Source organism: Strongylocentrotus purpuratus, unplaced genomic scaffold (genome assembly GCF_000002235.5).
Source record: "Strongylocentrotus purpuratus isolate Spur 01 unplaced genomic scaffold, Spur_5.0 spur5_contig_821, whole genome shotgun sequence".
Taxonomy (NCBI): domain Eukaryota; kingdom Metazoa; phylum Echinodermata; class Echinoidea; order Camarodonta; family Strongylocentrotidae; genus Strongylocentrotus; species Strongylocentrotus purpuratus.
The window spans coordinates 387997-492798 of record NW_022145526.1 but is presented as its reverse complement, the minus strand read 5'-3'; the positions used below and the strand labels follow the sequence as shown (position 1 = coordinate 492798).

General features: G+C 38.2%; 5 protein-coding genes and 2 long non-coding RNA genes across 7 annotated transcripts; 2 read left to right on the top strand and 5 right to left on the bottom strand.

Annotated features, from left to right (window-relative positions):
- Positions 1-5907: 5907 nt before the first annotated feature.
- On the bottom strand, positions 5908-8627 carry LOC763275 (glycoprotein 3-alpha-L-fucosyltransferase A-like). The gene is made up of 3 exons (XM_030980950.1): positions 8059-8627; positions 6381-6580; positions 5908-6173 (listed from the first exon to the last, which is right to left on the bottom strand). Exons 1-3 carry the CDS (start codon positions 8625-8627, stop codon positions 5908-5910), a joined length of 1035 nt encoding a protein of 344 aa, XP_030836810.1.
- A 16639-nt stretch (positions 8628-25266) lies between these two features.
- LOC100890416 lies at positions 25267-31290 on the bottom strand. Its single transcript, XM_003730019.2, has one exon. It carries the CDS (start codon positions 31288-31290, stop codon positions 25267-25269), a length of 6024 nt encoding a protein of 2007 aa, XP_003730067.2.
- A 636-nt stretch (positions 31291-31926) lies between these two features.
- LOC115922299 (solute carrier family 10 member 6-like) lies at positions 31927-33643 on the top strand. Its single transcript, XM_030980936.1, has 2 exons — positions 31927-32144; positions 33145-33643. The coding sequence occupies exons 1-2, from the start codon at positions 31927-31929 to the stop codon at positions 33641-33643; spliced, it is 717 nt and encodes a 238-aa protein (XP_030836796.1).
- An 8657-nt stretch (positions 33644-42300) lies between these two features.
- LOC115917926 (ileal sodium/bile acid cotransporter-like) lies at positions 42301-60568 on the top strand. Its single transcript, XM_030981214.1, has 5 exons — positions 42301-42860; positions 53019-53121; positions 55020-55327; positions 56569-56779; positions 59661-60568. The coding sequence occupies exons 2-5, from the start codon at positions 53053-53055 to the stop codon at positions 60099-60101; spliced, it is 1029 nt and encodes a 342-aa protein (XP_030837074.1). The 5' UTR covers positions 42301-42860; positions 53019-53052; the 3' UTR covers positions 60102-60568.
- Positions 60569-63722: 3154 nt separating this feature from the next.
- Positions 63723-65452, bottom strand: LOC584572. Its single transcript, XR_004063437.1, has 3 exons — positions 65115-65452; positions 64622-64712; positions 63723-63802 (listed from the first exon to the last, which is right to left on the bottom strand). It is a non-coding gene; the product is annotated as an uncharacterized LOC584572 (long non-coding RNA).
- Positions 65453-66124: 672 nt separating this feature from the next.
- Positions 66125-77480, bottom strand: LOC100888205 (L-gulonolactone oxidase-like). The gene is made up of 6 exons (XM_030980927.1): positions 77442-77480; positions 76365-76462; positions 75031-75121; positions 71950-72135; positions 68141-68328; positions 66125-66416 (listed from the first exon to the last, which is right to left on the bottom strand). Exons 1-6 carry the CDS (start codon positions 77478-77480, stop codon positions 66263-66265), a joined length of 756 nt encoding a protein of 251 aa, XP_030836787.1. The 3' UTR covers positions 66125-66262.
- A 481-nt stretch (positions 77481-77961) lies between these two features.
- Positions 77962-91960, bottom strand: LOC115922262. The gene is made up of 3 exons (XR_004063388.1): positions 91885-91960; positions 79836-79940; positions 77962-78080 (listed from the first exon to the last, which is right to left on the bottom strand). It is a non-coding gene; the product is annotated as an uncharacterized LOC115922262 (long non-coding RNA).
- Positions 91961-104802: the final 12842 nt, after the last annotated feature.

Genomic DNA, 104802 nt, shown 5'->3' with positions numbered 1-104802 from the left:
TTATCATAGTATGTATATTTTGTATTATACCTTACATTTATATGTTCTTTATTATTTTGTCTTATGCACCGCACACAGAAATGTGATTAGTTGGGACTACATGATATAAACGTTTTAATTTTCAAGTTCCATTTATTATATAATTTCATAACAGAAATATAATGTATGATAACAAATTGTATGTACCAGTAATTAAAACAGCCAGTGGCTTGCAATAAGACAAAGGGATTTCCTTTACAATCATAGTAATGAAAACAACAAATATAGAATATAACTTTTAAGTCCAACTTCGAGTTAAGTTCGACTTAGAATCATTGTGAAACCCCACCCCCCCCCCCCCCCCCCCCCCCCCCCCCCCCGAAGTGAGAAGTTATGTCTCGTAGCTTTCAACCATTAAAATATGAGCTCAAATTGACTTTTAGCATAAAAAGCATATCCACCATTGTTTAGAAGTATTCAAGCTCCATGGTGAATCAATGCTGTTGACCCAAAATATATGTAATGCTCAAATTCACTTTGAGCATAAAAAGTGTACCTGCCAATTGCAAGTAATGTTTAGAACTTGGTACTCTAACTCCATGGTGAATCGATGCTGTATAGACCCAAAGTCTATGTAATGTGATCTAAATGTGATGTTTATGTAATACTGGTAAAAAAATAAATGCATATTAAGCAAAGGTTTTGAATAGAAGCAAATGTAACAGGAATGGTTCTGGCAGGGCACTAGCTATACATATTCTGCACATAAAATCTCCAACAGATTACTTCATATTTCATGTGCAGTAGAAGTTCTCATAAAAACATTATATGGACATATTGTTAGCCTAAACCTCATGGAATGAACCTCATGTGCTTTATTTTAGAATTTTATTATTTTGACTTATGTTACCAATTGAAATGTCAATGAAATATATAGCTGAATATTGTTCTTTGTTCTATGTCTTATTCAAAAAATTATTTTGAAGTTTGTAACCAATTGAATGTATTACTTTTTGTATGCCTTATTCAAGAAAGATTGCATTGTCTAAATTTGTTACTATTTTGAATTATATAACTATCTGAAATATAATACATGTAATACACAGCAGTGAGGGCATTAGTAAGAATTATCCACACAAGTTACCTTTAGAACAGTCTAACACGTTCGAAGGTGTGGAGCTCTGTATTGCTCAAATCTATTTGTCACAGGTAATCCCATGTTGCAACTTTAATCCCATGTGTTGCAGGATTAATCCCATTTTGCAGTTTAAATTACATGTTGCAGGTTTAATCCCATGGCAAAGGTTTAATCCCAGGTTGCAGGTTAATCCCATGTTATTGGTTTAATCCCATGCTGCTGGATTAATCCCTTGTTGAAGGGTTGGTTTGGTGAATACTTAGACACATACAGTTGACAACTAGATTATTCATACCCTTACCAAGTTTTGTAATTGTTTAAGTTTGTGAACCCCCCCCCCCCCCCCCCCACTCCGTGAATGGAGGGATACCATGCGTGTTCCCAAAATGTCCGGTAAAGGGGTACTTTTTACGCACCAAAGTCCGGCTCCTAGTACGCAAAATTCGGCCCGTATGGACTTTATACACCAGACTTAGGGTTTTTTTTAAAAGGAGGAAACATGCATATGCGTACCCTAAATAACACTGAGTGGGGGGGGGGGGGGGGGGGCTGTGGTGAAAAATTTACTTCTCCCAATTCATTTTTCTTGAGAATGTGACATATCAAAGCTTACTTCTGAAAATGTTCTAGAAAGGCCCTTATTCAACCAGTCCACCTATTTCAATCTCGAGTTACTAAAAACACAAGAACCATCAAATTAACAAGGGGTTTGAATGATGTCATTGTTAACAACGTATTTTTTTGATCTTCTATTCCTCTGGGTGGTCTCTTCCCGTGCCCAAATAAGTCATGTAATTTACATTAGCCAAGATTGGTGTTAGATACTACCTACTAAAAGAGAAAAGAGCACAAATACAACTACAAAGAAAAAGACATTTCAATATTTTTTGTGCGTGTTACAAATGCTGCGAATGTCAGAGTGAGTGCCTCCACATTCAATAAGTATGTCTTTTTCCTGCTGTAGTGCTTTTACTTTTTCATTTATTATTTTTAATTATGTCACCAACTGAAATAGTTTGGATATGTAGTCTGAATGTGATTCATGGCAAGATGATGTTTGTGTGGTTACTTTATAAAAACTTTTTGTGCGGTTACTTTACAAGTCCATCTGAATGCATGTACATTTTTATTGGTTGCATTTATTGAGCCGAAAAATTGTGAAATAAATGAACACATAAGTTGAACAATATTTATTTTGTCGTCCACTTGCCCTTTTTTTTTCCTTTTATGGATTGTATATGTACAGTGCGATTATGGGATAAACTGAAGAATCCCCCCCCCCCCCAGGTATAATGCTAGAATGGGAAGGGTACGTGACCACTGTACTAAAGCAGGTACCTAACTCTTTCAAGACATTTAAAGTTTTCTTATTTAATTGTGAATGTTGCTAGATTTTGATGCTGATAACCCTTTCTCAACCTCCCATTCTGAAGTATCTTTTCTCTCTTTGTCCAATCTCTCCCTCCCTCTCTCTATCTCCCTTTCTATCTATCTCTCTCCTCCTTTTCTCCCGCCCTCTCTCACACTCCCTCCCTCTGTCTTTCCCTCTCTTCCACGATCCCCCTCTCCTCTATCTCATTCCCTCCGCATCTCCTCTAAATCTCTATCTCCTTCCTCTCTCTCTCTCTCGCTCCTCTCTCTCTCTCCCTCTCTCTCTCCCTCCGATCTTCTCTTTCTCTTCCTCATCTCTCTTCCTCACATCTCCTCTCTACATCTCTGTCTTCCTCCTTTCCCCTCCCCTAGGCTTCTCTCTCTCTCTCTCTCTTTGTCTCTTTCCCTCTCTGCTCTCTCACACTTGTATGTCTTCCCCTCTCTCTCTCTCTCTCTCTCTCTCTGGTCTCTCCTTTCTACCTCTCTTTTTCTCCCGCCCTTCAATATGACAAAAATGCTAAATAAGAAAACTAATATAAACTGTAATTTACATAAAACGGAAAACAACAGATTTCTTCGAACATTTAGTAAATGGTAAACTCTCGTTCTTCTGGGGGGGGGGGGGGGGGGGGGGTAGTGAGCACATTTTTTTTTGATCCTCAAAAAAAATTTAATTTGCACCCCCCCCCCCTTGAGTGCCAGGGGGGTGGGGGGGGCCTAACCCCCAAAAAAGGTAAAAATCACTTTTTTCTCAAGGGGGGGGGGCCCGGGCCCCCCCCCCCCTGGATCCGCCACTGCCCTATCCCTATTCTAATTTCCATACACTTTATTCATCGATATATAGGGGAACCTGGGGCAAATACAGTGGACCCCCCAAAAATGGAACAACCAGAACAGGATTACAAAGCAAAATAAAGCAAAAAACTTTTGGTTTATACTTTTACCTTAGGACTACCACTAACAAATGCCACTAACAATGTTTCTCAAATAATCAGTTTTATTATAGGGATAGTTGAGTTGCAGAGGGCGCTACACAAAATTGTTGTGAGATAATGAAAAACTGAGTGTCACATTTGAAAGAACATAAAATTTAAATGACAAATCATCTTTGTGTGTTCAAAGTCGGTTCAGAGACGGCTGAAATATCCATAAATATAACGATTTCTAATTTATTTGTGTACCACCACAAATATTCGATAATTTGAAAAAGCCGTTGACAAAACGAAATAGCGTCTTTTACGTTGTATTTCAGCCAATGCCAATGTTGGCTTTTTCGTTGACTTTTTTTCGTGTTGGTTATATTAAGCCCAACCAACCGGCCCATGTATTGTAATTATTAATTAATTGATTAATTAACGGTCACCGTATTTTTTAGAAAGTGGAGCTAAATTGGTATGGTTGTATTGGCTAAATTTCACACAGTTTGGGGTCTAAAATTACCTTCTTAGCAATTTCAGGTCCTCATGATCAAAGGGCACTAGAAATGTCATTGATAAGAATAAAAGCACGTGTAGCCATCGTATTATATTACGATGACATCCAGATGGGACCACGGTGTCGGCGAAGACAGCCGAATTTAAGTAGCTCAAGCGTTTCCCATATGTGTCATGGTAACGTGGACATATGTTGCAATAAGCTACATTTCTCGTATCTATACTGATTTGTTTTTCAGATTCAATATATCATGTTATGGAATATTTTATATTACATTATGTGTTTTTAATTAAGTTCGTGAACTTTCGTAATTCGGCTAAACGCCACGATGAAAGTTGTATTTGAAATAAACCATTTTGAATGAATGAATAAATGAATATAAAAAGCCAGCCTCGTAGCCAGAGGCTTTTTCAAGTACCCCAAAAGTGCCCCTATAACTTCTTAAGAAGTGCCAATTTTTACGGAGAAAAAGGGGCCCGTTTTACCTTAAAAAGTGCCCATTTCACTTTTGACAAGTGCCTCCATTCACCTCGGATAATAACCGTATTCAAATTTGAGAGGTGCCCCTTTTACTTTGACCAGTGCTTCTTTTCCTTTGTAGGAAGTGCCTCTTCCCCTGATAATAACTACCCACTTTAACTCCCATAATCGAACCTTTTATTTTCCAATCTGATAAGTACACCCTTTTCCGTATGATAAATATCCCCATTGAAACAAAAGAGCTTTTTCCCCTTCTCATAAATGCCCCCTTTTCACCTATTAAAAGTGTGCCTTTTCATTTTCATAAGCACCCCTTTTCATATTTAGTCAGTGCCTCTTTTCAGGGGCGATAAATGCCCCTTTTACACCTCTGACAATTTCCGTTTTAACAACGATACGTGCCTCTTTTCCTTTCTTATAAGGGACCTGTCCCCTTTTCATTAATTCCCATTTTCAACTCTTATGAATGCCTCTATCAAAATCTGATGGGTGCCCCAATTCCGTCGAAAAATTCCCATTTACCATTCTCACAAGTGCCTTTTTAATCCCTGGTGAGTGCTTCTTTTCAGCTATAAGAAATAAGTGTCTTATCCTTTTCGATAATTGTCCCCTTTTCTTCTCTTTTGAAACGTGCCCCTAATTTAAAGTGAATATTAGGGCGATTTCACCCAAAACCCGCTCGCTACACTCACTCGCATTGATTTCATAGATGATATAATTATGTTACTTATCAAAGGTCTTTTCAGTTTTCCGTTATGAGAATGTGTCTATAACCCCATCAGTATTGGATGTAATTATCTTTATAAGATGCAATTTTTTTGCACTGCGACCTCGCAAATCTTAACATTTTTCCTCGCTCGCATATGAATATTCAGACCATCATACCCAACTGCAAAGTATGATGCTTAAACAATATCTTGCATGAAGTACAAAGAGAAATAAATATTGAAAGCATCCCTGTTAATGTAACCACAATATATAGGGGTACATACCAATGTCTAACAAATTGTATATTTTCGATTTGAGATTTCCCTTTGTATGTGCCCTTTTTTCCAGAAAGTGCCCTTTTTTTTGTTGGTCCCATCCCCCAATTTGGGCATCATTAATTTCCGATCAACAATTTATTTTCACACCGTCGGTCGAAGGTTTTATACCATCGGGAGTTCAGCGTGACGCCTTCATGACCTAGTTGGAACGCATCGTACTCTCAATACGACGTCGTGTAGCCATTGTGTGGCCTTCGTGTGGCCTGGGGGCCTTCTTATTACAAATTCACATCTTCGTGATGCCTTCGTGAGTGGTTCGGGTGCCATCGTGTGACCTTCTGTAGGCATCGTACTTGCTTCGGCTGTTGGTTGGCTGCTGACCTAGTTCAGTGCCATCTTCGTGCGAAGTTCAAATTTCCTTCATCGTGTGTCCAACTTATGTCAACTTCGGGACAGTGTGACGCGGGCATTAAGAACGTTTCTTTTGAGGCTGTACTTGAAGTGGAACGAATCGAACCGTTATTTTGGCACCCTCCCTTTCTTCTTGCACGAGTCCAGCCACCATGTGTTCCAGTCTTTTTGTTTCGTTGGCTTATAGGTTCCATTTCGAACTGCTTTCGCGTCAGCTTCTAGACGGTCTCCAAGCTCACACATGATACTTCGCGTGGATCCTCCGTACGGTTTCAAAGAACCTTTCTTTTTCCATTCAAAATACTTGCCATAGAGGGCGTCGTCCGCGTCCACTTTCTTCAGAAATTCCCTAATTCCCGCGCGGTTTCGAAGTCCTGGATGTGGATAAAAGAATTAGGAGGTGCCACCTTTTTTTTTTAAAGGAAAAAAGGAAGAAAAAAAAGAAAAAGGGAAGGTGTTTAACAGACTCGACGATATCGACAAAAGTTAGGAGAAAAATAAATCGATAGGCGTAAATAGTCAGATCTGACTAAACGCAAATAAAACCAACTAACAACAACAACACACCTTTTCATAATCACTCCGCGGAGGCCCGAAGACGATTGGGACTATTTCCCTGTAGAGGGCTTGGATCCAGAACTTCTCCGTGATATAGTCCGTGCACTCGCTGTTTTCCAGCGCTAGTAAGAACTTGTGCTGCTTGAGCGCCCTCTCGCAATCTTCGGTGCCAGCTGTGCAGGTTTGGTTTCCACAGCGGCCATACATGTCCACATTGATGTATCTATAACGTAAGATAAACAGAGCAAAGTATTTAAGAAACCAAAAGACCTTTAAAGGTAAAGATCAGTTTTAGAAACGCCCCCTTTCAAAAAAATGAAATGGAAGCTTTTGATAAAGTGAATGAAAATTATAATAGGGATTTATAAAATGGAAAATTTTGCCGAGAAACCGCCTACTAATTGATAAATTTGGTAAATTATTATATCTATTTGGACCTCGAGAGATATCGCGCACGTGTCGCGTAGTCCCATATACATCTTTCTGTGTACAGTGCTTGTAACTTTACCAAGACTGGGCCAAATTTCTTATCATTTTGATGATTCCATAACCTTCCAGTACACACCAATACTTATATGCTAGATGATCAACCTTTTCTGATCGATTCCACAACGTTTCTTTCACAATGCAATCGCATGACCATAACTGGTCTTTATCTTTAGTTTCGAGGTCTGTGAATCGTGAACAGTTGGCATTATCACAATAATGTTTCTGCGTGTATCATAGAATTTCTACATTTTGTCGGTACTCTTCGGTACACTATCTAAACTACATTTTCGTTACGTAATAGATATCGAATTCGTGTATGTCATATATGCAGGCACGTAGCCACAGGGGGGGGGGCACGGTTGAACTTTTTTGACCTCGATCGATTACATGTATGTGCCCCCCCCCCAAAAAAAAAAAAAAAAAAAAAAAACATCAAACTCTGGCTACGTGCCTGATGTCATGTACACACTTATATGATATTCAGACGTGTTTCTCCCTCCCCCTCCGATCCGTTCCGTATTATGAAAGTATGATATATATCGTCTGTTCAGGGACAAAGTAGGGCGTCGTCTCTGGGTGAAAGTACGGTGAGCTTAATGCCCTCCAAGTTCCAAACAGGCGACATGCACTCCGCCAACGTTTTGAAGTGTAAAGGCTTGTTCATAAACGATGTGGTATTAAAAAACCGCCGCAAAATAAGTAAAATAAACTGACGCAGTATTTCTCGTCTACATGTGAATAACTGGCAACTGCGCCAAACAAAGGCCTTACTTGCGCTTATTCACTGAGCTCTGTTGTTGTTGTTGTTGTTGGTAATAGTTTAATGGCGTCCATTCAGTATTGAATATATATGCCATATCTTCAGTTTTATAAGAAAATCAGTTATACATAAGAAAACTGAGAATGTGTAATGACATAATTAATTAGTCAGTAACGCAATTCATTAGGAGTCTCTGGATGGTTTGCAACTTCGTGCTTCTCCTTTTTTTTTTTTTTAAAGTTTAATCCTGGTCAGCCCGGTTTCGATTGCATGGAAAACTAGCTTTGCCCGATTTGAAACAGGCTTCTCGGCTACTCGGCGAGCTCTGTTTTTATACATGTTTTTATAAGATACAGGAATGTAAAACGTATTACAGTTACTTCATCATGGACAAAACAACAACAAATAACGTAACGGTTTGACATCGCATATCTGAACGAGGCTTTACTTGCCTCGCCAATCTATTCACAAAGTCCTGTCTTGGCCAGGTTGTCCTTTTACAGTTCGAGGCCATCCAGACGACCGGCCTGGAACGATTCTGAGCCCAATTTCTCGTGACGTTAGCCTCGATCTGAGGTTTCCCTGCGAGGTATTGTCCGTAATCTGCCCGAAAGTCTGAATCGTACCGAAATGACATGATATAGTCATATGTGTTGCTGTAGTATCTGGTGGGAGGAACGACGTGCTCTTTGGTGTTGAGCGGACTCTCGAGGGTGTAGAACACCCACTTCTGGCCCCATGGTCGATGACAATGCAACGTCTCCCAATCCCACTTGGACCAATGAAATAAGATAAGAGCCTCGTTCTTTTGCATAGTCTCGAGGGTCATATCAACGGACAGCTGTACATCGCAAGTACTTCCGGGGCATTTGATCTCATGGATGCCTTGGGAATATCCCAACTCACCGGCATCTCTTGCCCAAAGATGAACCTTGCGGGGGCAGCTGATGGACTCATCAGCCCCATGCACCCTTTCCAAAATCGAATGCTTCACATTACAAGGTTGAAAATCAACACTCATCATCAGGTATATGAGCTGGATGTATCCCAAAGCGCCCGTAAGAAGCAGCATACAGAAACGCGATTTCCTCACGGTCATACCTGCGCAAGAATATCGGATAGAATGAATGAATAAATACATATAAAAACATATGAAACACTTTGTTACAATGAAAAGAAGCCCCAAACGCTTCATTAGTGTACTGACTTCATCATACGTGATATGAATATGATGTACGTAAAGACTACTTAAAATACATATCGATCTCATTGCCAATATTATGGTTCAAGGACAATTGCCCCCTAGCTGGGGCAATCATCCCCCGGAAAATCACCCCCCCCCCCGGATAATTACCCCCCGGAGAATTATCCCCCGAGGACAACTACCCCCCACCCAAGGATATTTCCCCCCCCCGGAAAATTACACCCGGAAAATTACCCCCAAGGACAACTACCCCCAAGGACAACTACCCCCGAGGATAATTACCCCCGAGGGCAATTACCCCCGAGGACAACTACCCCCAAATGAAAATTACCCCTGTGGCATTTGTAACATTGTGACGTCTAATGCGAGCTTCTCTCCAGATTGCAAATTGCAAACATCGTGTTTGTTTTCCTTTTTTTTAATAAGTTCATTTTCTCGCCTAAATAAAACCAATAAAATGCCAAAAATAATGTGACGTAGGCGATTGTAGTATGTCCCCAAAACATAAACAGAAGCTCGCAACCACTACATGGAGTCTTTGGCCTTTGCTGTATAAGTTTGATGCATGTTTTGATTGTTTACCATGTATGTTCTTTGAATTAGACAAAGATAAACTAAAAATAGAAGAAAGAATAATGTTGCTTATTACATAAAACATACACTGTTCCTCATAAAGTTGGAATATTTTTGTTTTACCCCAATTTATGGAATTATTTTGACAATGATTTATTCCTAATAGATCTAGATAACACAACAGTATACATTCTCAGATGTTATTGAATAATAATTTGCCAGTGTTTGTTTTGCGTCACTGCTTAAGCATGTGTATGCTACTATGATTATCAACTTGGGGACCTACGCCCTTAAGTCATAAATGATAGTAAGGAGAATTAATGCCCCACAAAAAGGCACTAATATAGCAAATCGACACGGTTTTGATCGTGGGGCCTCACAGTTACGAGGCCATTGCTTTGCCACTGAACCCTGACTGTAGGCAGCGGGGGTTAGGGTAGGGGGCAGTTCCCACAAATAAAAAACACAAAGAAAATGCAATAAATTATCAATAATTCATTGAATCCCCCCCCCCCGGTCCCCACCAGAAACAAATCTGATGTGTGCCCATGCCTTGAGCCATAATGCATGGCCGTACAGGAAGAAAACATATATTATTATCAATACAGCTAGCAGAGCATATTTTACTATATTTCCGGTGTCGATTGGAGAAAAAATCCTCTAGAAACAACGCTTTCAGATGTTTCATCCAACAAAAAAAGCTACATCTAAAAAATTATTTAAGAAATCATTGAAATAATTTGAAAATGTTAATTTATTGAAACATTGCACTCATCGTCGAGGCAGGTAAAATGCACCATATATATAAAAGGAAAAAAATCAAAGCAATTAACAAGTCCGTGATCACCCCAGTGGAATCAAATCCCTTTTGAATGAATTAACACAAATCTGTAATCAAAATTGACTAACTTTCGACAAGCACGTTTTTAATATCTAATACATATAGCGATTATTTCTCATTATGTTTGATAAATATATTCATTAAAAAAAAAAGATCGGTCAAAAGTGCATTTAGCACCTTTGGGATTTTAGCTCTATAGACAGGTAGTGTATAACTTTAGCAACATGAAATTTAGGCCTGTACTCACTTGTTTGGATGTTGGATTCCAGTGATTAGAGTAGATAATTGTGGAACCTAGTGAAGAGTGACATGACGAACCTTAAGCAATGGGCTAACGTAGCTTTCCTGCAGCTCTCTTCATTAGTAATAATTATGATGTTCAGTATTTCGGCAGGTAAATTTGTATGGGCCGCCGTTTGGGCCAATATTAACAACCACAAAAATAGACAAAGATGCATTCAAACAAAGGTCAAAGCAAAATAAACAAAGTACCCAGAAGAAAGGACAATTAACAATTAGCAAACAAACGGAGGTCAGAGCAAAATAGACAAATTACCCAGAAGAAAGGACAATTTTACAAACATACAAAGGACAAAGCAATAAACAAAGCGACGAGAAGGTCAAATTCACAAGCAAAGGATGAACTGAAACAAACATAACAGCATCGTACGAACTGACCCTCAAAGGACAACAGAGGGCGTTTCGGGTTTACGGTAAGCAAATAGACATCAATCACGAAGAAAGAGAAAGGATGATTTGAAACAGACATAGTGCATTGTACGAACTGAATTTGTCCTTCTCGTCGCTTTGTCTATTGCTTTGTCCTTTGTTTGTTTGTAAAATTGTCCTTTCTTCTGGTTGCTTTGTCTATTTTGCTCTGACCTTTGTTTGTCTGAATGCATCTTTGTCGTTTTTGTGTTTGTTGATACTGGCTCTATCGGCGGCCCATAAATTTGCAACCAGTCATACGATCTCGGCTGAGATTGATGACATTAAACAAGGAGTTCACCAGGCCAGTCCGGATATGTCTTAAAGTAAAACGCACAGATTCACACACACAACTTTTGATCACTAGAAGTACTTTATATAGATTTACTCTTCATGAAAGGGAAATAATCGAAATTGTGTCAGTGCAAGAATGATCATTCGCAGGTATTTCTTCGATCTTCGGAAAACCTGTTAACCGCTCAAAAAGAAGACTTATTCAGCACTGATATTTGTAAAATTCGCTGTGCAAGATATTAACGGTTGATTGTCAATTTCAACGCCATATAAAACATCTACTACGTTTCATTATGCGAATGGGACCTCTTGAAGATTAAAAGAGGAAATCTTTATAAAGTACTTCTATTGATTATACATAACCCTTGTCACCCATGATATATATTTTCCTCTTGAAGTGGCCTGGGTTGTGGACGTGCGATTCTGCAAAAATGCGAATTATTATCTTATTTATCTTACTCTTTTAATTATCAATAATTTATTTGTATAGTATACGTTTTATGTATTTATCTGCCTTATATTTGGAAATGTCATTATTGACTTTAATAAGCATCCGTGGCAAAGCAGATGAAATGCCTAATTATATTCTATGAACTATTTACTGTTAACAATTCAGACTAAAGTCCGTGTCATTAGGCTGCCTTTCAACACGTCTTGAGAGCTGTACGAACCTAAACAAAAAAATCTTCAGATAACGTCACTGTTATGCGACATAAGATGGATCAGGGTCCCGTTTCATTAAACTTTTTATCTATTACAAAGGCTAAATTTCTATGACAAATTTGCTCTCAGCCAATCAGATGCCATGGTTTCAGTAGCTTATAACAGTAGCTTGTAACCTGGTATTGATATCAAGTTTAATGAAACAGGGTCCAGGTTCAGGCAAACTTTCATGCCACAAGTGTGTGTAGTCGATATGCTCATTTCTGTCTAAAGTGCATGTGACTTTCAGGTAGATTTAATGATCAGGGCCTCCGTCTTACAAAGAGTTACGATTGATCCCAGTCAATCGTAAGTCCTCCAATCAATCGCAAGTGTGCAGCCTCCTATCTCTTATGTACATAGTGACGATTGATATCAATCGCAAATAAGTTACGATTGATATCAACTCTTTGTAAGACGGGGCCCAGGTCTCAACAATCTGATAATTTTATGTCATCTCTTCTTCTTTCACAAAACAATCACATTAACAAGAAGTTAACTTGATTTTTAATTGATTATCCGAAAATCTTAAGTGGGTGAGAGTGTGTAATACTCAAAAAGGCTATCTTTCCTTAAAATTCATGCTTTATTAGGAGATCAGAATTCCCGAGCTGGCTCCATAACATGTACAGTGTACATGTATGCTGTACTCCTTTACCGTCATATATACATTCAAATAGAATTTCAAAAAACAACCTCACATGGAGAGCTTGATACCATGTGCTATTCTTGTTTGCAGCATATATGACTTGTAAAAGCCAGCTTCTGGTGCATCTACTACCATATCATTTCATTAGACTCATTCCAGGAACTATTACAATATTATAATTTACATATTTAGCATCCTGCCAATGTTGGGGACATCAACTGGCAAAATACCAAAGTTGATAATACTAGGGGTCTGGCTTGAAGACTAATTACATCAAATTCAGTACAAGTAAATTCCGAAAAGGGACCCAGTTGGAATGTTCATATATTCCTGTATACAACAAGTTTCCTAACACAGTATATATTCTCCTTTTGGTCATATCCTTTTTCACATCTTGCAGTGGTTTTATATGGGGTTGTCCCGTACGTCCCACACTTGTCCCGTACGTCACATTTCTTAATATGATTATGTAATCAACACAGAATTTTTGTAGTTTTTGTTAAACCTATTTTGTGTTAGGTATTCATCTAAACTAGAACTTCCTAGAATATCTTTTTTTAAACAATTATTTTCATAATTAAAATTAAACAAATAATGTTCAAATTTGTGACGTACGGGACATCACACTTTGGAACCTACCTCATTTGCATAATTAATAAAGTTTGAAAGTTTTTATATTATTTCCCTATTTTCTAGTATGATGGTCTACGTGTCCTAAGATGTTTATTTATTTTTTTTAATTCAAGTGAGATACAAAAATAAAAATGTAATATCCCGTACGCCACGCTAATTAATAAAAATCGAAGTTCGTGACCTTGGTATTCTTCGTATTTTGATTAATTATTATTTATTCAGATTCATAAAATTCATAGTTTCAGCTTTAAAATGATGTATAGTTTGTTAAATATACATAAAGATGAAATTTGACCCCCAGAGGGGACAATAGCTTGGACCTGTCCACCAATAATAAGAGCAATGAATGAATGAAATATAAGATCACCATATCTATGCAAATCTCAAATTAGCAATTTAGTCAATCGAACATGATGTAGTCACGGACAATTTTTTGTCGCATAAAAACAAAAACTACTCAAATAAAGGCCTAAATTGTTAAATAGTTTTTCTAAAATGCAAAGAGTGACCTGAGTCATATCACACATTTTGGGAGAGAAAATTCAATTAGGTAAATTATATGTAAAAACAAAATATGGCAAAGTTGTCGGGCACTACATCACATTGAACAGAAACGCTGTTCTCTTAATAAAAAAAAAAAACTTTAAAAAACAATACAACTGGTCCATTCTACGTTATCATTGAAAATGTGTATGAAGATATACGATTTTCTGTTAAACTGCACAACAAAATAACACAATCTTGCCCCTCTTCGGTAGAAGCGTAAAACTAGAATCACTGGAACCCTCGCGTCTTGCCGTCCGAAAAAATGAATGGGTTGTGCCGGTGGACCCAACGGTGTCGATTTGTATCCGTGGTTGGGGGGAGGGGGGATGATAGGTGCCAAAATATTTTAGGCAATGGATCAAAGCAACCAAGGGGTAGAGGCGTGTGGCAGGTTGCACCTTCCCTTTAAGTTATTAACTTTTTCAAGTCACCCTCAATAAAGATAACATTTCAGAGAATAAGGGTCCCATGTGGGTCCCAAATGGGCTTGCTATAACTGGGTTATTATCCTCGCAAGCGCGTAGCAAGGATTTTATTTTAGGGGGCGGTAGTGAGCACGCGAAGCGTGCGAATCACTTACATAGCGCGCGAAGCGTGCTCCCTAGAGGGTAGGTGCAGGGAGGGGGGAGGGGGTTCCTCTAATAATTTAATGAAACATCAAAGCTTCGGAAGCTTTGATGTTTCATTAAATTATTAGAGAAAGAAGACGATTCGTTGTACTGTTCTCGACTCTTAAATCCTTGTTTGAATCAAGTTCCCATTCCTCCGCGCGTAGCGCGGAAGCTCTGTCATTTCATTAAATTATTGAAGAAAGAAGACGATTCGTTGTACCATCGTTGTACCATTCTCGACTCCTAATCCTTCTCTGAATTCAGTTTCTTTTGACGTTTCATTAAATTATTAGAAATAGAAGACGATTCGTTGTACCGTTCTCGACTCTTAATCCTTGTTTGAATCAAGTTCCCATTCCTCCGCGCGTAGCGCGGAAGCTCTGTCATTTCATTAAATTATTAAAGAAAGAAGACGATTCGTTGTACCATTCTCGACTCCTAATCCTTGTCTGAATTCGTTTCACCCCCCCCCCCTTCCCGCGCAAAGCGCGGAAGCTTTGACGTTTCATCAAATTATTAGGGAAACAAGACGATTCTATGTACCGTTCTCGACTCTTAATCCTTGTCTGAACTCATTTTTGCCAATTCCTGTGCGAAGCGCGGAAGCTTTCATAGTAGTGAAAGAAGACGATTTGTTGTATCGTGTCCTTCACGAACTCATTTTCCCCCTACCCTTACTCTTAATCCTTGTCTGTATTCATTTTCGCCCATTCCGTGCTTAGCGCGGAAGCTTTCACGTTTCATTAAATTATTCGTAAAAGAAGACGCTTCGTTTCATTTGATTATTACGCTTAATCCACGTCTGAATTCAGTTGCCCCCTAACAGGTTTGCCCTTTTCACTGAATTATTAGAGAAAGAAGACGATTCATGTACTGTTCTCTATATTAATCCTTGTCTGAATTCAGTTTCCCCACTGAAAATAATTTGTGTTACAAATAAGTTGTGACATAATAATCTTTCTCTAAAAATGAAAAATCTTTTAGGAAATATCAGGAAATAAAATGAGTGAAAAAACAAAAATAAAGATACAATGACGTGAATTTTAAAAAGGGTGAACGGAAACAACATAACAACTAGAAAACTAATTTATAAGTCATACTAATGTCCGAAAATCTTTCTCTTTGTCTTCGATCTCATCACGAAATCGTCACAGAGTTCATCTATGTTTACACTGTCCAGGATCGTCTGATATGCATTGCAGATTGCTATTTTTGCGCTTCGCGCTTAACATTTAGCTCGTTGCTTTTTGACGCTAGGTCTTTGCATTTGGCGCACTGCATTTCTATGATACTGTTTGAACAAATTGAATAAATTCATCAATTCCTGATGAATCCGTATGAGCGAGAATTCAATTTATTCTTGTCTCATATACGGTTGTCTTATTTACTTCGAATATATGTATGTATTATGAAAATGAGATAGCAAAATGTGTATATTGATGGTCATCTTGCGAGTAATAACCATTAAACTACTCTCATCGGGCTCTCATCCTTCATTTTTTTTTTTTTTTGATGGTGAATTATTGGGGGGGGGGGATGATTGTACAGGCCATCCCCCCACCTGAAATATTGGGGGGAGGGATAAATCCCCCCCCCCCCATCCCCCGGGATCGACACCCATGCTTGACTACACTTTGCAAGTGTATAGTCTCTCGTGATTATACCTCAATTAAAAAAACGAAAAGGGAATACAGTTTATCATGTATTTTATTGTCAGTGCAACCTTGCTTCCTCGTATAGATTAGAGTTATGTTGTGTGATAAGTGAACACGCTTTTACAATCTTCATTCACATACCCCTACACACAAATTTCTCTTCAGGTTAATAAGTCACCAATTCTCGTTTGAATCTATGTTGAAAGAAGAAGAAAAAAATTCACCTATAGCCATGTATGGCTGGGCATTCCAAAAACCACTGTTTAATCTTAAGATTTATACAAAACCACCGAACAGTATCCCCCAAAACAAAATAACTGACAAACAGTTCAACCTAGCCCTGTGTCTGCATGGGCATTCCAAAACCACTGTTTATTCTTAAGTTTTATACAAAACCACTGAACCGTTCCCGTTTATTCGCGTGGACTATAAATGGTTCTTTGTGAATTTTTGCGAAAATCATCCAATGACGATGGACACGTCATTAATCACAATAACAACAACAACAAACCGGGCCTGAATGGACACAGTAAATAAGGATCAGGATTCCGAAGTGAAACGTTACATAATTATAGAAATCACAAAAAGACCTTAAAAGTGGTTTATGTTGCATTCTATAGAGAAAAAGCGAGGAACCATGCATTACGGGATTTTATAAGCTGATTTTCAGTGTACTGCTATCAAACGAGAGCACAGCACGCTAAAAGCAGAAGAATTTGTAGGAAAATGTTATTATTGACTTATCGATTTTGAATGTATCCCAAACTTTTCATATTGCGTGGCTCTTTAAAAGAATACCATCTCGAATGCTTTAACTTTGCATTTAAACAAATTCGTTGACTTGACTTGGAACTCATTTAATTTTTTAGTGAAACATTTTGACAAGTGGGTCATAGATCGAATCATCTTGGAACTCACTATACATACGATGGTACAAGGAGCATTGACGGAAATCTACTAAAGACATTTGCTTGGTAAGTAAACAAAAAATAATCTGATCAGATGTTATGATTAAAAAGAATAAAGAAAACTTTCAATAGATCAAAGGCGATTTTTACTTGTTCCTCCTTATGAAATATTGGCACACATGTATGCACATATTGGCTGTACACAATATATGCAGCCAATATTCCTCATAAAGTTCTGCAAGAATCTTCAGGGTTAAAAGAAAATACTAGCTACTCCTAATAAGAAGAAGAATATAGAAGGAGGAGGAGAAGAAGAAGGAGGATCTATAAGGAGGAGAAGAAGAAGGAGGAAAATGAAAAGAAAAAACGAAAGAAGGTGGAGGAGAAAGAGAAGAGAATTATAAAACGAGAAAGAAGGAGAAAAAATAGAATTAGAGGAAGGGAAGAAGAAGGAGGAGGAAGAAGAAGGAGGAGGAGGAGGAAGAAGAAGGAGGAGGAGGAGGAAGGAGGAGGAAGAAGAAAAAGGATACAATTTTAATTAGAAGAGAAGGAGGAGGGAGAAGAAGAAGAAGGATCTAGAAGGAGGAGAAGAAGAAGGAAAATGAAAAGGAAGAAGGGGAGGAGAAAGAGAAGAGAATTATAAGACGAGAAAGAAGGAGAAAAAATAGAAGTATAGGATGGGAAGAAGAAGGAGGAGGAAGAAGAAGGAGGAGGAAGAAGGAGGAGGAGGAGGAAGAAGGATCTATAAGGAGAAGAAGAAGGAGGAGGAAAATGAAAAGAAAAAAAGGTAGAAGGTGGAGGAGAAAGAGAAGAGAATTATAAGACGAGAAAGAAGGAGAAAAAATAGAAGTAGAGGAAGGGAAGAAGAAGGAGGAGGAAGAAGAAGGAGGAGGAGGAAGAAGAAGGATCTATAAGGAGAAGAAGAAGGAGGAGGAAAATGAAAAGAAAAAAGAAAGAAGGTGGAGGAGAAAGAGAAGAGAATTATAAGACGAGAAAGAAGGAGAAAAAATAGAAGTAGAGGAAGGGAAGAAGAAGGAGGAGGAAGAAGAAGGAGGAGGAAGAAGAAAAGGGATACAATTTTAATTAGAAGAGAAGGAGGAGGGAGAAGAAGAAGAAGGAGAAGGAGGAGGGAGAAGAAGAAGAAGAAGAAGAAGAAGGAAATAAAGAAGAACTCTAAAATGTTATGGAATGAATATACTACCCACACACATGACTTTTCATAACTGAAAATTGGTTTCAAATGACTAGCATATGTCAATCAAGAAGCGGTCGACTCTGTCCAACTAGTTGCAATGGATAAAATTGACCAACGAAACAAAAAATAATCAATTTAATAATCACTATAATTTCATAGCTTAAAGTTGCCAAGTAAAAGAAGTCAGAGGTAATAATGTCAAATTAAAATGTCAGAGGTACAACAAAAATGTCAGAGGAACAAACAAATGTCGGAGTAGAAATCAGTACCGTCATAAAATCTCAGCATTTTATCACACAAAACGTCGAGACGTAAGCTACTGGGCTAGTATATGATATTTCCTTCTTCCATATCATAATGTATATTTTATAAATGACTGTGTATATATTGTACTTCGTACATGTCTTAAGGATAATAAAATGGAGAAAATAAAATTAAAACTTGTATTTTGTGATCAGGTTTGCATATGAATTTCTAACATTTTTCGGTATTTTAAATTGGTTGATGTTTAATTGTTTATTTGGTTTTCAGGAAGTAAGCACGTAGAATATTAAGATTGAAAGAGATAAAACAGGGAATCAGTAATAAAGATCGCATAGAAATTCCACAAATTCAGTTCCCTTATTAAAATTACCATGGTAGGCCTACACGCGTATCCTGGCCACCGTGCATATACCATGTACGTAGTACCCTTACAATTATTACGGTACACTATATATATAGAGCCGTGGTAGCTATAGTACTGACGGTATCATGGTAGTACCGTGCAAAGGCGCCCCCCTCACTTTTTTAAATACCCCAAAAGTGAGCCTTTTTATATGGGAAATGTGCCCCTATTAATTTGGCAAGTGCTCCTGTTGATTTTTGTAAAAGTAACACTTCCACTTTGCACCTCTGATAAGTGTCCCTTTTATCTTGACTCTTGGGGGGGGGGGAGAAAGATAATAAATATATCTTCATAATGAAAGTATTTCTTTATTGCAAATAAAAATTGTGGTTGGATTTCAAATACAAATAAAGATACAAACAGATACATAACAAAGGCAAAAATAATGTACACAAATTCAAAACTATAAAGTCTGATACATAAATATAATTATGACTAACACTGTGCTATAATCAAGTCATAACACATTACCAAATAAATCAATACAAGGTCATCAGTACAACATTTCGTAATGATTGTTTTTAACATGAGATGTAATTTGGATAGGTATGTTAAAAAAACATCACTATTATTATTATCACATTTTTTGTTCAAATGACCTGACCCTGTCCTGCTCTTCCACAGATTGTGACGTTGAATTGGTTTCTTTCTGATCATTATGGAGGTCATTCACTCAAACTTGACCAACAACGTTTCCCCGGAGGATGCCCAAGACATTGGTGAGGTAAGTTTTGTTGGGGCGGATCCAGGATTTTTTTCAACAACAAAAAAGGACGGGGTCGAAAAGAATCGAAAATAATGTTTTAGGCGGGACTGCACTACTTGTAGCTACTTGCTACTTCTATATAGCCAAGTAGCCAACAATGCATAAGCCGTACGCCTTGATCCCCCATGATCCACTTTTTCTTACGTTAATTAAGAGTTGATTTGATGAGATAAACACCTGTCAGTGACCACGCAGGGAGGTCTTATCCCCCTTCCCCTGGCCAAACTAGTGCAGATAGGCTTTAAGGTGCATTAATTTCTTTCGTCCTTGAATAGCGCAACTATAGCGCGTTGTGATAATAATTGTAATGTCCTTGTATAGCGCATAACGCATTGTGATACAACGTCCTTGTATATCGTAAATTAACGCATTGTGATATTATATATGAGGTTGAATTTAATAAAGACTTTGGATATTATAACCACGGCTTTAGATGCAGCAAAATATAGCGCTAAGTGCATAGGCCTACTACGTATTTCTGGGTCAAGAGTAACAAATTAATGTAGATTAATGGAGTCTGGCCACTGGACGTTCCGTGGCAGGGATTCGAACCACGTACATTGTGCTTTATAGTCCAGAGACGTACCCACTAACCCAACACCTCTACAATTATTGTGTGAACATCATGCTTTCTGAAATTGTATGACTGAACGTAACCAAGATCGAAATGTGACTTAAAGACTGTCACTACTACTGGGCCAGATGGGGATTAGACCACACAGCGAGGTCACTGACAGGTGGCTATCTCATTAACTCAGCTCTCAACTAACATAAGAAAAGAAAAAAGGATCATGGGGGACCAACAGGCACCGATTGGGGAAGTTTTCCATATAGAGGGAGCAAGTAGCTACAAGTAGGACAGTGGGGCTTTAAAAGTGCACATCTAGTCAGTCAGCATAACCCTTATATTATCAATCCTAGCATACAGCTAGTAGGGGGTCTGACCTATGGGGTTCGAATCCCTGTTGCATAATATCCTTTGGCAACTAGACGTTAATCTACATTAATTTGCCATACTTCGGAAAGAAGAGGTAAATGGGTATCAGGAGGAATGAATGGGGGAGGGGGGGGGGGGTACATTCCAGTTACTTGTAGAAGAATTGCCAAGCCATCGACGGTTTACGGCCGCCCTAAAGTAATGGTGTGATAAGGGATGCAATTGATAGTTTTTTTAATTTAAAGGGAGGCTTTACTACTTCAGCCAGAAGGGATTAGACCACACAGCGAGCCAGCAAGGTCACTGTGACAGGTGGCTATCTCATTAACTCAGCTCTCATTTAACATAAGAAAAAGAGGATCATGGGGGACCAACAGGCACCGATTTGGGAAGTTTTCTATATAGAGGGAGCAAGTAGCTACAAGTAGGACAGTGTGCCTTTAATTGTTTCCCTACCGTCCCTTTTGCCTAACTGTTTCACACTTGCATAATAACTCCTTGTTGCTAGTCATGAAGGAGTAGGGAGTGTTATATTGTATGGATTTCGATTAGCAAAGATCACGACCCGAATTCACAAAGGATGTTTGTAGACAAACCTAGGTTCATGTGCGTCATGTGACGCGTTTCAGACCAAGGTTTGTCTGAACCTTGGTCTGAAATGCTTCTAAACGCGTCATATGACGCACATAAACCTAGATTGTCCACAAACCTCCTTTGTGAATTCGGGCCCACATATTTAACGCAAAGCACAATTGTCCCTCATTTCCTCCCTCTCCCAAATAGATCTTGGTATCGTTCCTTGCGTCGGCCCGAGTCTATATCATCAACGCAGGCATTTTCGTCGCGCTCTTCGGCATGGGTTGCGTCATCTCGATCAAATACGTCTCAGACAAGAAAGCGCATCTTTCCAAGAGCATCATCATTGGACTCGCCTTCCTGTCCCTATTCCAACCCGTCATCGGCTACGGCCTCGCGCTCCTCCTCGACATGTCTGCCAACGAGGCTTTGGCTATGATCATATTGGCTTGCTCCCCGGTGTCGCCTTTGTGTGCCATCCTCGTCTACTACGGCGACGGCGTCATCATTGTGGGGTTCGTAAAAAAAAAAGAACATGCAGTCTTTCCTAATCTTTTCCTAGATCCAAATATTTATGATATTCGGAGATTTCTTAGGGAAATTATCCCACTTTGGCTGACCCTGAGGCTAGATGATGGGAGAGGGAGATTGATTGGGTGAAGAGGGAAGGGAGAAGAGGGGAGGAGAGGGGAGGGAAGGGGAGGGGAGGGAGGAGAGGAGAAGGGAGGGGAGGAGAGGGGAGGGGAGGGGAGGGAAGAGAGGAGAAGGGAGGGGAGGAAAGGGGAGGAGAGTGGGGGGAGAGGGGAGGGGAGGGGAGTGGGGAGGGGAGGGGAGGGGAGGGGAGTGGGGGAGGAGAGGGGAGGGGAGGGGAGGAGAGGAGAGGGGAGGGAGGAGAGGAGAGGGGAGGGGAGGAGAGGGGAGGAGAGTGGGGGAGGAGATGGGAGGGGAGGGGAGGGGAGGAGAGGAGAGGGGAGGGGAGGAGAGGAGAAGGGAGGGGAGAAGAGGGGAGAGGAGGGGAGGAGAGGAGAGGGGAGGGGAGGGGAGAAGAGGAGAAGGGAGGGGAGGAGAGAAGAGGGGAGGAGAGGGGAGGGGAGGGGAGGAGAGAAGAGGGGAGGAGAGGGGAGGGGAGGGGAGGAGAGGGGAGGGGAGGAGAGGAGAGGGGAGATCGCTATATAAAGGCGGGTAAATCGGGAAAGGAAATAAAAGGGGAAAGAGGTAAGGTTGTTTAGGGCAAGAATTAATTAATTGATTCAAAAGATACACGACTGTTTTTTTTTATTTTTTAAACTTCCTCCTCTTTGTCGTCGTTCTACTCCTTTTCTTCCCCTTTTCCTCTTCTTCTTCTTCTTCTTCTTCTTCTTCTTCTGCTTCTTCTTCTTCTTCGTCTTCTTCTTCTTCTTCGTCTTCTTCTTATTCTATTATCCGTCTGACGGGGCTGCTAACGTCGCTTAAAGTTTACTGGATGACACATGATCATGAAAATGAAACGTTATATACCGACTGGAATAACTAACAATTTTAATCCATCTGTTTTCTGTAAAATGTTTACCATCAACATGTATTTTCAATGGCTATTATAATAATGGACAACATTTCTTGTTTATGTTAAAATACAGACTAGAAGTTGAATAAAACTTAGATAATAGATGCGAATACTAAGTGGATAAAGTAAATCAATGATTTACTGGATCGAAAAGCATTTATAATCTATAAGATATATAATTTTATCTAATTTAAACATGTGATGAATTGCTTGTTGTAAAGAAGTATGCATGATGTCATCCGTGATTTTGTAGCTCTGAATAAAAAAATTATAACAAGAAAAAAAATCAATGGCTTTGTAGAGATATCTACATATGATCCTTGAGACAATGTGGTAATTTCATGGTTCTTTGTTTATTAACACTCAACTGAACTCCAATCATTTCCATACACCGGAATGTACAAAGTAGCAATAGTAGGTAGTAGTTTAGTAGGTAAAACAAAGTTTTCCTTCCTTGAATCCGTGCCCACATCATATCATATCTGTAGTTTCCATGTGACAAGCCTAGCTACGTTTGTACAACAATTCCAGTCAATCTACGGTATCCTTAAAACAAAAACTAAATTTGGCTTCTTATAACTTGATCCTTACATTCCTCCCCCCAGTTGCAGCTAGAGGGTGCAACGATTAACATCTATTTAACCAAAACTTAATTGTCCACCACTGATGTAAATTAACAAAATACCAACTGTTATCTACATGTATTATCAAATGTTTACAACCATTTTCTACATATTGTCTCATAACCTAGGTAAAATTAAATTCAAACACTTTCTATTTATATAATACCTAAGTGTTTCCAAAACAAATCATAATCACAATGAGATGTAACACTTATGTCTCTATACTCTGCCAATTTCTACTATCTAAATGCACAGAATACACTAAATTCTGCTAAATTGAGCTTTATCCCTGGATTACTATAAACATTCCTGTATCAACTCAACAAAAGCATCCAATACAAAATAATCATGAATCAATGATAACTTTAAATCAAAATATTTTCAATGTTTACTCATAGCTGTCAAACTTTTGTCAAACTTTTGTCATAATGTAATACCTATGGTAATTAAATTATCAAAAACACCATTTTCGTTATAATTGCCTTTCAAAAAATAACTCTGGAAATAAACCAGTAATATGATATCCAAACACAAGAATTGTTCTTCCAAAACAAGAATAATTAGTGGCTGTATTTACTACCTTTAACATTTTTCCTTTTGTTTTTACTTAAACATAAAACAATTTCTGAACACCTTCAATTGAACTGAACTGATGTACATGTACATCAACATAAAAGGAACATTGAAATAACGTAGATGCACATGTACTTTCAAACAATAGAAAAAAGGAAATATTTAGCATTGTGCATAATACCATCTTCATACATGTAATACTTATACTTCTGCTTGAACATTAACCTTGTTCTTTCTATTTGCATATATCAATCTGTCCGAAGTTTACCTGCATGACTGAAGTCACATTGTGGATTGACTACTAAGCACATGCAAATATCCTTGCCATTTGCACATAAAACTAAATAACATTCCTTACTTCACTTAAACATGTTAATCCTCAATTTAAATATAACACAATCTGAACTTCCTTATAATGTTCTACACTGCAGAGTGCAGACACATATATTTAAATCTTATCATTCATGTTAATGTTCTGAACATCTAATGAAATGAAATTTCTAACTTTCTATGTCAACAAATACACTGTTTTCAAAACACTTTCTCCCTTTAACCCTATTTGAGTTCTCTCTTTCTGGTATGTTTTATATTAACAAAGTGTATCTGATTTTAACTCTGAGGCTAGTTCAATCATTACCTTGAACAAATTTTTAACAAAATATTCTCTTTTAATTATTTGTGTACATGTTTGTTCAATCATCCTCAATTTAAACATCCCAATTGTGATAACACAAAGAAATATTGAAACTCAACAAACTTACATATATGCATGCACATGTATGAGTATAAAACATCAAATTTCAAAACAAACATTTCAGTCATGAATAGCATTTCACAGAGTTCAACTTAAACAGTTTGAAAGTTCAATAGTTCGTTCCAGTTCATGTTCATATCCTTTATCGTTCTTGCAAAGCATAAACAATATTCGGTGCTGACTTATCATAATTAAATGTCTTAAATTGACATCCTTTCATGGAAGCATCCTCTCTTGAAATCGCGTAAAACTTTGCTCTCTTGCAATTCGCGTGTTGACAAAATCATCCTGTGTAAATTCGCGACTTGACATATGTTGATCCAATGCAAATTCGCGATAAAACATATGTTGATCCAATGCAAATTCGCGATAAAACATATGTTGATCCAATGCAAATTCGCGGTTAAAGATGTGTTGATCAGATCCAAATTCGCTATTAAACATGATTTGATCCTGTATTGGCTCATTATCACAAATGATTACCAATTACTAGCCAAAGGGCTATTAATATTTTACTTCTCACTTTAACACAAACACAAAATTTCACTGGCGCTCTGAATTCCACTTGTTCGCTTGATCCAAACACAAATTGCTTCATTTGCTTGATATCCTCCTCCAATAATGATTCAAAGCACATCCACTTAAAGGCACTTTCACATATTATACATGTAGATCCTTTCATAAATTTGAGACAAACTCCATTCAAATTTCCTGCTCCAGTAAAATACACAACTTGGTTACTGGCCTTACTAGCGATGTTGTTGCAGTTTTCACTTTCGCTCTGCGGACGAACCCCTTGTTGTCTGGCATAACCTCTTGCACTCGGGCCATGGACCAGGAACATCTGTGCGCTGTTTCGTCTATGACGAGTACAATGTCCCCCACCTGAAGGTTACGACTTGGCTGCAGCCACTTTTGTCGGCGTTGTAGAGAAGGCAGGTACTCTCGCACCCACCTCTTCCAGAATAGGTCTGCCAAGTACTGCATCTGTTTCCACCGCTTCTTTGAGTAGATGTCCTTGTCGTCGAAGATCCCTGGAGGTAGCGTCGTTGAACCCTTCATAGTCAGCAAGCTGTTTGGTGAGATTACATCCAGATCATTTGGGTTGTCTGAACATCTGGTAAGAGGCCTACTATTTATGACGGCCTCCACTTCACACATGAATGTATGGAGCTGCTCCTCATTCTGGTAGGACTTTAGATACTGCTCTCTCATGACTGCACACAGTATCTTTCTGACTGTTCTAATTTGGCGTTCCCATACTCCCCCCTGATGGGAAGCAGCAGGAGGATTGAAATGCCATTTCATGCCATGGTTTGCATGAAAGTTGATCAGCTGGTCTTGATTCAGCTCCTTTAATGCCTGCTTCAGTTCCCTTTCAGCTCCTACTAAATTTGTACCATTATCCGAGAACATCTCTTTCATAGGTCCTCGGCGGCTGATGAAGCGACGAATAGCCTCAATACAGGAGCTTGTGTCTAGACTCGATGCAACTTCAATGTGCACCCCTCTGCAGGACAGGCATGTGAAGATTACGCCATATCTTTTCCTTATGCTTCTTCCACACTTTATTTCAAAAGGACCAAAATAGTCCATGCCAACTCTGGTGAACGCCGGCTCGTCACTCTGAACTCGACTTCTTGGAAGTTCTGCCATTTTCTGATGACCAGCCTTTCCTTGGTTCTTTCTACAAATGATGCATTTCCTTGCTATGTTTCGTGCTAAAACTCCAGCTCCTACCACCCAGAATTTCTGTCGTAATTCAGCTACCATGTGATTTTGTCCCTGATGACCAACTCTCCTATGGATGTATTGCATTAAAAGAGTGGTTACATGATGCTTCTTTGGTAGGATGTATTGATGTTTAGCACTGCTTGGAATCTGGGCATTCTGCAACCTTCCACCTACTTGAAGTAACCCATTGCTCAATTCTGGATCAAGGTTACTAAGGGTAGAGCGTTTTGGTACTCCTTTCTCTTCTCCGTGACCAGCCAGTCGTTTCATTTCCTCTGGGAATGATTCAAGTTGCAATTGTTTAACAATTGCGACTTCGGCATCTTCAATGTCCTTATTTGTCAGGCTGAACATTTCACTGGAATTGCCATCTATTCCTTTCCCCTTTCCTTGTAGCATTTTCTTGAACTTCAATATCCAGGCAACTCCTCGTTTCAGCTTATCCCAATCAGAATAGTGCGACAGGAGTGCACTTATTGGATCCTCCTTGTTTATCATTGTGGCATGAATGTGAGTCTCATCCAAATCTCCTGACATAGTATCATCAGCTTTCTCCATTCTTGCTGGAGCTTTCACACCCTCAGATGGCCATATTTCTTCAGACCGCTTTAGGAATTCTGGGCCTTCAAACCATTCCTTCTTCTTGGTTAGTTCACTGGCATCCAATCCCCTGGATGCATGATCTGCCGGGTTTAACTTGGTAGGAATGTACTTCCACTGATTTGTCTCTGATCCATCTCGGATGATACTCAGTCTGTTTGTCACAAATACTGGATATCTGGCAGTTTCGTTGGCAATGTATTTCAGAACTGTTTGACTGTCCGTCCAAAATACTGTCTCATCCAACTCCATATTCATTTCCCTCTTGATCATACTGTCTTGCTTTACTGCGAGTGTTGCAGCAGTTAACTCCATCTTAACAATAGTGTGAGGCTTCAGTGGGGCAACCCTGGCTTTGGCTGTCAAAAATGCCACATGAACCTCTTCATTCTCATCTGTCTGTCTCAAGTAGGTCACAACACCATAGCCATCCATGCTAGCATCGGCAAAGTGGTGCAGCTGTCTGTTTGTCACTATACCAAAGTTCTTTGGTTTTAGACATCTTTCAGTCTTCACCTGGTCAAGATTTTGTAGCTCATTCATCCAATGTTCCCATTCCATTTTCTGCTTTTCAGGGATTGACTGGTCCCAGTCCAATTTAGCTTGGCACAATTCTTGCAGAATTATCTTAGCCTTCAGAACGAATGGTGCTGCTAGCCCGAAGGGATCATAGACTGAGCTCATTACTGATAGGATGTTTCGGCGAGTAGCCTTTCTTGACATTTCTTTCAATTTGAAGCCTAACTGGTCATTTTCTGGATCCCATCTTACACCAAGAGCTCGTTCAGTTGGAAGAACTTCCCTTTGTAAGTCCAAATCCTTCAATTCAACGGCATGTTCCTCCTTTGGAATGGAATCCAAGACCTCTCGTCTGTTGCTTGACCATTTGGTTAACTTGAAGCCTCCCTTGGACAACACTTGTCTTAATGATTCAGCTAGATCAATGCCTTCTTGGGGTGTTGATACTGACTTCAGAAAATCATCAACGTAAAAGTCTTTCTGTATGGCATCTAGGACTTCTTCCTTTGCACAACCTTCATTGTCCTTTGCTGTTCTTTTCAGGGCATAATTCGAACAACTGGGAGAAGATGTAGCCCCAAAAAGATGGACTAGCATTCTGTAGGCTACTGGCTCTTTGGTGATATCCCCCTCAGGCCACCACAAGTAACGCAGCATGTCGCATTGGTCTGGTGTAACTTTCACCTGATAGAACATAGACTGTATATCTGCCATTATAGCCACTTTCTCTTTCCTCCATCTGAGGAGAACACCAAGTAATCTGTTGGTTAGATCTGGTCCTTGTAGGAGTTCCTGATTAAGAGACTTTCCTTTGTAGCTGATAGGACAATTGAAGACTACTCTAATCTTTCCTGGCTTTTGGGGATGATACACCCCATGGTGAGGGATATACCATACCTTCCCATCATGTCTGTCCAAGTCTGCTTCTGGAACCTTCTCTGCATAGCCTTGCTTTTCCAGATCATTCATGAATGTGGTGTACTGTTCATGGATTTCCTTGTTCTTTGATAACTTCTGTCCTTGTCTTTCCAGAAATCTTTCAGCTTGGTCCTTGTTGTTAGGCATAGCCAGATCTCTCTGCTTTAAGGGCAGATCTATCTGATAATGATTGTCTTTCTTAGTGATAGATTTCTCCATTATGTCCAAGAAAGTCTTGTCGTCAACTGACAGGCCCTCTCTGTGATCACTTAGTCTCTCTGTAAATTCCATATTGCAGAAGTCTTTGAATTTCCGTTCTAATTCCTCTTGTCTAGGAATGATGGAAACTTCTTCCTGTTTACAAAAACAGACTTTGTGAATATCTGCTTGCTCTTGAGCTTGTATACCATACACGAGCCAACCTAGCCTTGAGCGGATAGCATATGGTTCTTCGATGTCACCAGCTTTAATTTCTAGAGGCATCGATGCTGACGGAACGTTGGCTCCAATCATGAGAGTTACCCTTGAAATAGAGTTGCGGTTACTTATTTCGGGCAATTCTATGTCCTTCAGATGTTTCCATCGTTTCAGATCCTTTTGAGTTGGAGCATCTGAAACTGTCACTGGTATACCATCTTTGACATAGATGGGCGGAAGATTGATGAATTCCTTCTCCTTTACTCCTGCGATCTGCAGCTCATCTACAGTGACTTCTGTATCTATCACTTCTTCAAGATTCAATGTCTTGACTATTAGCTTGGTTTTCCTGGTTCTTGCATGCAGCCTTTGGGTAAGTTCTGTGTCACAGAAGACTGTTCCACATCCATTATCTATGAATGCATAAGTTGATATGCATCTGTCATTTCCTTTGTGCTTCACGATGACTGGAACTATCGTCATGCACGTCGATGTCTGGGGTTTTCCTCCAACACCTTTCTTCACATTGGTAGACCCTGAAGAGATCCTTCCAGCTTCACTTTGCACATCGGTAGATGTTGAAGCATCATTGGTGGTTTTCCTTGTATTTCCTTCTCCGTCTTTCATCCACCTGGGATCATGCATTAAAGTGTTGTGCATCCTGTCGCAGACATCACACTTGATCTTACTCTTGCATTCCTTTTTCAGATGTTTTGGTTTCAGGCATCGGAAGCAGAGGCCTTTCCTTTTACATTGCTCTGATCTTTCTTCAACTTTCAAGGCTTCAAATTTTCGGCACTCGTCAATAACATGCCTTGAGTTGGTGCCACAGAAAGTACAACTTGGATCCCTCTTGTCCTTCTGCTCCCTATCCTGTTGTGTAGCTGTACCAAATGCCTTTGTGCTTCTTGATTTTTGTAGTTTTTCTTTCTCATCTTTATTGTAGGAAGCATTTTTCTCAGTCCTCTGATATCCCAATCCCTGTACCATGGGATCGTTAATGTTTCTTTCAGTCTGTATGGCGAACTGTGCAAGGTCGTCCAGGGTGGGATTCCTATTGGCAATATCACGAGTCAGGCCTACTCGTGAGATCCACTTCTGTTGGAGATACAAGGGTAGTTTGCTTGCCAGAACTCTCAGAAAACTTGCACTATCCATGCCTCCTAAGTCCCCTGCTGCTCTAACATGTGAGCAATTATTGAGGTATATTGCGAATTTTCGCAATCCTTGCCTATCTCCTGATCGTATCTGCTCCCAGGCAATTGCCCTTTCCTTGTATGCATTTATTATGTTACTCTGCTTTCCGTAGTCTCTGTGTAGCATGGACTTGGCTGTCTCATATGCCCTCTTACTTGGTTGTATGTGGGGGCATTCTCGAATAAGCTCATGCGCTTCTCCTCGTGTGTATTTTAGTAGAAGCTCTAGTCTTCTGAAAGGTTCATCAGTTCTCTTTTCAACCACATATTCAAAATTCCTTATAAAGGTAAGGTAATCAAGTGGATCCCCATTGAACGGCTCGAGATCTGGCGATGGTAGACTGTTTTCTGCAGTGAATCTAATCATCTCCCTAAGCATCTGTTTGGTGGCTCCTTCTTCATTGCTCACAGGTTCCTTGCGAAAGGCTTGTTCTTGTTCTTGTCTACGACCACCGACAAAATCACCTCTAACTCGTTCTTGTCCACGATCACGGAAAGAGTCACCTCTAACTTGATTTCGTTCTTGTCCACGATCACGGAAAGAGTCACCTCTAACTTGATCTCGTTCTTGTCCATGATCACCGACAAAATCATCTCTAACTCGTTCTCGTTCTTGTCCACGATCGAGGAAAGAGTCACCTCTAACTTGATCTCGTTCTTGTCCACGATCACGGAAAGAGTCACCTCTTACTTGTTCTCGTTCTTGTCCACGATCACGGAAAGAGTCACCTCTTACTTGTTCTCGTTCTTGTCCACGATCACGGAAAGAATCACCTTCCACTTTCCATTTCTGTAGCTCTTCTTCTGAGTCTTGTTGTAGAAGCTTCAATTCTGCTTGCAAGAGAATAGCAGTCTTTTGTCTTTCAATCTCCGCTTCTTCATCCTTCAAAAGCTGACTCTTTCTCAAATTCTCAGCCTTTTCTTTTGCAATTCGTATTTCTTGTTCGGCTTGTTCCATTTCATGTTGTTTTTGAAGTGTTCTCAGTTTCTTCTCAAGTTCACTCGTTTGATGTAAGGCTATCAACTTTGCTTTAAGTTGTCTTTCCTTCTTTCTCTCTCTTTCTCTCCTCTTTGCAGTGCTGGCAGAAGAGGCCGATGATCCACATAATGACAATGTGGATTCTGAGTCATCTTGATCTTCTTTCCCATTCTCTAGATCTCTTTCTCTAGTAAAGCTCCTTGTTGCACCACTCTCCTTATCATCAACATGATCAATATCATTGCCACTGGCATTGCTCAGTTCCTTATCTTTCACGACATGATCGATATCATTGCCATTGGCATTGCTCAGTTCCTTATCTTTCCCACCTGGGGATTTGGGAGTAGTATTCCCATCCAGCATAATTGCAATTTACTTGATAAACATTCCTTTCAAATCAGCAGTAACGTGTAGAGCTATAGAGTCTAGCCGATTTCACTTCAAAGTTTCATTTCATTCAGCCGATTTCACTTCTGAGTTTCATTTCATTGAATTACTCACTGTGTCACGTCACGTCAGACTTTAGTACTTGTGCGGTGTTCGCGAGTATCACGCCCGGGGGCTTTGCCGTGTCGAATTCCTTCATCCATGCAGTATCCGTTGAAGAATCGACTTTGTTTTACTAATGTAGAGATATCTACATATGATCCTTGAGACAATGTGGTAATTTCATGGTTCTTTGTTTATTAACACTCAACTGAACTCCAATCATTTCCATACACCGGAATGTACAAAGTAGCAATAGTAGTAGTAGTTTAGTAGGTAAAACAAAGTTTTCCTTCCTTGAATCCGTGCCCACATCATATCATATCTGTAGTTTCCATGTGACAAGCCTAGCTACGTTTGTACAACAATTCCAGTCAATCTACGGTATCCTTAAAACAAAAACTAAATTTGGCTTCTTATAACTTGATCCTTACAGGCTTTACAACGTCCTTTCAGCGATAGGATAATTATATGCATGAATTCACTTTTCATTTTGTCCGCTTCACGTACAGGATGTGTATGGCCATGTTCTCTACCGCCCTCTCCGTCGGACTCATCCCGTTGTGGTTTTCCTTCTATGCCAGTAACTGGACACATGAGTATTTCGTCATCCCCACACCACTTGACCTCGCCTTGGCCGAGCTGTTGTTAGTCGTACCTACTATCCTGGGTGTGCTGTACCAGAAGAAGTACGGAAAAGTCAAGGGAAGGCTGATGGCAAAGGTAGGCTTGTGAGTTACATGTACGAAGTCCACTATCTGGACTGCTTCCGGGTCGCGCGCCCAATCAGCTGAGAAAATAACACACCCTCAGCGCTGAAACGGAGACATTTAGTCCTAATTGGTTCTAGGACACCTACCCCCTGGACATCCATGCACCCCCGGATAACCACTCCCAACTACCTCTTAGGACAACTACCCCCTAGAACAACTAACCCTGTAGGGCAACCACCCTCTAGGACGACTATCCTCGAGACAACTACCCCCTAGGACAATTTCACCCTGGTCAACTACCCCCCGGACATCCACCTCCGGATAACAAGCCCTAGTTAACTACCCCCTAGGATAACTACCACCCAGACAACTACCCCTGGACAACTATACCGTCTGGGACATTAACTACCTCCGGGACACCTACCCCCTCGACATCCACCCCCGGATAACCACCCCCAGTCAACTACCCCTTAGGGCAACCACCCTCTAGGACAACTACCCCCTAGGACAACTTCCCCCAGGACAACTAACCCCCGGACAACTACCCCCGGACATCCACCCTAGTCAACTACCCCCTAGGACAACTACCCCCAAGACAACTACCCCCCCCCCCCCCCAGGCAAGTTAAATGAGATATTACATGATTATTATCGCCTATATCCTCTGTATTTCCTCTTTTCTCAGCATGGATTCTCGCCGTTTCTGTCTCTCTGGATCGATCCGCGCGCGCACGCCCTTATGAAAAAACCCATGGTCACCACGGTTCCATGGACAAATTACCATCCACCATGGTAACCATGGTAGATGGTAATTTGGACAAAAACCACACCCTCGATTTGTCTCTGCATGTCTCTGAAATTGTATCCTAGTTTTTCTCTCTCTCTCACACTCTCTCCGTCTCTGTCTCTGTCTCTTTCTTTCTTGATCTATCTATCAATCTCTGGATCTCAATTTCTCACCCTTTTTTTTCTCTCTCTCTTTCTTGCACCTCCCCATCTTCTTTCTCTCAGATCTGCAGCAATGCCTTCTGGATCGCCGCCGTCACCACCCCTGTCCTAAATGGCATCACCAACCCCGAATATTACATGGTGGACTGGCAAATCTGGGTTGGCACCGTATCCTTACCACCGATCGGCTTTGTATGCGGGATCGTAATTGCTCTCATCGCTAGCCTCCCGTTCAATGTCTGCTGCGCGGTCTCGCTCGCCGTCGGTATGCCGAATGTCTACTTCGCCAGCCAGCTCTCGGAGAGGTACCTCTCAGAGAACGAAGAGACCCTGAAAGACGTGCGTGGTATCTTGACTATATTCAGCCTCGTGACGCCTTTGGAAGGCTTCATTTGGGCGATCATGTATCGTTACATCGAGGGGATGTTCCTGAAAATCTCGCACAAGTGCTGCAGATGTTCTGACGACGATCCCGATCATGGCCAGGACAACAGAAGATTGTTAATGGACGCAGAGGAACCTGAGGCCCGTCTCTCGAAACCGTCACGAGTCTCATTTCTTGACTGTTAATATAGGCGTTAGGCTACTTGTCCGCTATACGTATTTCAGGAAGCCCTCTTTGTCAAGATCAAAGACGATTACATCCTGACTAAGGGCGTGTTTATGCTTCACTTTTTCTGGCCAGAATCAGGCATCTGTTACGCGTTTAGTTTAAAACACCGTTGCGTCCATGCTCACTTTTGTAGAATCGATCTCACCGAAAAACGGCGATCACGATCGCCGATCGTAAACTCACAAAAAGATGCGTTTACAATTTGTAAACGCGTTTAAATGGGGTCAACGCACTGACCTCTAGTGGGTATACGTAGCATACACAGTGAAGGTTTGCGAATCCAGCTGGAATACCAATTAAGGCCACACACGGAGAATTGCCTGTAGGAGCCAGAGAAGGGAGCATGAACAGCACACCGTGGAACTGCGATTACGATGAGCGTTTACGATGAGCGTTACAAATCGCTCATTCTACCTTCAAAAGTGAAGCATAAACGCGCCCTAAGTAGTGTTAAGCTTCGACCCCTTCATATTTCTTTCCTGATCACTTTTCAGTCGATGGGCAGTGCCAACACATGTCATTTATGGGCAAAAAAAAAACACAAATCATACAGCTATGATCTTTTTACACATTTTAAACTGGGATTTATCGGTTTTTATATTTGAAAATTTTATGAAAATATGCCATGTTTATATTAACTCTTATCATGCCACAGGGCTAGTCCCCATTGTGCCAAGCCCCAAATTCTCCCGTGCCAGGTTGTTTTGGAGATAATCTGATTAACACGATGGTTCTATGAATAGCGAGTGCAAAATACACTGCACAGTCCAATGAGCATGAACAATAACTGCTATTACGAATGCTGCATTGCACGCACATGGCACTCAAGCGGTGGCTCTCTCGCATGTACAAAGCACTATAACGATAGCGTGCATGCAGCCTTATGGCAGGCTATGAGTTAAGTATTTTCCACTATAGCTATATATACTGATTATACGCGTTGATTTCCATATTGTAAACTCATCGAAGGGAGTAGGCCTACGGGTAATCTGCCAAGGCAGGAAACCATAGTTAGAAGTTTAGTCTAATTCTCAGACCTATATTAATTTCTAGAAAAAATTCTGTCTTCAAATGTGTAAACTGAATAGTTTAGACCATATGTTTAACGTTTGGAATGTTGCAGTTTTGTAATTTGTTACTATTGCGCTAACGCCTAAAACATTGGACAAAAGTTTCATAACATCGTACTTTTAAAATAATATTATAGAGGTGTATTTTTATAAGAATATTATAGGGGTGTATTTTTTAAAGAATATTATAGGGGTGTATTTTTATAAGAATATTATAGGGGTGTATTTGTATAAGAATATTATAGGGGGTGCATTTTTATGAATTATCATATGAAAATATCCGGGGGGTGCCCATCTCAAAAACAAAACTGAAAATAAATAATTCTATGGTATAATCTACACATATTTTAAGGTATATTGCAACTCTTATTCTCTGGTACTCTTTTGAATCTTTTTTCATTCCTTATTCATTTTATTATTCATATAGTAAATTAATTATATAATATGGACTGGCCTTGAGGGAGATACCACATAATTTTTCCCAAACTAGACTCATATTGCCCCGAGTCAAAGACGAGGGCAATATGGTTCTTGTGAGGGAAATATATGTGGTATCTCCCGAAAGTTAAGCCAGTCAATATTGTTATTGTTATCTAAATCAGACATCTAGAGCAAATACATACATGACAATCTCATAAAACTGAACAAGCTTTGTCAAACCAGCACTGTGCATCCACCTGCTTGACAAAATTGTCGATACACTGCAAACAGTGTACCCAATTTGGTGTGACTATTACGTCACAATATTTAGAGTACGCGCAAAGTGCGCATGTTCTCGTACGCATAATAGATGCGCAATGAAAATGACAAAATACGGCGCGGTGAATATGGTCTTATATTATATGCTTTTTTAACACGTAAAGTCCATAGGCTTTTTTTATGAAAGGTAAATATGGTCTCATATTCCCCGATTAGCCCTTTTAGGATTACCAGCAAGTGTAATATGATTTGTTATATACCTCACTTAAGAAATCCAGCTATCTGATTGGTCGAAATTGCATTCATAAAGTTCAACTATTCCTGTAAAATTCCCGGTAAAATTCCAAACCCATGTAATAGTTCAAAAATAGTTCTAAAATCCCAGTTACCATGGTTACTGGGAAAATAGTTCAGTCTTGGTGAATTACCCATAGGTTTACATGTTAAAAAATGGTCTGAGCGATCGAGGATACCGTACGTGTGCGATGAATTGGTCGGTAATTTCAATACAATTGAATCTCGATCGATCTTACCGACAATTTTATCTTGCATTGTTGACATGAAGACGAAAATAAACTTCCAAAAACAACATTTGCCGATAGATCTTGATCTAAGTTCGTGCAAATGCATTGCAAAAGTAAAAGAAGGTCCCGTTTAATGGAGCTGCTGCGAAGCATCCAACACGCGAAGCCGTTTTCAATCCATTTTAATGTATAAATCAGAGAAAACTGAAGGGATGGTATCAGTGCGCGATGGGTCTAAGGCTGTGATTTTAGTCACATCATCGTTGATACGCAAGAGATCAAATCCCATCTTCGACAACAAAAAAAACCAAAAAAAATTGTGTCGAAGATGGGATTTTTTTTTAGTCTACTCTCAAAAATACACTCATAAAAAAAACAACCGTGCAGACAAACTAGATAAAGGCCAAGATGGTGTCATAAGTTAACTCTTTTTTTTTCGGCATATAAAAGTATTAATGACTGCTTTAATATTCGAGAAATAGTTGTTTTTATACGCTCTCGGGAAGGTTACAATTGGGCTATTGTCCTCGGCACGCCTCGGGCAATAGCACAATTCTAATCTTCCCTTGAGCGTATAAAAACAACTATTTCTCTCAAAGCAGTCATTAATACTATAGTAAAAACCACTGCTCAGATGTCTGATACGGGTAATAATGACATTTATCTTTCATCTAGACTATAAAGGAACATGTTTGTTTTAGGCCTCAAAGTTGTACTAGAGAAGCAATATTTTGTATGAGAATGAAGACAGAAAGGTATATTACAGTAAATAAAGAAATATATGTGTGCTTTATTGACTTCTCTAAAGCATTCGACAAAATTCACCACGACAAATTGATTGAAAGTTTACAACAAATTTGTTTAGATGAAAAGAATATACGTCTCATATCTAAACTTACTGGGAGCAGACAGCTGGCATCAAAATTAATAATGAAATTACAGGTTACACAAAAATCAAAAGAGGAGTACGTCAGGGATGCGTAATGTCCCCATCTCTGTTTAACTTGTGCACAGAGTTGGTATTCAGGGAACTTACAGATATGAAAGGTGTTAGCCTTTGGGTTTAAATATTAATAATTTGCGTTATCCTGGCTGATGACACTGTACTTTGCGCAGAGAATGAAGAAGATTTACAACATGTATTGGATATTGTAAAAGTCAAACGTGAAGAGTTTGGTCTAAGCATGAATGTCAACAAAACTACTAAATGATTTTTAGTAGGGCAGAGAATAAGCCTAGAATACGTTTGGAACTCTATGGACATATCAGTGAGCAGGTCAATAATTACATCTAATTAGAACAAAATGTCACAGATGATTCCAGATGCGAAGCAGAAATTGCTCGGAATACTTTTCTGGCAATGAAAGGATTATTCACAGATAGAAAGGTAAAATTTACGCTTAGGTTGAGACTAGTAAACTGTTATGTATGGTATGTCCCATTGTGTGGAGCAGGAACATAAACACAAAACGAGGCCATTGGAAATAGAATAAAATCTTTTGAAATGTGGATTTACAGAAGAATGATGAAAATATTCTGGAAAGTAATGATAACCAACAAAGAGATATTGCACATGACGGGGCGTAAACAAATTGCACTAGTAGGATTAGTAAAGGAGAGAAAATCAAAAACTTTTGTCGTGTTAAAAGGCACCAAAGCCTCTTAATTAAAGGATGTATTGTAAGGAAGAGTGGAAGGAAGTAGACCTAGAGGGAGACCTAGAATCAACTGGGAAGAGAATGTCAAGAACTGGAGTGGACTAAAACTGCAAGATTGCACCAGAATGGCAGAGGATAGAGTGAAATGGAGAGATGTTGTAATCAACCTCCGAACCGGGATGAAGATACTTAGTTCCCTTGTCAAAGGTTTAATACCAAGTCAAATGATTTATCCCATTTCAAAGGTTTAATCCCATATCAAGGTTTCATCCTATTTCAAAGATTTAGTCCCATGTCAAAGGTTTCATCCCATGTCAAAGATTTAATCCCCTGTTGCACGTTTAAATCCACGCTTAGTATGTGACAAATCAATCTGTCCCGATTTATTTTTCTTGAGAATATGACATATTAAAGGGAGTTTGTAACATTGTTTGGATGATCAGAAATGGTGCTAATGTAGTGACTTCAATGCTAGATGTACTAATAAAGCTAATCTGAAAGTTTGAGTGACAACAGACCATTATCAACGATAAAAATTAGGAAAAACCTATCTGATCGATTCTTTGAATGACCCAACCTTATCATTACAATTTAATTACATTTTAGGTGAATTTAAATCTTCACAAAGCAATGAATATGAATAATGTATATACCGTTCCAGACATTTAAGTGTTGAAATATTTTTTAAAGCCTATCTGAATATTATTCATGGCAAGATTTATTTTTGTGTGGTAACTTACAAATCCTGCAACTGTAGGAGTAAGTCCATCTGTATTTATGTATGTTTTTATTGGTTGCATTACTTGAGCTGTGAAATTGTGAAAGAAATGAACACATGAGTTGAACAATATTTATTTTGTCGTCCACTTGCATCTTTTTTCCTTTTTGGAATTGTACATGTACAATGCAATTATAGGATGAACTGAATACTCCCCCCCCCCCCCCATCCCAGGTGTAATGATGGGATGGGGAGGGTGACAACTTCTAAAACAGATACCTACCTCTATCAAGAACTGTTAAGTTTTTCTTCTTTAATTTTTATTGTTGCTAGAGTTTAAGGCTGAAAACCCTTTCTCATCCTCCCATTCCAATGTATCTTTTCTCTCTGCATCCACTTTCATCTTTACTGTCCCCCTCTCTACCTCTCTCTTTCCATCTCCCTCTCACCTTTGGCCTTCTCTACCTCTCTCTCTCTCTCTCTCTCCTCTTCCTACCTCTTTGCCTCCCGCTCGTCACGACGCGCACTTTATCATCTATTATTTGCAGCAATATTTCTCTGTTGCGGTGTATTGCTTTGTGTCTATAAACCGGACCCTTTTCTCTCTTTCTCTGTCATTTCCTTTTTTTTAATGATAAATCCAATTCAATTATTATGATGAAATTCAACTTTCCTCTCACATCTTAATTATTTTTTCTTAATTAATGATATTATCTAGATTTAATTAATGAAACAAAGTGAATTCCTTCCCGATTACACTGAATAGAACTTACCAAAAGACGGTTTCGGAGGAAAGGAAAGGTGATGACGTTTTTTTTTTTAATGTTAAACTCTTAAAGGGATAGTTGAGTTCTGTTGCAGAGGGCGCTACACAAAATATTTTTTTTGTGAGATTATGAAAAACTGAGTGTCAAATTTGAAAGAACATTATATTTAAATGACAAAATCATCTTTGTTTGATCTAAATCGGTTCAGAGACGGCTGAAATATCCATAAATATAACGATTTCGTACCACCACAAATATTAGATATTTTGAAAAATTTGCAAAAACCGTTGAAAAAAAGAAATAACGGCTTTTACCTCGTATTTTAGCCAATACCGATGTTAGCTTTTTTGTTGGCATTTCGTGTTGCTTATAGTATGCACAACCAGCCGGGCCATGTATTTTTATTTTTAATTAAAACATTAATTAACGGTCATCATGTTTTGTTTTAAGTGGAGCTGTATTGGTATGATCGTATTGGCTAAATTCACACATTTTGGGGTCTAAAATTAACCGTTCATAGCAATTTTAGGTTCTAAAAGGGCACTAGAAATGTCATAGATAAGAATAAGAGCAATAACCATGCACTTTGAAGGCATTTGCGGTCTGAAAACAGAACTCAACTATCCCTTTAAGGGCCTTTTCAATCCCGGTTTGTATAAGTGTTATATTCTGATTTCTGTGTCAGTTGAATTGAAAATGAATTCACTTTGTTTCATTAATCGAGCAAATATGACTTTAATTTAGAAATATAATTAAGATGTGAATGGAAATTCGAAATTCATAATTAAAATTGAATGGTAATTATTTATTTTAAAAAGGGGAAACGATAGCGAAACAGAGAAAAAAAAGTCCTGTTTAGATACAGAGCAATACACCGCAACAAAGAAATATTGCTGCAACTAATAGTTGATTTAATTAGTTAGTGCACGACAGGTTTTTTTGTTAACCGTTTTATTGAAAAGAAATATTAAAGCATTCAAAACTGAGTAATTATATTTAAACGTCTTTGGTTCCGCCGTTTCTACCCGGTGAATAAAATGCGAATTAACAAATACACCAATTAACATGATGAGTGGGTGAAAAAGGTGGTTTTCAGGTCTCGTCGTACTCCCTTCCCAATCTCGCTATCCCTCTCTTTCTCCTAGCTATATATTTCATATATTTATCTCTTCTCTCTCTCTCTCTCTCTCTCTCTCATATTGCTCCGTTTAGTCTCATTTCACAATGCCCCCTATCGTCAGAGCATGGTCAGATTCAGCAGCCTAACATGTTAGCCTATGGACGTTTTTTTTAAAAATCGTTAAAAATTCATTTTTTGTTTAAACGAAAAGCACATCCACCCCGACGTACGTTATTACTAGCTCTTTCATTGGAGCCCTCATGTCTCATTGACGTTTGAAAGTTCACCCACCGTAATTTTTCAAAATAGGTTGCAAGCTTTTACTAAATGGAAAAATTACGGTGGGGGGTTGGATGAAATGGACAAAACGAAATAGGCAGAAGTGATCTATGATAATTCATGCTTTTTATGTTTCGTGTGCTCGACCTATAATCTTCAAATCGCTTGGTAAACTGAGTCCAAAGTTAGACTTGTTTCACATGTGTATTATAGGCAATGCCGAGCTTGCAACCTATTTTGAAAAATTAAGGTGGGTGAACTTTCAAAAGTCAATGAGACATGAGGGCTCCAATGAAAGAGCTAGTGATAACGTACGTCGGGGTGGATGTGCTTTTCGTTTAAACAAAAAATGAATTTTTAACGATTAAAAAAAAAAAACGTCCATAGGCTAACATGTTAGGCTGCTGAATCTGACCATGCTCTGACGATAGGGGGCGTTGTGAAATGAGACTAAACGGAGCCATATGGCCAAGGTAAGCAAAAGCATGAATATTCATGGCACACCATGGACTATTCGGTTATTAACAGAGGGGTGCAATCGGTCATCACGTCAAACTCCCCTAATTGCCACCAAGTATTTCATATAATTATATAGTTTGGTATGTTTCTTTTACTCACTCATGAATTATTAAATATCAATGATGGTTTAAAGAAATGTAAAAGAAATTTTAGTTGATATTTATTAACAAAGTAATTTATATTTAGCAAAGCAATCTCACATACAAAATAACTATCAAGTGTCGTCTTCTACGCCGATTGTCGCCTGCTTCGTTAAAGGCACATATTTATCGTTTAGACTGTAAGGTATACCAGGGAGATTTGTATTTTCCTGCAGTACAACGTATAGCAGGAAAATGTTGTATATGCGGATCCTTTTAATGATTACGTTATGGAAGTGGCGAGGCGGTACGGTTTGAATAACTTAGGCAGGTGAAAGTTATTGTATTGAGAAGGAAAGGAATGTTCAGAAAGGCATAGAGATGGAAGTGGGCGTGATAGCCATTCTAGCTTTGCACCTACATCAGTACGAAAATACACCCGACGGCACGGTGGCCTGTACTTATAGCGCGCGAACACATTACACCCAATGGCATACACCCGGTACCCTGCAACACAGTGGAACATTCTAAGAAATTAAAAAATTATCTACAAAATGGACCTCTTGAATCATCTGAGAAGTAACTTACCCTATTCTGATTACTTCAATGAATGTCAAGATAACAATGGCTGCTTTTCCATCCAAAAATAAAACTAGTTTGCAATTAGAAATAGTCAATTTCTCGATAATTTCACAAAATATATTTGCCGCCGCATTCAATATGACGTCATTGACAGCTGATTGGCTAGTTTGGTAGTGACGTCGAACGAGCTATGTTTGTGCTGCAGTGATCGAGCGAGCGAAAATGAGACAATCGGAGCAATATGGTCTCTCGCTCAGCTCTCTCTTCCTTCTCTCGCTTCTCTCTAGTTCCACCTAGAACTACAATGACTGGGCATTCAAAAACCCTGTTTATTCTCAAGATTTATACTTAGCCACCGAACAGCTATAAATTTCGTATCTCCCCCCCCCCCTCTCTCTCTCTCTCTCTCTCTCACTCAGCTCTTTCTTCCTCCTCTCTCTCTCTCCGCTTTATAGTTCAACCTAGAACTATATGACTAGGCATTCAAAAGCAACTGTTTATTCTCAAGATTTATACTAAGCCACTTAACAGGGGCCGAAAAAACCAACACCAAACAAAAAGTTCCACCTAGCCCTGCGTGGCTGGGCATTCCAAAATCGCCGGTAGGCCTACTGTTTGTTCTCCAGTGTTATACACAACCACTGAATGGCTCAACGTGAAATGCTAAGGCCTGCTGAATGGACAATAAGGTTTTGGACTCCGAGGTCAAAAATTAAAAGGAACCCACAAAAGGAGAACTTAAAAGAGGATTTATGTTGCATTCTAAAGGGAAAAAGCAAGGACCCAAAATACGGGGTTTTATAAGCTGAATCTCAGTGCACTGATGCCAAACGAGAGCACAGTACAGTACAGCGCGCTAAAACTAAAAGGAGTCGAATTTATAGAGAAATTTTGTCATTGACTTATCAATTTTGAATGTATCCCAAACTTGTCGTACTGCTTGGCTCTTTAAAATTATAACATCTCGAATGATTTAATTAAGTTAGTATACAAACAAATTCGCTGACTTGACTTAATTGGATCTCATTTGCGTGAGTGAATCTGGCCAACATTTCGACAAGTGGGTCTTAGATCGGCCTACCTTGGAACCCAATTGCTTACGATGATACATGCAGCTAGGGAGCACATTGACGCAAAACTACTGAAGACATTTGCTTGGTAAGTTAAAAACAATTAATCTCATCAGATTGTTATGATTCAAAAGAATGAAGAAAACTTGCATAGATGAAAGGCGATTTTGACTTGTACCGTATATGAAATATTGGCACACATGGAGCTTACTCTTCAACGCACGCTTCTCATTAATTATGCAAGAATATTCAGGGTTGAAGGAAGCATATCTTTTAGGGGAAAGTAGAAGAGGAAGAAGAAGAAGAAGAAGAAAAAGGAGGAGGAGGTGATTGAGAAGGAGAAAGAGAAGGAGAATAAGAGAGGGACAAGAAGAAGAATTAGAAGTAGAGGAGGGGAAGAAGAAGAAGAAGGAGGAGGAGAATGTGAATGATAAAGAGAAGGAGATTAAGAGGAGAGGAGAGGGACAAGAAGAAGAATTAGAAGTAGAGGAGGGGAAGAAGAAGAAGGAGGAGGAGAATGTGAATGATAAAGAGAAGGAGGTTAAGAGGAGAGGAGAGGGACAAGAAGAAGAATTAGAAGTAGAGGAGGGGAAGAAGAAGAAGGAGGAGGAGAATGTGAATGATAAAGAGAAGGAGGTTAAGAGGAGAGGAGAGGGACAAGAAGAAGAATTAGAAGTAGAGGAGGGGAAGAAGAAGACAAAATAATTTTAAGTAGAGGAAGATGAGAAGGAGGAGGAAGAAGAAGAATAATAAGAAGAAGATAAAAAGAAGAACACTATAATGTTATGGACTAAATACACTACACACACACACACATCGTATTAAATCTTCTCATAAGTGAACATCAGTTTCAAATGACTATCATAATTATGTTCAATCATTGAACGGTCGACTCCGCCCAGCAGGCCCCAGCTATATAACAGTAACAATGGATTGAATTGACTAATAAAACAAAATATTAAAACGTAATCTAATAATCTCTATAAAACCAAATCTTGGAAATATTGTTGAAATCAATAGAGTAAATGGGATAACATCTAGTGACTATACGAGTATTATTGTTGTTATGATCATCAACATGACCATCATCGAAGTTATGACTCATCAAATTAAAAAAAAAATCAAACCATGGACATCATCGTTATCTCCTTTATTTCTCTCTCTTCAGCCCTGTATATTATTAATATAATACAACATCGTATAATGATCATGATGATAAGCACGTCGAGTATTATCAAATATTGTTATCGGTATATTGCATTGAGAATCGACAACACTGCCACACACTTCTTTATGGCTCATTACGTGAATAAAATACTGTGTCAATAATAGGCCTCATTAATCCTTGAATAAACGACATTAGATTACTAACTGTTATATGGGATTTGTACTGATTGAATAGCTGAAACTTATAACACAATGGACTATGGTAATAAACATCAATTCTATATACTACTGTATTCAATTTTAAAATGAACTTTGTCTGCTCATGCAAAGATTGGGATTTCTTCTTGTTCTTGTTTTTGTCTTCTTCTTGTTCTTCTTCTTGTTCTTCTTCTTGTTCTTCTTCTTGTTCTTCTTCTTGTTCTTCTTCTTGTTCTTCTTCTTGTTCTTCTTGTTGTTCTTCTTCTCGTTCTTGTTCTTGTTCTTCTTCTTCTTCTACTTCTTTTTCTTCTTCTTCTTCTTTTTGTTCTTTTTGTTCTTCTTGTTCTTCTTGTTCTTCTTCTTGTTCTTCTTCTTTTTGTTCTTCTTGGTGTTCTTGTTGTTCTTCTTCTTCTTGTTCTTCTTCTTGTTCTTCTTGTTGTTCTTTTTGTTCTTTTTCTTTTTGTTCTTCTTGTTCTTCTTGTTCTTCTTGTTCTTCTTCTTGTTCTTCTTCTTGTTCTTCTTCTTGTTGTTCTTGATATTCTTCTTCTTGTTCTTCTTGTTGTTCTTCTTGTTGTTCTTGTTATTCTTGTTGTTCTTCTTCTTGTTGTTCTTGTTGTTCTTCTTTTTGTTCTTCTTGTTCTTCTTCTTGTTCTTCTTCTTGTTCTTCTTCTTGTTCTTCTTCTTGTTCTTCTTCTTGTTATTCTTCTTGTTGTTTTTCTTGTTGTTCAGGCCCCAGCTATATAACAGTTCCAATGGATTAAATTGACTAATAAAACAAAATATTAAAGGCACACTGCCATACTTGTAGCTACTTGCTCCCTCTATATAGAAAACTTCCCCAATCGGTGCCTGTTGGTCCCCCATGATCCTCTTTTTCTTATGTTAAATGAGAGCTGAGTTAATGAGATAGCCACCTGTCACAGTGACCTCGATGGCTCTCTGTGTGGTCTAATCCCTTCTGGCCCAGTAGTGGTGACGGTCTTTAAAACGTAATCTAATAATCTCTATAAAACCAAATCTTGGAAATATTGTTGAAATCAATAGAGTAAATGGGATAACATCCAGTGACTATACGACTATAATTATTGTTATGATCATCAACATGACCATCATCGAAGTTATCATCATCAAAGACAAAAAAAATCAAATCATGAACATCGTCGGTATCTTCTTTATTTCTCTCTCAGCCCTGTTTATTATCAATAGAATATAACACCGTATAATGATCGTGATGATAAGCACGTCGGGTATATGCAAATATTGTTATCGGTATATTGCGTTGAGAATCAACAACACTGCAACATCCTGCTTCATGGCTCATTACGTGAATAAAATACTGTGTCAATAATAGGCCTCATTAATCCTTGAATAAACGACATTAGATTAATAACTGTTATATGGGGTTTGTACTGATTGAATAGCTGAAATGTGCTGGTATCACGGGACTACCCTGCGGACTTTTAACCGGACATATTTATATCGGACTCCGGTGACAGGTCAAGAGTCCTCTGACCATTAGGGCAGTGTGGTATGGGCGGCCAAAAGGGCCAGAACTAATAAAATAAAATAAACAAACAATGATAGAAATAAACAAAGATTCAGAAATAGACATGGAGATAATGCAAAAATAAAGACAACCTCACAATCTAAGACCACTACACAAATAAATCAACTTTCGAAATAAATATAACACAGGAATAAAGACAACTTCAGAATTAAAGATAACTGCAAAAATAAGGACAACCTCCGAATCATAAAGAAAACTTCGGACATGAAGATGTCTGCAGAAATAAAGACAAACACAGAATTAAAGATAAATGCAGAAATAAAGACAAAACCACAGAATTAAAGATAACTTTAGAAATAAGGACAACAACAGAATTATAAAGAAAGCTTCAGAGATAAAGATATCTGCGGAAATAAAGATAACCACAGAACTAAAGATAACTGCAGAAATAAGGACGACCACAGAATTATAAAGAAAGCTTCAGAGATAAAGATATCTGCAGAAATAAAGATAACCACAGAACTAAAGATAACTGCAGAAATAAGGACGACCACGTACAGAAGTGAAGAGAGCTTCGGAGATCTAAAAGACAACCACGGTACGTGAAGAAAGCTTCGGAGACAAAGACAACCATAGAACGGAAGTTTAGAAAGGTAGATAACGACTGAAATTAAGTCTACTATAGAAACGATATGTCCGCTCCTAAAATTATACTACCAACTACAAATACATGATCAAAAACGCAAACAAACTGACAATAATTAAGAGGACGAGTGAGGGTGTCCTAACGCAAAAATTAACCGAGAACGATATTACCTACTCTACTTCGTTGTGATGGGCAGGATTGTTTGAGGGTGATGAGGAGAGGAAGGGCATAGTCATGTAGATTGGATAGTTAGGGGCTAGTGGTGGGAGGGGGGGGGGTGGGAAGGGGGTGTTAACGGGATATTAAGGAGTGTATACTAACTTCATTTTAAGGGGATTTATTAATTATGGACAGTGAACAAGATTGTCTGAGAGTGAGAAGAGGGAGGGCATAGTCATAATAGTAAGGGTCTAGTGGTGGGGTTTGGGGGGGGGGTTGGGAAGGGGGTGTTAACGGGATATTAAGGAGTGTATATTAACTTCATTTTAAGGGGATTTATTAATTATGAACAGTGGACAAGATTGTCTGAGGGTGAGAAGAGGGAGGACATAGTCATATGTAGATTGGATGGTTAGGGGCTAGTGGTGGGGGGGGGGGGGGCAGAGAATGGGCATTAATTGAAAATAAAGGAGTTTATATTACCTACTTCGTTTTAAGGGGTTTTATTGATTATGAATAGTGGGCAGGATTGTTTGAGGGCGATGAGAAGAGGGACGGAATATTCATGAAGACTGGAATATAAGGAGGCGGGGGGGGGGGGGGGGGGGCCTCCCGATCCCGATCTTGTTGGCGAGAAAATTGCAACTGATACCCCCCTTCTTTTCTTTTCTTCTTCCTCTTTTTTCCTTCCCTTTATCTGCTCTTTTCCTTTTTTTCTTTTCCTTTCCTTCTCTCTCTTATTTTTTTTATGGGGGGGGGGGGGGCGGGGAGGCAACAGCCTGCGATGCAAGACCCTTTCGCCCCCGGTCTCCTTCCCCCTTTTATTTCTTCTTTCTTTCCCTTTCTCCTCTTTTCCCTTCCCCTTCTCTTCCTTCTCTCTCTCTCTCTTTTTTTGAGGGGGGGGGGCAAGGCCTGCTCGACCCCCCCTTGGATCCGCGCCTGAGAGACAGAGAGGGGGGTGGAGCTTTTATGGGATCAGCACAGAGTGCCACAGACCCATGCGAGGAACCATCTCTGTTGAATTCACCATAATACCTTCATTGTTACTACTATTATTGTTTGCTATGTAATGTTTATTGAAAAGTAATAAATATGTTGACTTTTATATCAAACTATTTATTATATTTCGTCTTTTTAATTAGCATCAATAAAGAAGTTTGTAGAAAAGTTGAACCGGTGTGTGAGTGAATGTTGATTAGGTATGTCTTGTTGCTGTCTTAATTGGATAATAACTGATTATGAAGGTGACACATTTATTTTGAACTAAAGAAGGGCATGTTATGTGAAAGAATGTGACTTTCCTTAAATTTAAATTTGTGTGGATAACAACCAATATAGATGGCATATATGCCGGTGAATACATTTTTTAGATGTTATAGACAATAATAGATAATTTCAATTTGTTTCGGCAGAATATAAAATTAAAAAAACACATTAAAAAGCATGTGCACCCCTACATTTTTTCAGCAAGACTTAACGAATACATAAACATGTGTCTGATTAAGTAAAATGGCAATTAATTTTTATTTGTAATTTAACGACAGTTATATGCAAGACTAGTTAACATTTAAAAACTGAATTCCATACAAAAAAAGAAATGAATATTATTTTTTATTTCAATAAATCAATGACTGATATGCAAGACTAGCTAAACACCTATATTTGTCATTTTTTAAATATCTAAGTTAATTATTTCGTTGTGTTTCTTTTTATTTACTGATTTAATTCTTATAAATGCCTGATCTGCAAGACTACGCAAAATAAGTTTCAATTTTGATTATTTCAATTTATAAAACGACATTTATATTCCTTAAACATTTTAAACGACTGATGTGAAAGACTAGTCGACGCACCCTTTCGAGAAAAGACCCCCCTCTTTTCTCGAAAGGGTGTGTTAAGACGGTACTCCGTTCTCAACGCACCCTTTCGAGAAAAGCGGGGGGGGGGGCTTTTATCGCTTGGGTGCGTTGAACTCACCACACCGCGCCGCACCGCACCGCACCCTTTCGGTGTAAGCCGATCTCCCCTACCTTTCTTCTTTCTCTTTTTTTCTTCTTTCCCTTTATATTCTCTTTTCCTTTTTTTCCCCTTTCCTTCCTTCTCTCTTATTTTTTTTGATTGGGGGGGGGGGAGGCAACAGCCTAGGAGGCATGGCCTTTACGCCCCCCTGATCTCCTTCTTTCTCCCCTTTTCTTTTCTTCTTCCTCTTTTTTCTTTCCCTTTTTTTTCCTCTTTCCGTTTCCCTTCTTTTTCTTCTCTCTCTTTTTGTTTGGGGGGGGGGGGGGGTGGGAGCAAGGCCCGCTTGGTCCACCTGGATCCGCGCTTGCTCTTGCGGCCAGGGGGGGGGGGGCCTGGAAAAAATGTCTATTTTTACATTTGTTAACGTTAATTTTACCCTTTTTTGGAGATGCCCCCCCCCCCTGGCGCTCAAGGGGGGGGGGGGTGGGGGTGCAACTTTTTAAATTTTCGAGGGCCAATTTTTTTTTTGTTGCTCACTATCTTGTAAAGAATCATTATCCACCCAATTTTCAAAAATTCCCAAAATTTTGTATTACCTTTAAAACGAAACAGGTAATATACACTCATTTAAATCCCCTGTTCGTCCCGTTCCTGCCCCCCCCCCCCCCACCGCCTCCACCACTAGCCCCTTATAATCCAAGCTTCATGAATATTCCTGCCCACTGTTCATAATTAATAAAGACCCTTAAAACGAAGTAGGTAGTATACACTCATTTATTTTTCGATTAAGGCCCATTCCCTGCCCCCCCCCCCCCCCCCCCACCACCACTAGCCCCTAACCATCAAATCAACATTATGACTATGCCCTCCCTCTTCTCACTCTCAGACAATCTTGTCCACTGTCCATAATTAATAAATCCCCTTAAAATGAAGTAGGTATACACTCCTTAATATCCCGTTAACACCCCCTTCCCAACCCCCCCCCCCCTCCCACCACTAGCCCCTAACTATCCAATCTACATGACTATGCCCTTCCTCTCCTCATCACCCTCAAACATTCCTGCCCATCACAACGAAGTAGGTAATATCGTTCTCGGTTAATTTTTGCGTTAGGACACCCTCACTCGTCCTCTTATTGTCAGTTTGTTTGCGTTTTTGATCATGTATTTGTAGTTGGTAGTATAATTTTAGGAGCGGACATATCGTTTCTATAGTAGACTTAATTTCAGTCGTTATCTACCTAGTTTCTAAACTTCCGTTCTGTGGTTGTCTTTGTCTCCGAAGCTTTCTTCACGTACCGTGGTTGTCTTTTAGATCTCCGAAGCTTTCTTCAATTCTGTGGTCGTCCTTATTTCTGCAGTTATCTTTAATTCTGTAGTTATCTTTATTTCTGCAGATATCTTTATCTCCGAAGCTTTCTTTATAATTCTGTCGTTGTCTTTATTTCTACAGTTATCTTTAATTCTGTGGTTTTGTCTTTATTTCTGCATTTATCTTTAATTCTGTGTTTGTCTTTATTTCTGCAGACATCTTCATGTCCGAAGTTTTCTTTATGATTCGGAGGTTGTCCTTATTTTTGCAGTTATTTTTAATTCTGAAGTTGTCTTTATTCCTGTGTTATATTTATTTCGAAAGTTGATTTATTTTTGTAGTGATCTTAAATTGTGAGGTTGTCTTTAATTTTGCATTATCTCCATGTCTATTTCTGAATCTTTGTTTATTTCTATCATTGTTTGTTTATTTTATTTTATTAGTTCTGGCCCTTTTGGCCGCCTATAGTATGGTGGGGGTGGGGCTAGAGGTAATAGATATATTGAAAGCTCCTTGATTGCCTTATATACAAAACTTATAATACAATGGACTATGGTAATAAACATCAATTCTATATACTACTGTATTCAATTTTAAAATGAACTTTGTCTGCTCATGCAAAGATTGGGATTTCTTCTTGTTCTTGTTTTTGTCTTCTTCTTGTTCTTCTTCTTGTTCTTCTTCTTGTTCTTCTTCTTCTCTTCTTGTTCTTCTTCTTGTTCTTCTTCTTGTTCTTCTCCTCTTGTTCTTCTTCTTGTTCTTCTCCTCTTGTACTTCTACTTGTACTTCTTGGTGTTCTTCTTCTTGTACTTCTTCTTGTACTTTTTCTTGTTCTTCTTCTTGTTCTTCTTCTTGTTCTTCTTCTTCTCTTCTTGTTCTTCTTCTTGTTCTTCTTCTTATTCTTCTCCTCTTGTTCTTCTCCTCTTGTTCTTCTTCTTGTTCTTCTTCTTGTTCTTCTCCTCTTGTTCTTCTTCTTGTTCTTCTCCTCTTGTTCTTCTTCTTGTTCTTCTTCTTGTTCTTCTTCTTGTTCTTCTTGTACTTTTTCTTGTTCTTCTTCTTGTTCTTCTTCTTGTTCTTCTTCTTCTCTTCTTGTTCTTCTTCTTGTTCTTCTTCTTGTTCTTCTCCTCTTGTTCTTCTTCTTGTTCTTCTCCTCTTGTTCTTCTTCTTGTTCTTCTTCTTGTTCTTCTTCTTGTTCTTCTTCTTGTTCTTCTCCTCTTGTTCTTCTTCTTGTTCTTCTCCTCTTGTTCTTCTTCTTGTTCTTCTTCTTGTTCTTCTTCTTGTTCTTCTCCTCTTGTTCTTCTTCTTGTTCTTCTCCTCTTGTTCTTCTTCTTGTTCTTCTTCTTGTTCTTCTTCTTGTTCTTCTTGTACTTTTTCTTGTTCTTCTTCTTGTTCTTCTTCTTGTTCTTCTTCTTCTCTTCTTGTTCTTCTTCTTGTTCTTCTTCTTGTTCTTCTCCTCTTGTTCTTCTTCTTGTTCTTCTCCTCTTGTTCTTCTTCTTGTTCTTCTTCTTGTTCTTCTTCTTGTTCTTCTTCTTGTTCTTCTTCTTGTTCTTCTTCTTGTTCTTCTTCTTCTCTTCTTGTTCTTCTTCTTGTTCTTCTTCTTGTTCTTCTCCTCTTGTTCTTCTTCTTGTTCTTCTCCTCTTGTTCTTCTTCTTGTTCTTCTTCTTGTTCTTCTTCTTGTTCTTCTTCTTGTTCTTCTCCTCTTGTTCTTCTTCTTGTTCTTCTCCTCTTGTTCTTCTTCTTGTTCTTCTTCTTGTTCTTCTTCTTGTTCTTCTTGTACTTTTTCTTGTTCTTCTTCTTGTTCTTCTTCTTGTTCTTCTTCTTCTCTTCTTGTTCTTCTTCTTGTTCTTCTTCTTGTTCTTCTCCTCTTGTTCTTCTTCTTGTTCTTCTCCTCTTGTTCTTCTTCTTGTTCTTCTTCTTGTTCTTCTTGTTCTTCTTCTTGTTCTTCTTGTTGTTCTTGTTGTTCTTCTTCTTTTTGTTCTTCTTGTTCTTCTTCTTGTTCTTCTTCTTGTTCTTCTTCTTGTTCTTCTTCTTGTTCTTCTTCTTGTTGTTTTTCTTGTTGTTCAGGCCCCAGCTATATAACAGTTCCAATGGATTAAATTGACTAATAAAACAAAATATTAAAACGTAATCTAATAATCTCTATAAAACCAAATCTTGGAAATATTGTTGAAATCAATAGAGTAAATGGGATAACATCCAGTGACTATACGACTATAATTATTGTTATGATCATCAACATGACCATCATCGAAGTTATCATCATCAAAGACAAAAAAAATCAAATCATGAACATCGTCGGTATCTTCTTTATTTCTCTCTCAGCCCTGTTTATTATCAATAGAATATAACACCGTATAATGATCGTGATGATAAGCACGTCGGGTATATGCAAATATTGTTATCGGTATATTGCGTTTAGAATCAACAACACTGCAACATCCTGCTTTATGGCTCATTACGTGAATAAAATACTGTGTCAATAATAGGCCTTATTAATCCTTGAATAAACGACATTAGATTACTAACTGTTATATGGGGTTTGTACTGATTGAATAGCTGAAATGTGCTGGTATCACGGGACTACCCTGCGGACTTTTAACCGGACATTTTTATATCGGACTCCGGTGACAGGTCAAGAGTCCTCTGACCATTAGGGCAGTGTGGGGGGGGGGGGGCGGCTAGAGGTAATAGATATATTGAAAGCTCCTTGATTGCCTTATATACAAAACAAACTTATAGCACAATGGACTATGGTAATAAACATCACTTCTATAATTATGCTAATGTTACAGTATCAAATTTAAAAATAAACTTTGTCTGCTCATGCAAAGATTGGGATTTCTTGTTGTTCATCTTTTCTTGTTCTTCTTGTTATTGTTCTTCTTCTTGTTCTTGTTCTTCCTCCTCCTTTTCCGTTAGGGATCAACAAAACTTACCTGCCTGTTGGAGGGGTGGGGTGTATGTTAATAAAATATTTTTGTTCAATTATTTATTTATTGGAACCAAAACGTGTGGTTGGATTAAAATAAATATAAAAATACAAACAGGAAGAAAACAATGGCAGAAACAATGTACACAAGTAAAAGAAACTTTGGAATATGATAGATAAATATATGAATAACAACGTGCTACAATCTAATTATTACACATTATCAAATGAATTAATGAAATCTCTTTGAGTACAACATTTTATACTGATTGTATTTAACATATAGGGTATAGGTTCGTTTGTCTATAATTACAATCGATATTATTGTCATCATAATTCGTTCAAATAACATTGTTCTGCTTTTCCACAGATTGTGACGTTGAATTGGTTTCTTTCTGATCATTATGGAGGTCATTCACTCAAACTTGACCAACAGTGTTTCTCTGGAGGAAGCCCAAGAAACTGGTCATCAGGTAAGTCTTTCAGGGCGGATACAGGATTTTGTCAACAAAAAGGGCGGATGAGAGGGTGAGGGGTCAAGAAGAATCGGAAGCATGTTTTAAGGTGGATTGAACTATGTTAAGATGCTACGATGTTATTTTAATTGATTGTTTATGATTGTTTGATTTGGTCAAATGCATATATTTACCAATAAATTCATTTTACAAAAAAAAAAATAATAAAAAAAAAATAACGACTATTAGTTGTCAAATCGACTTCTACCAAGTCAGTATTAAAAGTAATAGTAATGATTTTCAGACCATTGTACCGAATTGTGTTGCACAAAATTAAAAATGTTTAAGGTGGATTGATTATTACAATATTTTATTCGGTCCTAATTGTACAGCGCAATTATAACGCATTGTGATATAACGTCTTTATAATTTCATGAGGTTACATTTTGATAAGGACTTTGGATATTATATAACCCCGGGTATAGCTCCGGCGAAAATAGCGCTAAGTGAGTCTAGAGTGACAAATATAGATATATGTCTGCTAGGGATTCGTACTCCGTACATTTACAGTCCCGAGACGTATCCACTATACACAATCCCTCTGCAGTTTTGCCAAAATCATGCTTTCTGAAAATCCCTGAACGGCTTCTAAATGAGCATATTTTTTGCCTGACTGTAAAATTGGGAATTTTTCATTTTCCATAAACGCATAAAAAAGTAGAATTTACAAAAAAAGTGAGAAAAATGCTTGAATTTTATTAGGGGAGGGGGGCAACTGCCCCAATGCCCCCATCAGTACGCCAATGCGAGGGGCGAGGGAGCATAGAGAACGAAAGGGCCAAAGTGACCGCAGTGACTACCCCCTCACAGGTTTTTAAACCGTTGTTGTATCACGAAATTACACTCCTTAGCAAAGCTATAGTATAAAACCAAGCAATAGACCATTTTTAACTCTTCACTTTTACTTTGCCGGTAATTAGTGTGCAGTCCGAAGGGTTGTGACTTGTAAATATTAGTTTAGTGGGTAATGTTAATAAGCAGAGAGCTTGGACATGGATGGGATTTCTATTTCCCACTCTAGGCCTTCGTCATAATTATAGTGATATCGCTATGAGTTGAAATGGTAAATATCAGCCTGGCAAATATATATATATATATATATATATATATATATATATATATATATACATATATATAAATGTTGTAGGGACTCCTTACTGAAAAGAGCAAGCGGAATATCCATTTTTGTAGCACTGATATATTACTTGCAAACATGCAATGTAAACTAACTACGTGATACCAACGGACTACAGATTTTCTACAACATTTACTTGTACATTTTGAAGGATATTATGCGAGGGAGGCTAGCGACCAAGCGAGGAGATTTGTGTATTTCTGTTAGTCTAAACACCTACACTCTTGAACCCTCCAGAGCCTAAATGTGTGTTATATTCTTAAGTCGGTATTTGCTATACATTTTTTTTGCACTCTTTCAAATTTTCCAGAGGGGACGACCCCCCCCCCCCCCTAAGAAAATTGAGGGGGCGTGTCCCCTCCCCCCGGATCGCCGCACCTGGGTATGGGATTTAATTTCCCTATATAACCGTCCTTTCGGCCTAAGTGACTGTTTCACTCTTGCAACTTTGTTACTATTCATGAAGAAGTATCATGTAGTATATTTTGTTGTATGAATTTCGATAAGCAAATATCACGGCCCGAATTCACCAAATACTAGATTTATGTGCGTCATATGACGCGTTTCACACCAAGTCTGAACCTTGGTCTGAAACGCATCGAAACGCGTCATATGACGCACATAAACCTAGGTTTGTCGACAAACCTCCTTTGTGAATTCGGGCCCACATCTTTGACGCAAAGCACAATTGTCCCTCATTTCCTCCCTCTCCCAAATATAGGCCTTGGTATCGTCCCTTGCGTCAGCCCGATTCTACATCAGCAGCGCAAGCATTTTCGTTGCGCTCTTCGGCATGGGTTGCGTCATCTCGATCAAAGACTTCTCAGATAGGGATACGCATCTTTCCAAGAGCGTCGTCATCGGACTCACCTTCCAGTCCCTATTCCAGCCCGTCATCGGCTACGGGCTCGCACTCCTCCTCGACATGTCTGCCAGCGAGGCTGTGGCTATGATCATGTTGGCATGCTCCCCGGTATCGCCTTTGTGTGCCGTCCTCGTCTACTACGGCGACGGCGTCGTCATTGTCGGGTTCGTAAAAAAAAAAAAAAATCTTTCCCAATCTTTTCCTTGATCCCAATATTTATGATATTCGGAGTTTTATAAAAAGATTTTATAAAAAGAAAAAAAATCCATGGCTACAATATCCTTTCAGCGATAATATTATAATTGTATACTCAGATTTGGTTTTAACTGGGTGTGCCGCTCAAGCCTCGAAACCCCTTACCATTTTTGGCGGTCACAAATTGCGGTTGTTTTTCGAATTTGCAATTTTTTTTGAAATTTTGAAAAAACGGACCCATTTTTAATATCATTCTTGTTAAAAGTGGGACCCATGTTTAGAGATTTTTGTGAAAGAGTGACCCATTAGAGCGGCACCCCCCCCCCCTGTATGTCGTTATATATGAGAACCCGGTCATTTACACACTAATCCCAAGCTTTTATTAAAACTTCAATCAAAACATTCAATTATCATCAGGATATGGGTTCTTGCCCATTATTTCCATTACGGGCTAAATATCAATACAGCGTCATTGTCATAAACTTGGCGATCGTTTCGATCGATGCCTTGATCGCTTCGAATATTATATTATAGCCTACTAATTGTCTTTTGGCATGCATATAATAGTGTTTCATATGTTATGTAACGGTACTAAGCACAGGTGCAATAACAATAATGTCTATTACAAAGCAATGTTTTGAATGAAATTGTATATGCATCATCTCACGCTAAACTTTTCATATCTTCCTTTCTCCCTCTCACTCTTTCTCTCTCTCTCTCTCTCTCTGTCCCTTCGTCTCTCTCTCTCTCTCTCTCTCTCTCTTTCTCTCTTGTCTCTCCTCTTTGATATCCAGTATGATATACGGTTAGTTTATGTCTGCTATTAAACAAAAATGCATTTATCATAATTTGTAATCATTGATATAGAATTCACTTTACATCTTGGCTGTGATTTGCTATATTCATAGGTCATTGATTGTTGGCATGTACATTTTCTAGAATATATTCAAGTTAGTTTTGTCTGCTGGGAGAGAGGGGAGTACAAATACTACAAATATTTCCTCTGGCTCTCAACAGAGAGATGAAATTATATTACACTGTTATTTTATTTATGTTATGTGTAGTTATTTGTTTATGATATGTTAATCTATTGTTATATTTTATACAAATGTGAGTCGTAAAATTATCTTTATGCCTTTTTTTTTTTTTATTTGTGCATGACAATAAAGAAATTCAACTAATTTTCCCTTTGTGTCCGCTTCGCGTACAGGATGTGTATGGCCATGTTCTCTACCGCCCTCTCCGTCGGACTCATCCCGTTGTGGTTCTCCTCCTATGCCAGTAACTGGACACATGAGTATTTCGTCGTCGCCATACCCTTCAACATTGTCATGACCGAGTTTTTGATAATCATTCCTACTGTCCTGGGTGTGCTGTACCAGAAGACCTACGGGAAACTCAAAGGAAGGCTAGTGGCCAAGGTAGGCTTGTACATATGGCTCCGTTTAGTCTCATTTCACAACGCCCCCTATCGTCAGAGCATGATCAGATTCAGCAGCCTAACATGTTAGCCTATGGACGTTTTTTTTTAAAATCGTTAAAAATTCATTTTTTGTTTAAACGAAAAGCACATCCACCCAGACGTACGTTATCACTAGCTCTTTCATCGGAGCCCTCATGTCTCATTGACTTTTGAAAGTTCACCCACCGTAATTTTTCAAAATAGGTTACAAGCTCGTCATTGCCTATAATACACATGTGAAACAAGTCTAACTTTGGACTCAGTTTACCAAGCGATTTGAAGTTTATAGGTCGAGCACACGAAACATAAAAAGCATGAATTATCATAGATCACTTCTACCTATTTCATTATGTCCATTTCATCCAACCCCCCACCGTAATTTTTTTCCATTTAGTAAAAGCAAACATTTTGCCGAGTTTAGCAAAAACATGAATATTCATGAACGGTCAGACAATACAGCCTTTTAGTACGTAACGTATATTGAATGGGAATGGGCGATGATCCGTTCAGGAGGTAGAGGTCAGTGGTTTGTGCTGGCAATGTTCACGAGAGCGAAAATGAGACAATCGGAGCAATATGACGTGAACCTAGTCCATTTGCATGCATGGACTGTTTCCGGGTCGCGCGCCCCCAATCATGATCAGCTGAGAAAATAGCACACCCCCAATGCTAAAACGGGCACAGTCCTTCATTACCTTTTATTCTCACACTCGGGTGTATTTTGGGGGATCGCGCGATCTGTTTTGGATGCGTGTAAATAAGGAAGGACAGACATGATTGAAGAATAACACATATATAAAAACGGACAGAACCTGAACTTGCTTTTAGTCACACTTAAAGCTGATGAAGAAAGGGACAGGGGGTATACAACCGTTTTTTTAAAAAGGGCATCTCATTGCAATAGGAACAGTGGGCGAAAGCAGCGAATTGCTGGAATCACCAATATTCTATTGAAATTCAATACGCCATTCTTCATCTAACGTTCGCCGAACTAACGAAGAAAATATGTTGAACGTGTTCCAAATTTTCAAGAACCTTTGGTAATTAAGGACCTTCAGAAATAATGGTGTGATCTATTCGTCACCCGTTACTGAACTTGCCTCATGATCTTTTTTCTTCACCTAAATTCGGTAAGTAATCGCAAACAGTCATGTCGCTAAGTATTCTTCAAAAAGTAGCCAGTTTGGGTTTTATATTGTTTCAACAAGAACATTTTCTCTTATTTTATCGGCGTCCCAAAACGGTCAGAAATCGGCAATTTTTTTCTTTTTTAAAGAGAAGAACATTAGTGTAAATGTCCATCTAATACTGTAACTTTAATAGTTCCACTAATCTGAAGGTAGAATGAACCTAATGTATGCACATTAATCATTTTATAGACTTACATAGGCCTACCTATCACTTATCTACTTATGAAAGCTTCCGCGCGTATAGTGCGGGATGGGCGAAAAAGATTTCAGACGTGGATTAAGAATAATAGTCAAATGAAACGTCAATGCTTCCACGCTTCGCGCGGGAGGGGGGAAACTGAATTCAGACAAGGACACGATACAACGAATCGTCTTTCTTCTCTAATAATTTAAAGAAACGGTAAAGCTTCCGCGCTTCGCGCGGGATGGGCGAAAAATGAATACAGACAAGGATTAAGAGTAATAATTTATTGAAACGTCAAAGCTTCCGCGCGGTAGGGGGGGGGGAGTGAATTCATGAAGGACACGATACAACAAATCGTCTTCTTTCTCTAATAATGTAATAAAATGTGTAAGCTTCCACGCTCGCGCAGGAATTGACAAAAATGAATTTCAGACAAGGATTAAGAGTCGAGAATGCTACATCGAATCGTCTTCTTTCTTTAATAATCTTATGAAACATCAGCGCAGAGGAAGGGGAACTTGATTCAAATAATAAGGATCAAGAGTCGAGAATGGTACATCGAATCTTCTTCTTTCTTTAATAATCTTATGAAACGTCAGCGCAGAGGAAGGGGAACTTGATTCAAACAAGGATTAAGAGTCGAGAATGGTCCAACAAATCGTCTTCTTTCTCTAATAATGTAATAAAATGTGAAAGCTTCCGCGCTCGCGCAGGAATAGACAAAAATGAATTCAGACAAGGATTAAGAGTCGAGAATGGTACATCGAATCTTCTTCTTTCTTTATTAATCTTATGAAACGTCAGAGCTTCCGCGCTACGCGTGGAGAAGGGGAACTTGATTCAAACAAGGATTAAGAGTCGAGAACGGTCCAACGAATCGTCTTCTTTCTCTAATAATTTAGTGAAACGCCAAAGCTTCCGCGCTTTGCGGGGGAGGGGGGGGGGGGACTCCCGCTCCCTGCACCCTATCCCCTAGGGAGCTCGCTTCGCACGTTTCGCGTGCTCACTACCGCCCCCCCCCCCTAAAATGAAATTTTGGCTACGCGCTTGGGATGGGGTGCAACTTGCCACACGCTTCTACCTCTTGGTTGCTTTGATCCATTGCCGAAAATATTTTGGCACCTATCATCCCCCCAACCACGGATACAAATCGACAACCTTGTTCCTGCATATACCCATTTATATTACACATTGCATTTCCTCTTCCCAATATCTAGCCGAAAAGGTATTTCACAGAGCACCTTTTTTTCTTACAGTTCAAAGTGATTTATGCCTTTGATCCGTCTCTGAAATTGTATACTAGTCTTTCTCTATCTCTTTTTTTTCTCTCTCTCTGTCTCGATACGTCTCTCTCTCTGTCTCGATCCGTCTCTCTCTATCTATCTATCAATCTCTGGATTCCAATGTCTCACCGTTTTTTTTTCTCTCTCTCTCTCTCTTGCACCTCCCCATCTTCTTTCTCTCAGATCTGCAGCAATGCCTTCTGGATCGCCGCCGTCATCACCCCTGTCCTAAATGGCATCACCAACCCCGAATATTACATGGTCGACTGGCGCATCTGGGTCGGAACCATATCGTTACCACCGATCGGCTTTGTATGCGGGATCGTCTTTGCTCTCTTCGCCAGTCTCCCGTTCAATGTCTGCTGCGCGGTCTCGCTCGCCGTCGGTATGCCGAATGTCTACATCGCCAGCCAGCTCTCAGAGACGTACCTCGCCGGGAACGAAGAGACCTTGAAAGACGTGCATGGAATATTGACTATATTTAGCCTCGTGATGCCTCTGGAAGGCTTCATTTGGGCGATCACGTATCGTAATATCGAGGAGATGTTCCTAAAAATCTCGCACAAGTGCCGCAGCTGTTCTGACGACAATTCCGACGACGATTCAGATGATGCCTGGCCGTGATAACAGAATATTGTTAATGGACGCAAAGAAACCTGGGGCCCGTTTCTCGAAACCGTGACAAGTCTAACTTCTTGACTATTAATATCAGCGTTAGGCTACTTGTCCGCTATACGTGTTTCAGGAAGCTCTCTTTGCCAAAATCAAATACAACTACATCCTGACTAAGAAGTTATGAGCTTTCGACCCCTTCATATTTTTGTCCTGATCACTTTTTAGTCTACGCGGTAACTTTGGGCAGGTCTAAAACAAACTCGGCTACGCCTAGTGTGTTTAGACCATGACCAAAGTTACATTACAAACGATTCCTATCGACCCACATATACCTGCGCATCAATTGTATACTAACAATGGTTATTGTATAATATTATTAGGCATGATTTGCTATCTATGTAATACTTATGTAGACATGTATAACCTCGTATTTGTTATATGAAAACAGAAATAAAATCAATCAAACAAACAAAACATTTTTTCCCCCATGATGGATATTCAAATTAATTGCAAACAAAAGGAGAAAAATACATGTACCATGATATAACAATACAGCCAATACTGAACCATGGTTAGAAACATACAACTGCTAGTACAACATGGTACCATGTTCAAAGTACCCCTTACTGGGGTGACATTGCATAAGAAAGTGCATATTTACAATCATAATAATATCACTTTGATCAAACCAAGTTTCTGAGGATGAAATCATTGCATATTCTAAATTCAGAAGGTAAACATCGTGCTCAAGAAAATTTAACCACTTTTAGACAATACCCACAATTCTGTAACTCAATTACTCAAATATTACAAAAAGGAAAACATTGAATCAAAACCTCTACAGAGGATAAAACATGAACATTTACACGATTGTCATAATGATTACATACTATGATAAATATTGTCTTCATATAGAAATACCCCAAAAGTGCACTTATAATCAGTAAGTATAACCTGATTTTAATTTGCACATTAATCGCAATGACCAAAATACTTAATAGCATTAAATATAGTAAAAATTATACAATTACAACAACAAAAAATAATCAGAATACATCGGAAAGTAAATTTGATTGAGAGCCAAGCAAGCATTACATCTATGCACATGTAATAATAATAATAATCATGGCGCTCATATCTGTCAGACTAGACACTCCTGGCACTGCACAACATATACATGTTATAATCATTCATGATTAAATGATTATTAGACCTATGGGTGTAGACCATATGTAAATAGCCCAATTGTAAAGTAGACAAACTGGAAGTAGCAATACACTCTAAAAAAGAGCCACCAGTACAAAATGATATCTTACCATTAAGAATATAACCTAAGATTGTGCAAAAAAGATTCTCATGATATTGGAATAATAACAATGATATTACACCGAACCACTGCAGACTCCTTTAAACTTGTCTAAGGTTTTTGCCACACCTCGTCATATACCCTGTTTGTTCATGGACTACCCCGTTTCATGTAACTCACAATCATATTAGTCGCAGACAGGGGCGGCGATCCCGGGGGACGGGGGGACACGTCCCCCCCCCCCCCACTCAATTTTTTTAGGGGGGATCGCCCCCCCCCCCCTGAAATTTGAAAAAGTGCATAAAGAAAATGTAAAGCGAATACATACTAAAGATGGCAACACACTTTTAGGCTCCGGAGTGCCCAAGAGTGCAGCGTTTAGACTAATAAAAATGCAAAAATCTTCTAGCTCGGTCGCTACGCGACCTCGCATAATATCCTTTAGAATGTACAAGTAAATAATGTAGAAAACCTGTATTCCGTTGGTATCACCGTGATACCCACTTACGTACTGATGGGGGGCAAATGCCGCCCCCCCCCCCAATCAAAATAAAACTTTAACTTGTTTTATTTCTTATTCGATACCCGTGATTTACAAATGCTGCTTAAATGACATGATTTCGTGATGTTTCCTCACTTTTGTGTAAATTATACGGGGTTTTTTGCGTTTGTTGGACAATGAAAAGTCCCCAAATTTACAGTCAGGCAAAACATTATGCTTATTAAGAAGCCTACATGTCAGGACTCACGATACGGAAGGTTAGGGGGCCCGAGCCCCCCTCCCCCACTATTTTGTAAAAGTATGTCAAAGATAAATAGAAAGAAAGAATAGTACGTGGCCTGCCAGTGTCACAATAAGGTTTCAAAATATGCTAATCTGACCTTAATTAAAGGCCTGAAACTTCTGAGCGTGTGGCCCCGGGACCCCTCCAGGGCCATATGACGGGACCCTGGATGCTCATCTGACCGTGATTTAATGCTTAAACCCTTGAAATTTTGGAGCCTCCGCCTTCTGGATCCCACGGCAATTATTGTCCTTCAAGTGTCACAAATAAGGTATCAAACTGTAATTAACTGCCCAAACCCCCAGCTTCCGGGGGCTCTGGACCTCACTAAGGGCCCAGGGTGGGCCCCTGAATGCTCATCTGACGGTAATTTATTGCCTAAAGCCCCTGAGCTTCATGAGGCTCAGCCCCCTGAACCCCACAATTAATGACCTGCCAGTTTCGCTAATAAGGTGTCAAAAATATGCTCATCAGAACGTATTGCATGTAACGCGTATGAGTGGTGGTGACGCGTATTTTTTTCTCCCCCCCCCCCCTCCAAAAAAAAGGGGGGTTTGGTCATTACGCCACTGGTGATACCAACGGAATACAAATTTTTCCTCGCATTTCGTCCCCCCCCCCCCCCCCCCGGGTCATGAAAAGAAATCGCCGCCCCTGGTCGCAGACCACATAACCAAGACCATCTTGGGTAGCGTTCTGATAAATCTATGTTCCTCATTGTCCTTCCAAGTTCCAGGTTCATATGTTTCAATTTTTGTTTGTTTATGGACTACCCCGTTTTATATAACTCACAATCATATTAGTCGCAGACCGCATAACCCAGACCATCTTGGGTAGCGTTCTGAAAAATCTATGTTTCTCATAACCCTTCCAAGTTTCAGATTCAAATATTCATTATTTGTTTGTTTATGGACTACCCTGCTTCGTATGATTCGCGACCATGTTAGTCTGAGAAGACCAGCTCCAGATACGTGCTGAGGAACATGCATGCTGCAAGGACCAAACCTCTTTTTCAGACCATCTTGGGTAGCGTTCTCATAAATCCTTGTTCCAATTAAATTCAATTCAAAAGACTTTATTTCAGTTAAAAAGCGAACAAATATATACATGTGATAAAATACAGACAGTTTAAAATATACAAATCATGAGCATTATGTTAAATGAATTTAAAGGCAGGGTTTACTACTTTAGCCAAAAGGGATTAGACCACCCAGCGAGCCAGCGAGGTCACTGTGACAGGTGGCTATCTCATTAACTCAGCTCTCATTTAACATAAGAAGAAGAGGATCATGGAGGACCAACAGGCACCGATTGGGGAAGTTTTCTATATAGAGGGAGCAAGGAGCTACAAGTTGGACAGTGTGTCTTTAAACAAACTGTGAAAATGAGTAGAAGGAATTTTCCAATAGCCCTTCCAAGTTTCAGGTTCATATGTTCATTATTTGTTTGTTTATGAACAACCCTGCTTCATATAACTCAGGACCATGTTAGTCTGATAAGACCCGCTCCAGATACGTGTTGAGGAACATGCCGAAAGGGTCCAGCTTCTTACGCAGACCACAGAACTCAGACCATCTTGGATAGAGCTCTGATAAATCCTTGTTCCTCATAGGGTGTTCCTGCAATAAAATAAATTTTAAAAAAGAACATAAATGCTGATCATCTCAATATTTTTTTATATACATGTATACCTAGACCTTGCGGCCTGAATTCACAAAGGAGGTTTGTCGACAAAGCTAGGTTTATGTGCATCATTATGAAGACAATATTTTTTGGGAAAATTATATTTTTGATAGTTTTGTACGCAAATCACGAAAATGAGCGATTTTCGGACTGACATTGTAACTGACATTGTGACTTTGTAACGGTAGGTCTGATTTCCAAAAAGTTTGATTCAAAAGATGCGCAAGACTCGAAAGAAAAACAAAACATTTCAGCGCAAGATCCTTGTGCGTTAAAAAAATATCGCGAAAAATGTAGAGGGGGACTTTTAAAGCCCCCCCCCCCTGCTATATAGGGTTAAACGAGTAAATTTCCTACAAATGCTCATTTTGACAGCCATTTTTTATTACAATTTATTCTTGCGAGTTAAAATGCGGGATACAGTATATCAAACAAATATTGACTGATCTTTTTGGAGGTCACATTTAAAACTATAGTTCTCAAGACTGCACTTTGCTCCTCTGCTTCGTCTCGGGTCACCCTACAGTTTTGAGATCACCTTGGGTAACAGTTTTAGCTGTTATTCCAAAAAGTGCTTCCCTCAAAAGCAGTCAATATATGTTTTTATAAAAAATATAACAAATGGTAAAATTTTATGACAAATTTGCTCTCAGCCAATCCGATGCCCCAATTTCAGTAGCTTCTAAGACCTATCGTACCTTGCTATTTCAAAATCGTGTTATTGATAACGATTTTCATGAAGCCTTTGTTCTTACCTTAGCCCAATGTGGTCGACCGCCTGCTCTCTTTACAATGTCCTCATACACATCCCAGTATTTCTTGTTGAATGTTGGTCTTCCATAAGGTCTGGAAGAAGAAGAAAACTCCGTCATAGAGCAATTTTACACACCAAAACAGAAGAAAATTTTCAAATTCAAGTTCAATTGGTATCCATTAACAGGTTCTCAGAATATCGTGATTACAAGCTTTTCTTCATATACATGTATGACCCTTTCATCTTTGACCTCATGACCCCAAAATCTACTCCGTTCATTGGCTCTGCAAGATACATACATGTACATGTACATGTCTTGAGTTTGATGGTAATCCACCCATCGGTTTTAATAATAATGCGATCACAAGCTATTTTTGCATACATAATGAGCCCCATGACCTTTGACCTTGACCTCATGGTGGGGAGGGGGGGGAGCTCTGAGCCAAACCACAGAATGTGGAATGATTGTCGCAAAGGGATAAAACGTTGCATACTTAAAATGAATGATGTTGATGTAGCAGGTCTCTCTCCCATTGGCTGGACTGATCATGATGTCATCAGCCTTGGTGAATCGGACCTCTGTGGACAAGTGAGCATAGAATCGTCCTGTATTGGCGTGATGCCTCAGCTCCCTCAGAACTTCCCCGGTCTTGTTTCTGGGTACAATTATAAAAGGGATTGGGTACTTTTGTCTCAGATTCGAAACAAAATCCTGGATTTAGCTCATGCTTCAACCATAATGATACAGAATTTATGTTGGCTGCAAATAGTACTTTTAAATGGGCATTCTAATTTGTCTACATACAATCCAAAGAAAACTATCAGCCAATTCATCCTCTAGCCATTACATGCTTTGACTAAACAGTCCCTCTCCCTCAAAAAACAAAAAGAAACTAACTACATTAAAGATAAAGACCAGTTATGGTCATGCGATTGCATTGTGAAAGAAATGTTGTGAAATCGATCAGAAAAGGTTGATCATCTAGCATAGATGTACTGCAAGGTTCTGGAATCATCAAAATTATAAGAAATTTGGCTCAGTGTTCATAAAGTTACAAGCACTGTACACAGAAAGATGTATATGGGACTACGCACACGTGCGCGACACGTGCCTTTTTTTTTTTTTTATCTCTCACACTGTGAGAGATAAACTAATTTACCAAATATATCAATTAGTAGGCGGTTTCCCGGTAATTTTTTTATCATCATGTATTATTCAAAACATATTCTTTCACATGCTTGGTAAAAAGAGCTTCCATTTCATTTTTTTGAAATTGGGGCGTTTCCAATACTGGTCTTTACCTTTAAGAATATATGAATTGGAAAATAAATAATTCAATCAATGAATCAATTATTCAATTAATCCATAAATGAACCAATAAATTGATTAATCACTCAATAAATAATATTTGTTTTAAATCCTCAAAAAATGTCAACTCCCAAATAATACTCTCATAGTACTTCTCCTCCCAAATAGTACTCCCAAATAGTACTTTTTCAAAGTAACCTTAAAATAGTTCAAATTGTTCTTGGCACGTGACGAGCTCTCAACCAATCAAAAACCAAATTTTTTTAATGCAGGATTTAAAAAAAAATATTGGTGTTGCCAATTTACAAATAGAAAACTGAATGATCACAAAGATTACCTTGGAATAGCCCAATCTGTCACGTGTGACTTGAAAAGACATTCAAAGTTGAACACCTTGTGACTGATGTCAACTCTTTCTTTCGGTAGCGATGCGAAGATTAAGAAAAATAATCTGTTGATCCATGGAACAAGAGAAGGTACAAACAAACTGAAATGAAGAAGAAAAGAAATGAATGAAAAAGAAAGAAATAAATCATATTTTTGGGCAAAGCAATTTATTGGTGATGCAAAGATTAAGAAATATAATTTGTTGATCCATGGGACAAGGGAAGGTATGAAGTCACTGAAATGAAGAAGAAAAGAAATGAATGAAAAAGAAAGAAACAAATCCTCTTTTTTGGCAAAGCAATTTATTGGCTTAGCAAAGATTAAGAAATATATTTTGTTGATCCATGGGACAAGGGAAGGTACAAACAAACTGAAATGAGAAAAAAAAAATGAATGAAAAAGAAAGAAAGAAATCATCTTTATTGGCATGATCAAGATTAGATCAATATAGCCCAGTATGGACACGATGCGGTGAAAACCATCGAAAACAAAAACAAACAGATTGACAAAAAAAAAACCTGCTGTAGAATATGAGTCAATTAATAACATGAGGCACTTTTGTGAAGGTGTACACAAAATAAATAACTGTGTGTACCCAGGATTCCTTAGAGGGACTTGGTAACATTGTTCAGATGAAAGAAATATGGTGCTAAGGCAGTAACTTCAATCCTAGATGTACAATTAAAGATAATCTGAAATTATGAGTGAATCAGACCATTATTAATGATAATGATAACAATTGCGAAAAACTGATCTGATCAATTCCTAAATTCTCCCAGCTATATTATTATAATTTTAGGCGAATGTAAATCGTCACGAAGCAATAGATTGGCTCTATCTACCATTCCAAACATTTAAGTGTTGAAGATCTTAAAAGGCCTGTTTTATGTCTTATTTTCATGGAAAAACGGTTGGGATAATTCGAAAAAAATTGGTTTGGAGAATTTTCTGTCAGAGGGAGTTACACATTGACGCCTTCAAAGAAAACCATAAATATCTTTGTGGTTTGAGAATTTTTCAGGATTTTTGGCATGTTAGAGGATCAGTACAGTGGAAGGAATATAATAAGTAACATTTCATACAAAAATTAGGCAGTTTTTTTCATCAACCTTCAACAATGTTACCGAGTCAATTTAACATGCCCGGTGACCTTTGTGTTATGACACAGAAATGTGAATCGCACTACGATAATATCATTTTGCTTTAAAGTGGAAATTGGCATCAATAGGCCAGTTTCGTAATGTAACCAAATTGAATGCATACGTATTTGTGAAGTGCCTCAATACAAATTATTTCATTCACCTGATAGGAATAATAGTATGTCAATTGTCAGAATGCAACTGCATATATTAAGTGTTGCTAGGTAGGTCAAGCCAAAATGTTTGTCCAACCTGGCAACAACTAATGTATGCAGTTCGGATTCTGTCTATTGAAATACTATTATTCTTATCAGGTGAATAAAATAATTTGTATTGAGGCACTTTACAAAGACTTATGCATTAAACTTGGTTACATTACGAAAATAGCCTATTGACGGAAGAATTGTTTTGAGCAAAACAATGGCCTTGTCCTCAACTTATAATACAAAAATGCAACGATGAGATCAGCGAAAGTTTACACACATCTGCTAAAGGCTTTAGAAAGTTAAGTAAATTGGGATTTAGATGAAATATAAATCTAAAACTGATCTGAAAACTTATACCTCAGATTGACCTTCAAGTGTCGGGTTTCATGTGGGAATAAGGCCTAAGAGTTGCAGGAATCCCAAAGAATGCCGCAATCTATTAGGAACTAGAAAGAGAATCATAACTTTTAGTAAATTACCTGAGCCAAAACGAGAACTCAAGAGCGTAGTAGCCCACGAACTTGTCCCAAAACCATGACGATCTTGTTTCTGTGATTCTCTTCTCAGTTCGGTTTACCTTTGACAGTGATACCATATCGGTATGGGGATACCACTGAAAACGGAAATGCTCACAGCCCTCCACGTTGGAATCCAAATTATCTAGGACCTGTTTAAAGGAAATGTCAGAAAAATATCACCAATTATCAATACTACGTGTATTTTATATGTCGCAGTGGTAACACCAATAAGGAAACCCTTCATATATCTTTCTAATCCAAATAAAGATTATAATCGTCAAAATTCTCCACTTCCTCTCATCATCATCATTATCACCAACATCATCACCATAGCTGCAGTGGCGTACCTGGGGTACTCCGTCAGGGGGGGCAAGCGACCGAAACAAACAAAAAAGGCGATGCTAATTTTCACTTCTGGCGAGCGAGCGAGCAAAAAAAAATCTTTAAGTAACGTTTGGTATATAAACTGGTATTGTTGCAAGTTGGGGGTGGGAACATTCATTTGTTAGCGACGTTAATTTCATTTTTTTGCAAATTAGTGTAGCGAGCAAGAAAAAAAATCACTTCTTTTTTAATAATTGCCACTTAAACTTGGTTCAATTGTCCCATGCAGGGCGCGGGAACAATATTGTGTTTAGGGTGATTTTATACCCATTTTAGCTAGCGAGCGAAAATACATCTTTCTCTCAATGAATTGCTATATAAAATTTGTTTCATTGTTGCAGGTAGGGGGCGGGCACAATCGTGTTTAAGGCAATGTCAATCCCATTTTGGCGGGCAGGCAACCCCCTACATTTCTCTTTTTAATGATATTGTAGCAGGTTAGTGGTGGGCACATAATTCCACGAGCTAGCGAGCGTAGCGAGCGAAAAAAAAATCACTTTTCTTTTATAGGGAAAATATGGTACATAAAACTTGGGTTCATTGTTCCATGTCAGGGACGTGATTATTAAAAGCGGTGTTAATTCTATTTTGGCGAGCGAGCGTAGCGAGCGAGCAAAAAAAATCACTTCTCTTTATAGGGAAAATATGGTATATAAACTTGGTTTAATTGTTCCATGTCAGGGACGTGATTATTAAAAGCGGTGTTATTTCTATTTTGGCGAGCGAGCGAAGCGAGCGAGCAAAATTTTTGTAATGATAATTGGTTCATAAATTTCAGATTTTTTTGTTGCAGGGCAGGGCTTACACAATCATGTCTAAGGTGATGTTAATTCCGTTTTGGCGAGCACGAGCACACCAAAACTTCTTTGAATAACGTTTCGTACATAATTATTAACTGGTTGTTGCAGGTTGGGGCGGGCACGTTAGCGGTGTCAATTCCATTTTGGCGAGCGAGCATAGCGAGCAAGCAAAAAAAATAAATTCTCTTTTAATAGAAATTAATAAATAAACTTGTTTTTATTGGTGCAGGTCAGGATGGACGCAATCGCGTTTAACGCGATTCAAGTCCTTTTTGGCGAGAGGGCGAAAAAACTCTTCCATTTTTAATGATATTGTTGCAGGTCAAGGGTGGGCACAATTGGTTCCAAAGCAATGTCTATTCATTTTATTCGCGAGCGAGTGTAGCGAGCGAGAAAAATGAATTAGTCTCTTTTAGTAACATTTGGTACATATATTGTGTGTTATTGTTGCCATGGTTGCAGGTCGGGGCCCGTCGGGGCAGGCACAATTGTATTCTAGGCAATACTAATCCTTTTCTTTTTTCAGGGGGACGAGGAAGTGAAAACATTTAATACAAAATAGGCTAGCAAGCAGTTCGCGCCAGCGAAGAGTTTCAAATTTGTTATATCACTTATATTTTCCTATTTTCATTTGTTTTAATTTTTCAGGGCCGTATGCGGAATATTTTTCTGATGGGGGAAGGGGGAAAGATGCGTTAAAAGTTTTCGAAGAATCTCTAAAGGGAAAGGAGTAAAGGGAGTTCGAGCGACCGAACTGGTCATGAGGGTACTTTTGCATTTTCAAAGGTAGAATTGAAGAATTTGGTATAGGCCTACACTACATTTTCAGGAAAAAAACTGTACGATTTCAAAATATCTGGGGTCAACTGCCCCCCCCCCCCCCCCGGTGCTTACGGCCATGTTCTTTTTTTTTTCCCCATTTTTATTCCTTTCCTTTTCTTTTCCCTTTTTCTTCCTTTTCTCTTCTTCTTCCTTTTTTCTTTCCTTTTTTTCCTTTTTTTTCTTTCTTTCCTTTTTTCTTTCCTTTTCCTTTTTTCTTTTTCTTTCCTTTCCCTTTTTTCCCCTGGAGCCCGTCAGGGGGGGCACTCTGCCCCCCTGCCCCCCCCCCCCCATAGGTACGCCAGTGCATAGCTGTCATCACCATCACGATTACCATTTTCATCATCATTACAGCTTTCATCATCATCATCAAAATCCTCCTCCTCAATTTTCCTTATCCCCATAACCATTAGGAACATTACCATCATCATTCTTAATCATCGCTATAACAATCAGCATCATCACCTGCACCACTATCATTATCCATATCATTAAATCGCCATCATAGCCACCGTGATCACCAATGACATCATCATCATCCTCACCATCAACATTATCATCATCACCATAATCACCATTATTACCATCATTGCCACCACCACCATAATCAACACCATCATCCCCTTAACTATTACCATCATGACCTTCATCACCAACATCCCCTTAGCTATTATCATCATCATTATCGTCATCATCACCACCTTCATCACAATCATCAACATCATTACCATTATCATCTACATCATAATAAGGCATTCAAAAATAAGATGTTGTATTGCCCATTGAGACCGATCCCAAAATCTTGAAATCTGCTGTCGGCTTTTAATTTTTTATTTAAAAATTCTTCCCAAATTTTCACTCGTCTTCTGCCTTGTTTTCCAAATCCTGCTAGCGTAAACATGCAAGTAGACTCCGGCCTTGTGTACGTGTATATACCATGCATTACACCAGCTAGAAACCAGCGAAATTTAGGCGATATTCCCGGTTTTTAGTTTTTTGGGCGACGGTCGCTGTATAGCGTTTTCGACGGAAAGGCTCAAAACACTTTATTTATGACACATTTTGAAGGCCTAAAAAACGTTGAAAATTTACGTAAAACCGTGAAGAAAGGGGCATAGATATAAGATTTCATAAATTTAGAATTTGTGGATACATTTACAAGTTTTACAGGTAGTTGAAAACCAACTTCGTCAGCCGGGAAGCACAGAGTGTTGTCTAATTACAACATTGTAATCCATGGATTATTATTAGGTGAAAAGATATGAATGGAATGATGTCGCTGAAACACATGTATTAAAGCATTCAAAACTGAGAAACATCAGCCCAAAGAGGGTGAGAAAAAAAATTAATGCATTCGAAACGGAGAAATATCAGCCCAAAGAGGGAGAAAAAAAAAAGATTTCCGACCGACCGAGCCATGTTTTGGGCAATACAACATCTTTTTTGTTTAGGCCTAACCGTCACCGTCACCATCATCATCATAACTACCTACATCACAATCTTCATCATCATTACTGTGGCCAACACGATCCACCCCGCCACTATCATCATTTGAACATCTTGATCATCATCACCATCATCATGATCATCATAATCACCATCATCATAACTACCTACATCACAATCATCACCATAACCATCATTGTCACCATCATCATCATAACTACCTACATCACAATCATCGCCATAACCATCATTGTCACCATCATCATCATAACTACTTACATCACAATCATCAACATCATCCTCATCATCATCATAACTTACATCATCCAATGTAGTAGAAGTCTGAATCTCATGAAGCCTGAAGGCTGGTTCACACTGGATAGTTACTGTGAGAATAATACCAAGTGCTCCTAACCCGCATAATGCAGCGTTGAAAACGTCTGGGTTCTCAGAGTCTGAACACTGCAGGACTTCTCCGCTTCCAGTCAACAGCTCCAAGCTGACAATCTGAAGCGCAGAAGAAAATGAGGTGTATTACTTCTAAGACAGCTTGAAGGGGACTTTTTATTTACTGATTAGCAGAGAAGCCAACCTCTTGAAACAAACAAACAAACTGAGTATCCTAAACAAATCAGAAACTCGACACTACCGCTGGCCCGTCGGCCCGAGGCCAGTAAAATTTTAGAAAAATGTTTTACTGGTAAGTAAAGTCAAGTAAAATGTTTGCTCTTTCATTAAAATTAAATGAGAAAATTGTAAAGCTAAGGTTTTGTTGGGGTTGCGGGGGGTTAATTGTACATGTTTCTATGCGATTCCGCTGTTTTTATGGGTTTTTAAGAGGTGATATTGTATTGTCGTATTTCACTCTTATTATCGTACCGGTTCGCATCTCTGGATTAGGTTTGAATCAACTACATCAGGAAATGGCATACAAAGGGTTACCTAATTTCTACAACAATCTACTTTGCCAATTTGGATTTCGACGTAATCATTCCACAAACATGCTTTGATTGATTTGCAGGATAACATTATCAATGGAAAACAATGACTTTTGTATTGGAATATTTATGGATTTATCAAAAGCATTTGATGTAGTAATTCTCTTATCCAAATTGATTTTTTATGGTGTACATGGAAACCTTCTTCATTTAAAAAAAAAAAGGGTTATTTATGCATCGACGTCAATTTACTATGTATAATAATCATGTTTTTAATTTTGCAGACATAACACACAGAGTTCCCCAGGGATCTATACTTGGCCCATTACTTTTATGTATATATTAATTACTTAACTCAACCGTCTCATATCATGCAGTATATTATGTATGCAGATGACACAACTCTTATTTTCACAACCTGATTTAAATTATGTTGAGCATGAGGTCAACAAAGAATAATACAAGGTATCAACTTGGTTCAAAGCTAATAAATTGATAGTAAATCTTTCTAAAACAAGCTTTTGTATATTTCACAATAAAAGTACAAATGTGTCCGATATACTATTTTTTTAATTTTATTTATTTATTTTCCACATATGGGAAGGATCACCCTTTTCAGCTAAAAGCTGGTCTTCAAAGGGGTCCATCCACAAGATAAAAATACAAATTGTTGATAAAATACATTTGAGATATGATTACAATGATAAACAAGCAAACAAAACAAAAACAAATCATTATATATACATTAAGAAAAACAGAAATGTGCAGGATAGGGAAAAAAAGAAACAAGGAATAGAGAGGCGAGAGAGAAAACAAAATATAAAATTGTTGCGTATAAAACAATCAAAACATAATAAAACAAATCATCTGATGGGGTTACTCTGAAGGAAGTGTTTAAATGCTTGAATTGAGACTATTGATTGAGCGATGGTACTAAGTGAATTCCACAGCTTTGAACCCCGATAGACAAGTGATCGTTTACCGTAATTTAGTTTAGTTACTAGATAAGGTAACCCTAAGTATTGATACTACACCTACCGGTATACAAAAATTAAATGTTTTAATAATTTCCTTGGAGTATCCGTATCGTAGATAACAACCTTCCTTGGGATTCCCACATCGATAATGTTATAAAAAGGTATCAAAATGTACTGGTGTTTTATATAAATTGAAATTTCTGGTACCATTTCCTATTGTATTTACTTTGTACAACTCACTTTACCTTATCTGACATATTGTATTACTATTTGGGGAAAGTCGTGTCATGGGTGTATTAACACCCTCTTCAAATTACAAAAGGCGGCTCTATATATAAGTACAGGTAGTGATTATTATGCCCATTCTGCTCCTTTATTTCTTAGTATAAAAACTGTAGGTTTTTGATTTATTCAAATACCATAATGCACTAATTGGTTTTCAATTTTTTGTAAATATACTTCCAAAAAGAATATCCTCCACATTCTTGGTCAATAACCAAATTCATTCTCATAATACTTGGCTTCGCAACATGTTCCATAATATGGAAAGTGAAAAATTCATTCTCTAAAAACATCTGTAAGAAACACTTTGCCAAACATATGGAACACTTAACCACAAGTCATACGCTTGCATAAAAACAGTTCAACGTTTTAAAAAACAAATGATAGCGACCTTGTATTCTGAGTACCATTGAAGTTACCTTCCAAACCTTTTTACCCCCTCCACTTTTACATTATTTCACACATGTTTTTGTCATTGGTTGTCTTGATATTGTGTTTATCGCTGTCTTTTGTGTTATCTTTAACTAATCTTAGTAATATAAATTATAATATTCAGGGAAACTTTTTAAAACAAGGCCACCATTGGATTTTCCTTTGTTCTCCTATTCCATTGCATTTATTTTGTATAAAGTGAACATGTTGTGCTTTAGTATGTATATATCTACTTCTTTGTTTATTTGCTTTTGCTGCGTTTTTTATGAAAATGAAATGAATAACTGAACTGAACTGAACTGAACTGAAACATTGCTTCAAGAATTCTTGTAAAGATACAATGTTACTTGATAAAGGAAATTAAGGAATTATGCCTCATTTTCATATTTGTTTCCATCTCCAACATTCTAATCAAATGGTGAGCATATATATGGTACTCCTTTCATCACACAAGCTTTAGTCAAAGGATAACCATTGACATACAGTGCAGCTCCAATTTTCTTCCGTTGTCATCAAAAGCAAAATTACAATTTCACAATATGATAAAGTCTATAACATTTTTCCTATCCTCCCTAAAAAAAAGAACACACACCCTTTTCCTTATAAAATAATCTTACAATGAATGACATTATCACCACACCATTCAATACAAATCTGAACATGCCTAAGAACAATTCAATTAACATAAACATAATTTAATAATTCAGGGGACATATATGATTCTGAAAATATATTGTGCCTGGAAACATATAAGTGGTTTTCTCATTGTTTACCTTTGTTGCCATGATACCGTGATTGTACCCCGTCCCGTGGGTACCGGTTGAAATAGCGCCAGCTATTGTTTGCTCAGAGATAGCTGCAAGTCTGTGGAATGCAGGAAAGAAAAAAGTAAGAACTCTTAGAGCAATACTACGAAATAGAAAAGGTAATTTTGGGGTTTTTGTCCACTTTTCCGTCGATTCTCGGTAGAACGTTTGGTATCTTGTCAAGCATTCTGAACGTCACATCTCGAGTAAGACAAACATTTTATTATCAATGTTTTTTTTTCTTCATTACTTTGAACTTTAAAACAAAGACTTGGAAACAAAAAGAAAAGAGATAACATGCCCAGGAACAAAAACGAGCTCAAAACAGATAAGAAAGAAGAAAACCAAAACGATTTGTTCCATACTTGGATAGTCCTTGGGTAAAAACTGTATTTGTAAGTGTTTATCCTTATAGTAATCAAGTTGTATTGAATCTTCATGCTGGTCATGTACAATGCAAAGTAAAAACAGACTTACATGTACAATAAATGTATTGTTAAAATCTAACCATGTATGTATATCTTTGCGACAAATGATTGTATTTCACAACTAATTGTATCTTTCTTGAAAATAAAACCAATTGCCAGTTATGACTGATTGAAAAGATTGATTGAAGGAAGTACCAATAAATTTGGGTTAAAACTACTGATTGTTACTGTATATGCTCTGGGCGGTCAAAAGGGCCAAAATTAACATTCACAAAAACAAACAAAGTTTGCTCTGACCTTTGTTTGTTTGTATGCTTCTTTGTTTGTTTGTATGCATCTTTGTTTGTTTTAGAGAATGTTAATTTTTGCCCTTTTGGCCGCCCATAACATGCTACAGGGCAAGGGATCTGTCGATGATGCGCAACTAAACACCCCTAAAATGAAGTGCAATATTCTGGGCATTGTTTCATGACACCGTCATAAATTTAAGTTTACCATCATCCTATTGAAGCGTGTTTGAGTTTTATCACACATGTACTACTGGGATGTACAAAGCGAACTTGTTTTCGTCAGAATGCGAATTGCATACACTAGTTGTTGCTAGGTAGGACAAACATTGTGGCTTGTTTCACCTAACAACACATATTGTATATACCATTCGCATTCTGACTATTGAAAATTGAAATACAATTATTTTTAACAGGTGAATGAAATCATTTGTAAAGAGGCACTTAACAAAGATTTGTGCATTACATTTGATAACATTACAAAATGGCCTATTGCCAGTCTGAACCACGTGCAAAATTCACAAGCATTTCATAAGTGTGAAAGTTGCTGATTGAATTGTGTGTACATGTACATTATATCACTTACAGACTAAGAGCAAGTCCATAGCTTGGAAGAATTTCTGTATTCAGCTTCTCCAGTAGGACACCGGCTTCTACTCGAATCTGATGTTTATCAACGTCAACCTGTGGGAGAAAAGTCATTCAATTCAATTTCTTTTACACCCAAGCAATTAAAAAATAGCATATATATACATACAGTATACACTGTACATTATACATAACAAGAATAGAACATACATGTACTGTAGGTACAACAATGTAAAAGTTGCTTGGTAGGGAGCAGCCAGAAAGAAAGTGACCCGTATAAAAGTGGCCGAGCTAAGCATGCTTAGGGGTTACATAAATAACACTATGAACATGACGACAAAGAAAGCGGACAAAATATACAGTTCCTCGGGTAGACAAAGGAACATCCCTTCACTGCTATTATGTAAAAAGGTAAATATGCATGTGACACTTGTTCTACACATTTGTACATAATAGCAGTGAAGGGATGATTCTTTGTCTACCTGAGGAACTGTTTTTTTTTGTCCGCTTTCTTTGTCAGTCATGTTCATAGTGTAAGTTGTATTGCCCTTTGCGACCGACCAATAAATCTTGAAATATACGGTCGGCTTTAAAAAAAAAACAAAAACAAAAAAAAAACTAACCGTTGTTCAAAGAAAAAATGTGTAATGAGTTTAAAAATAAGTCTTAAAGCATTGAATCCTAAGAAACTTATACTGAATGTTCAATATAACAAATAAATGGCATCCATGTGCCAAACGAATTCGGTGGAAAATGTATAATGGCTGAGTAATGAGCATAGAAAGATAAGGAAATCAAGCGAAGTAGGCCCGACACCATGTGCTATTATAACACAAGTCACTATGTGCAAATGGGAGTTGTGGTTTTTATTGAAGATGATGCCCAGGTTTGAATCAATCTACTGAAGGATAAACAATCAAGAATAAATCCTAGCCATTTTCTTCTCAAAATACGATTCCCATACCAGAGCTCATGATTAGCTTTACAGATAAATGTAGGTTATTACATGTAAAAACACTATGTTGATTAGAGAAGACAGTGTCGATAACCGTCACTAATTTGAGCTACCATGTACCATGTGGACATGAATATTGATTCCAGGAATGGTCGTCATCTTGTTACAGAGCGAAAAAGGAGGTATTTACACACTCAAATAATTCATACTGAATTATCTGTTGAGTGAACATTGGCGAAGATATAATAGACCAACTTCTTCATGTACTAATTTAGATTTCTTGCTGATTTAAATATTTTTTCTCAAATAACCTGATTCCTCCCAGACTGGAAAAAATGGACTCATTTTCCAATTTTCCTCTAGGCCAAATAAAATGTTTAGCGTCCTGCTTTTTTGAAGAAAAAAAAAGGAAGGAGAAGGAGGCCCTTTTTTGTTTTCTTTCTCAAAATGGCTGCCCGGCACATTTTCCATGACCTCCGGCCGAGCCATTTTTCAAGATGGCCTCAAAATAGAAGCGGGCAGGGACGCTAATTATTAATTTTTTTCGCCTTAAGTTTGAATTTATAGAAAAAAAAATCGTTTCTTTGGAGAGAATAGAAGAGAATTGACAGGGACCTTCCTTTAGCTGCTTACCGATATCACTTTGTTGATGTGTTTCATGTTGATCATGTATCCGGTCGTACATGCAATGTCTGACAGGGAGTGCTTGCTACCACATACCTTCACCCGTTTACCTTCTGTACGTGCTCGCTCAACAATCTACACACAAATGAGAAAGAGCTATGTTTGATGTAAGATGGCGCCTGACCAGATTACTCCCCGGGGGCGTTATTTTTTCTGCGGCACAGATTGGGATTAGGTGCGTGTTGAGCCTATGGGAAAGTTTAGGGTTAGGGTGAGGGTAAGGGTTAGGGTTAAATCAAGACCCCTTAAAAAAAAAGCCCCAATCTGTGCCGCAGAAGAAAATAAAATTAGCCCCCGGGGAACGGAGCGTGTGCCCTATCATGTGCAGATTAACAACGAATCCAATGACCATGGTAATAATAATCATAATGTGAAGCGCTTAAAAACGTAGTAAAAATGAGAAAGAGCCATGTTTGATGTGATTTGATTGATTACATAGTTTGATTGATTCATCATTGTTAAATGGCACCTGGCCAGAATACTTCCCAGGGAGCGGAGCAAGTGCGCTATTATGTGCAGATTACCAATTGAAGCCAATGACGGAGGTAATCTAGATTATGATGGAAAAAGCGTCAAAACGTACCATTAAGCGCTATACAAATGTGACTATTATTATTATTATTGACTAATTGCTATATCATCTTTCAAACATTATATTCAGTGATCATCTTTTCACCATAATGATACAAGGATCATTACGTGACTCAGTACTTTGAGTTTACAGGTGTGCCTTTGTACCCAATTAAAAATTTGCACGCTCAGCCATGCAGTGAGTCTAGACCAATATGCCATTTCCGTAATGTAAACAAATTTATTGCATGTGTCTTTGTGAACTGCCTTGAAACGAAATATTTCATCCACCTGTTGCGTATAATTGTCAGAATGCGAATTGCAGGCACATTATCTTTCAGTACGGGCACAGAACCGGTGAATGCATATTGTGAATAAGGCATGGTATAAGAGGGCAATGTTTGATGTGATATGATTTGATTGGTTGATTAATTTACTTCAACTGACTCATAATTTAATTGATTGTCTGCTAAATCATTTTTAAACATACACAATCATTGATCAATACAATCTATCCAAATACAGTTCAGCAATAGAAACAATGAATGCATTATTACAAATGGACATGATATAAGAGAGCTTCTTCTTCTGATCAAGTCACTACGCCACACCGTTCACTCTTGATTAGATTGTCCCAATCCAGTATTAGGGACTTTTAGATTCGCACGAAGACAATGGGGATTGCTACGATCGACGTCCTTTTAATGCACTGCCTTGAATGGACGTCACACGTATCAGTCCACGCAAATCTAAAAGTCCCTATTGGATGCATTATATTGCGCAGGGAGGGGGAGGGGGGGGGGTCAATGCTTACAGATCTTCTTTGGTGCAAGGGTCTGGTAGATGTGGGCAGGCCAGGGGGGTGTTTGACAAAGACTAAGATCGACTTTAAGTTGGACTTAAATATGGCAGGCCAATTATGCCACTGCCCAATGGTTGCTCTCACCATTGGTCTCTCATTTATGGTCTTTAGATAATATTTTTTCCTTCAATAATGAACTATCAAAAAAGCTGAATTCTGTAGATGTGTGACCATGATTTGTACGTCCCTTGATAGACCATTGCCAGTAAATGGTGAGAGCAAACAGTGGCATGAACGGCCTGCCATAGTTAAGTCCAACTTACAGTCGATCTTAGTCTTTGTGAAACACTCCCTTGGATATGTTGCATAGTCTGCTCCTTAGGAGGGTGACAGTGAAAGCATAAAGCTTGATATGCTTTATTACTTTTTATTTCCTTTGTTTTAGTGGATAAACTGACCTGGGTAAGTTCTGCTGTGTCCTGTGGTTCAAAGTAGAGCTCAGGCTTACAGGAGAATGTCTCGGCCCAGTTTTGAAAGATGTAGCCCTCCATGGTAGTTTCAATCTGAATGGTAAATGAAGAAAAAATGCCAGATCTTTTTTTTCATTCCATTTTTATATTGTACATATATATTTCATTAATATTGTCTGCCTTCAGGGCAATACGACATATATCGCCCAAACCGAAGGTGAGGGTGATATATGTCAAGTCGTATTGCCCTGAATTAGGCAGTCAATATTACTATTGTTAACCACATCAGACATCTAGAGCAAACAAGAAACTCTTACTATCTTATGATAAATATTATATTCCACATACTAAGAATCTTGCTCTACGATTGGTCAAAAGTAAATCACGTGATGAAAGATAGTTCGCCCATTATTGATAGGATAAGCAAAAAGTTCGTTACACTGTGTAGATAGTACTACTATCTGAACAGTGAAACGCACTTTCACTGAATATAGAGGTACTATCTACACAGGGCAACGCACTTTCACTGAAGATTATCCAAAAGCGCACTAAAACAGGCGTAATTAAGCGCGCATTACGAATGAGCACAATCAAAGAAAACACATACGCGCATCGTAACCTCAAGTGATTGGGTTAAACTTAAAATTTTGTGGTGGAAATTTGGGCCTAGGTGTCTTTTATGTAGATGCATACACATCCATTAAACTCGCGCTTTGGTGGATACAATTTTGGAAGTTAGGAAATGTTTTTTCAGAGTAAAAAGTGTAAGTGGATCCGAGTCCCTGGAGCTTTTTTTTGTTGGGGGGGGGGGGGGGCGACCACCCCAATCGCCCCCTGGCTAAGCGCCTGTCTTTATACCGTTTCATCAATGAAATATTTCTCGCATCAAAAAAGTCTGAGTGACGTTATCGAACAACTTAACAATATCAAATTGATATTTTCCTAAATCAAGAAACCAAGGAAATCTCGGTTTAAAGATACACAAAAGAAGTTTACTATCATGGTGCCTTGCTGGATGGTGGTGGCACTCGGTTTAACGGTGTAGGTTTTTTCTTAGACTATATCCTTAAAAAAAAGAATAGAATAGATTTTACCCTGAACTTAGTTGAGGTGATTATGGAAATCATTTTTATTTTTTGACACTGGCAATTTCACTATTCTTTTTTTCTCTCTGTCTTTCTTTCTATTTCTCTGTAATATACTTTTTCAGAAAAAGTTGGGGGGGGGGGTGAGCTCGAGGCCCTCGAGCCCCGCCGTTCCGCGGGCCCTGCCATATTGGCCTCTAGATAAGCATATTTCTTGCCTGACTATAAATTTAGGAATTTGTCATTTTGCAACAAACGCATTAAAAGTATAGTTTACTAACAAGTGAGGAAAAATCTCGGAAAATTATGTCACTTTAGCAAAATTTGTAAATCACCGGTATCGAATTAGAAATAAACCACTTTTGAATTAATATAATGAACATAATTATTATTGCTGATAATATAGCGCCTATAACTTACTTTATTGGAAGTCTCTAAGCGCTCTACATTAATGCCGCATAATTGCAGCTGTACCGCGCTCTGCGTTTCAAGGAATAAATTCCTACTATTTACTTCACCTTGGTGGACTGTGGCAAATGTAGATCAATATCTTGCCAAGGGGGGGGGGGGGGGGGGGGGGGGGGGGGCACTGCCCCCAAGTCCCCTCCCCTCCCCCTTCATTACGCCAGTGCCCCCCCCCCCCGAACTACACCTTGTTGGCGGGAAAAAGTCGCAACTGATTTCCCCCTTCTTTTCTTTTCTTCTTCTTCCTCTTTTTTTTTCCTTTCCCTTTCTCACTACTCTTTCCCTTTCCCTTCTTTTCCTTCTCTCTCATTTATGTTTCAGGGGGGGGGGGAGGCAAGGGCCTTTCGGACCCCCTCGATTCACAACTTGTTGGCGGGAAAATTGAAAATGATATTCCCCTTCTTTTGTTTTCTTCTTCCTCTTTTTTCCCTTCCTTTTATCTCCCTTTTTCCTTTTTTCTTTCCCTTTTCTTTCTTCTTTCTTATTCTTTTTTTGATGGGGGAGGGGGGTAGTAGCCTGGGAGGCAAGGCCCTTTCGGCCGCCACCCCCCCCCCCTCGATCTATTTCTTTTCTCCCCTTTTCTTTTCTTCTTCCTCTTCTCTCTTTCCAACTAGTAATCATTTACTGGTTTTCAACTTGTAAATTAACTGGTAATTATCTACTGGTTTTCAACTGGTAACAACTGGTAATCATACCGGTTTTCAACTGGTAAATCAACTGGTAATCATCTACTGGTTTCCAACTGGAATCAACTGGTTTCAAATGGTCCAGTTTGGCCACTGTGTTGCAACTGGAATGAACTAGTATGTTTACCAGTAAGGCCCATTCATTTTAACTGGTATCAACTGGTCCAATGATATACCAGTATGGTTAATGGCATTCATATGGAATCGTCTGGTAAACTAAACTCATCTGGGTTTCAATATGTTCCATTTGGAAACAATTGGTCTCAAATGGTCCACTTTGGTTTCATGGGTTTTAAAACTGGAATCAACTGGTAGATTTACCAGTAAGGCCTATTGTTTTTAACTGGTATCAACTGGTGTAACAATTTAATACCAGTACGGTTAATTGGTTTCAACGGGAATCGACTGGTTTGTTTTCAGCATGTGCCAATAGAATCAATGGGTTTTAACTGAGATATACTGGTGCGTGTGAAGTTTACCAGTTGTGTCAACTGGTTTCAACTGGTACCAGTTGAATCCAGTGAGTAGAATAAACTGGCATATATACCAGTTCCTTCAAATGGATTCAACTTGTACCAGTTGATTCTAGTTGATACCAGTTGGTTTCAACTGTTTTTGGCCTGGGTACGCAGACTTGAACCAAGCCAATAGATTAATGTGTTTATTCATTGAGTGATTTTGATATAATAGGATGTTTTGAAAGAAACACATTTCCTTGTTTTTTACACAAAAATATATAAATTCATAACATCATCGACTTAGCGGGACGAAATTGACCTAAAGGTTAGGGTATATAAATATGTTATATAGTTTGAATGCCGTTGGCATCTTATTTAAGAGTAATTTTGTTTTACTAAAGGGGAAAAAAGTGCTCCTACCCCTCCCCCCCCCCCCAACTGAGCGAAATATCGGTCGGCGCGATTTTCAAATTTCCGGGTACAAATAAAAAAAATTGTGCTCACTACCCCCCCCCCCCCTTTTTTTTGGGGGGGGGGGGGGAGCTTCTAGCTAAGCACCCACGCTCCTCAGGATACAATCAGTGATCATAAAATGATTTAACAAAAAATGTCAACCTACTAGCGTGAACATCATTACAATTGATTTCGATCAAGGTACGTTTCCTTTCAGAATGTTTCTTTCTTCTTTCACCCTTGAAAACAAGCCCAGCCGTATGAAATATCTTATTTGCCTAGATTTGTGTGGTTTTACGGCAATCACCCTAGTCTTTTCTCTCTCTCTCTCTCTCTCTCTCTCTCTCTCGCCCTCTCTGTGTGTTAAGAAATCCAGGGTCCATGAGTAAACACATATCGTTTAAATAAAATATAAACTACTACAGACACACTCAGTTCCATAACACAACGTTTTTAATTTAGAGAAGAAAATTCGTTAGGTTGCGTTCAAGGTTTAATTTGTAGAATCGTCAAATTTAATGTCAGGGGATGATTTTGTCTTCAACTTAACATAGAGAGCCTCCTTAGGACTCCTTTCTACATGATGTCATAATCAGGTGGTCATAATGATATAGCTATTTCATGGCTTTTACAATTTCAAAGAATATTCAAATAATCCCTCGTACTCGTCAACGTGGTCAATCAGACCACGTCATTCATAAGGTGAAGCCCTCTTAGATACAATTATAGCATACCATAATTATAGCTAAATGCGTAAATGTATTTCGGTATTTACATTTTTGGGTTTCACTTATTTCCTGAATTACATTATGATAAACTGATATATATATATCTGAAATCATGCTTGTAAAGGATGGTGGACCTGAATATCAGGTAAAGTGTCATAACCAGAAGCCAAAATATCGTTTCCCTTTTTTTCACTGCAGTTATAATTATGTCTGTCTGAGTTTGCTCGTATATTATTTTGGCGAGGAATGTTTGTATCGAAGTAGAACAAAGTAATACCCAAACTTAGAAATAATAATAATATAATATATAACATTTATATAGCGCTTAATACAAAGTTTCTAAGCGCTTAACAAAAATAAAATTAAAGTAATGTTAACCTACAAATTACAACAATATAATACATGATACATAATTATAATAACAAATTCCTAATAATAATCATACAATAATAATAGTTAATCTTTACATAACGCTTTATAGTTTAACAAACAAAATATGATTACATTACATTACATATTGAACATATAAGTCTTAAGTCTTAAGTTTACTCTTGAATGTTTCTAACATTGGGGACTCGCGTATTTCATGGGGAAGATTGTTCCAAAGTTGGGGGGCACAGACAGAAAAGGCTCGTTTCCCATAGCAGGTGTGGGTGCGAGGGCCTGGGGCCAGATGAAGATGTGCTGTGGATGAAGATCGGAGACGCATAGATGAAGTACGGGTTTTAGGAGAGATGAGTGCCGAGAGATATGAGGGAGCAAGTTTGTGAAAGGCCTTGTATGTCAGCATGAGAATCTTAAATTTGATACGTTGTTGGAGGGGGAGCCAGTGTAGAGAACGAATGATCGGTGTGATGTGTTCATGTTTTCTTGTACGCGTGATGAGGCTAGCTGTTGTGTTCTGAATATGTTGAAGAGGGGCTAAATGAGAGCTAGGGAGATTGATTAATAGTCCATTACAGTAATCAAGGTGGGAAGTTACAAAGGCATTAACAAGACGATGAGTAGAACTTTGATCCAGAAATTCGCTTACACTACAAATAGTTTCCATTGTAATTTTACTCTAAAGAATCTACAAACATGTTTTTGAGCTTCTAGTTAAGCACCCAGGCTCCTCAGGATACAATCAATGATCACGAAATTATATTTTTTTTTTGGATGTAAAATCTACTAGCGTGAAAATCTTTACAAATGATTTCAATTAAAGGTACGTTTCCTTTCAGAATATTTCTTTTAAATAGGTTTTTCTTTCATCTTTTACCCTTGTATACAAGCCCAACCTTATGAAATATCTTATTTGTCTAGATTTGTGTGGTTCCTAGGCATTCACTCTAGATCGAGTGCTCTCTCTCTCTCTCCCTCTCTCTCTCTCTCTCTCTCCCCTCTCTCTCTCTCTTTGTGTTAACATATCCAGGGTCCATGAGTAAACCCAAATCGTTTGAATAATATAAACTAAAAAGAAGACACCCCCAGAAAAACCCACTACATACACAATCAGTTCCATAACGCAACGTTTTTAATTTAGAGAAGAAAATTCGTTAGGCTGCGTTCAAGGTTTAATTTGTAGAATCTTCAAATTTAATGTCGGGTGATGATTTTGTCTTCAACTTAACATAGAGAGCCTCCTTAGGACTCCTTTCTACATGATGTCATAATGACATAACTATTTCATGGCTTTTACAATTTTAAAGAATATTCAAATAATCCCTCTTACACGTCAACGTGGTCAATCAGACCATGTCGTTCATGAAGTGAAGCCCTCTTAGATACAAGTATAGCATACCATATAGCTAAATCCGTAAATGTAGTTCTGTATTTACATTTTAGGGGTTTTACTTATTTCCTGAATTACATTATGATAAACAGATATATTTATATCTGAAATCAGGCTTGTAAAGGATGGTGGACCTGAATATCAGGTAAAGTGTCATAACCAGAAGCCAAAATATCGTTTCCCTTTTCTTCACTGCAGTTATAATTATGTCTGTCTTAGTTTGCTCGTATATTATTTTGGCGAGGAATGTTTGTATCGAGGTGGAACAAAGTAATACCCAGATTTGTACTTCTTTAAACTAGAAATAGTATTCCATTGTGATTTTACTCTAAAGAATGTATTCGACAAACATGTTTTTGAGCTTCTAGTTAGGCTCCCACGCTCCTCAGGATACAATCAGTGATCACGAATTGATTAATTTGTTTTGATGTAAAACCTACTAGCGTGAACATCATTCATACAAATGATTTCAATCAAGGTACGTTTCCTTTCAGAATGTTTCTTTCAAATAGGTTTTTCTTTCTTCTTTTACCCTTGTATACAAGCCCAGCCTTATGAAATATCTTATTTGTCTAGATTTGTGTGGTGCCTAGGCAGCCACTCTCGACTTCTCTCTCGCTCTCTCTCTCTCTCTCTCTCTCTCTTTGTGTTAACAAATCCAGGGTCCATGAGTAACCCAAATCGTTTGAATCATATAAACTAAAAAGAAGACACCCCCAGAAAAACCCACTACATACACAATCAGTTCCATAACGCAACGTTTTTAATTTAGAGAAGAAAATTCGTTAGGCTGCGATTAAGCTTTACCTTGTAGAATCGTGAAATTTAATGAGAGCCTCCTTAGGACTCCTTTCTACATGATGTCATAATGACATAACTGTTTCATGGCTTTTACAATTTTAAAGAATATTCAAATAATCCCTCTTACACGTCAACGTGGTCAATCAGACCATGTCGTTTATGAAGTGAAGCCCTCTTAGATACAATTATAGCATACCATAATTATAGCTAAATGCGTAAATGTATTTCGATATTTACATTTTAGGCGTTTCACTTATTTCCTGAATTACATTATGAAAAACAGTACGACCCAGAAAAAACAAGACCGAGAATTATCGATGTTTTGTCATAACTTAATTACAATTATAATTAATAAATTACACATATTTTTAAAGCTTAGGTCCTCCTCGTTCATTTGATGGAACTCATATAATGCATATTTCAGGTATGAGTCATTAAAAGCAATTTGAAGGAAGGAAACCAAAAAGTCAATTTGAGTGCGGTATCTGAATTTCAAAAGGAAAATCACATTTCAAGAACGTTCAGTTTCCGCCCTTCATATGACACCTCAATCAGGACAAATGACCAAGGAATAACAAAGTTGTGTTTGTTTAAAGTGAGGTTGCATTTCCATAATTTGATTTTGAAATTTCGTTTTTTACTGGCTTCCTGCCGTAGCAACAAACGGAATTGACAAAAGACTTAACTTCGTTTCGTTGACGATCATACATAGACGAAAGACTTCATGCATGGCTGATTGTCAATGAAGTCTTTTGTCAATTCTGGTTGTCGCTACGGTAGGCAGCCAGTGAAAACGAACTTGTTAATTTGTTGTAATTGTGATTAAGTTATGATAAAACATCGATAATTCTCGGTTTCCTTTTTTCTGGGTCGCACTGTATATATCAGGCTTGTAAAGGATGGTGGACCTGAATATCAGGTAAATTGTCATAACCAGAAGCCCTAATATCGTTTCCCTTTTTTTTCACTGCAATTATAATTATATCTGTCTGAGTTTGCTCGTATATTTTTTCGGCGAGGAATGTATGTATCGAAGTGGAACAAAGTAATAACAAGATTTGGACATGCTTACACTTCAAAAAGTTTTCCATTGTAATTTTACTCTAAAGAATCTATTCAACAAACATGTTTTTGAGCTTCTAGTTAAGTACCCAGGCCCCTCAGGATACAATCAATGATCACGAAATGATTAATTTGTTTTGATGTAAAACCTACTAGCGTGAACAGCATTTATACAAATGATTTCAATCAAGGTACATTTCCTTTCAGAACGTTTCTTTGAAATAGGTTTTTCTTTCTTCTTTTACCGTAGATTTGTGTGGTATCTAGGGTTTCCCTCTAGAGTGCTCTCTCTCTCTCTCTCTCTCTCTTTGTGTTAACACATCCAGGGTCCATGAGTAAACCCAAATCGTTTTAATAATATAAACTAAAAAGAAGACACCCCCAGAAAAACCCACTACATACACAATCAGTTCCATAACACAACGTTTTATATTTAGAGGAGCAAATTCGTTAGGCTTCGAGCAAGGTTACTTGTAGAATCTTCAAATTTAATGTCGGGTGATGATTTTGTCTTCAACTTAACATAGAGAGCCTCCTTCGGTCTCCTTTCTACATGATGTCATAATGACATAACTATATCATGGCTTTTACAATTTCAAAGAATATTCAAATAATCCCTCTTACACGTGAACGTGGTCAATCAGACCATGTCGTTCATGAAGTGAAGCCCTCTTAGATACAAGTATAGCATACCATATAGCTAAATGCGTAAATGTAGTTCTGTATTTACATTTTAGGGGTTTCACTTTATTTCCTGAATTACATTTTGAAATACAGTACGACCCAGAAAAAACAAAAACGAGAAATATCGATGTTTTATCATAACTTAATTACAATTATAATTAATAAATTACACATATTTTTAAAGCTTAGATCCTCTTCTTTCATTGATGGAACCCCCCCCCCCCCCCCCCCACTCAGTGTTATTTAGGGTACGCATATGCGTGTTCCAACCGACCCCCCCTTTTCAGCAAAAGTCCGGTGTGTAAAGTCAATACGGCTCGACCTTTTTCTTTTGTATACGAGCCTTTTTCCGGACCCCCCCCCCCCCCTTTTCAGCAAAAGTCCGGTGTGTAAAGTCAATACGGCTCGACCTTTTTCTTTTGTTACGAAAAGGACATTTTGGCAACACGCATGCGGTCATTTTGAAACCTGAGTGGGGGGCCGGGGATGGAACTCGTATGATGCATAATTCACGTATGAGAGATTAAAAGCAATTTGAAGGAAGGAAACCAAAAAGTCATTTTACGTGCGGTATCTGAATTTCAAAAGGAAAAAGTTTCTGCCCCTTCATATGACACCTCAATCAGGACAAATGACCAAGGAATAACAAAGTTGTGTTTGTCTAAAGTGATCCTTGCATTTCCATAATTTGATTTTAAAAGTTCGTTTTTACTGGCTTCCTGCCGTAGCAACAAACGGAATTGACAAAAGACTTAAATCCGTTTCGTTGACGATCAGACATAGACGAAATACTTCATGCATGGCTGATTGTCAATGAAACGGAGTTAAGTCTTTTGTCAATTCTGCTTGTCGCTACGGCAGGCAGCCAGTGAAAACGAACTTGTTAACTTTTTGTAATTGTGATTAAGTTATGATAAAACATCGATAATTCTCAGTTTCGTTTTGTCTGGGTCGCACTATACATATCAGGCTTATAAAAGATGGTAGACCTGAATATCTGGTAGAGTGTCATAACCAGAAGCCAAAATATCGTTTTCCCTTTTTTTTCACTGCAGTTATAATTATGTCTGTCTGAGTTTGCTCGTATATTATTTTGGCGAGGAATGTTTGTATCGAAGTTGAACAAAGTAATACCCAGATTTGTACATGCTTACACTTAAAATAGTTTTCCATTGTGATTTAACTGTAAAGAATCTTTTCGACAAATATGTTTTTGAGCTTCTAGTTAAGCACCCACGCACCTCAGCAGGGGCGTACGCAGGGGGGGGGGGGGTTTGGGGGTTTAACCCCCCCCCTTGGTATTTATATGTGTGTAAACCCCCCTAAAAAAAACTAACCCCCCCCCTTTTGTTTTGTTTTGTTTTTAATTTAAAAAAATTTAAAAAAAAAAAAAATTATGCCCACGGCTAACGTAAAGTGACCTTACCCCCCCCCCCCCCAACGAAAAAAAATGTCAAATTTTCAAATTTCGAGACCAAAAAAAAACACAAAAGTGTCCGCTTACCCCCCCCCCCCCCCCCCCCCCCCCCCCCCCCCCCCCCCCCCCCCCAACTGAGCGACTTTTCGGCCGGCGCGATTTTCAAATTTTCGGGAGCAAAAAAAATTTCGCCAGATTTTAACACCCCCCTTGAAAAAATCCTGCGTACGCCCCTGGTCCTCAGGATACAATCAGTGATCACAAATTTTTACAAATGATTTCAATCAAGGTACGTTTCCTTTCAGAATGTTTCTTTCAAATAGGTTTTTCTTTCTTCTTTTATCGTTGTATACAAGCCCAGCCTTATGAAATATCTTATTTGCATACTCCTCTCACTCTCGACTTCTCTCTCGCGTGCTCTCTCTCTCTCTCTCTCTCTCCCTCTTTCTCTCTCTCTCTCTCTCTCTTTCTCTCTTTGTGTTAACAAATCTAGGGTCCATGAGTTAACCCAAATCGTTTTGATAATATAAACTAAAAAGAAGACACCCCTAGAAAAACCCACTACATACACAATCAGTTCAATAACACAACGTTTTTAATTTAGAGAAGATAATTCGTTAGGCTGCGAGCAAGGTTACTTGTAGAATCCTGAAATTTAATGTCGGGTGATGATTTTGTCTTCAACTTAAAGGTACTATTTCCCTTTTGCAGCCAACCCCAAATTCTGTAGAACTTTGCAGGAATTATGAATATGTCATGTATGTCTTATCTGTGAAATTTAAACGTTAGCAGTGTCCTAATATTCAAAATATGCAAGGAAACCCGTTTTACTTGCAAGACTTCACTATCAGACACTATTGGGTGACTAACTGGCTTTGGTTCTTCTTTGGTAACAACAAACATAAAATGAGCTGTAAAGGGTACATGAGCATTTTGTCTACATCAATAACCCACTTCTTGTGATGACCAAAATTAAACTGATTGAATCATTCCGCAGCATAAAACGTATGACCATTCAGTACAATGGTCTGAAAATCAAGACTATTACTTATTGGCTCTATAGCTCCTAAGTCGATTTGACAACTAATAGTCGTTAATTTTCCAACTTGAAGACATTTTCAAGCCCTACCTGTTTCAGGGAAGTTCTAAATTAGTATTATCTTTCAAATGCCGTTGGAATTAAACCTTTTCATTTTTTGGCCTGCAAATGGGACATAGTACCTTTAACATAGAGAGCCTCCTTCGGTCTCCTTTCTACATGATGTCATAATGACATAACTATTTCATGGCTTTTACAGATTATTCAAATAATCCCTCTTACACATCAATGTGGTCAATCAGACCATTTCAAGAACGTTCAGTTTCTGCCCCTTCATATGACACCTCAATCAGGACAAATGACCAAGGAATAACAAAGTTGTGTTTGTTTAAAGTGATGCTTGCATTTCCATTATTTGATTTTAAAAGTTCGTTTTTACTGGCTTCCTGCCGTAGCAACAAACGGAATTGACAAAAGACTTAACTCCGTTTCGTTGACGATCACTAAAAACTCTACGTGATGCTAGGAGTCCACTGGGCCAGCGCCAGTTGGTGCCAGTTCGCGCCAAAGATTATGTGATTGGCGCGTAGTGGCTCGCTGTGGCGCCGAATTAATGTCCGCTCGGCATGTGTCGCCAAGTGGAATAAACTGGGTTCCATATGGCGTGCGCCAAATGCCACCCGGCTTGCTCCAAAATGTTGCGCCAGTTTGCGCCAGTTCGCGCCATTACACGGCCATTTGATTCCAAAATTCACCCTGTTGGCGCCATTCGCGCCAATAGACGGCTACTTTGCGCCACTTGGTGAATAGTTTGTGCCAAAGGTCGCCAAATTGGTTTGAACTTGCCGCCGCTTGGCGCTACTTGCCAACTATATAAATACCGGCCATCGGCTACCTGGTTCAGACCCTCCTCAGCTGCTGTATGAACAACATCTCTACTACAATTTTGATAGGCGGCAAGTGGCGCCGAATGGCGGGCAACCAGGTGGCATTTGGCGCGAAGTAGTCACCAATCGGGTGCCGTTTGGCTCGCGCCACTGCACATTTGGCGCGCACTTGGCGCCAAGTGGCGCCATGTGGCGCGAAATCTCATTGGCGCAACTTGGCGCGCCATTACATTCCAGTGGATTCCAATATGCGGACACTTGGCGCTGATTGCTCGATGCAAGTGGCGCGACGAAAATTTCAAACATTTTGAAATTTTCTTGCCGCCACATTCAAATTTGGTGCCGTTACGGGCCACCACAAGCCAGTTGGGAGGCAGTTTGAGCCACTACACGCCACTAGGCACCTTATTGGCGACACTAGGCGCCACAGTAAATTGCATTGGCGCAAACTGGCACCAACTGGCGCCGCCCAGTGGACTCCTAGCATTAAGGACTCACCGATATAACTGCACTGTACTGTAGTCCAATGTTCCTCGATGCGATGCTGTGATGTTCCGATATCTCCGTATATTAATACTTCTCGTAGTGCAACTCTGGTTCTGTGTTCTGCGTTCTGACTGAGGCGGCGGGATTAAGCCTCTTTATATACGGCGCACGCATGTACATGCGAGCATGGAAAGCCACCCGACGCACGCACATGCGTGCGGTCCGTATTGATTATTTCCAAAATTCCTCCCAACTAAATAGACTAAATTATACTCAGTTATATATTTATCATTATCTAGATTACAGTGTCCCAGTAACATTACCTCAGATCCCGAAGCAAAATCCTGGATTTAACTCATGCCACAAACGTAATTATAAACCTTTACGCCTTTAAGTTTTTTTTAAATCTGCTTAAGTTAAAATAAGAACGAACACTGTAAAAACCAGGGTGTAGAAATTCTTACACCAGTACGGTATTGAATTTGTTTGACACCATTAGTGTTGATTATAGTCTCAGTGGTGTTATTTTTTAACACCGGTCAGATTTAAGCATGCATTAATAATTACTGGGTGTTAAATAACATGGTGCAGTTTTATGCTCGGTGTTGAAAGTATCATCACGTGATTTCATTTAAGGCGGTTGATTGGTCGAATAAGTTTTCATAAAGTGTACGCGCGATTAATGATTACTTTACACGTGTTCTCAGAAAAATACATTTTTCATGATTTGTTAAGCAAATTATGACAATGCACATCAATTTTGTGATTTGTATTTTCCTTTGGCAATTATTGACCAATAGATTATTTGTCCGATCTTGTTACAATTACATTAACGTTTTAGCAATAGATATATTGATTATATTATGATTACTAACCAAGAAACGAAATGCATGTTTATTATATATTCGTGTATCAGCCTGTATCACTTAAATGTTTATCTTAAATATACTTCAAATGATCTATGTGATGAAGTTAATGCAATGGAGATTAGAATATACCTATCGGTGGACAGTTTCCAAGATCGATTGTGAATTATCAGTTTACCACTGGTTCTTCTACCCTGGTCGATAATGGTAGATAATAGGAAATATGGAATGTGGGACCATTAGAAACCCATAAAAAAAAAAAAATGGAATTGAATTTGTTATGATTCCAGATATTGGTGTTAATCTACACCAGTAGGAGTAAGTAACACCAGAGGAGTTGTCCGATATAGATACCAAGAAAGTGTTAAATTGAACACCCTTGGTGTTAATTTTAACACTCTGGTTTTTGCAGTGAAGTTTTACTTTTAACGGAAGTTAGACTTTGAGTTTAGACCCTACTTTTGTTTTAGTTTTAGTTTTACTTGTACTTTTAGTATTAGTAGTTTAGCTAATACATTTAATTTAGAGTCTATAACTCTAGATCATCATTTTATAATTATCAATTTATGTCAGCCACTAGTCAGTAATTTAGAGGTGAGTAGATCAGGATCTAGACAAAACTGAGTCCCTGTGACTTTACTTGTAAAGGTGTGCTTGGGGTGTAAACAGCTTCAGGCTCCAAGTCCAAGGCCAGCATGGCCAAGGGGGGGGGGGCTATGAAAATGATCATCATGCTGAGCTGAGATGGCATTGGATATATAGACCCTCCTGTTTAACTGATAGGGAATAAGTTGCCTTTCAAGCAAAAAGGGAGACTGAAGTAATCTCCAGGCGCGGATCCAGGGGGGGGGGGCCGAGCGGGCCTTGGCCCCCCCCCCCCCCCCCCCGCAAAAAAAAAAAAAAAAAAAAAAAAAAGAAGAAAGGAAAAGAAGGGAAAGGGAAAAAGGAGAAAAAGGGAAAGAAAGAAGAGGAAGAAGAAAAGGAAAGGGGGAAGAAGGAGATCGGGGGCCGAAAGGGCCTTGCCTCCCAGGCTGTTTACCCCCCCCCCCCCCCCCATCAAAAAAAAATAAGAGAGAAGGAAGGAAAGGGAAAAAAAAAAGGAAAGAGGAGATACTGGCGTACTGATAGAGGGGGGGGGGGGCTTGGGGAAATCAAATTCAAACGTCGTTTATTTCTAGTTCCACAACGGTGGATTACAAATAATGCTGAAATGACATAATTTCCGAAATTTTTCCTCACTTTTTAGTAAATTACACGTTTGTATGTGTTTGTTGAAAAATGACAAATTTCTAAATTTACAACTAGGCAAAAAATATGATTCTTGAGATTCGTACATGTCAGGGACCGAGGTACAGCGGGGATCGAGAGCCTCGAGCTCCCCCCCCCCCCCCCCCCCACTTTTCTTGACAAAGTATATCAAAGAGAAATAAAATAGAATGAGAGCAAGAAAGTGAGAATAGTTAACTGCCAGTGTTAACAAAATAATGAGGCATCAAAATGTGCTCATCTGACCGTGATTAAATGCCTAAAACCCTTAAGCTTCTGGGAGCTTTGCCCCCTGGATTCCATCTAGGGCCCTACTGTGGGCCCTTAGATGATAATCTGACGGTAATTTAATGCCTAAAACCCTGATTTTTTGGGGCTCCGCCCCCTGTACCCCACGCCAAATAGTGACTTGCCAGTGTCACAAAATAATAAAGTATTCATAAAAATGTGCTCATCTGACCTTTATTAAACGCCTAAAACCCCTGAGCTTCCGGGGCCGGCTCCGCCGCCTCGACCCCACCAGGGGCCCTAAGGCGGCCCCTGAATGCTTATCTGATCGTAATTTATTGCCTTAAACCCCTGAGCTTGCGGGGTCGGACAAGGTATCAAGATGTGTTTATCTGACCGCAGGCGCGTAGCCAGGGGGGGGGTCCCCCTCCAATCGGAAGAGGACGTAGGAAGAAAAAGGAGCAGACAAAGAACATCTTTGAAATTCAGACAAGGATTAAGAGTATAGAGAACGGTACAATGCATCGTTTTCTTTCTCTAATAATAAAACGTCAAAGCCTCGCGCAGGAGGGGTGGGGGGGGGGGACTGAATTCAGACGAGGATTCAGAGGCGAGAACGGTAATACGAATCTTTAATGATTTAATGAAACGTAATAGTTTCTGCGCTTCGCGCGGGATGGAGGGGGAATTAAATTCCGATGAGCTTTATTTTCGAGAACGGTACAATGAATTGTCTTCTTCTCTAATAACATAATGAAACTTCAAAGCCTGGGATGGGGAAACTCGCCCCCTTGCACCGACCCCCCCCCCCCGCATTACGCCACTGTTGGTCGCCATTACGTACCAATATTTGGCTCACATAATTTCAAATTTGGGCCCCCCCCCCCTAAGAAATCCTGGATCCGCGCCTGGTAATCTCATGAGAAGTCTACCAGTTGGGGAACAGTGCACACACATTTAGCTTATTTTTGTCCATTGTCTGTACTCAAAGTGTGTTTTAAAGGCCACACTTTAGTATCCTTGGTCCCTCATCCTATAACATAATTCATTTTAACAATTGTTCTTGATACCAGCAAATGCAACTCCACTCCGTGTTTTAAAGAATTTTCCAACCAAGCACCATACCAGATGATGTACATGTCACAACATTGCACAGGAGAATCTACAGGAATAACCTACACTTCAGTGGTAATGATTATGATGATGTTTTTGCTTTCACTTCGTTTCAGATGCAGTAGATACAATTTGCACTTATATGAAGGAAGCACTAGAACTGGTACATCTATTTTCAATGCCGTAGGCCACATACAAATCCAGATGAGAATAGTTTTCATGGTCTGTGAATGAAAATCACACATTAGCAGCATATAGAGAGTTATGATTAATCATGACCGGTCTGTATAATGCCATCCATTGATTTGCGCTCACTACCGAACTTGCGATCGATAAAAATCTTTGAAATACACTGCTATTATATATGATGGCTACATAAGCAATTAAATATTACAGGGAAATATAGAAATGGAATATGTAACGCACTAGCAGACATAGTACAAAGCTGGACAGGAACATGTTTCTAATTTTGGCGAAGGCTATATAAGTGCATGACCTTTGGTATATAATATTTTCAGCTAAAACTTCTATGAACCAAAATTGGAATATTTGTTGTAAATAGAGTGTATAGAGTCAAGTCTTGATCGTCAAGTACCAAGCACACTCACTGCATATGTGCATTGGGGGTGGTAGTTGTTTGGTAGGGGCAATTCAAAACGTCTGTTTGGGGTCAGTTATACCTAGTGATTAGTTTGATGTACAAAAGATAATATTAGATGTATTTCTTTACCGATGCTTGCAACAAAAAAAGAAGGAAAATAACCTGTACTGTAATTATTTCTTTTATCCTACAAAATTATATTGGATACAGGGACCGACAAGCTGGTTAGATGGGGTCAGGGGGCCCATCCCCCCAAAAAGTTAAAAAAATCACGTGTTTTTACACGTTTTTTTCTTCCAGGGGGGGGGGGTCCCCCGCCCCCCCCCCCCTAATTGTAAACATTCTGAACATCATATAGAAAACCCCACTCATAATTTTAATTGTGTGTAGAATTCAGTAATCGCAATGAAATGAATTGATTATAAAATCAATGAATTGATTTAAAGTGAACTGGTAACATATTGTCCATGATTTCTGAAACAATGAACTGAATGGTCGTACCTGTGTCAGTTTTCTGTTACAGTATTGTAATGAACTCCTGCAAACACAAATCTTTGATATTCAAATGTTTAGCTCAGAACAGCTATTTATCAGGTATACCTACCTCATTTTATAAATCAGTAATGCATATTAGAGTTCTGGATTTCAGTTCCATGAAATCTCATATCGTATTTTTGTACTGAAAAATGTGTTTACTTCTTTTAAATGTTTCTATTTACAGGGGTTGATGCCTTTATTAGAACATAAATATAACTTACATTTCCACAATTTTTTTTTAGTTCACAATGTTACTAGTTCACATTAATGGATTTTATTTTTATTTCTCTTGTTATTCTTATCATAATTGTATTTGGTACTTCACACTATCCTATAATCATACAATATAATGTTGCTCTTTTGAATTTATCTGTATGATAAGAAATGAAATTGTTTAGTCAAAATGATATTTCCGTGTTTAGCATGCATTGTTCAGCTGATAATTGTTTAGTCAAAGATTACGTGTTCGCCTGGGTGAAGATAACCTTTTAACATTGGTAAACTTTGTAGCGTTTCAGACTGTGTACTAAATTTTATTGAAATACCCTGCTAAGAGATTGTGTAAAATGACTTGCTTCTGATACTCTACTCACAAAACTTTTATGAAAAACAGTTATGAGCAAAAAAGTAACGTTGATGATTATATTAGTCATATTTCCCAATAAAAACTCCACCATCTTTTTTTTTCTCAAGAACTGCCTTGTTTCGTTACGATCAACATATAACCTTTCAGCTAGAACATGATAACCATGGCGTGCAAGAAAGAGACTATACCACACAGTCAGACGCGTACGCAGGGTGGGGGGGGGGGTTGGAGTTAAACCCCCCCTCCCCTCGAGTTTTTTTTGTATGTGTATGTTTTATGTATGTTATTTTGGAAACCCCTCTCCACCCCCTTTTTTTTTTTAAATAAATTTTTTTTTAAATGAAGAAAAAAAAAATTCCAATGGCTGACCTTAAAAAGGTGAATTACGCCCCCCCCCCCCCCCCCAAATGGAAAAAATTACAAATTTTCAAATTTCGAGACCAAAAAAAAGAAAGAAAAGTGTCCTCTTACCCCCCCCCCCCCCCCCCCCCCCCCCCCCCCCCCCCCCCCCCGCTTATTCAGCGGCTGGCTGAGTTGTTGCGATTTTTTGGGACTCTAAAAAAAAAAAAAAAAATGTACGCTTACCACCCCCCCCCCCCGCTTATTCAGCGGCTGCTGAGTCGTTGCGAAATTTTTGGCCCGATTTGAAACCCCCCCCCCCTTGAAAAAATCATGCGTACGCCACTGCCAGGCGCGTACGCAGGGAGGGGGTTAATTGGGCACATTCTTTTTTTTTTACCCTCGAAAATTTGCACCCCCCCCCCCCAAAAAAAAAGCTAAAAAAAATCACGTGTTTAACACGTTTTTTATCCCAGGGGTTAACCCCCCCCCCCCTTGAGTTATGCCAATGGCTGACCTAAAAAAAAAGGTGACCTAACCCCCCCCCCCCCCCCCTAAAAAAAAAAAAAAAAAAAAAATGTCAGTGCATTGTAAATTTGATTTTTCTTCAAATTTCATTTAAAAATCTTTTCATATTTGATAAATATGGTGCATTGGCATATGGGCTATGGTTGGAGCTTTGGATGAATATTGAACCGCGTTGGTGTATTATGTGGATTTATCATATTCAGATTTTGTATATTTTAGCCAATCGAATAATATTGAAAAGGATGCAATTCATAGTTGTACTCGATAATTTTCACCTAACATATTCTCTCTCTCTCTTGCATAAAGAAAATATGAAAATAATATTTTGCCTTGATTAAGAAAAATTTAAATGTTATCAGTATTAAACAGGGAGAAGGTAAGGGAAGGAAATTAATCAAAACAAACATTGAATAATCCAATTCAGTGTTCTTTCGTGATGCATAAGAATGAAAGTACATTTAAAGGTGAAATAATAAATTGAAGAGCGATGATAAATCAATTCTTTGACGTTGATTGTCTGAATAAAAAAAATGAAACAATAGGGTCTGAGGGTCATATATCTTCGAATATTAGATAGTTTTATCCACCATCGTGTTGTTGAACACTTTTTGCAATTTAATTTGAATGCGGTGACTTGTCGCTTACGAGCAGAAGGTCATTTCAGGCTTCGATATTCTATAACACTAGAAGCTATCTAGACAGTAATTCAACAGATATCTGGGTAGAGACACTTCGTTTCATCAAGCTATATCATCTCACGAATTCTACTCCAACACCGCATCGGAATCAGGTAGGACCAATATCCCTTACGTTATGCCTGTTGGACACGATACGTCTTTCTGATTCCGTCAGTTTGTAATTGGATTGACAATAATATCGATTATTTAGAAACGCTAAATCAAAAAGTACCTTATCGCTTACTAAGTAACAGAATTTGAAGAGAAACAATAAACTATTAGATAGGTGAATCAATCTTTATTACTGAGGGAAAAAGTATGTTTTAATGGGATGTTATAAAAGTGGCAAGACAGGTTAATTATCTTCCGAAACAGTCACTATAAAACGTTTTTCGGTCGTTGAGATTAAGAATTTGGGAATAATTAATATATATTCAGTTGTTCAGCGTAGGTCTGCATTTCTTTAGGCATTTGTTCGCCTCTTGTGCAACGGGCTTTTAGTGCACATTAATCAGGAGCTATGCTTTGGCAATTTTGAGGGGTACGATGGCCCAGTGATCTCGTAAACGGGAGGTCTAAAGGGTGCTTGTGTCTTTTGGTAAAACTTTAATCCACTGACTTACACCTACCTTCATAAATTGGTATTTGCTTTCAAAATACTAACTGTTTTCAAACTCAAACTATGAGCGAATATTATTATTGCATGTTTGTATTTAGGTAAAATGTACCAGAAATTGGTTAAACATTACCTAGTGTTGGTTCTTTGTCTTACCCAACAAACATGTATGGTTCTTTCTTTTGTTTACCTCCTATGTGTAAAACATTATCCAACTGTTTTAAAGATACTATGTCCCTTTTGCAGCCAACATAAAATTCTGTAGAACTTTGCAGGAATTATGAATATGTCATGTATTGTATTGTATTGTATTTATTAAACTTCATTGATGTACATCAATATTCTGTTTATAAACATATAAATCACTTTACAGTGTAATGTAACAAATCAATATTCTGTTAGGAAACATATATGTCATATAAGTCAATTTACGATGTAATGTAACAAATCAATATTCTGTACTCATATATACCGTATAGATCAATACAATGCAGTGTTTATAGCAAAATAGATAATAGAAAATTATATCCAGTAGAAACACTCTTTTTTCTTTTAGTACTAACATCACATGATGCATATAGTAATATAATGTATCAATTTACATCGGTTTCCGAAGATTTACATATATAAATCATAAACAGCACTTGTCTAAATAAATTATAACTCATGCCATACAAATAGGTAAATGAGGTACATGGAATGCCTAAAATAAATGACGTAATAGTACCTATACATAACTGCGACCTACTGCAGCATTAAACCAAGAGCATAAGATTGTATATTTCTACTTTGTTATTACATTGTATCTAAAAAATTACCCCTCATTGCAATTATGTTTTTGGTGAACGAAGAAAAAATATCTATTGCAACTTTATTGTCTAATCTCATTATAAATATGAATTTTTCTTGACTTTCAAATTACTTTAATTTTCTTCCAGATTACTAATTTTTTTCTATATAATCTACTCGTAAATCTTTATTCTTGTCACATTTCATAATTATATGGAATTCATCTCCTACAAGATTCATGTTACAGTCTTCACAGAATCGTAGAATCGGGGACGTTTTTTCTGGTATTTTATATCTTCCCGTTTCATGTATGTCCCATCTGTGAAACTTAAACATTAACAGTGTCCTAGTATTCAAATTATGCAACAACAAAAAAACGTTTACCTTCTATATAGACTTCACTTTCAGACACTATTGAGTGACTGACTGATATCTTTAGTAATAACATACCTAAAATGAGCTGTAACAGGTACATGAGCATTTGTCTACATCAATAACCCACTACTTATAATAGCCCAAATCAATCTCATTTAATCTTTGTGCAGCACAAAACGTACGACGTACGACCGTTTTCAAGTCCTTTCGTTTTGAGGGAAGTTCTAAATTAGTATTGTCTTTCAAATGCCGTTGTAATTTGACCTTTTCATTTTTGGGGCTACAAATGGGACATAGTACTTTAAAGGGGAAGTTCACCATGATATTTTTAATAGTTTTAATAAAAGCAGAAAAGTGAGACAAACAAATTAGTAGAATTTGAGCAATATCTTATAAAAATAGATAGCTCAAATTATACACTTTTGAAGTTGTCATCAGTGTAACACACATTTGCAACACTGTTTTCGTTTATTCTTGCATATAGTAACCGTTATCAAAAGCAGTCTTGAAGTTGCTCATCTTAGCACTGGTGGTGATGATGGCGGTTTGTGTCCTTGCTGATTCAAGCGGAGGCTCATCATCTATGTCTGAATCTGAGAGCGGTAAGATAATTGTCAAGCACAGACTTTATTGAACCATTTAAAGTGTTTTGATTTGTTTGTGTAATAAAGGTTTAAACCAGCTTGCAAATAGCTACAAGGGGCAGGGCTGAGTTGATTGATATGATGCGATTGCAACCTGACTTGAGCTCGATATCATGGACCATAATTCCTAATCTGGTGTGCATTATTTAATCAGTTGTAGAGGCATGATTTCTATTTTGTAATAAATAAATAAATAAATAAAACGATGGACGAGCCTTACTCTAAACCTGATAATGGGTACAATACATAACAAATCACGTTAGCTGCCTTAGCTGCCTTAGCTTTCTTAGCTTTTTTTCGAAACATGCCTCTACAACTGTACTGATTTAAGGCCTACCTGATATCAATAGCTCTTTCTAAGGCGATATCCAGGGGCGGATCTAGCTTTTTGCTAAGGGGGGGGGGGTTGACCAAAATAATGACGATGCGGAGCATCGTCCACGAGCCGCGAAGCGGCGAGCCGATTTTTTTTGGGGTGTTTATTTGAACCCCGTAAGTGATGTTTTCCTGGCATCTATTAACACAATGGAGACCATAAAAAGCAGTGCATGATAACGTCTTTTTAAATCAAGTAACAGTTAAATACACAGTTATATCCAGAGTTATCATGTGTTTGGTTAAGTTACCTGATGAGTTGAATATCTTCTCACAATATTTGCACTTGAAAGGGTTTCTCTCCAGCGTGCGTTCTTTTTTCTTTCTTTTTTTCTTTCTTTTTTTCTTTTTTTTTTCCTTTTTTTTTTTTGGGGGGGGCCGCCCAAGGGGGGGGGGGTTGCAACCCCCCCAACCCCCCCCCCTGGATCCGCCACTGGATATCTATTATGAAGCTAGTATGCCTATACACCTTGGTTAGTTTAGACCATAGCATATTGAGAGAGAGAGAGAGAGAGAGAGAGGGGCAGAGAGAGAGAGAGAGAGTTTTGTGACACATGCATACGTAGGTGATCAAAGGTCAATTCATGGAGCTCCAAATAGTTCCTTCCCATAAAGACTGTATGTCTGTGGAACTATTTGGAGTTCCTTCGATCGCGTAGGTGTGCGCTTGTCACAACTATCTCTGTCAGAACGCTATGGTTTAGACCACCCTGCATGTGTTATACGTTATAGCTGGCAAGGGTTGTGTTTACACACTTACTGTTAAATACCGGGCCCCCACTTGGTTACAAAATATAAAACACTTTTATACTTCACCTGCACATTATTACCCTGATGACGACAAAATACAATCTATAAGTCATTAGCCTCTAATTAGAAACAACTATTGTATTATAAATAAAATAATAATTAATGTTATAATATTAATGACTGCTTTGAGAGAAATAGTTGTTTTTATACGCTCAAGGGAAGGTTACAATTGTGCTTTTGCCCGAGGCGTAGTGATCAATTGCAATAATAGCAACCCATTTTCGTGTAGAAAAGATGAAGATTCACCACTCGAATTCTAAAAAGGTTTCAAAACCTGTATCACCAAGAATTTTTTTTCAGGTTGTTTTTAAAATTGAAACCCTGAATTGAAAGACCAGCATAATTATATATCATTACAATTGGATACAAATATTCAGCGTTTTTTACCTATTTATGCATTGTAGTGATTTTTTTATTTTCTCATCTTTGAATGTTTATCCTAAACCTTGTATTCTATAGTGTAACGTTTAAACAAAATGCATAAAACCTACCGAACCAGCCGAATATGTCCATTGAGTAACACATTAAAGAATACAGTTGTTTATTTTTTAGGAAAACATAAATCTATCAGAATTTTGCTCAAAGATAAATGTCACGTTATTCGACGATATACATTCAACCAACAGGGTATTGCTGATTGCCTTTATATCATCATGTTATTATACTTAGATGAATCGGGAGACATGGTCACCGCTGACGTCGAGGAAAACGGTAGTGAAAGTCGAATGTGCCAACGTGCACGCGATCTATCTTCCGGTGAGAATGATTAAGATTTACCATGAATTACTTGTAGTTAGAATTACTGTTAGCTCAACATGTGTATACTATGGACGGCTTATGCCGAAAGGGTGGGTAGCGTCGCGTCGCGTTGAATTGAACGTAAGCATTCATCCAAAGCCCCCCCCCCCGGTTTTGCCAAAAGGGTGCGTTGATTAGTCTACCACATCAACCGTTTAAAATAAAATTTATGGAATACAAATTTTAGTTGTTTAAATTCAAATAATCAAAATAGAAACAGATTAAAAATTAAATACAAATATTCTTACGTAGTCTAATCTTTCTATCACCAAATCTTTAAACTATGAATTTCACTTGCCCTCCTGGGTTCTAACAAGTTACAATTTTATGGCCACGTCCATCGAATTTTTGGATGAAACAATTGTATACACTACAATTCATCATATATTAAATATTTTTGTAAGGATCGATATTAGCGATCATATTTTACATGTACCAAAGTCTAACTTGCTCTAAATTCATAAACTGGTTTTCTTTCACTGTTTTATAACCAAAATAGATATTTAATAACATCACTGGAACTTTCCCTTTCAAATTATGCGCCACGTCTACAATTCGTAAAACGCCACCTACGTTCAAACCAGATACATTTACACGTATGCAAAATAAAAAAGTTGTTGTCTTGGTGGAAACAAAGAGATTTAACTTTAATGGGGAAAATTCAATTGATAAAAACATTTATTTTGTCAAAATTGATTTATGTATCGGCGCTGACACCAGTACCAAATTGGGTATTTACAGATTTGGATAAACTGGTTTTTGACTTTTTGTGGAAAGGAAATGATAAGATAAAGCGAAATGTTATGTTCTTGGATTATTGTAGAGGTGGACTAAGATTAACGGACTTTCATTTATTTATTTTAGTGCAGAGGATTATGTGGGTAAAGAGACTTTTAACGGGGGATGCAAACATGGGATGGAAACAATATTTTAATTATTTAACTAAAGATGCTGGAGGAATTTTGATATTTTATAATAATGCAACCGTAGGTATATCTGAGTTAGTATTACCAGCATTTTATAGAGACATGTTGGATGTTTGGATGGCTACGAGAATATTTTTGTTAAAGGAAAGTGTTTCTAGGAGGAATGAGATTATCTATAGTAATAGATTTGTTTTTTATCGATGGTCATGTTCCTTTTGATGAGGGATTATTTAAAAAAAATGTGTATAAGTTGCATCATATTGTTGATAAGGAAGGTAATATAAAATCTAATGAGGAATTTCAAAGAAAAGGTTTAAATAGTTTAGAAATTAGTAAAATACAACATATTTTTCTTGGCATCCCGTCTTCATGGAAACAATTTTTAAATAAAAATACTCACTCAAATATAGATAGGGAATTAGATATGGATATTATTATGTTTGAAAAGGTATATATGTTAGATCAAATAACCTCAAAAATTATATACGCTTTTTTATTAAATAAGAGAGTAGAAAAATCGTATGCAGAACGACATTTAGAACAGACTTATAATATTCATGGAAAAGATATACAACTAATATTTTTAAGACTTAGAAAGTGCACATTGAATAGTAAGCTTAGAGAATTTCAATTTAAAATGCTTTATAATATTATATATACTAAATTACATTTATATACATTTAAAATGGTTAATAGTAATTTATGTTCTTTTTGTGGTAAATATGAAGAAACTTATGAGCATTTATTTTGTCTTTGTGAGAAAGTAAAACCAATTTGGGAAGAGTGTGGGAATTTATTTAATTTAGTAGAGATTACAAATATAAATTGGAAAGGTATCCATGTAGGGGTAGTTGAG

Excerpts from the sequence above, each read along its gene's own strand:
- LOC100890416 (XM_003730019.2), bottom strand. The coding sequence starts at position 31,290 with ATGCTGGATGGGAATACTACTCCCAAATCCCCAGGTGGGAAAGATAAG.
- LOC115922299 (XM_030980936.1), top strand. The coding sequence starts at position 31,927 with ATGTGTATGGCCATGTTCTCTACCGCCCTCTCCGTCGGACTCATCCCG. Across the intron at positions 32,145-33,144 it reads CTGATGGCAAAGGTAGGCTT|CAATGCCTTCTGGATCGCCG; the intron begins GTGAGTTACATG and ends TCAGATCTGCAG.
- LOC100888205 (XM_030980927.1), bottom strand. The coding sequence starts at position 77,480 with ATGACGACCATTCCTGGAATCAATATTCATGTCCACATG. Across the intron at positions 72,136-75,030 it reads ACGGTATCATGGCAACAAAG|ATTGTCAGCTTGGAGCTGTT; the intron begins GTAAACAATGAG and ends TCTGCGCTTCAG. Across the intron at positions 68,329-71,949 it reads CTTCTACTACATTGGATGAT|GTCCTAGATAATTTGGATTC; the intron begins GTAAGTTATGAT and ends TCCTTTAAACAG.
- LOC115917926 (XM_030981214.1), top strand. The coding sequence starts at position 53,053 with ATGGAGGTCATTCACTCAAACTTGACCAACAGTGTTTCTCTGGAGGAA. Across the intron at positions 53,122-55,019 it reads CCCAAGAAACTGGTCATCAG|GCCTTGGTATCGTCCCTTGC; the intron begins GTAAGTCTTTCA and ends TCCCAAATATAG. Across the intron at positions 55,328-56,568 it reads GACGGCGTCGTCATTGTCGG|GATGTGTATGGCCATGTTCT; the intron begins GTTCGTAAAAAA and ends CTTCGCGTACAG.
- LOC763275 (XM_030980950.1), bottom strand. The coding sequence starts at position 8,627 with ATGAGTGTTGATTTTCAACCTTGTAATGTGAAGCATTCGATTTTGGAA. Across the intron at positions 6,581-8,058 it reads TTTGTGAATAGATTGGCGAG|ATACATCAATGTGGACATGT; the intron begins GCAAGTAAAGCC and ends CTTACGTTATAG. Across the intron at positions 6,174-6,380 it reads CGTCTTCGGGCCTCCGCGGA|GACTTCGAAACCGCGCGGGA; the intron begins GTGATTATGAAA and ends ATCCACATCCAG.